The sequence below is a fragment of the Gouania willdenowi genome, chromosome 24 (genome assembly GCF_900634775.1).
Source record: "Gouania willdenowi chromosome 24, fGouWil2.1, whole genome shotgun sequence".
NCBI lineage: Eukaryota > Metazoa > Chordata > Actinopteri > Blenniiformes > Gobiesocidae > Gouania > Gouania willdenowi.
This window is the reverse complement of record NC_041066.1, coordinates 3,639,466-3,754,425: the sequence shown is the minus strand read 5'-3', so window position 1 is coordinate 3,754,425 and position 114,960 is coordinate 3,639,466. Positions and strand designations below refer to the sequence as shown.

At 39.8% G+C, this 114,960-nt stretch overlaps 5 protein-coding genes, 1 long non-coding RNA gene and 1 pseudogene across 8 annotated transcripts; 3 read left to right on the top strand and 4 right to left on the bottom strand.

Annotated features, from left to right (window-relative positions):
* Positions 1–6,512: 6,512 nt before the first annotated feature.
* On the top strand, positions 6,513–19,674 carry rmdn3 (regulator of microtubule dynamics 3). 2 transcript variants are annotated; one of them, XM_028440166.1, is made up of 12 exons: positions 6,513–7,275; positions 8,777–8,966; positions 11,115–11,258; positions 11,591–11,930; positions 12,405–12,507; positions 13,139–13,199; positions 13,285–13,360; positions 13,536–13,613; positions 13,688–13,786; positions 14,917–14,970; positions 15,162–15,242; positions 18,944–19,674. In XM_028440166.1, the coding sequence occupies exons 1-12, from the start codon at positions 7,089–7,091 to the stop codon at positions 18,992–18,994; spliced, it is 1,464 nt and encodes a 487-aa protein (XP_028295967.1). In that variant the 5' UTR covers positions 6,513–7,088; the 3' UTR covers positions 18,995–19,674. The 2 variants fall into 2 exon arrangements, with proteins under 2 accessions (XP_028295967.1, XP_028295968.1); XM_028440167.1 differs by lacking the exons at positions 13,536–13,613; positions 13,688–13,786.
* rad51 (RAD51 recombinase) lies at positions 19,660–26,673 on the bottom strand. The gene is made up of 10 exons (XM_028440173.1): positions 26,494–26,673; positions 25,479–25,572; positions 24,254–24,391; positions 21,704–21,821; positions 21,539–21,630; positions 21,375–21,469; positions 20,910–21,023; positions 20,535–20,664; positions 20,291–20,412; positions 19,660–20,221 (listed from the first exon to the last, which is right to left on the bottom strand). Exons 2-10 carry the CDS (start codon positions 25,560–25,562, stop codon positions 20,098–20,100), a joined length of 1,017 nt encoding a protein of 338 aa, XP_028295974.1. The 5' UTR covers positions 25,563–25,572; positions 26,494–26,673; the 3' UTR covers positions 19,660–20,097.
* Positions 26,674–29,118: 2,445 nt separating this feature from the next.
* cenpe (centromere protein E) lies at positions 29,119–86,020 on the bottom strand. 2 transcript variants are annotated; one of them, XM_028440146.1, is made up of 52 exons: positions 85,870–86,020; positions 84,626–84,738; positions 84,463–84,552; positions 84,173–84,291; positions 83,972–84,091; positions 81,212–81,293; positions 81,066–81,133; positions 80,929–81,003; positions 80,799–80,850; positions 80,617–80,704; positions 79,178–79,307; positions 78,864–78,983; positions 78,631–78,783; positions 78,407–78,551; positions 78,237–78,330; positions 77,634–77,952; positions 77,505–77,561; positions 76,890–77,057; positions 76,544–76,618; positions 76,187–76,255; positions 75,360–75,491; positions 75,095–75,272; positions 74,881–75,017; positions 71,702–71,848; positions 71,336–71,515; positions 68,544–68,651; positions 68,308–68,460; positions 66,658–66,801; positions 66,306–66,539; positions 60,524–60,724; positions 59,244–59,477; positions 58,922–59,116; positions 58,598–58,657; positions 58,448–58,531; positions 56,011–56,094; positions 55,759–55,875; positions 55,455–55,685; positions 50,821–51,054; positions 50,463–50,684; positions 50,311–50,382; positions 50,133–50,192; positions 47,955–48,080; positions 47,609–47,803; positions 47,319–47,528; positions 45,263–45,475; positions 44,979–45,182; positions 44,725–44,901; positions 44,551–44,651; positions 44,376–44,473; positions 43,529–43,664; positions 29,608–29,927; positions 29,119–29,329 (listed from the first exon to the last, which is right to left on the bottom strand). In XM_028440146.1, the coding sequence occupies exons 1-52, from the start codon at positions 85,923–85,925 to the stop codon at positions 29,262–29,264; spliced, it is 7,248 nt and encodes a 2,415-aa protein (XP_028295947.1). In that variant the 5' UTR covers positions 85,926–86,020; the 3' UTR covers positions 29,119–29,261. The 2 variants fall into 2 exon arrangements, with proteins under 2 accessions (XP_028295947.1, XP_028295948.1); XM_028440147.1 differs by lacking the exons at positions 80,617–80,704; positions 80,799–80,850; positions 80,929–81,003; ... (4 more) ...; positions 84,626–84,738; positions 85,870–86,020 and having other exon boundaries at positions 83,972–84,053.
* Positions 42,591–42,708, top strand: LOC114458146 (uncharacterized; annotated as a pseudogene).
* A 2,534-nt stretch (positions 86,021–88,554) lies between the features above and the next one.
* smim8 (small integral membrane protein 8) lies at positions 88,555–91,209 on the top strand. Its single transcript, XM_028440182.1, has 2 exons — positions 88,555–88,744; positions 90,983–91,209. The coding sequence occupies exons 1-2, from the start codon at positions 88,616–88,618 to the stop codon at positions 91,139–91,141; spliced, it is 288 nt and encodes a 95-aa protein (XP_028295983.1). The 5' UTR covers positions 88,555–88,615; the 3' UTR covers positions 91,142–91,209.
* Positions 89,873–105,603, bottom strand: ddx51 (DEAD (Asp-Glu-Ala-Asp) box polypeptide 51). The gene is made up of 16 exons (XM_028440160.1): positions 105,419–105,603; positions 104,285–104,592; positions 104,066–104,211; positions 103,823–103,973; positions 99,166–99,311; positions 99,017–99,088; positions 98,843–98,949; positions 98,513–98,621; positions 97,057–97,202; positions 94,004–94,178; positions 93,817–93,932; positions 93,612–93,728; positions 93,425–93,526; positions 92,704–92,767; positions 92,501–92,635; positions 89,873–91,701 (listed from the first exon to the last, which is right to left on the bottom strand). Exons 1-16 carry the CDS (start codon positions 105,439–105,441, stop codon positions 91,681–91,683), a joined length of 1,938 nt encoding a protein of 645 aa, XP_028295961.1. The 5' UTR covers positions 105,442–105,603; the 3' UTR covers positions 89,873–91,680.
* Positions 105,604–110,140: 4,537 nt separating this feature from the next.
* Positions 110,141–110,875, bottom strand: LOC114457979 (uncharacterized). The gene is made up of 2 exons (XR_003672973.1): positions 110,440–110,875; positions 110,141–110,364 (listed from the first exon to the last, which is right to left on the bottom strand). It is a non-coding gene; the product is annotated as an uncharacterized LOC114457979 (long non-coding RNA).
* Positions 110,876–114,960: the final 4,085 nt, after the last annotated feature.

The following is a 114,960-nucleotide window of genomic DNA, read 5'->3' as shown; positions in this document are numbered from 1 at the left end:
GGAATCCCAAAAGAGTTGTAATTCAATAAATAAAAACAACATTTTGAAATACCATTTTGCTTCAGTGACGTGAAGAGCGGAGAATAATATGAATAACATGTGTCTGAGGAGACGTGTCAGCAGCATAGGATGGCTGCATAGAGAGCCCTCCTGTTACACTGGATATTAAGATAGTAAATGCCGCTTGATATTGCATCATTTATATTGATTTTTAATGTAATATTGTCACCAGAGTCATTCAACGTCCTAAAATACACTATAGCGGGACGCGAACCCGCGACCTACCACTTCCACGCGCAGAATCACATCTCACTGCGCCATCATATCGTCAAAGAGTAATGATCTATCTATCTTAACTATATAACAATATAAAACAATAATCGCGCCTTAAAAGTGGATTTATTTAAATTGTCATCTTCTACTTTATATTATCCACAGGTTTGTATTCAGTGAACTTTACTACAGACGTCAGTAGATGTTTTAACGCAGATCAACATCTCAGTGACTTTCACTTAATGCTCTGTATCCACAATTGGCGACAGGTAGTGGGTCGTCTTCTAATCGAGAGGTTGGGGGTTCGATCCCAGTACCTGACTATGTGTCGAAGTGTCCTTGGGCAAGACACTGAACCCTAAGTTGCTCCCAGTGGTCGACTAGCGCCTTGCATGGCAGTCCTGTCCCACTGGTGTGTGAATGTGAGAGTGATTGGGTGAATGAGCTGATATGTAAAGCGCTTTGAGACTGCTTCAGTGTGGTGATAAAGCGCTATATAAAATCAAGTCCATTTACCATTTCAATGTTAGAAAGAAAACTAGTGTTTGCACACAAAAAAACAAAACGTAAAGCAACACAACATTAGTAATGACGTGAACACGTCTGTGGTGTGTGATGTGACTAATGTGTTTCAGAGAAAAGTGTTAAGGTTCATTTAAAGGGTTCAGAAACGGTGTTCTTGTGGGCGGAGCCAGGTAGAAACCCAGGGTTTCTTTGATAAAACCTGCCAGCAACCAGGTTTAGTTCACTGACAATGTTGCCATGGTAACATACTCAGAGAAGAACATACCTCACGTTTAGGAATGAGATACTCAGAGTTTCCCTCGTTTGAGCCCAAACATACTCAGAGTTTGAACATAACCCGCTTTATGGAATACCCCTCTGCTCCACTGACACACACATACGCGCGCATCGGCCACGCGCAAGCACCCGCTCCCTCACTCAAAATGAATACATTCAAGCTAGACACATCTCACTGCACTTTCTTGCTTTATTTTTTATTATAATTAATACTTTTATTTATAATCCCTCCCATTTCTACCACTGTGTCGGTCAAAGAACGGCCATGACCGATGTCCAGGAAAACGAATCGATCCTAAAGGATCAAGCCGAGGTCCAACCCACTAGCTTTGATTGACAGACCGAAGTCATTCTGCTGAAAAACGACATTATTAAATAAAAAGGCCATTATGAAATAGAAAAGACCATTGTGGAAATAGATATTAAGGAATATTAAAACTTATTTCATAATAATTTTACCTTATTTAACAATTTAATGGCCATATTATATATTTGTCTGTTATTTATCAAAATGGTATTTATTTCAAAATGTTGTTTTTATGTATTTAACTATGACTCTTTTGGGCTTCCATAGTAATAAAGGCTTTTTCTATTTTTGCAAATGATGAGTACATGCACTGTATCTTTTTATGACATTTAAGCTGCAGTTTTTGGCTGAAATTGTACTTTTTTTTGCTCCAAAGTTTCATGTTATGTACAATTTTCTTTTGAATATTGAAATTTTCTTCATTCCTCTGCTTGATGGAATGTTTACAAATTTTAAATGAAATATGCAAGTGTATCTTTATTTGTGGCATTAAAAATATAACAATTGGGCATTAAAACCTTAAATCTTACTAGCTGCTACCAGTAAAAACTCTATGTAATTATTTGTACAAAGAGATAAACTGTGAACCACTTCTTTATCGATATTTGTTCAGTATGATCACCATTTAATCCAATAAAGAAACTGAACAGAATATTTCATTTATATTTTACTCTTGAATTCGATCTAAGATTTGTCACAATATTAAATTTTCACACTTGAACTGCATAACAAATATATTCTAATCATAAAACTAAATGTAATCATGTTTGGAGAGATGTGCTTGTAAAGTAGTGAAGCAGACACCTGGGCAGAATGTTATAGAAGATTTGGAGCATCTTTTTTTAAATTGTTCTGTGGTTCGTATATTTTGAGAGGAAGTAAGGAGCTAGCTGAGGCTAAAGGGAATAAACTTAATCCCACTAATGGTTGATTGTATTAAATTTGGTAACTTTTCTAAAGATAAAAATATAGACTTTGCTGTTAATAATCTAATATTGACAGCTAAATTCTTCATACATAAATGTCAGGTTTTTTAAAAAACATCCTAGTTTCTTATTTTGGAAAAAAATACTTTATTCTGCTTGTGAAATCTCTGAAAATATTGAAAAATTAGTCTGCACTGAAACTCTGTACACTGTTAGAGCAATTTATGTTAATGTAATTTAACTTGTCCTGACCCTGGTATGCTTTTGTTGATATGTTATTGGTGTTACTATTGATACTATTTGATTTTACTTTATTTTATTATTATTAGTACTTTTTATTTTCTCTTATTTTATTCTCTACCCTTTTTCATAATGTATGTTCAACCTCTGAAGACGGCATGCTTAAGTTGTTTACAAATATGTGCCTATGTTTGTTTGTGTATAATGTTAATAAAAAAAAAATTAAAAAAAAAACCTGGGCAGAATGTCGCAGATATGACACAGCAGCGCAAGTCAATGATGTAAACCGCATTGTCCCAATTCTGTAATTTTGCACACTTTTAACCTGCACACTCGAACCCTTCGTGCACTTCTAACAAGTGCACACTTCGTAGAGGGGCATAGGGTGCAGTGTGAGTATTGGGACCGGGCCTAACATTTGAAGCCACACGCACTCGTGCGTCGCGCAGCAGCAGCTGTGATCACTCAGCTGCTGCTGCGCGATTGATTAAAACTCTGACAGACGCAGACTTCTGTCCATCTTGGTCACAGTAATTCAACTATTTTCATACTATGTCCAACGTAAAGTCACAGTTTGATCCACTACAGAGTGAAACAAGCTGTCATATGCGGATGAGGATGGATTAGAAACTGTTCCCACACATATTCAAATGAGGCTCAACTGAGGTCACTTTAGACAATTTTTTTAAAACTGCGTATTATGGAAGCCAATAGTTGTGTTTCACTGGAAACATCCCTCTGTATTAAAGCAGGACACTCTGTGGCCGGGTTATTTCTTCAAATCTCCAACGCATCTAACTCGGTCACGCTTTATTACAGCATTGATGATGATGATGATCAAGGAGAAAGATTTTAACTGTGACTCAGACAGAAGAATGTGGCCGATCCTCAGTCACACTGCAATATTCTGATCATATCAACCTGTTACATTGTTCAATGAAGGCGCTTCAAATTAAAAGTGAACTTTATCATTTTCACGGATTTCAATGACATTTACAAGCTTTGGCAAAACTCCATGTTCCGTGATTTCTAGACGGACCAAAAAATATAGTTATACAAAAAGTACACAAAACGACAACAGAATGCACAAAAATATGCAAAAAGGCTTCAAAAACACACTAAATGACTCCAAAAAACATATATTGCAGAAAAATACACCAGACAACAAAAATATGAAAATGACTCAAAATACACAACACTAAATATTTATACAAAAAATACACAAAATGACAACAGAAATGCACAGAACTACACTAAAAAACAATAATTATCCAAAAGATGCACAAAAACACAACGGAAAGATACAAAAATACACATGACTCCAAAAAACATACATTACAGAAAAATACATCAAACGAAAAAATATAAAAATGAGTAAAAAAAAAAAAAAAAACACCAAACACATTTGTCATGCGCATGTCCTATAGAATTAAACCTGAGAAATCGCACACGCTTTGCAAATGCAAATATACCTTTTTATAACACTACAGAGTACAGAGTATGTACAGCTCTTTGTACATCCAAACCTTCAAACACCTACTCATTTGGCCATAATTAACAACTCTACTTAATCTCCCACTATACAAATACATACATAATTCTGACAAGCACTGTACTAGTTTGTTATAATGCTGAAAATCATCTCTAAATGCAATATCCTGTTGGTTGATGCAATATGATTTTGTCACAGAAAACTGTTTTCTGGACATACCAATTCTCAGTGGATTTTATTATCCTTTGAACAAAACCCAAAAAGAAACATGACATTTCCCTGTCATAAGCTTCTAAATCTACCTAGGTAGAACCCGCTGGTCGATACTCCTGATTCGTCTTTCAGGTCACTAAACCCTCAAGCTTTTCTTTTGAGTTTATACACAGGACTGGTCTTACAGCATGTTTTAGTGAAATGTCACTGCCAGCCTTTGTTTATCTTAATCAAGCAGAGTAGTAGTGTAAAAGTTGTACATAGTGTCAAAAGCAAATTACCCTTTAAATGCTTCAGTCAACACACATTAAGAAGAATAACATGTAGGTATTTACTTATTCTAGTTATTAAAATCAACAGGGTGACACTTTTTCCTTGCTAGACTCGTGAACTTTTTTTTAATTCTTGCGATTCTTGCTTTGAGTTGCTACAATTTCCCACTACTTTAAGATTCCAGGAGAATAGAGAAGCATGAAAAATATTTAATCTGTGTGACATTTTTCACAATGTGAATAAGTTGTAAAATTACAAGTTTAAATGATTAATGAGGAACTGGTTTTTGGTTGTTTGGTAATCAAGACACTGACAAATGAACAAAAACCAACTCATGTATTTCATCAACCGTTCATCATCCACCAGCCAATTTAATATATTTGGTACAATAGATGATTGAAGATATTGCTTCTAAAAAACAGGAGAGTTTACTCACAAACAAATGTCAAAGGTTGAAATTGCTGCTCGCAACATGGCCTTTTGTTTTTGACTCATTCACCAACACATTGGGTTTGTTATTTGAACTTTGGAAAAGTTTTGTCGGTTGCAGTGTGGGATTGGGAATCCTGTAGAGCAGTGGTTCCCAAACTTTTCACATTCCCGTACCCCTTCAGACATCAAACCTGAAGCCATGTACCCCTTACTCCTGCACACCTAAAAACAAAATAAAGTAATGTGATATACAGTGTAGCCCTAGAGCACAAATCTGGTCTTTAGACCATCAAACTCAACCTGCAGGAGAAAGTTAAAAATATACAAAAAACAAATTATTGTCCAGATTACCAAATAATTAAGTTGTAGATAAATCAGCTAGGATATCCCATATCCATAGACACAAATTCAATGTATATTCCACAATAATTCAAAGTCAAATTTCCTACAATTATTTAACATAATTTCCACAAATTAAATAAAAATTTGTCTCAAAATTAATGAAATTTGAAAGAGAAAATCCTGCAGGGACTGTCACCTATTGTTTGGATATTGTTGGCACCTGGCACATACTTTATATATGATTTATACATTGTGTAAAGTACAAACTTTGGTACATTAATCAATATATATGTTTTTAATTTCTATTCACGTACCCCCATGACAGGGGTACCCGTACCCCATTTTGGGAACCTTGGCTGTAGAGTATTTGGAGTTCCTTTTCTGGTAATTAAAAAGTGTTTTTACTTCAGTCTTACTGTGTTTTCTTGCGTTTCTTCGAAAGACAAGCAAGACAGTTATTTGCTTTGCACCATTTTTGATATACCTGTCAAGTATCCCGTTTTGGCCGGGAAACTCCCGTATTTTACCCCTTTTTCCCGCCATCTTCTCGTATTAGTATTTTCCCGTAAATATCCCGTATTTTAATGTAATAATAATTAAAATATGCCTTACTAAACTGAACGCCGTCACTAGTCTCGCGAGAACTGCCATCTGAAATGGCTTGGCTTGGTGGCAGCTCTCGCGAGATTAGTGCTGACAGCGGCACTAAACCCGGAAACAACTCAGAAAAGAGATGGATAGACGAAGAGGTACAAAAATAAATAAATACTTTGGAAAATGTGACAGAGAGTTTATCTTCCTAAAGAGCAGCAGGATGGGACACAGTTACACGTTCTGTTAGATTAATAACTGAGATTTTAACGTCTACCACAGTGGAAGGAACCACGTAAGTCAGCATGAAAAATCAGCCAATCACAAGCGCCACAAATATACACTGCTTTAAAAAAGTGTTAAAGGATGTAACAAATGTGTCTAATAAGTCATTAGTGAATACCAGAGAACCACATGAGTGAGCATGAGAAATTATAAGAAAATATGTAATAAAATTAAAATGTAAATGTCTAACTTAAAGACAAGCAATGTGAAATTAACAGTACATATGCAAAGTGTTGACTTGTATATAAACTGTAAGTATATTAAATAAACACATGTGCTTCATATACATATTTATGTTTTAATTTAGGCTGTTCTATAATTTAGGAATTAGGCTGGGCGATATATCGAGATTCAAGATGCATTGAGTTTTTTATTTTGGCGATATAGGAAACTACAATATATATATATATATATATAGCGGGCACCAGAAAAAAAATTCCCTTCAAAACCTGGCCATTCATCTATTATCATCCTTGCTAAACACGTTTTTTCTCAGAGTATTGTTGTAATCCCTTCCTGTTACACTTTCAAGCTTTTGTTTCGTAAACAGAAACAGAACGTTACTAGTCGCAGGCTAACTTTACAGCTGTGTTTGGTGCTGATGAGATGTGACGTCATAGATTGGCAGCATCATGGCCGCTAGCTCGCAACACCGCTGATGGGACGCGTTGAAACCCGGTCCACCTTAGTTTTTAGACACAGACGCACAGGGCGACAAAATTAGACACTAGCGTATCTAACGTGTACATTTGTGGTTTTTCGCTGGATAAAGCTGTACGTATTCTGACGGCCAGTGGTGACAGGCTAACGTGCTCGTGTGCGTGATATCATTAAACTATAATTGACGTCAGTGCTGCTGAGCGCTCAGTGTTGACATGCCAGCAAGGTTGCTGTGATAGTCGTTGGGGGAGGCATGAACCCGGCGCTGGGTAGGAATGGCCTCATTGGGCTGGCGGTGGGGGCCGCGGCCGGTCTGGGCCTGATGGCGTTCATCATCTACCGAGAGCTGACCCAGAGGACACGGGGCAGGTCTAGGACCCGGAGCGGGCCTGAGGCGCGGAGGCCCGGACTGCTGCTTGGGAGCACGCTGGATGAACACGGTGAGTCTGTCACCGAGCAGGCAGCAAGCACATCTGCCCTTTGCTCTCCTGGAGTTCAGTCTTAACAACTTGCTGCTGCAGTCTGCAGATGTACTAATATGATGTAATATTGAAATTTAAACCTGAATACATTTCAGCATTATATATATATATATATATATATTTTTAAATCCCAGGAGGAAATTAGTTGTGTTACAGTGGCTACAAGTATGACATTTTAACAAAGTGAAAAGAAACAGTAGGATGCATACGTGATTATAAGTAAACATAGAGACCAAGACAATGAATATATTAACATGAGAATAATGATTAAATGCAAACAATCAGGATTTAATATAAATAATCAGGATTAAACACATGTGCAGCACAACCAGTCTCAGTTGTGGCAGTTATTTTCTTGGCAGAGGTAATATTTTCATCAGTGTTTGAAAAAGTGAAAAATTCCTATCTCTCATCAACTTGTATGATTGTTCATTAATGTGTGTTGTCCCGATCAAATAAATAAATAAAATCATTAGCGAAATTTCAAAAATGTATATCTCGTTCATAATTAACAACTCATGAAATGTGATAGGTATGTCATTTTCCTCCAAGCCTTTAAAGTGTGGAGGATCATGATACCATGATCAGGATCTCTGATCTAGATAACTGCCAATATCTGGTAAAGAGAATATTTGAAGCTTGGTGGAGGTTTGTGTTCTCTGGGTGCTCTTATTTGTATATGCATCTGTATATTTCAGATACAGATACGCTGCAGTTTTTTTCTCATAAAATTGACTTCTAATTTTGTTTCACTTTTTCATTGTAGTATATGACTTTTTTGTTGTGACAATAGGACTCAATACATTGCAAGTTTTTTTTCTCAAAAATTTAGACTATCATTGAAAAGTCATTGCTTTTCCTAGGGATGCACCGGCCTTAAAATTCTTGGCCAAAAAAAACCAAGGCAGAAACACCGAAAGAAATTATTATGTCAATTATTAGTACCATTGCATTTATGGATAGAAATGTGTACTAAACCTCAGTCAAATTAAAACTTTGCAATTCATCCATCGATCCATCCATTTTCTGACCTGCTTGCTTCTTTTTCCAGGGTCGCGGGGGACTGTTAGTGCTTATCTTCAGCTTTTGATGGGCGTTAGGTGGGGAGGTTGCATTCATACAATTGCAAACATTGCATTTACACTACTGGCTCCTAAATTCTCCAAACCTTAATCCAGTCCAGCATCTATAATATATGCTGGATGAGTATATCTGATTCATAAAGGATCCAGATACCACAGCACACCATCAGAGGTGTGGAGGAATCAATTTTTGGAAAGTTAAAGATTTGTTTGCCTTGTAAATCTTTGGTTTTATGAGATTTAACCTCATATTTAGGTTCAGCCTTTGTTAAATAGCAGATGGTTTTATGATATCAGCCTGTGACGTTTGCCATTTTCTGAAAATTAGACATTGATAAATATATAAGGTCATATGTCTTTGATGTATCCTGGTGCAGAGTTGGATGCGCAGTTACAGGCGCTGGCTGCAGTGGAGGAGGTGGTGCAGGGTCTGTCCCCGGAGCAGCAGCTGGAGCTCAGGAACCAACTGGACCAGGTTCTGACCTGCGTGTCCTCGCTGCGCTCAGAGGTGGCTGAGCTCAGGGGCGGCCTGCAGGACATTGCTGTGCAGATCATTCAGGATATCAAGTGAGTGCAGGAGAATTTAGTGTGTCGCAGCACAGACATGACGTGTGCATGAAAGCTGGCATTGTGTGCGTGTCAATTTATTTATTTTTTTAACACTACCTTTTCATAACACGTAGTTAGCTGATGTAGGCACGGCTGCAGCATGGCAAGTGCTGCTGCTGCTGGGGGGCCTGCACAACCAGTTTTAGTCAAAATTGAGAAGGGAAAAAGTTGCGTATGGAAGTATTTTGCATATCAAGCAAACGCCCAAGGGAAGTCAACGGATTTCAACAGGCCTGTATGCAAGCAATGCTTCAAAGTGGTGGCTACCAAGTCCAATAGCACTGTAAAGCATCTGAAAGACTGACACCCCACTCTCTATGAAGAATTTCAAAAGGTCAGTAAAGCTCCGGTTTCAGCAATATTGAAGTATTCTACAGTTATCATGAACGTTAACCCTGCCGACAGCACACGTTAACGTTAGACGTTTAACAATTAGCCAATAGCCACGTTAGCCATCTTGCATTCAGCTAGCGGTTATGGCTAATAATAAAATGACCAACATTAATGTGGGAGCTAGGCAGCAAACATTAACAATCCTGCCTGTCTGTAACATAAACAGACTGTTTAATTAAAGGACAATACAATTATTTTTGTCTGAAAGTGTTATATTTCTCTTAAAGTCCCAGAATGAAGCTGAGAAAAGTCAACTAGACAGAAACCATGGCAGGCTGAGACTCCGCCTACCCCACCAGCCCTTTTTGACTGGCAAAGAAAATATGTGGACAGGTCACCAGAAGCACAAAAAATAAACGGGGCTGTAGTCAAATATTTGAGCACACTTTTTAGCCTATTTTAATACCTTTGCTATGATCAGAACAGTTGTTTTTAAATTTGGCACATTGTTCTTAAAAATGTTTAATAGTATTTGTTTTGCACTATGTACTTAAAAATGTTATTTAAGTTTTAATTTTTTAGAGGTGCTGCTAAATTTTGTTATACTTTCTCAAAAAAGTGTAATAGTTTTTGTTGTTTACAAGTGTTAAATGTTGCACTACATTTAACTTGATTTAAAAATACTTTGTATACTGTTCATGGTTTGTATTCTCAACTTTATTAAAGGAAATTATGCTTCTAAATGTTCAATCAAAAATGGTATAGAGTATCAATGTTTTTTTTCTTCTGTATATTGGTATCGAGCTTGAAATTCTAGTATCCTGACAACCCTAGTTTCACTACACAAAAAGATGAAGCAGATATTGCTACAGGGCTTTAAGGAGCCATCGTAGATGGCACTGTAGTAAATGAACGTGATCTTTAAAATGGGAGTAAGTCAATGTTTTTTCATGCTCACAAAGCATTCTCAGAGAAACATTTGGTGATGTCATTGTATTGTTGATAGTGTCATTAGCTGAGCTCTTCAAATTTGCTTTGTTTTTGGAGCTCATTCTTTTTGAACATGGGTCATAAATACAAGTTAAGATTAAGAAATATATATTTATTTTTTATTACAGTGCACACAATCTAGACCGTCGTGAGACAGGTTAGTTTTACCTTACTGATGTGTTGTTGCAATAATAATCCTGCTCCTGAAGTTGTTCCTGAAGTTGTTCTTTGTGCCTCACACAAAGAACAACTTCCACTTCTCGCCTTTCACAACAAAATTCAATGTAAAAGGCAGGGAGTCGGTAAAAATAATTTGAGCTCCTGTTTAACAGTAAAACATGATGAAATAATCTATATTTGTTTTCAAACATCATTTTGGGAGTTTATTTATTATTAATTGCTCACTTGCTGTTACCTCTTTTCTTACACACAGGAAGTTGTCTATCGGTATTGTGGCACTTTCAGAAATAAGGTTAACCAGCTTGCTTTATTGTTTGTGGGCAACAAATCTCTGACAGAATCCTGTGGACTAAATCCTTATTCATCTAATTGTGATCAAATGTTCGTTTCATGTATCTTTAGTTTCTATTCCTACATACTTCTACAGACAGTGAAGTAGGCATATATGTTACCTGTAATATGTTTTATGTGATTTGTGTTGAGCAGGGAGATATTTTTACTGTTTGTTGCTGAATCCAATCAGTTGTGAAGTTGATGTGATGAATCTAAATAAGGTTGTGACATAGTTGGTGTGCCCGCTGCCCTTTCTTTTTTCACACTCAGAAAAGGAGTGGAAGACAGTCATCGTGTGCGTCGGCGCCGTCACCTCATCCACAGAGAGCGCACTGACTCCACCAGCTCCAGCTCTATCTACTTCACTGCCAGTCAAGGCTTGGCCAGTGCCTTTGAAGAGGCAAGTGAAGGAGGGTGAGTTCTGACAAATGGTGGAAAAGCTGTGGATACCTGCTGCTTCTAGCTCTCTAGTTGCCTCCACATTGTCCACTAAACTGTTGCAGTTAATGAGCATGGTACCATTAACCCAGTGTACCTGCACGCCTCCTGAAAAGATGATTTTTTTTTCCGTTTCAGGAAGTAAATTCCATATTTTCCATCTGTTTTTCGTGATCATGGAAAGTCAGAGTACAATATATGTACAACTTCATCTTTGGTTGATCTTTCTTTTTTCCAACTTCAGAAATGATCAAGGTAATTTTCCTCTGAAACTTAATCGATGGAATGATTTCCAATCATGGTTTCAGCTACTCCACAGCCTACGCTGAGTCCGACTACACAGATCGGGACACGGACAAAGAAGGAGAGCGAGAACCTGAGCAAGAGTCTGATGAAGAGGAGGACAAAAGCTGTGCTACAGTGGTTACCCTGAAACTGGAGGAGGAAGAGGAGAGGGGGTTGGAGGACGAGGGTGACAGAAAGGAAGAAGAGATAAACGGGACTGGGCAGCAGCAGACAGAGCAGCTGGTGAAGCAGCATCCCAGTGGTGAAATGGCTTTGCTGCTGGCTCAGTGCGACATACTCCACACCGGAGATGCCAGTTTGAAGGCAGAGGGCTACCGACTGCTGCTGGACAACAAAGACAAGGTCAGATGCCGCGCACATTTCAGGCTTTCACTTAAACTGTACTCTAGTTCGGAAAGAAGACATTCAAATGTCTGTGTCCTTTAAAATAATCAATTCCTTGAATTCTATTTGTTTTAATTAGATTCTTAACTTTGTTTTTCATTGTATGCCATGACATTGTGACAAACCTTGAGCCATGCACGTTGCATGGATTTCACTAAACCCTTTAATTAAGGAATGGACATCCTACTGGATGAGATGGCTACAGCCAACATTTCCACAAAATATTGAACATTAAGGCTTTCAAACCACGATCCTTGGCTGCAACTGTTTAGGTTTTTATGGGAGAATAAATGAAATTGAGGGTAGAAGAATCTCTAGTCATTCACCAGTTTTTCAATAATCATTGGAAATGATAAAAATCTACATTTAATGTTGCCATGTGATTTAGTTTCTGGGGTTTTGAATTAAACTCTGTCCTCCTGGGCTCTGCAGTATGAACACAGTGAGGAGTTTCTCTGGAGACTGGCCCGTGCATACAGAGATATGTATGAGTCCGCTGGAGATAAACAGGAGAAGATTGTCTATGGACAGCTCGGTAACACACACACACACACACTGAAAACATAATCTTTTAGTGAGAAACGTGTTTGAATTGTCAGGTCTAAGACTTGATGAAAAGGTTTACGCAGCTGAAGAATAGTTGGAGAAATGAAGGTTTGGGAAGCAGAGAGACAGACTCTACTCTGTATGTCTACACCAAATTATTGTAACCATCACAATATTGTAGGATGTACTAACTCTATGCGCAGGCTGGGCTTGGACCAACTGGTGATGCTGAATGTGTCCGTGGTCTCTGGAGTAGGTGTCCACGTTGGATGGAAACTGAGGCTTGGGGATTGGCCTGGTGTTGGTTGCGCCTGGGGCTATTTTGGGCTGTCACTACAGTGTCTTTGGAAGCTTTGCCTTAATTTAATTTGCCTTAAAAAAACGATTGCACTAGATGTTGGTCAACCTGAGAGTACAAATGCAGACCACCAGGGGGTGACAGTGTTATTGTTCGTGTTGTATTTAGGGTTGGGCTTTATCACAGCAGCTGCAAAACACCCTCCTGTCAGTGCAAAAGACCCTCTTAGCTGATGTCCTTCACATTGGTTTATTTTTTCTTCATTTATCACAAATTATAGACGCGTTAAAGAACAGGGCTCACCTGAAAACTGATTTTGCAGGTCGGGAAGAAGCAGAAAAGGCTCTAAAGAAGAACGGCCTCAGCGCTGAGTGTCACAGATGGTAAATCTGAGTGCCAGCAGTTTGTTTGTGTGTGTTTTCATTTTCCTCTGTTTAGCCGTCTTTGACACTATGTTTCGTTTCACAGGTTTGCGATGCTAACAGGGCTGACCACACAGCACGAGGGCCTGCATGGTAAACTGAAGAGCACACATATCTTTAAGGTAACAGGCATGTGTTCAGTTTGATGACATTTCAGTCTCTAGATTAAATGTAACAAGTTCTCATCCGAGCCCTAGTATTTAGATTGAATTACAACACATAAAAGTAGAATAACAATAATAAGGGATTGAGACTTATCTGAGGTTGTTCAGGTCTCGTCTTCATCCTGACACACAGGAACATCTAGACCAAGCTTTGGCCCTCACAGACGATGACCACTTATGTTTCTACCTGCTCGGCAGATGGAGCTACACGGTCAGACTTTCAGTCTTAACATCAATATTCACACAATTTCAGAGGGTGGAGCTTAAAGATGTGTGTGTGCATAGGTGGCCACTCTGGATTGGTTAGAAAAGAGAGCAGCTGCTGCATTGCATCGAAACCCACCGACAGCCTCGCTGCACGACGCCCTGGAAAACTTCCTCAAGGTTTGATCAGTTAACCAGATCAGATTGACCTGTTACCCAAGAGCTCAAAACATGAAAAGGTCCACACATGGAAGAATCCACAAGCTTTAAACCAGAAGCTACTTCAGAATTTGATGAGAAGTACAAATGCTCACCATAAAGCAGAGCTGATGATGACTAAACCAAAGGAGGATTTAAGTCTTTCAGCAGAAAAGAACAATAGTTACATAGTTATCTTTACATTCCCCTCAACTGCTTCTGGTTGGTCTGAGGAAGAGCATTCATTATATTTAGTCGCCGTCCTTACCTTAAAGCAGAACTAAGTAACTTGCGCTTAGCGCTCCCCTAAAGGTCCCTTTTGGTTATGTCACTTTTGTAAAAACTCCACACCCCCGCCACCGGACCTACCCCACAGCTCCATGTGCACTTTTGCTCTACCAAGTTGGTAGCAACTGATCACTGAAAAATTCTAATACAACAGTGACACTAAGGGTGCTTTCACACATATAGTCCCATGTGACCATGTGAACAGTATGAGGAAGAGAGAAAAGTAAAATAAATGAATGATGTGGGAGTAATACGGACGGGAGTCTGGAAATGTGTGTTTGTTTTGTGTGCTGACATAGCGGCCCTGAAAATGGATGGATGGATATTTGTGTGTCCTGCCTGACGGAGCGCTGGGTTGCAAGTGTGTGTGCGTTCCTGTGTGTTTGTATTGTACTGCTGTAAAGCAGTACGTCTTGCCACCGGGTCGGAGGCAGGAAAGTTGAAATTGCTGTTTTCTGGCCAGAGACACCAGGGGGAGATGAAAGACCCCACAGTCACCCCATAAACACTTGTCCTTCTCGTAGTCCCTCACAGGGACTACGAGAAGGATTTGTTAAGGTGAATAGGTTACTTAGCTCTGCTTTAACATTCAACCTTTATTGTACTGAATATTTTGATTGTTTACTTCTTGATGAGTAGTTTTATCTCATTTTATTTTGTAATGAATTTTAGTCAACTTTCCTGTTTGATTTTACCCATGTAGGTTTAGTCATTTTAGTATGGACAATACGTAATGTTCAATTCATCAACCACATTTTCTTCTGATTTAATCTTAACGTGTGTTTTTTTTAATTTATTTTTCATTTTTTTCATTTTTCTTCCAGGCAGAAAAACTCAGGCCTGGTTTCTGCAGGAATGTGAGACTATACATTGCCAAGGTGAGAGTTCGTCCATACCGACATTCTCAGGCTTAAAGCAGTTTCTTTACGAAGAGAAATCTAGCAATATTCCACTCAGAAAATGTGTCAAAAGAACATTTTAGACTTCACTGCCTCTCTGAGGCAGTAGATGTTTAACACTTTCAGATACTGGGTGTGTCACAGACTGTGTGTTTATTTGTTTGTCTTAGTGTTACAAGGAGCTGAACAACCTCTATGAGGCCACACATTGGACACAATTGGCCCGGGAGATGTCCACCAACTCTGAAGATGTAAGAGCACAACAGTGTCTCTCCTCCACATACATCACTCAATGTTAAACCTTAAGGCCCAAACATACTCGGGTCCGCCATGCCAATTAACTGCAAAGCTCAGATTTTAAGACCACGTGGATTGTCTACGTACTTGGTGTCACACAAAAACACTGCTCAGCATTGTAATGACCCGCATTAAATGTAACATTAACCAGTATTTCAGCCACTGAGCAGGAGAGATGAACACAAGCTTAGAGGAGAGACTGGGTCTGTGTCCGAATAGTCCCTCCTACCTCCTTTCCCATCCACTTTTTCTTAACCCCATGGATGATGTCATGGGGTTAAGGAAAGGTGTTGCGTTAGGAGACTTGCTGAAGGAGTTATGGAAAGGCGATCATGTTATTTTGACAATCAGACACATTTCCATTAGGTGAAGTAATAAACCGACAGCTGTGATGGTGAAAAAACTACAAATTTCCAAAAATTGACTACTAAAAGCACATTTATAACACTTTCCCCTGTGTCTCAAACCTCTTATATAATCTCAAATATTACAAGGTTTGAATTGAAATCAAAGGAAAAGAGGCTACCAGGTTATGAGGAACAAAAGTGAAACTAAAAGAATGTCACATTGAGAATAGTTGCTCACTCTCACTTTCCACTTATAAATCAACATTATCCAAAATTTTATGAACTTGTTACATTTATGCAGGATTTCCCACACATTAATTTTTTTTGTGGCGGTCCGCAACAAATAGATTTTGCTGCTGTTTGTCCTCGCTCTATGAATGTCATTACACCTCCTGTACATTTGGTGGCGGTATGCAATGGCTCTGCCAATAAAACCAAAGAAGACGATGCGCTTTTTAAAGCTTGTATCCGGAGTTTCTGAGAAATCTATGTTTATGTATGATTCTTTTGAAATGCGAAAAAATACCTAACTAGTTTTTTACTAAGGTCTACTGCCGGTGGTCATTCATATACATTAATGTACTATATGTAAGTCCCTCCTTTGTCCTATAGACTCTTATACAAATGGAAACGATCGCCGAGTTCACCCAGCCAATAGGCTTCGACTTCCTGTTTTTGAGACTGTCAATCAAAGTGAATGTGGAACTGTGCACGGAAACAACAGTAGACAAGTAAATGTGATTTTAGCTCTTACCTGACCCATAGACCTACATATATCAATGCGACCCTATGCAACCTTGTTATGTTCCGCGATGCACGTGCAGAAAAGTAGAGGAGTGGTTTCTGGTAGATTGGCAGAGGCAGTGGGAGGAAGTGACACTGTTTAGGGTGGGACATTGAGACGTTTCTCAGAAATTCCAGATAGAAGCTTTAAGGCACTTGGTCCACCAAAGAAAAAAAAAAAGACGTTGTGGGAGACTAGAATTAAAACTGCATTTTCGATTTTTTTGTCGGACAGCAGGAATGAGGAGATGGAGAACGGTACATCTAAATTGCGTTTATCTATAAGACAGGTCTTACAGAACACCTCCCCCCTTAACTCATTCAGTGCCAGCCATTTTCAGATTTTCTACCCATTTCTACTCACCATTAGCCTGACCATGTCCTCTACTTCCTACTCTTGTATTTTCTCTATTTACTTTTATTGTTGATAGTTTTTTATTTTATTTACTTTTTTAAACAACCGTAAAGTGTTTTTGTAATGTGCTTATAAATAAAATGTATTGTTATTATTGATAGTAAAGCTAGATTTTCGAGTGTGAAAAGCACAGTATGAGTTCTCACTTTGAAAAGGTAAATTTACAAGGTACACCATTCTCTAACCAGGTCCATGATTATTTTTATTAAGATATTATTTTACAAATTTGAAGGAAGTGCACAAGATGGACAGGCCAATAAGTGAAACAGCACTGTTTAGCTGATTGAATTTTTAGCTTGTGTGCAGCATTAGCTTTAGCAGCTAACTCATCATTTCTACTTTAGAGACCAAATGCGGAAATACTGAACCAGAGCGAGAGTGTGAAAAGGCTTGTAGAGTGTGAAAAATTCCTCTCTCCCTCCACTGCTGAGTTCTCCAGCAATGGTCACGTTGCTTCATTTACAAATGAAAGGATGCTGATTGTTGGTGTCAGTTTGAGCTGAGGGTCTTTTGACCCATTGCTGGGTCACCCATTGTGAGGTGCTTCATTAAATTGAAGTTGCTTACAACGGATGTGGACAAAGTCTTTGCTCCTGGATATAATGTACACTTCACATGCACGTTCTTCCCTTTGATCACAGTTAATTTAAAGTAGTGTTTGTATCGCCACCTTAAAAATGACAACTTTTCATCGGACTGCTCCACACTCACCATCTCTGCTGCTTCATCAAATCTGTAGTGGTTGTGTGTGGCGCGTGTGCTGGCACGTGTAAAAACACTGACACTGATTGGCTACCATAAAACAACCTGCCAAACATAATCGCTCACCTTGTTTTTAACCCACTTCCTCACTACAGCTGTGTCAGGGGTGCTTTCGGATCACAGTTCATTCAATCAGTGCATGTAACGCACCGCATTTAATGTTAAGTAACGTTAACGGCTTAAAAAAATTAGATTACCCCGTTACTGAAAATGCAGTTAGCATTATTTTAAACACCGTTATTCCAAACACTGGTTATTGTATCATCTGATAATATGGCTTGCATATCACATTTGTTTTAGATTATTTAAAGTTGTTTAAGGCATATTATTGCTTTGGTAACTTACATAACTTTCAGTCTTTGTGAGTTTCACCGCAATCATCAGTCTTTCCTAGGCTAAAGGAGGTAGTAAAGGAAGCATTGAGTCTCCTTTCCTGAGCTTTTAAAGAATTAAAATGCTCCTTATATGGCCGGCACTTTAATACTTTCGGGGGGTTAAAAAAAGTGGATAGGAGGGACTTTTCGGACACACTATTAAACAATCAAAACAATTTTGTTCTGCTCTCAGTGGAATTGTGCTTTGATGTGTGTATGCAGGCAGTGCTTTACACTCCAAACCTAGAGAACTGTCCCACAGATCATTTCAAATTACATAGGGATGTCAAATATTAGCAGTTACTTAAAGATTAACAACCCATGCTTTCTGCTGACCTAACACAAGGGGGGGGAATTAAAAAAAATAAATAAAATGCACATCCGCTCACACGCAGAGACAGACGGGGATACACGTCTGTACATACACACAGCTTAATGAAGCCTCTGAATAGAGCAGAATCTGCTCTTTATAGTAGCACAGAGTCAAAAACATCACTGCATTGGAATGCAGCTGCTTTGCAGAGAGCATTAGACTTTTGATTGGAGGAAACCCTCCTCCCGCATTCCAGCTTTTATAGGAGAGTCAAGATCAACAGTGATAGTTGGTGATGGTCGCAATGATCTATCTCGGCCTAAAACAAAATTCAATTGTAATTCAAACCTGAGAGGGCAGTGATTGACATTTCACAACTACATTAAAATACTTTAACTAAAATGTTAAAAGTTTAACTAGGATTAATCAACAGCACTACTTAATACCCAAGCATGTATGTATTCAGCAGAAAAAGTGGGTTGCAGTGAAAGCTGCTTGAGTTATTTTCACCTAAATACATTTCACATGATACTTTTACAGAATTATTTGGTAATTAATGCAAACAGCATGTGCTTGTATGTTTTAAGAATACATAATTAACATAGCCATCAGTGTATGCATTTTCCATACTGTTATTTCTGCTGTTTGCTTCTCCTGTTAGGATGCAGAGACTGCTGAGCTGGAGGCTCAGCTGCAGCATCTCACTGACTAAAGGCGCTGAGCTTCTGAATGGATGGCACTGATTAGCCCATCGGACTGCCTGTTGCATCACTGTCTTACTTTGTGTGTTTGATGTTTATTTTGATTAAAAAAAAATGTTTATGGTGTATTTATGTTTTTTGCCTCCTTTATTGCTTAATTCATGCATACTGATCCTGAATGATTAAAGTGTAGTCTATTCATGTGAGTGGAGGCTATGATCATTCTTTAGGCTGCTTGTATGTGCAGGACAGGAATCATAGCATGTTCCTACCATCTCTCAGGATAAAAGCTAAATGAAGTGGCTAATGTAGGTTAGTCAGGGAGTTTTCTTCAACTTTAAAGGGAAAGAAACGTGGATTCTTACAGTTGTAAGTAAAGAGGATGGTAATTTATGAAGTGTAATGAAGCGCTGTCTTTATTTACCTTCCCTTTCCTATGTGTCCTATCAGTGAACCTGTTTGGACATGAATAGTAAAATGTTTTTTTTTTTTTTACCCATCTAAAGTTTGATATTACTGTTCATTTGAAAAAAATGTACTGTGAAGAAATCTTTGAAATGTTGGTTGTAATGTTATTGTTCCTGCCCATAAGAGAGAAGCACTTAAGGTATCATGATCTTTATTTTGTTGCAGCAGCTGATCTCACTAATCCTGAACATCCTGACTCCATAATAAAATATATTTGTAGTAACCCTTTGTCATATGTACAACGCATGTTTTTCTGTGTTTTTAATAGTAAATCAAATTTAGCACAGAAACATATATACAGAGTGTATGGACATAATAGAAGTGTGGGAACACATTAGGAAACAAAGATACAGAGGGAAGTCATTGACAGATACACTTTTACCTTTTCCATCTAACTTTGTGGCCCGACACTTCAAAATAATGTTCTAAATCCTGTTCTCGCAGCACTTTCCTAGGATTACTTTCGTTTGGTAAAAAGAGAAATAAACATGTTTTCATTTCTTTCTGTCTTAGAGTAGCAAACACAGATTGATGGTCAGAATCGAAGTTTACATTAAAATAAAACAGGAGAGATGTGTGTGTTGAGTACAGTGTGCCTCCAGACAAAAGTGTAGAAGCCCCGAGTCCATCCGATATGTGTGAGATCTCAGTCCTTTGCATCACCCACTCCATCAGCGTTGATGGCAAACATGGCCTCAGCCTCAGGAAGGCAAGGTGAATCATAGATCTTACAGATTCTGGTCTCTCCTCGGCCTTTCCTTAGGTACAGCCTGCACACACAACCTCAAATCTGTAGTGATGATGGTTTTGATTCAACTTTAAAACATGTTCAAACATACCTTGTGGTGGAAGCATGAGCCAGAATGTTGCCTCCTATTGGTTTTTTGGGATCTGCAGAAAACATGGCGGCTCCATCCACCTGTGCCACCACTTGGTTGGTTATCACCACAGCAACACCAAACTGTCAGACAGCAAGCATGAATTAAACACTTGAGGTTGGATTGATCCATTATGAGCCACAAGGTGAGTAAAGAACGAATTGTATTATTTAGTCTTAAATCCTGTTGGTGGTGATGCTCCCACCTCGTCTGCCAGCCGCAGCAGCATTCGCAGGAAGCGTCCCAGGTGTCCCTGTCTGGCTGACAGCTCGCCTCTGCCTGAGTAGTCTGTTCTGTATAGAGCTGTGGCACTGTCCACGATGAGCAGGGCATACCTGCAGCACACGCAGCTGTCACTAACAGCTATAATGCTATGTCCCACTTTAAAGGCAGGAGATGTGTTTAAAAGCTGAACACAATTCAATCTTGAGACAAAACACATTGAAAGGAGGAATTCTTCATTCACAAGAACAGAACATCAGGAGATAAGAACCAACATTTTTTTAATCAATAAAACCACAGTTAGCTATTAATAATGAATCAACCTGATAGAGTAACTGTGTGTGCGCACAGGACAGACCTGGACTCAGCCATCATGGCCGAGGCTTGATACAGCAGCTGAGTCTGATGGTCTGTGTTAAAAGCTCGAGCATACGCCACATTGTCCAGAACGTCACCTCCTTCTAATCCGTACCTGAAAGCAGACAACGTTGGCCACACACTAGTCATAGAAGATCTCATAAAAACACATCAGTGTAGCAACACGACAGATTTGAGGTGTTCCCAAGTTCCTGAGATGTAGAATAATCTAAGCTTCTTATAAAGCTAGCATATGTATAAAAAGCAACTTGGGTACACTTCATGGATGTTAAAGATCCAAACATTTCTCAGTGACTGTTTTTCTATACAATGCACAAGTGAACCTCAGAAGTCGGAAATATTCATGACATCACACAATATGTCATGAATATTATGTCATGTCATCACAAAACACAAAGAATGAAGCAGCATTCTTTGTATTTTGTTTTGATGGGATAATCCTGACCTCTGAGCCACAGCCAGTAGTCTCTCTGGTCTGAAGGTCCCCTCTGTATCGATGTACATGGCTTTACCTTCTCCACCTCCCTGATCTATGGGCAGCTGAGGGCACAAGAAACATCAATGTTGTAATCTGTTTTAACATCAACAGGCTTCCAGTCACACCCCCACCTGACAGGTGACAGCCAGGGTGTGGCACAGCTGAGTCTTCCCTGTTCGAAACTCCCCAAACATCTCTGTGATGGAGCCCGTCTCAATCCCACCTAAGAAACAGTGACACAAGCTTTGTGTGTGTCTGTTTCTACATCAGTGAGTGAGGAGGAGTGTCACACTCACCCTGTAGAAGTTTATCCAGCTCTTTGGAGCCGGTGGAGATCTGAATGATTTCTGCTCTCCTCTGGTGGAACTCTGTGGCAGTGGTGAAGCCCATCGGCACCAGTTTGGCAGCTTCCGCCTGGAATTTTAAAAAAAGCCACTGAAAACTGAAGAAAATATTTTTATTAACAGAATCAAAGATGCTCGTTGAACCTTGAGCATTAAAAATAGAATGTTTTTTTCTTTGCAATCTATTAATTAAAGAATTTTATTGCCGTTCTAAAATATGTGATTGCAAATTTTGTCTTATTTTTATTAGATTTGAAGAAGAAAAGTCCAATTTTTTTTTTTCCTTCAAAAAAAGGAGATTTTATTATGTCTCGATGGGGGCACTGAGAGTTTATCCATTCTTCAAAGGGGGCCGCAGCAGAAAAAGTTGGGAACCACTGTATTAGACAATCAGCTTTTACAACACCGGCCTTTTTAGTCTGAGGATCCCAACACAGAATCGATCAACACATCCAAATAATGCTGATGGGACAAGCGGTGCATATCATTTTCATCCTCTCTGGGACTTTAAAACTCCTGCACAGATATTTATACACATAGAACATATTTGGTAAATACATTCCTTTTAAATTCCAAAGCATGGATTTAGGTGAAAGACTTCATTAACTGGAATATCAATAATAAGGGCTGTCCCAATACAACTTTTTCTCTTCTGATAAGATACTGATATTGCAGCCAATATCAGCACACATCATTCATCCCATAATTACTTATTTTCTGTGTAGAATTATCGAAAAATAACTAAGTCCCTGAAAAATAACCTCAATAAATCCAACAAAGGAAGCGCAGTGTGAGCCAGAGATGGGCACCAGCAGACCCCCACGACCTTGAAATAGGACAAAGCGGGTCTGAAAATGGATGGATAGATGGATGGATTTTAGATTCAAGCCGATATAATTTGTTAGATAACAGACTCATATCAATATTGGACCATGACAACCTTAATAAGAACTGCTCTGTATTTGTAGCTAAAGAGTGTCAGAAAGAAGTGACAAAAATAATTAGAATTATATGGGAGATCTATTGGTTCTCTCTTCAAGTCAAAGGGAAGCTTTTACAGGATGTAGTCCAAATTGAGTAAATATGTTAAGGCTGTAGATGATGACTTTACTTGATGCCACCTGGAAGGAACAGACAGCCCCTCCCCTTACACTTGGTTTCCTGAGTGAGCTCATTGTTCAATTGGGTTTTATTTATTTCTCATTAGAAAATGTGGACAGCAGTAAGCTGTTCACTCCCACACACAGAGACATAATGTGAGAGATGATTATTATGCATTTACATTTAAAAAGTAACATCTAAAAAGTCCTCAATATGAGTTGATAATGTTAGTTTATCAAGGTTAAATCAGTATACATGAACTCTTCAAGACTGAGTGAGGAGCTTCAGGCAGAGTGCATACAAAGAGAAGCGCAGGTTAAAGTTTCCATGACATGGTGGAAAGTGCATGAGGACACCTGAGGAGAGAATCTAGCACTAACATAGAAGATGCTGGCTATGGAGAAGGAGAAAAGCGGAGCCAGCAAACTGGGGGGGCCACATCAACCAATGAGAAGACAACAAATGACCAAGGGGGCCTAGGAGAAGGACTGTAAATATGTCATGATTTTGTGAAACAAAGTCTCTCTCGTGTAAAAGAGGAAAGACCCGGTGTTTGTTGTTTACTCATCAATAAAACACTATTGAGAGGCTGGAAACTCTGCTTGGACCTCCATGATTTGTGCGTTGTCTTGACCAGATGGCGTTCTTGGAACAGTATATAGTAAGGTGTTTCTAAGTGTTGGTTTTCATTGTTCGGGAGAAGTCTGAACCTTTGAGAGACAGAAACTCAGAATCAAGCCCAGGTCTTCAATCTGCACCAGACTTTTATTATTCTGTCTGTGTAAAACAGCAGTAAGACAAAAAAAAATACTCAGGAGTTGATTTGTTTGTTAAAAGCCAGCGAGTAACAAATATAAATAAAACTGTAGAATGCTGAGGAAACATGCAATGATGCTGGGGTTAAATTACAAGCCTGCTCAATGCTGTGTGGTGGACTATTGCATAGGCAGTGCCTGAGAACATGTACTTTATTTGCACTGAGCAGCAAGACTTGAACCCATGATTAACTTTGTTTTCCTGTTACTGTTAAAAATTGAAAATAAAATATAGGAAGGAGGGTGCTTGTTTGTGAAGCAAGATGGTCCCGAAATATCACATGATCTTGTTCTCAGCCAATAGCAAAATTCAATTGTAATAGCCAGGTTTCAAACCATAGAGGGCAGTAAACTCTGACATTTTACAACAAAACATGGCAAATTGAAATACTTTGACTAAAATGTTGGGAGTTGGACCAGGACCAATCAACAGCACTACTTCATACCCAAATACATTTGTATTCAGCAGTTTTTGGGGTTTAATTACTCTCTAAGAGTTTATGTCTTTTTTAATAGAACAAATGAGATAATGTCATGTCATCCCAACACTGAATGAAAATGCTGTGGCAACTCACAGCGTTCTTACCAAGATCTTATCTGCTTTGGCTTCACTGATGCCTTTGATGTTGAGCAGCTCCTTCTTGGGAGCGTAAGCCACTGCTTCGATGGTGTGGAAACCTGCGTCCTCCAGCTTCTTGATGTCACTGGCACTAATTCCACATTGCTGTTTGCAAAGGCAGGAAAAAAAAACTCTTACTGCAGTAATGATGACACCCTCTCTATGAAGTGTGTTAGAGTTCTTTCGACTAGCTTCCGGAAATGTTCATTCAAGTTTTTCTTTATAGAGGGTTTTCAGAGAGTGGAGGAGTTTTCATTTATACAGCCATACTACTCAAAAAGTAACCATGATGAGAACAGTTATGTGGCATTTTCCTCGTACTCAGGAGATATTTAGAAAATCTAGAAAACTGATAGAAAATGGACAAAGGTCATTTGATGGATTTGAGTTTGCATTTTTTGTTGCCTGTTTTAGGGCCTCAGATTTTCCATGACTGTGGAAAACGGAAGAAAAATACAGAATTCACTTCCTGGGTTGAAAAGGCAAGATTTTTATTACTCTATTTTTGGAAAATGTATTTAATTTAAGAACAAAGTTTATGTTATTAGAAAATATTGTGCTTTCTGTAATTAGTGAATATGATATTGTGCAATTAGTCTTCATAAATGGGTGGTAAAAGAGACGGAAATGTCAATTCTTGTGCCAATTTTGACATAATTTGATGTGATAAGACAGATTTTGCCTCCTGGAATGAAAATAGCTATGGTCTAAACCCTCACCGACATGTTTTGGGACAAGATCACACGTTTCCACAATATTTTTTGCCATAAATGGGTGGTCTAATATTTGCATTAGCAGTTGTAGCAAAAGGCTGGACTCGCATCATCTCGGTGCATGCTAGTTTCAGTGCATTTCTGCTGTGTATGAATAAGAAATTAAAGACAATAGTCACCTACATTAACGGAAATGAAACAAAAACACGTAAACCGACACAGAAAAGGATAAACGCTGAAGCAGCATTGTGTAGATAACTGTAAAAAACAAGTGCAGATGAGTTATATGTTGCATTTTATCACAATGATTTCTATTTGGGTCATGCATCTAATGAGGAGTTTTAACACAAAATAGATAAATAAACTCTGCTAAGAAAAATGGAGGGATTAAATGAAAGATAACCATGTAGCTAGGAGGAAGCAATGCTATTGTCGGACTAATTTATTTATAGTAGCAAACAGCAGTCACAGACACACACCTCCAGTCTGCAAAGAGGCTGTGGGCCAAAGTTTTCTTCAGCCTCCACCTCAGCCTCCACCCTGCTCTCACTTCTCATCGCCATTTTCTGAAGCCTGTTTCACAGAGTGTAGAGGGAGAACTTAATGCAGCACACAAACCCAGACCACTAGTTCACTACATGCTTAAAACCCTGGGATTTAAAACCAAGTCCAAGTATCAATTGATAACACCATATTCACACATGAAACCAGACCATATATATATATATATATCATTCCTAAATGTCAACTGACCAAAATACATGTGAAAACAGAAAACTCTGTTTTTAATTTTAATATGTACTTAAGAACAACAAAAATGTGATTGAAAAAAAGAATACCTTTTTTTATCTTCTTATTTAAATACTGGCATTTGGGGATCAATGTTGTAGGTAGGCTAACAGGCTAACAGTCATCCACACAAAGAACAATACACAACCAGGTAGAAACACAAAAGTCAGTCTGATTGCTGTGGGACTATTCGAGACCATTTTTTGTATTTTTCATTACAAGCATCGGTGCTGTACTTTATACCAATGCTGAAATGAGCTTTTGATGACGAAGAAATAACGTTGATTGGTGAATTTCCTCCCCTATGGTCACAGAATATGATGGGTCACCAATTTCTTTGCCACACCCCAACATTAGGTGCACTTGCAGCCAAACAAAGAGCTACAATGTCTACTCGATCTGTGGTGCTTCTTTAACTGTTTCACTGGAACCGTGCATATTACTTCGACACAAATAATTAAGTTGACAACTGAAAAACGTGTAACAGCACATTTGACAGTCTTTGTACTAAACGTTAAACTGTGTTGATAACTCGATGTTTTAAAATAAAGGCTTGCCATGACAATATATAAATTAATAGTGTTTTATATTCATATTATAACTGTACTACCTTTAACACACGGTGTTAGCTTAGCAGCCTTCTTGTACCCAAAGTCTAGCCGCTAACGCGGAGTTTGAATAATCCCAAACTGGTCACTTACTCACCTTAACTGAAAGGCTTCAACACACACTGACGTTTTAAAGAGAATATTCTGATTTTAAAAAAACGATCTCTTTGTGTAGGAGCTCCCAGTTTAATCTGATCACTGTTTACATGAGAATCGAAGCTCCCGCGCATCGAGACACTTCTTCTTCTTCTGTTGAGTTTTGGGCAGGCTGGCGCCACCTGGTGTTTACAGTCTCTCTGTATATTGCATGATCAATTAATTATAAACTCACAGATCAAATATGAAAGCTGAATATTTGCTCAAAACCTTGAGCTGTGTTATTTCTGTGTCGAGTAAATAGATTTTCATATTTTGTTCTCAGCTGAACAAACTTTGGGGTTCGCGGTTTAGTCCCAGTTTATTAAAAGGAGCTCAATTGATGAATAAATAATAAACAGTGGCAAAAATGTAATGACCTCCCTATAGGCTACAATTTGAGTAATTCACTATCTGATTCTTATTTGTTCAACGGATTCTGAATGGAGTTTCCAAAACTGCATTTTAGTTGATTCGTAAAAAAAAAAAAAAAAGCATTCAACACCTACACTCACAAAAGGCATGAGCTTTTGTGAGTGTAGATAAACAAATACACACAAAAAAATAAAATAAATAATCGAGAAGAAGTACTTTTGTTTTCTCAAAGTCCAAATATGGATTACTAATTATGGTTTCTTATTTAACATACTATAATTAAATGTTCAATAACTCTTTTTTACCCATAATAAAATATATTCAGGTGAACTTTCTCAAAGCCTATTTTTTTGGAACAAAGAACATCTGATTTTAACTTAATCTAAATCTAACAATAACACAAGCAAATACGTAAGTGATGAGACAAATAAGATATATAGGACACTCAGATTAACACTAAAAAAAAGACAATTTGAACAAAATCTAAATCATTAACAAATAAGAATAATTCTATTTTAAATATTAATCTTAATACACATTAAACAACTCATATACATACACTTAATAAATCAAATGATCAGATACAATAGACCCCTAAATGACAAATAATGAATAAATCAATAATCTTGAACATAATTTGTATTGCTTTATATCAGCAGTAAATGTCTAACTATAATAACTGATCATTTATTTGTAAATGTAAAACATATAATACTGTTAGATTTTAACTTTTAAAAATTGTGCTTTGACCGATATAATTTGTGTATGTCTGTCTTTGATAAGCTCATGTTTGACGCTGAAAGTCACAAATGTCTTAGTATCATAACAAAAGAAGACACCATGTGCCAGCCATGTGCTAAGGGAGGAGAAACACTAGATAACAAAATAGAATAAAAATGCTGAGTGAGCCAACCCTGAGGCCCAGCTGTGTTTGAGATGAGTGCCTGTTCTCCTATTGATTTGATGTTGATTGATTTTCTATCTGTAATAAAAAAGATTGATTGATTCAGCAAAGCAAAACCTCTATGTCTGTATGCAATCTCAGGTACTGAATACGAGAGTATCTCAAAACTCTAACAAAAGCAAGGCCATTCACTCATCACATTAGCATGCAAGGCATAGTCCAAAAATTTAGACTATATGAAATGTATAGTCAGTGCAGAAAGTCAGTGAGTGTGGAAATTGGGACTGGGCTCAGCAAAGTCATGGCGTAACCACGCGCCCCTGCCAGGTCCAAGTCAAATCCTTACACACATACTTTTTGAATTCACATTTACAATTTTTTAAATTCCAAAGTCGATTCTTCATTTCAATTAAATATTCAACATGTACTGTTTGGTTTGTTAAGTGAGAAACAAAATGTTTGTAATCAACCATAACAATCATTTCATAATTATAACCAAGTTTCATATTCACGGTTTCAAATTTGCTAACCAACGACCAAATATGGTTTTTATTTGAATTTAAAAAAAAAAAAAAAAAGCTTAAAGCCAAAAATGACCAAGACAAAAAGTCTATGTGAAAAATATATTATCTGAGCTTTAAACATATTTAAGCTGTTTAAAGAGATGTGCTGTATTTTTGTTTTTTGCTATGAGGTTTGCAATTGTCTTTGATCCTAACATTTCTGTATTTTTTTGCAGATATTTTGCCAATTAAAAAAAGAAAAAAAGGTTCAAATGAAATCACAAAGAAAATGACCAAAAGCACCAAGGACAAGACAATATATACCCTGGCTATTGCACTGGAAGTTCTCTCTCTCACACGTTTAATATATTAGTGATGCATGATATTATTGGCTCGTTATCGGTATCACTTTTAAAAAGTTAAAAATGTGGGATAAAGTGAAAAATATGTTGTAAATACTGAATAATAAGTCTTGAGGTTACCATACTTCAAAATGAGTGTCTGGATCATGACGCATTTCCACCTTTACACATTAGAGACGGCAGGATAATCTGTGATCCAAGTCGTTAGCAGCTAATGATTAAGAGGAACCTGCCTCTGCTTCCATTTTGAACAACTGTGCAGTCATGTTTTAGGTACGCATTGTGCATCTTAAAGACTTCAGCAGACAAGGCCTAATCTTCAGTGTGGCAGCTCCTACAAATAAAATCCCATCATGACTATTAGCTAAACGGCTGCTCTACCAAATCTTCCAATTACAAACGTACATCTGCTCACTCAGTACAACAATCAACAGTCGTTTTACTGTACATAGTCAATAGATTTTATTGTCATAAAAGATTAAAAGGATAGAAAATACAAAAACAAGAAAGGCCACAAATAAACATAAGAAATGGCGGCGAGCGTAGTCAGCAAAGGACAGGCAGCAGTGGTCTCTGGTCCTGATTATCACTGTGTTTTACACACATCCTCCATTTTTGGTGAAGTGGGCCATGAATCTTTCTGCAAAGCTACATCTGCAACACAAAGCACAGGGAAACCTGGTTAGAACCAAAGTGAGAGCACCTCATGGCTTCTTCAAACCAAACGTGAACCTCTCAGCCAAAAAGTGATCAGTGCTCTCATGCTCAGTGAAGACGTGACAAAAAACACACATTAGGTCTGTTACCATTCTCAGCCACTGCTCTGTCTGGTACATTGAAAATCTCTGGTAAAAACAAACATCCCATGTCTTTAAAGACATAGACTTTGTTCACGTTAGCTGTGTTGCACAGGAAGACATCACTGTGGTTACCTGGATCTGTTCCCAGTCTGGAGTTGTCAAAGAATTGCTTTGGACAGGTTTTGCTCAGCAGCTCCGACCTTTGTCCCACATCAAAGAACCGGCTTTTCGGAGAATCCAGCTTGTTGGGAGAGTCCAGAATCTTCTTGGGAGTCACCAGGAACTTCTTTGGAGAGCTGAGAAGGTGTGTGGAGTCTGCAGTGAGAGGCAGGCCCCTCTTTGTAGGTGTGCAGGGAGACGAAGGCCGCTCTACCTCTGCTTTGCCCTTTCCCTTCAGTTTTATGGCTCGGCTCTTCCACTTGATTATTTCTTCCTGCTGACTGGAAACTGAGCTGCAGAGGAGAATCAACAACACACAAAGCATGTCAACAGTCCCTGCTTTTCACCAAAATGTACTGTATACTGCTTTACTCAGGAATCATAGATCAAAGCTAGGAAAAAATGGAAAGGTACAGCTATGTGCTGGAGGAACATTTGCAATCCTAAAAACCCATAATATGTTACACCACGAAAAGGGAATAAACACATTAGGAAGGACACGGGAAAACAATTAGGATTTTATAACTTTTATTCATAACTGTTAGCTATTATTTACTTCTCCAAAAAAAAAAGAAAGAAGAAAGCTCAGGAACCTGAAGAACAGAATAATGTTAAACACAAATAAAGGACACAAAAAAACCCCAAACCATCCAATATCCTTAAACTAATGAACTTTAAACAAAGTTTACCTGGTGGGCCGGCCAAAAAGAAGAAAAAGATGCGGTACTGGGCCAACCCTATACAGGGCCGTAGAAGCCAGTACCACATCCAAACTAAGAAACAAAAAAAACCCAATCTACTCCTGAAAACCAACTGAAAACGAAAACAGGACAGCCGGTCCCATCAGAAACAAACAAAACATACCTAAACCCCAAAAAGAGAAGCGCAGGTGGAGGAGCAGGGACAGACCTCCACCCAGCTCCGCGTCTGCAGGTGAATGAGCGCGAGAGAGAGAGAGAGAGAGAGAGCACTCCAGGCCCAGCCTATTTATAGGTGGAGCCGTAGGCTTTTCAAGCGCCTGAAACAAAAAAAAAAATCCCCAAATTGGAAAACAGTATAAAATTTAATCACAACCAAAAACTACCTTATGACCAAGAAATAAAAACAGTCTTAAAGTCATATAAATGTATAATATAATAAATACAAAGAAACTTGCAAATACCTAACACCCCCACCCAGTGACACTGAATAAGTATGAACTGTGGTCTCCACACACAAAGGCCACATTCAACTAATTCAGAGCCATAGCGTTAGAGCCTATAAACGTGATAGGGCGTCGGCGATGACATTATCACACCCACGAATGTGCGTGATCACAAGATTAAACTGTTGTAATCGCAAAGACCAATTCATCAGCCTGCGGTTCTTGTTACGCATCCTATCAAGAAAAACCAGTGGATTGTGGTAGGTGTAAATGACTAGAATCACTAGAACAACCGACATACACCTCGAAATGTTCTAAGGCCATGATTAAAGCCAGCGCTTCTTTCTCAATGGTGGAATACCACCGCTGGTGTCGATTCAGCTTTTTCGAAAAAAAACGACACGGGATGCTCGACACCTTCACCGTCATCTTACAGGAGTACGGCCCCCACGCCCGAATCACAGGCGTCCACAGCAACCTTAAAGGGTCTTTCAAAAGAAGGAGCCGCAAGTACGGGTGCGTTGACAAGCAGTGTCTTAGTCTGGTCAAAAGCAAATTGGCAAGCCTGAGTCCAACAAAAGTCAACTTTTGGGCTGAGAAGGTCAGTTAAAGGAGCCGCCACTACAGAAAAGTTTTTACAAAAACCACGGTAATAACCGATCATGGCCAAGTAGCGACGGAGCTCCGTACGATTCACAGGCGGTGGGATTGCTGAAATAGCTTCAACTTTAGCCTGAACTGGTCGCACCTGACCTCCACCCACTTGTTTCCCCAAGTAAGTGACAGTTGCTTTGCCAAACTCACATTTAGAGAGGTTCACAGTCAGGTTGGACTCCTGCAGCCGCTGGAAGACTCTACCCAGATGCTCCAAATGCTCCCCCCAGGATGACGAGCAAACAACAACATCATCCAGGTAGGCTTCACAAAAAGGCAAGCCAGATAAAACGACATTCATAAGCCTTTGGAAAGTAGCGGGTGCGTTGCACATGCCAAAAGCCATCACATTGTATTGAAGGAAATCGTCGGGTGTGGATCATGAAGGCCTGCTTAGATAGTTCCGATTACTATAGGATATGAGGTGATGGGACTGTTTACAGGTTACTTTTAAAATTGCACAGACCTCTACAAAAAACAAATGGGTGAAATAAAAGCACATTAAATAGAAGTGGGAGTCAGAAGTGGTTTCTGAACTGTCTGACAATCTAAGTGCAAGACCAACACACTTCAACTAGGCTCCTCAGTAGTGTTGTGTTCAAGACCACACTATCCGAGACCAACACTTGTCCTATACCAGAATGCACCGAGACCAAGACAAGACCAAGACCATAAACATTTTTTTTTTTTCCAATTTAAAAAAATATATAAATAAATAAAATTATGACAAGGTTCAACAGTTAAATAACATTCTCTCTTTAATTTTAGTTTATTTGAAATACATTTGACGAACAAAAAAAGGTGCCTGCAAAAAATGAACTAAAATATTAAAACTACTACTGCTAAATTCACAATTATTCTATATATTTGAAAACAAGATTTTTATGTCAGCTGAATGTACAGCAAGTGTTTAAAAGCATTTCTGCCAAGAAATAATGATTCTTGATTCTGATTCTTTGAGTTGTGCAGGTCACCAGGTCACAGATTTCACAAGATAATTTTTTAGTTTGAAAAAGCCTTTACACAGGTTATTTTTATTAATTCACTTAGTTGATATAGTTTAATTTGGTTGCTGTAATGTAACTAGAATAATCAATTAACAAAGGTTTCCAACTGTAACTGTAAAAGTGAAACTTGCTGAAACAAAACTACAAACAAGTTGTCATCAGTGTAAAAAACAAAGAGCTACAGGTAGATGTGAAACTAAATAAAACAAACTCAAACCCTGGAACAGTCATGTGACAAATCAATCAATAGTTCTTGTTGAAAAAGATTATTATTATTCTGGATACAGTGGAAACAGAAACAACAAAAATAGTTATATTATGAACCTGTTTATATTGTGGGGAACATATTATATACATAAATGTAATTGGAGTCTAAAGCCACAAAAAACCACCACTTTAAAAATAAAATAGACTAATATAAGACCTCTTTACAGTTATCTGAGTCATTCTGCGCTTGTGCGACTTGCGGCGATGACGCGCTGGTGACGACATAATCCAAGATGGCGGCGGCCCGGACTACAGCCGAATCTATTTAATAAAAGCCTTAAAAGACATGGATATAATGAAAAGAGTGGATGGACAGATGCATAAACATGCAGACTTTCACACGGACTTATTAAACACACACGGACCTCGGTACATACCTGTCAAGTTTTGAAATTTGAAAATAAGGGAAATTTTCTGGCGCCCACTACGAGCCATCCGCCCGCTCAACCAAGCAGTATCCCTTATATTTTAAGACAAGTGTACAATAAATCTAAAATACCCACTTGTCAACCACTTACTAAATACAATTATGTGATTAGAATCTGGTAGGTCGACCTTTATTAACATTTAAATGCTGTGAAAATTCCTACTAGGGCTGGGCAATATGGACCAAAACTTATATCTCAATATATTTTCTCAAAATGGTGATATACAATATAAATCTTGATAATTTTATCAAATAAAGTCTGACCAGAAAGACAATTCTGGGTTAAATTTGCTGATGCTAAATGCCACACATGGACATTTATTAACAAACAGATGATCAATAAGTGACACTCATTAATCCATCTAACTAAGCTTTACATATTGTTCTGAGAACTAAAAGCAGCAAGTCCTAAAACTAGTATTTTGATACATAAAAAGCTATAATATATATATATAAATATATATATATATATGAAATAATATGGTTTTCTATATCGCCAAAATAGAAAACTCGATACATCTTGAATCTCAATATATCACCCAGCCCTAATTCCTAAATTATAAAACAGCCTAAATAAAAACATAAATGTGTATATGAAGCACATGTGTTTATTTAATATACTTACAGTTTATATACAAGTCAACACATTGCATATTTATTATTAATTTCCCATTGTTTGTCTTTAAGTTATACATTAACATTTTATTTTCATTATATATTTTATTATAATTTCTCATGATCACTCATGTGGTTCGCTGGTATTCACTAATGACTTATTAGACATATTTATTACAGACTTTACATCCTTTAACACTTTATAAAGCAGTGTATATTTGTGGCGCTTGTGAATGGCTGATTTTTCATGGTGACTTACGTCATTCCTTCCGATGTGGTAGACGTTAAAATCTCAGTTATTAATCTAACAGAACGTGTAACTGTGTCACATCCTGATGGTCTTTAGGAAGATAAACTCTTTCCCATTTCACAACGTATTTACACCAGTTATTTGTTTTTTTCGCCGGAATGTCTTCATTCATTCATCTCGCTTCTGAGTTGTTTACGGGTTTGTTGCCGCTGTCAGCTCTAATCTCGTAAGAACTGCCACTCAAGTCAGGCCAATTCAGGTGGCAGTTCTCGCGAGGCTAGTGATGGCGTTCAGTTTAGTAAGGCATCTTTCATTTATTACATCAAAATACGGGATATTTACGGTAAAATACTAATACGGGAAGATGGCGGAAAAGAGGGGTAAAATGCGGGAGTTTCCCAGCCAAAATGCGATACTTGACAGGTGTGGTGGCAAAATTGATTAATTATGTATACTCATATTTGCTTTTTGATCTCATTCAACTTAATACCCCAATTTGTAACTTTCCACGCCTGTCTGATGTCTTTTCCTCCTCCTGCAAAGTCAGTGGACCCATACTCCCATGATACAGCGTCTCTAAAGGAATGTCAGTTGGCCTCAGTTTAATCTCGAAGGCCAGAGCACGTCCAAACCCACCCCAGACATCACATACACACACACACATCATATACACATACACACACACTCACTCACATACACACACACTCACTCACACACCCACACACATCTAACTTTCACCCCGACATCAGAGGCGTCACCTCCGGCAGACTGACCTTCCCCCCCGGTCTCTTCTTTGTTGTCTGTGGAAGGGGGAAGGTGGGACAGGGGGGTATAAATGTGTGTGAAAGGAACTTTTGGGCCCTTCTTCTTCTTCGCGCGCTCTCCTCTGGCCAGGGGAGACCACTGCTTTGTACCTTTTTTATTTAGTTTAGATTAAATCATTTTTTATTACTTCATCATCTCTCCTGTCTGGTCTTCATCATTTATCACCACAGAGTGTGTTTTCAAGTCAAAGACGAGGTAACCGTAACACAGGTATGCCTCGGTAAACAGAATAGGCTCCACCGGCCGGCAGGCACTAGGACCCAGAGGCGGAGTATATGTGTCCCCATACTGCTGCACAGGCTGTAATATCACCAGTTTATCATTTTACCAGTTGTTAGAGCTACTATCTTTACCAGGGAGATAATATTCATTCATGGTGATTGTTTTCTGGAGTTTTACCGGTGATTAGTTTCTATCTCCCTCGCGCTCCGCGGTCCAAACTGAAGCCTGACACACACACACAGACACACACACACATGAGTGTGTCATACGCGTCACTCAGTCACATTAAGGAAGGTTGCGGTCATTATACGGGGTGGATTAAAGAAATAATGAAGGATTGTTTTATCCCGTTCTTCTCTGTGTTATTATCAAGTTATAAAAAAAAGTTTGAAAATAGCAGGAATTAGTGCTGGTCTCAAATGGTCTTGAAAGAAAATCTTGAGTCCGGGCAGCCCGAGTCCGAGACAAGACCGAGTCAAAATGCTTCAGAGTCCGAGACGAGACCGAGACCTTTAAAATTTGGTCTAGAGACCAAGACCGGTGTCGACTACCACAACACTACTCCTCAGTAAATCTCATATCAAACCAGCCACTGCAGTGCTATTGGAAACTGTGTGGCCATCAGAGTAGCAGCCAATGGCATTGATTTTTTGTCATGGATAAATGTAAACATTATCGGATGCAGTCCTCCAAATCATGGGATACAGGATCCAGAGCGGTCGTGAACCTGGGGCTGATATTTGGAGGGCACAACAGAAAAACAGACTTGTTCAAACCAAAAAGCCATCACGAAAACCGTCACATGAACTCTGGCTGGAGATTGCAGATCTTTTTTTTAATTTCTTCATTTAGAATACATGAATACACACCCAACACAGCATAACGTGGATGGCTGTTCATCATAGGAATGGGGTCGACACAAGGTTCCTGCTGCTTAACAGAAGGTTTTCCTTGCCGCCATGATGAATTCATGTTGGGTGTGGGATACATATGTATGTGTATATACGTATATATGCATATGTGTGTATCCATAAAATGAGGAGTCCATCCTTAAGACTGCTCTACTGTAAAGTGTCTTGAGATACCATTGGTTATGATTTGGCGCTATACAAATAAAAGATTGATTGATTGATTGATTTATAGCAATAATCTCTAATAACTCAGGGCAAACTTTAAACTTACCTCAGGACATTAATAAGTATTTCATGATTATTATCACAACGCATACTCAAACCCTGAAGATATTAAAACCTTCTTCAATAACTTAAACCTACCACATATAACTACAGAACTACAGAACTCACCATGAACCTTCCATAAACTACAAAATGCATTGGATAGCATGTTGACTTGGTAGTTGGTGCGCGGAACAAAAAGCAAAACCAGAAACAATTATAATAATAATGACAAATATAAAAGAAAAGGAATATGTCAAGGTTAGATTAGATGATAAATATGTATATACACATATATACAGTGATGCAGGTAATAATGTCTTTATGAAGGTGGTGATGGGGGGTGGTCAGTGGGGGACTGGGGCTGTGTTCATGAGGCTGGTGGCAGAGTAGTGTTGTCAGAAAACTCGATACTGAATAGATTGATATTTTTTTTTTTAACACTATCTCATAACACTGAGTTAGCCAATGTCGGCACGACTGCAGCATGGCTAGTGCTGCTGCTGGAGGGCCTGCACAACCAGTTTTAGTCAAAAATGAGAAGGGACAAAATCGTGTATGAAAGTATTTTGCATATCAAGCAAACGCCAAAGGGAAGGCAACGGCCTGGTCTCTATGAGGAATTTCGAAAGGTCAGTAAAGATCCCGTTTCAGGAACATTGAAGTCGTATACAGTTATCATGAATGTTAACCCAGCCGGCGGCACACGTTAACGTTAGACTTTTAACAATTAGCCGATAGCCACGTTAGCCATCTCGTATTAAGCTAGCGGCTATGGCTAATGATAAAATGACCAACGTTAATGTGGGAGCTAGGCAGCAAACGTTAACAGTCCTGCCTGTCTGTAACATAAACAGACTATGTTTAATTAAAGGACAGTAGAATTATTTTTGTCTGAAAGTGTTATGTTTCTCTTAAAGGTGGGGTAAGCAATTTTCAAAACCTAGCATGATTTTGAATGTAGCCTCCCCGACAGCTCTGCCTTTAACCCCCTTCCCTCTGTGCTCCAGCTCACTCACATGCACAGCTGCTGCAGAAGAGAAGCTTAGCTCATCGCTTATATTGTGTAGAAACTTTGTTGTCATTCAGCAGTAACAATAAACTTTACCATCATATATGTTAAAAAAACGTGACCAAAAACTCTGTTTTAACCGTCAGCGGTGACGCAATTTCAGTGTGAGCTTGTGCATGAGCGGGATCGAGAACGAGCAGGGAGACCGGGAGACTTGATTGGTCAAAAAAAAAAAAAAATGGTTCGTTTTCATATTTGCTAAAGCTGTCACTATGTAAGGACAGCTTTACATCAAACTGGTCGTTTGTGTGAAAAAAGCACTCATTGAGACCCTCCTGCTGCTCCTGGGGCTGATTGCCAGAACGCACCGCGACCGAGCAAAATTAACCAATCAGAGCCAGGATTGTGTTTGATGGGCTGTCTGAGCACCGTCTTTTTTACAGTGTTTGATTTACATTGTTTGATTTATAATTGTTACACTAAAACACTTTAGTGCATGTGTTCATGTGTGTGCAGCAGCCTCTGTGTTGCTGCTGCTGAAGTTTGTGCATACAGAGAAAGATAAGTGCTGCAGTAATATGCTTTTAACAAAGCATGTTCTATTACTGTGATGTTGCTGTCGAACTAACGTTAGCTTTTTAGCTCCTCTGAGGGATAGACTTTGGAAAGATTGGAGGCAGGGCAAGAGAGCAGCGGGGAGAGAGGGTTCTGAGAGTTGCAGACTGCACCTTTAAAGTCTCAGAATGAAGCCGAGAAAAGTCGACCAGCAGCTACTAGACAGAAAACATGGCAGCCTGAGACTCCGCCTACCCTACCAGCCCTTTTAAACCGGTGTCATGTACTGAGTTCACATTGTGAACATGTGCACCATCAAAAAATTATTGTTTGCTAAAAAAAAAAAAAATTTTTTTTTTTTTTTTAAAGTGAACGGACATGTTTTATTTGTTTATTGGATTATGTTTGAGTGAGGGTTATAATCTCAGTACAGAGGTAAACTTAGGAAGTGACACCGGCAAAGGAAATATGCTACCAGAAGTACAAAAATTAAACAGGGCTGTAGCCGAATACTTGAACATACTCATTTTGGAGCCTATTTTAATAACTTTACTATGATCAGAACAGTAGTTTTTAAATTTGGCACATTATTCTTAAAAATGTTTAATAGTATTTGTTTTGCACTATGTTCTTAAAAAATGTTATTTAAGTTTTTATTGTTTAGAAGTGCTGCTAAATTTTGTTATACTTTCTCAAAAAAGTGTAATACTTTTTATTGTTTACAAGTGTTAAATTTTGCACTACATTTCACTTAATTTAAAAACACTTTGTATAATGTTCATAGTGTGTATTCTCAACTCTATTAAAGGAAATTATGCTTATAAATGTTTTGCCTTTTTTGCCCTGTGGTATCAAAAATGGTATCGAGTATCTAGTTTTTTTCCTTCTGAGTATTGGTATCGAGCTTGAAATTCTAATATCGTGACAACCCTATGGCAGAGGGAATTAAACTGTTTTTGTGTCCGGAGGTTCTGGTCTTGATGGACTGAAACTTCCACTCAGAGGGGAGAAATTGAAACAGTTTGTGTCTGTGGTGGGAGGGGTCAGCCACAATCTTAACTGCATGCCTCAGAGTCCTAGAGGCGCACAACTTCTGGAAGGAGGGCAGATTGCAGCCAATGACCATCTCTGCAAAGTGGATGATACGCTGCAGTCTGGGCCTTGTCCGTAGCTGCAGTGTACCAGATGGTGATGGAGGAGCAGAAGATGGACTGGATGATGGAGTTGTAGAAGTTCACCATCATCCTTGTTGGAAAACTGAACTTCTTCAGCTGCCGCAAGAAGTACATCCTCTGCTGAGCTTTTTTGATGAGGGAGCTGATGTTCAGCTCCCACTTGAGGTCCTGAGTGATGATGGTCTCCAGGAAGCAGGACTCCACGGAGCTCATTGTAGAGTCTCTCAGGGTGAGGGGGGCTGAGTTCTTCCTGAAGTCTGCCATCATCTCCATTGTCTTTAAAGCGTTGAGCTCCAGGTTGTTCTGACTGAACCAGGACACCAGCCGGTCTGTGTCGGTGTTAAACCTAATTTAACGTTCTGCGTAAAATTCCTCGCCATAGACGCACATCAGTGAGTGCACGTTGGAGAGGAATATCCCCGGTAACGGTGTGCGGCAGCCGCTCTGGCGGAGACGCAGAGGCGCACCGGCTCTTTTTCCTCTCACTGCATGAGCAGAGGTGAGCACACCAACACCTGGTGCTACCGGGGCCCCACCCTGGGGTTGGGATTCGAGAGCGAGTGCCTGGTGGCCAGGTCTCTGCCCACGGGCCCCGGCCGGGCAGAGCCCAAAGGGATGACGCGGGCCAGCCCTCCCGTAGGTGCACCACCCGGGCGGTAGTCCAAGGCAGAAGCTTTGGCAATCCGACCCCTGGCTACAAAAGCTGGCTTTAAGGGCGTGTAACGTCACTTCTTTAGCAGGGAAGGAGCCCAAACTTGTGTGAGAGGTTGAGATGTTCTGACTAGATATAGTCGGCCTCACCTTGACACATAGCAAGGGCTCTGGAACCAGCCGTCTTGAGACAGGTTGGACTTACTTCCACTCTGGAGCCAATGGTGAGCGGCGCCGGGTCGGAGGGGCTATACTTCTTGCCCCCCCGACTCAGTGTTTGTACGTTGGAGTTTACTCTGGTGGACGAGAGGGTAGCCTCACTCTGCCTTCGGGTGGGGGGACGGATCCTGACTGTTGTTTGTGCTTATGGGCCAAATAGCAGCTCAGAATATACACTCTGCTTAGATTCTTTAGAGGGAGTACTGGAGAGTGCTCCTTCTGGGGATTCCCTTGTTCTGCTTGGGGACTTCAACGCTCATGTTGTCAGTGAGACCTGGAGGGGCGTGATTGGGAGAAACCGCACCCCCGATTGGAACCCGAGTGGTGTGTTGTTATTGGACTTCTGTGCTTGCCACAGATTGTCCACAGCAAACACCATGTTCAGGCATAACGGTGTCCATATGTGCATTTGGCACCATGACAACCTAGGCCGCAGTTTGATGATCGACTTGATAATCATGTCATCGGACTTGCGGCCGCATGTCTTGAACACTCGTGTAAAGAGAGGAGCGGCGCTGTCAACTGATTACCACCTGGTGGTGAGTTGGCTCGGATGGCGGGGGAAGATGATGGTTAGACCTGGTACACCAAAACGTATTTTGACAGTCTGCTGGGAACACCTGGCAGAGTCTCCTGTCAGAAGGGGCCCGCAGTGCCATCTACCCTCTCTGGTAGCCTGCTATATAGACGGGCCAGGCTCACACCAGATAGGCCTCCTACATGGACACCTCACTTCACCCCTAGCTCTTCTGGCTTACTCACTTTGTGCACCAAACCCCTATCTAACCCTTGATGGGCTGGATGGTGGGGCCGTCGCTTGTGTTACCAGGTAGTGGCACAGGGGTGGCACTCCCACCTCAATTTGCCCTGCCAATCCTTCCAATTTTAAACACCTCAACACACCACCTTCCAGAGGGTATGATCGCTGCCTCTACCCTCCGGAGTTAATGCACCACATACACAAAGGTTGGGTGGGGAGCACAGCTCCACACATCCCCTTTCTTTTAATTGCACCTCATACATTCACTAAACACAGATATTAACACCCACATTACAGGGTGGGGGGTGGGTTCACACATTTTGACCTGTTGGGTTGCAACAGGTAGGGTTGCAGAGACAACAAATACATCGGGTCCCCAGCTCCTTGAGGCTTTCTCGGGTGTGTATGTGGGGGCAATGGCTGGGGTCTCTGGAGCATCTGCTCGGTGGTGGGGGGTGGCCTGGGGCTCCTTACGTTACTTTATTTGTTTATTTGGAGAGGACAGTGCACATTAATGAACACAATACTTTGTGTAAATGTGCCAGATTTAGCCATGAGCTACTTTCCATCCATAGTCCTCATACATTTAAGACAATTACAATAAAAGATACAGACATGGACATAGTATAACACAAAGACAGAGATTTATAGATGAGGGAGGCATGCTCAAAAATTCTAAAGTTGTTAAAACTGAAATGATGACATTTCTCTAAAATTTGGTGTGAAGAATTGGGTTTTTTGGAAAGGATCATACAATGAAGGTATTATTTAGCAGCAGTAGTGGAAATATAGGGCCTGATTTGTTTAACCCTCTGGGGCCAACAGCCGGCACGTCCTGATCACATGACCGTATTAAAAAGCCAATAGCGGCAATGCGCAACGTCCTTGGATCTTTGTTTCAACCTGGGTCGAAAGTGTGGATATCAAACTACAAACAAGTCTTTAAATTATGTTGATAGGCCAAACAAAAGTGGAGTTATGAAGGAAAATGTGCACGTGTTTTTCTGTGAAATTTTCTTGAGCTGTCAGAGCGTGTCTAAATCGAAAGTGTTGTGCAGCAAAAAAGACCAACGCTGAAACGTCACATTATAGCTTTTTCCTATTGGATGAGAAAAAGAAGGCCATTGTCCAATCAAAATGTCCACATATAGCAGGAATTTTGTTTTCAACAGAGAAAGAGTGAGTGAGTTGAGAGATTTGAGATAATAGTGATTATTACTGTGATTTGACTGTTTAGTTAGTGTGTAGTGAGTGAGACTGGAGTTTAATGGAGTGTCGAGTACATTTGTTTATTGTTTTATATCAACACAATGAGGCACAAATAATTTGTCTTCCCCTGTATTTGAGATTCATACTTTTTTGTAAATAGTTGTACAAGAGACATTGCTTCCATTTCACTGTAAATAGCTATATATAACTTTTTGATTCATCTGTATATAAATTTTTTAAATATATAGTTTAGATTTGCTATACAAGCAATAAAAATAAAAAAAGTTTGTGACTTTTATAGTTAAAAAAACCTAACTTTTTCCCACTCGAATTTGAGTTTTTAATAATGGTTTTAGATCCACTGTGTTAATACAGTATGCCATATTAAAGAAAGTACTTCACAGTCACATTTGGGAGGTTCTCCTGAAAAAAATATAGCAAACAAGCAAGCTTTATGGATTTCCTTATATGAAATATAAAGGTAAAATGAAACGCAGTGGAAAAACAGCAAAAACACCTTCGGCCCCAGAGGATTAAAGTTTTAGAGGTTAAATTTAATTGAGTTCACAACCTTTTTTTATATGTTTCTTTAAGGTTAGATTAGAGTCCAGTATGGTTCCCAAATATTTGAACTGAGACACTAATTCAATTACCTCTCCATCTAAAAAAAACTTTAAGAATGTTTTGTGATATTGGTCTTTTTGTGAATGTCTTGCTCATTGTCTTTTTAGTATTGAGCACAAAGCAGCTGTCTTTAAGCCAGTGCTGGACCTTAGATAAGGCGTTTGTAAGTTTGGCCATAGCAGCCTGCCATTGCCCGATCCTGTTAGATCTCGGAAGCTAAGCAGGTCTGGGCCTGGTTAGTAGTTGGATGGGAGACCACTGAGAATTCCAGGTGCCACAGTAGGGTGGCAGACACCCCAGTGATATCCGTCATTGTGTCCTTGGGCAAGGCACTTCACCCACATTGTCTAGTATGAATGTAGTGTGTAAGTGAGTGTTGGTTGTGGTCGGAGGTGGCGATGGCGCACTTTGGCAGCCTCGCTTCCGTCAGTCTGCTCCAGGGCAGCTGTGGCTACAATAGTAGTTTACCACCATTAAGTGTGGAGTGATGAATAATCCCTTAATTCTGTAAAGCGACTTTGAGTGTCCAAAAATGCGCTATATAAAATTGATGAATTATTATTATTATGAGATCATGTGGATTGTCAGACCATGCATAAAAATACATCTCATTATTAAAAATGGGACAAACATCTGGCAGATTCTTGATGTACAGTGAAAATAATAAAGGTCCAAGGACTGATCCCTGTGGGACATCTACGGGGCAGCGAAGGTAAGGGGACCGTCAACAATGCACTGTTCTGCCCTCGTGTTAAAGCTTGTGGGGGCGTGGCTTTGGACGGATAACTGATGAGAGGGGCGAGTGGAGCTTAGAGGTAACTCAAATCTTGCTAGCTTTCCAACAATGCAGACTGCACCTTTAATGTTGGACCAGTTTATATATTTCAGTATACAGTATTTCATTTCAATCTATTATATATTGAAATAAGTACCACATTAACTTTAATGTTTTATCTTTTGATGAAATACGGTTGAGAATTGTACAATTTCCATGATATATGTCATTGCTTGCCAACGCCAACTCATTAGGACGTTAATACGTACTGAAAAATACCCTGACAGCAGTGCGTGTATGAGGAGTTGTCTATTCATTCTGGTCCTACCTTTCCAGCTCAGAGATCCTGACATGAAGCCGCTTGGTCTCCTCCTCCAGTTTAGTCTTTTCCAGCAGGATGCTGCTTTTAACCCCCAATCCTCTGGTATTGGTCAGCCTGGCATGAAGGTCTTCACCCTGTAGGACTGAATTCAACATGAACCCTTTTGAAAAACATTGATTGACAGCCGATGATTGGGAAGTACGCAAAATGGGCGGGACTTGCTACTAGGGCTTCTACTGGGACCTGACTGCACAGACTCTGGCTCCAAACTGACATTTGCCCTAATGCGAGACAATGCGGCAGCTGCTACCAGCAGCTAGAGAAAACCTAGAGCTCAGCCACGGTTCAGCAGCACTGTGTTGGAGAGGTATGTGAGATTCATACTTTTTTGTAAATAGTTGTACAAAATCGCATGAGACATTGCTTCCATTTCACTGTAAATAGTTTTTTGATTCATCTGTATATAAGTTTTTGAAATATATACTTAAGATTTGCTATACATTCAATAAAAATGATTTGTTAAAAATGTTTGTGACTTTTATAGTTAAAAAAAACCTAACTTTTTCCAACTCGAATTTGAGTTTTTATAGTGGTTTTAGATCCACTGTGTTAATACAGTATGCCATATTAAAGAAAGTACTTCACAGTCCCATTTGAAAGGTTCTCCTGAGCTTGTCTCATGGCACACCGTTTGGGAACCACTGACTTACTCTACACAAAAAATGATGTGATGATGTAACTTTAAATTATCAACATTTAAATTTGTCAGCGCGACTGTTATGGATTTTTGTCAATAGCCCTTAGTAATGAACAAAGCAGTGTAACAACAGGTAGTCAGAGCTTGTGGTCTTACGTGAGTCTTCTCCTTGTGGTAGGGATTTCCTCAGCGTCTCCTTCAGTCTCCTGAGTGAAGCTTCCTTCTCGCTCAGCAGTGTGTTCATCCTCTGAATCCTGAAAGCGGAGTTAAGCCCATGCTCAGTCTGACATGAACACCACAGAAAGCCTTCAGTGAGCGAAAGGGTCCATACTCATGTTTGTGTTCGTCACAAGTTGAGGCGAGTTTGGCCTCCGTTTGGATCAGCTTGATCTTCACTTTCTCCAGTTCGGCCACACCGGGAGGCACGTTAGTCTAAAACAGGAGGACCGTTACGGTTATATGAGGAAAAGTTGCTGCTGAAAGGCACACCTGAGACTGTCCATACCTCAGACTCTCTCAGCTTGCTCTTCAGGCTCTGGATGGTGTTCTCTTTGTCCTCCACGAGTGCACGGCTGTCCTGCAGCTCCGTCTGCAGCAGCTGGGTGGCCTCCTTCTGGCTGCTCACCCTGTTGTTGGCTTTAATTTGAGAGTCCTGCAGGTGTTCATTCTGAGTACTGAGAATCTGGAATTCACAAACAGGAATATTGGAGATTACACTGTGGTCCCACATACTCGTGTGCGAAAGCTGCACAGACATACCTGAAGCTTGAGCTCAGCTTGCTGGAGCTGCTCAGTCAGCTTCTGGTTGTCTCTGATGAGGGACAGCTCAGCCTGCAGGGGAGCTCCATCCAGAGCCTGCATCAACGTGAATCTCTTATTCTTCTCCTGTTGGAGCAGAGAAACAGCCTCTGCCTCCAGCTTCTTCAGCTCCTCTAACAGAGCACTGTGCTCACTGAGGATGCTCTGTAGAATAAAAACAAAGCTGTGACCGCAAAGATCAGAATTAGAATCCTCTGAGGGGTGCATTGGAGAGTAAAACTAACCTGCACAGGAATGTCCCTGCATCGTGTTACGAGAGCAAACCGACGCTCCCGCTCCCGGATCAGCAGCTCGTTCACTTTTCCAAAATCAATAGGCTCCTCCATCAGTCCAACCAGCTGCTTTAAAAACACGTCTAGCTCTTGTAGCTCAGGATGGAACTCATTGTAGTATAACCGCAGGGAGGAGTGGACAATTTCATTAGAGCTGCTCATTTTCTAAAAGAAAGTCACAAATGTGTGACAGATTTAGATGCAGGGCTCACTGGGCATAACTAACATGCAACTAAAACAAACAACGTGATGGGGTTGCTAGATTCAACACTATGTTGGAAATGTAAACACTGTGATGGTACTTTATTACATGTGCTGTGGTCTTGTCCACAAATCCAATTGTTTTGGATGAGAATACATAATTTTATACAAAAATGTATTGGGTGTACTCTTTGATTTCTGTCCATCATTGTATGTTCTTAGACACTCAAAGGTTTTGCTGAACTGGCCAAATGTACTGAAGGACTGGACACAGACTGTGATCATGATTGGAAAACAAACTCTGCTTAGACACTCGAAATCCCCAGGAACTCCCCCATTTGATGAATGAACTGATGAACTATCAAAGGTTGCAGCATATAAAAACATGTCTTACAGGATCACAAATAAGGCGCACAAATATAAACTTTTTTTTTCTTCTCTTGTCTGCACATGCTGTCAAAGGTCAACACTACAAGAAGTGCAATCATTATGAGACAGCAATGCATGTTTTGTTATTGCAATTAAATAAATTGATTTATTTTATTGCTTAATTTTGACCATCACCAGCCCTCCCTAAGGAAGGGTAAGAAATATTTTATTAGAGGGAGGATATAAAAAGGAAGAGCAGTGTTACACCTAAGTGGAGGGGGAGGGGAAAGGGAGCAGGGAGGAGAGACTCGAGGTAGGAAATAGAAAGGGTGGGGAGAATAGATTTTTTTACAGTGAGGGTGAGATGTGAAGTTGTAGAATATATTGTGTTATTATGTTGTGTAATCAAGCCAGTATAGTGACAAGTGTGAAGCTTAGCTATAATGGTGGTGGCTGTGGACAGGGGGAATGAGTGAGTGGTAATACCTAAAGCAGGTATTTGGGATTAACATGTCTAAAGTTAAGCCCAGTATGAGTTTTATCCCACATTCCAAGGCGTGCCAGTGCATCGTATACCAGTATATGTGCAAAAAACCGCTACCGCAAACCCAGGAACTGCCCCGGGCCCGCAGATGCAGCCAGGCCAGCAGAAAGAGTGGGGGCCAGGGAGCCCCAGGCCACCCCCCCACGGCCAAGCAACCACCCAGACGCCCCCAAGATCCCAGGCTGAGAAGCAGCCACCGCCCCCCACACACACATCCGAGGAAGCCCCAAGCAGCCGAGCACCCAGCGCATCCCGCTACCGACCCCAACCCCCAACCCCAAAGCTCCCCGCCAGCATCCCGCCCCCCACCCACCCACCCACCCACACCCAAGCACCCAACCCCCAAGGGGAGGGCCCAGAGAGCCCCCCGCCCGAGACCCCAGCAGCGGAGCCAAGGCCCAGCAGACGGCCAGAGCCGCGCCAAACGGGCAGCCAGTGGGCACCCGCCAGCGGGCCCAGAGCCAGCAGGGATCAGACCCCAGGCCAGAAGGACCCGGAACGGAAGCAGCACCAAGAGCAGCGCCCCCAGAAGCAGCGACCATGCCCATAGTTGCCGAGGGCACCAAGGGGATGCTGCAAGTTGCCCCGCCAGCCCCCAGGCACACAGACCAGGCACCCCAGAGCACCCCAGAACACCTTTCCTTGATGCCGCCCCCTAGATGAGCCCCTTTTTTTTTTAACTTGTTTTTTTGGTTTGGTAGCAAAGCCATACGAAATGAGTCAATGGTCTCCCCCTGTTTGTTCTGGTGGGTGGGGGTGGGGTGTGTGGGATTGTGTTTTTGTAGTTTTATACATTGATAATGGAAAAATAATTTTAAAAAAAAAGGAAATAAAAAAAACAAACAAACAATGTTTCCTCAGCATGCAGAGAGACACCTTTCTATGTAATCTCACCTGAATGTAAAGCTGCCTTTTTTCCAACAGCTCGCTCAATCTTTGCTCCCACACTGTGGAAAAGTCCTGCTCTTTCATAGATAAGTTGGGAGCCTGCAATCTGCAGAGGAGAACATCCTGCAGCCGCCGCTCCTCAAAAATTTCCAAATCCATCCTTACAATCTCCTCAAACGTCTTTCTGTAGTACTGCACTCGAGTTTGCACCTCAACCTGTGAAGCACAAAATACAAGGTTTCAGGGGATTGTGATCAACTTTGAATTTAGACTGGAGAAGAAATGTGGATATTTACGGCAAAGTTTATCAGCCTCTCAATGGTTGGCTTTCTGGCTTCACGCATTCCTTCGTAGATTCTTATGGTGCTTTCGGGGACAGATACTTTGAAAGCATGAGGCAAACTGAGACAGTCTCCGAGGTTATACTCCAACATCTCTGGGTTATAGTAGGCAGCTACACCTACAAGTTGTTGGCTTTTTCCAAACACCTCCTGCAATGACCAATAACGTATTGAGGGAGCCATGATGGTTACACGAGCTGGTGTATGAGCAATTAAAGATTTTAACCTTTGATCAATGATAAAGTTGCTAGTTTTAGAGCCAAAAATCCCAAAAAGAGCCAAAGAAAGAGTAACAGCTGACCTGAAGCTGTTCAGTGGAAGCCTGCAACCTGGAGGACATTGTTTCCTTTGGACTAGCACTGCTCTGCTTGAAGCTACTCATCTGCTCCTTCAGATTGGACATGGTCTCATTAGCTTCACTGAGCAGCTGAAAGGACAAACAGAAACCCTTCAAAACATCTTTATCCACTTTGTGATCAAAAGGAGCATAGAAGTCTAAGCGTGGATTCACTAAGGTAGCGCTGTTTCCTCACCTGCTGTGTGAAATTCACCAACATTGCGGCACAAATGGGTGCGAGTGTGGACGTGGTTAAGACTGCCCTACTTAAATGAACATTTTGCTCATTCAACGAGGAGAGGTGAGTGCATAGAAGCACAAAATGGCATTTGAAGAAGTTAAATTGCAGGCATGTAAAATGGTAAATGGACTTGATTTTATATAGCGCTTTATCACCACACTGAAGCAGTCTCAAAGCGCTTTACATATCAGCTCATTCACCCAATCACTCTCACATTCACACACCAGTGGGACAGGACTGCCATGCAAGGCGCTAGTCAACCACTGGGAGCAACTTAGGGTTCAGTGTCTTGCCCAAGGACACTTCGACACATAGTCAGGTACTGGGATCGAACCCCCAACCTCTCGATCAGAAGACGACCCTCTACCACCTGAGCCACGGTCGCCCGTGGACTTCACAAACATTCAATAATGTAGAAAACAAAATAAACAAATAAAAATGCTGCTGCCGCATCAGTTCCTGTAACTTTGCTCTTATCAGTCCATGGAAAACATCATGGGCGCACGGTGGCTTAGTGGTTAGCATGTCCGCCCCACAGCAAGAAGGTCCTGGGTTCAAGCCCTGGGGTGGACTTGGGTCCTTTCTGTGTGGAGTTTGCATGTTCAAACCGTGCAGCGTGGGTTTCCTCCGGGTCCTCCGGCTTCCTCCCACAATCCAAAAACATGACTAAGGTTGATTGGAGTCTCTAAATTGCCCATAGGAGTGAATGAGAGAGTGAATGGTTGTCTGTCTGTGTTGCCAGTGATGGACTGGCGCCCTGTCCAGGGCGCCCTATGAGAGCCAGAGATTGGCACCGGAAGACCCCCGCGACCCTGTTAAACGGGAATAAGCGGGTATGAAAATGGATGAGTTCCTGAGCTGCGCTGTGTCAGGCACACTGTCATATGTGAACATTGTGCCATCGCTGCATCAATTACGCAGCTGACGCTTCTTGCCATCAATGCGACACGAGAGTTTGACAGTCAAAACATGGAGAGGAAGATACAGGAGCTCACTGGAGTGGTGAGTCTGGAGCGACATCCATGAAGCTCCACGCACAGGGACTTTCTGCACCACAGCATAGACAAACTAGACTCCACATAGGCTGCCTTAGGCATCCAGCTGTTTCTCTTACTTGCGTGCACACACTTCATTCTGCATTTTCTTTCACTATTGTTTTCTTTATATTATTTATTTATACAAGAAAGATTAACTGGAGCCTTTTTTTAATCTTCGCTGTGTATTGTGTCAAAATTAAATGCAGCTATGATCTCTGCGTATGAGCTTGTGGGTCGTACTATTTTCAGCCCAGAAGCAGTCACCGCAAACAGGTCCAGATTTAATGAACTGCATTGCGTCCACTGCATTATCTTATATGTATATCCCCCTCCCATTTTTTGTGCCCCTTGTAAAATCCATCTACATTACATATTCATCAGAAGGAAACTAAATGGATAATAACGCACTGCATGCACACAGTCCTGATTCCCTGGAGTTTGTACCCTTATTAGCATGTGGAGCGACATTTGTACAGGTTTTAATACCCCTTAACCTTTAGTGAATCCACCCCTAAGTGTGGATTACACAGTCCCTATAAGTGTAACTAAACCCCCAGGTTTAGGCTGACGTGCACTAAGCTTCAAATTTAAAAAATGCCCCAATAATGGGCGTTGCTCCTGGAGTAGTTAAGACACTGTCTGACAGCAGCCCACAGAAACACATGCACACACAACCCTGTAGACACAATAGCAGCTATGAGCCCTGAAAAACCACCTCAAACACACATGCCAGGGAGAAGGACACTCAGTGACAAGAAGTGAGGAGGAAGTACAAGTTCCTACCATACATATGAATTCAGCAGAAAAAAATTGGCTTTGAGGTTTAGTTACTTTAATTATGTAGAAGAGACGAGATGATCTCACCTGCTGTGTAGCATCTGCTTTAGCCTGTTGTAGCCTGAGCTGCTCCTCCAGCTGCTGCACCTGTCATTAACACAGTGTGAGCTCACAGTAAACTGCGGGACTTCAGAATCACATTTACAATTGGCTTTAATGCTCTTTTTCTGTCGTATTTAAAACATCGCATTTAACATGAGCCTACCTGTTGCTTCAGGGCCTCACATTCCTTTTGTCCCACCTCCTGCTGCCTCAACCTCTCCTGAATGCCTGAGCTCTAAAGTCACATGTAATTAAGTGTTTGAAGTGGCTCTCACTCCTCTCACTTAGTCTGTGAAAACCAAGTGTTTGTTGTACCTTCTCCATAGGGTCCTCCAGCTGTAGTTGAAGCTGCTTCTTCTCCTGCCTCAGTACCTCCAGGATCTTCTGCAGCTCATCTCTGTCTTCACTGAGAGTTTTTACTCTGTTTAGGAGCTTCTCCTTCTCCTCTGTGGAGCTCTGAGTGTCAGCTGTCCTCTTAGACAGCAGAGAGTCTCTCTCTGCTTCCAACATCTGCAGCTTCTCTGTCATACCTCTCATCTGTACGGACAGAATCAAAGCTCAATAAACCACTGGTGTGTCAATGACATTTAAAGCCCTAAACCTCACAAGTTCTACAGTGATCAAAAATACATGTAACTTATTTAAATTATTACACAAAAGCATGATCCCAAACCTGGCTGTGCAGCTCTTCAGTCGTGTCTTCCAGCTGTAGTTTGAGCTGCTGCTTCTCCTGCCTCAGTCCTTCCAGGATCTCCAGCAGCTCATCTCTGTCCTCACTGAGAGTCCTCACTCTGTTTAGCAGCTTTTCCTTCTCCTCTGTGGAGCTCTGAGTGTCAGTTGTCTTCTCAGACAGCAGAAGGTCTCTCTCTGCTTCCAACATCTGCAGCTTCTTTGTCAGACCGCTCATCTATATGAACAGAATCAAAGATCAATAAACCAATGGTGGGGCAGATACATTTAAAAGTCCCATATAATGCACTTTTCACCCATCTCCATTTGTTCCAAGAACCCCAAAACGTAGTATTTGAGGTTTATTTTCCCAAACTTGCCTGTTTTCCAGAGTTTTAGCCCTCTGACAACAGACTTTCTGAGCAATGCCTGCTTATGCATATTCATGAGTGGGCATGTCTATAGAGTAGTCTATAGTATAGACGCTGACTTGCCTGCATGCCTCGCTCTGAGGGAGATCAGTGATCACCAAAGCGATTTTCTTTTGCTATCCACACAGCCAAAAAACTGTACATTACAGTAAAACACATGGCTTTTTAAGTGGCTATTGGTATTGTGAATCCGTCTTCAGGGTGTGTTAAGTTGTGTTAAGCTGATACGTCACTTTCTTCTCCTCCTCTGCTCTTCTAACTACAGGAATAGTGCATTTAAGGTGATAATCATTTGTTTTTTTTCAACCGCTGCGTCGTATTGTGTCACAAACACTTCAGATCAGCGATACGAGGCGATGACACCTCCACATGAACAAATAGTGTATACACTGCAGTGTATGTTCACTGTGGAGGCGCGGCACCGGCAGCAGGAACTGTTCCTTTTTCAGAAGAGGGCAAAGCAGCAGGTCAGAGAGCAGGATTAGTGAGGATTGCTCAGAGATGCAGGAAGGAAGCCCAATAATACTTTGGGGGTGTTTTATATAAGGAATTACCATTGTAACAAGGATAAAAGCTCAAAAAAGTTGGTTTGCATGATATAGAACCTTTAAAATCCTTAACATCACATTTTCTACAGCAGTGGCCCTCAGTCTGCATATGACCCTGAGTGTGTGTGTGTGTGTGTGTGTGTTTTGGTCAGCACGTGTAAATGGGCAGTCATCTCTAATGTCTATTACAGTGGTTCTCAAACAGGGGTCTGAAAACACCAGGAGTCCTCGAGCTGTATCTTGGTTTCCGTGGAATAATAATAAAAGAAAAAAATAATATTCATGTCATATCATTACAAAGGTGTGGGGATCAATGGAAGGAAGAAAACATGTACAGTATATGATACTGGTCATGACGCTCTGCTGTATCACTGAAGCGCGATGGCAAAAATAACTTAATTGCTTTTTTTTTTTCAAATAAATGTGCACATATTTTGTTTATATGCACATTTTATGTTATATACAAGACTAGTCCAAGTACTCTTTGGAACATTCAAAGACCAGATCATTACTACAGCATTTAAGGGCCCAATGAATGTCAGTGAATTGTGTTTAATTGATGTGAGGATCAGTAAAGGGCCCTTGAAATATTTTCTCCCCTGGCACATGGTTTAAAAAGTTTGAGAGCCCCTGGTTTCATAGACATCCATACACTTCACCGCAGCTTGTGTGGAATTGATACATATGTAAATAATATAGCTTAATTTGTATCAAAATATTCATTTTAGGAGTCACTGCTAACCCAGACCTTCCTCTAAACAAGCCACACTACAGAATTCACACATGCTGTTCCTTACAGGAGAAAAAGCCAAAAATGGCACAATTGTGCAGCTGTTTGTTAATAATTGTGCCAGTGTGGCATTTTGAATCTGCAAATGTAACCAAGAATTGTCTTTCGGGTCAGACTTCATTTGAAATGAAATAAGATTCATATCATATCACCATTTTGAGAAAAAATATTGAGATATGAGCTTTGGTCCATATTGAACAGCCCTAGTAGGTATGTTCACAGCATTTCAATGTCAACAAGGGTAGACCTACCAGATTCTAATCACCTATCACCAATTGTATTTAGTAGGTGGTTGACAAGTGGGTATTTTAGATTTCTTGTACACCTGTCTTACAATATAAAAAGCCCTGATAAATGGGAGGGTTGTGCGTGTCAGATGTAAAATTGGTGATGAACTGTGGCAAAGCTTTTTCCACTGCACGGGGAAATGGAAAAAGCTAAATGACGGATTCGCAATTTCATTTTTGAAGCAGTTTGTTAATTGATACTTTTCCACCAGTCAGAGAACAGACTGAACAAGTACCACAGTGGAATCACAAATTAGGGCATGTATTAGTGTCTTTGAACTTTGGCACACATGGTGTGATGCCCAGGCAAAGTATTTGCAACAGACACAAAATGTTCTCTCTCATTAAATGCCGTGTACATAGTTTATGAAAACACTTTATCAATATGACATCTTGAAACCTTGATGAATTTATTTAACAAAAGTTTCCATAGAGGGTTTGATTTTTAATAAAATGAAAGTAACATTTTGTTATAAGTTAGCATGTTATGTTTTTGTTTCTCTGTCCTTTTAGTTCATAAAACAATTTTTAAAAAGAATATTGTTCCTCAACCCCTTTCTTCATATAGATTTCGTACTGTTTTGTTTTATTAAAAATTTTGTCAAAAGGAAATGCCATTTATTTTATTTTAGAATATTGATTTTGTTTTAAATGAAGAGGATATTTTGTTGTGAATGTAACAGTATTATGACTTGCGGCTTGACTGATCATAATAAACAGACCTGTGACTCGTTAAAACATTTCTTAGTAAACCTTTAAGATTTGTATTTGAGTACAGGGCTCGAGACTGCTACCATAATGGTCGCATATGTGAGTATATTTTCAGTGTGTGCGAGTGAAAATTTTATCTTGTCGCATCCGTGCGAGTGCGTATTGATGACCTTATTTTGGATGGAGCGGCTGAATGCTCCGTCACGTTCCTGTGTATTCAGTGGTTAACTGATGTTGAGATTTCCCATGGCAATGAAGGCATCATGGTTACATGCAGCTTTCTCTGTCAATGTGTGTTTTTGTTTACAGGTGTTCTGAGTGCTGATTGGCTGGGAGGCTGGGGAAAGGGCGGGCGTAAGCGGGAAAAGAGTGAACAATTCTGTTCCCACGGCAGTGTGAGTGTATGATGGTTCTTTGTGTGTTTGATTGTTTATTTTTGGCGTGTTACAACGACCTCTATTAAAGCCTGTAAAACTGTGATAACGGCCGAGTCACGTCATTACAATACCTTTTGGGCTGCAGTGAGTGTGTGTGTGTGCCTCCTCTTTCCCCCCTTGTTGCGCGAGGCACCGAGCTAATAATCTACCGGCTGCAATACGTTCAATAAAATAATAACTTACGCCGAGTATGCTTCTGGCTCGGACCTACAATTTAAGTTAATGGGACAGGCTCGGGTCGGGTTAGGCTTTATGCCCGCGGACCCGGGTGAGGAAACGGTGAGCGCTCACACAACTTGGCTGCAGGTAACTGAATGGTGAATGCACCGAGTATAAACAACAACGCGCTCCTTTGGAGTGCACGCAGTCCACGAACAGAGCCAGGCCTAACGAGCCCTTCAGTGAGAGTGCGATCACATTGAGAGCAGCAGTAAAAAGGAAAAATGTGCCTAGCGCAGAGATAGTGTACACGCTCATCAGAACCAGCATGGAGGGACCAGAACTGATGGACTATGATGCCAGGCCAGATGTTCAGCTTTAGTTCTCCCATGACAGGGGTCTGCAACCTGCGGCTCTGGGGCCTAATGTGGCCCTTTGACTCTTTTGCAATGGCTCCCTATAGCTTTAAAAAAAAAAAAAAAAAAAACTATTGAAATGAGGAGTTATTTTTTAGCTCCAGGAGGACTTTAATCCAGGTGTGGTGAGGTTAAATGGTTCCTTGTAGAGTAAAGGTTGCAGACCCCTGACCAGGGGAAGACGGTTAGGAGACCCCACTATAAGAGCTGGACCCTAATTCCATTGGATGAAGCAATGCAGACGCTAAGTTGGTTATGTTACTGTTAAGTTAATTTAAGTACAGCCTTTCTGCAAAGTAAAAAACAGAATACATGTAACCTGTTGTTATGATTTGCTGTTATTTAAAAAAAAATGTTACGTCTTCTTTTAAAATTATATAAAAGAAATGACCTGTTATTTTAGCCACTGCTTGTTGCAGAAAAACTTAATATTGGCACTAAAACATTAAAACATTTAGCAAATATATGTCGAGTCAATGTAAATCTTTACTTCATACAAAACTACGGAACGCCAGTTAAGTCAACTATTCATTAGCATGCATGCAGGGCTATGCCCCCCGCCCGCCCCCCACTCAAAAAAAAGGAAAAAAAGGTGCGACCAAATTCTGTGCTGGTGCTGAGAAAGTTAGTCGCACCAGTGCCACCACTGGAAAAGTTAGTGTAGAGCCCTCGAGTATGCCTGTTCCTTTGTGTAATTCTGTAATTAATTTACAGATATTTGAAACTAACAGACAGAATCAAAGTTGAATAAACCACTGGTGTGTCAATGATATTTAAAGCCCTGAACTTCACAAGTTCTACAGTGGTCAAAAATGTACGTAACTTCATTAAATAATTACACAAAAGCTTGAATTCAAACCTGAGTGTGCAGCTCTTCAGTCGTGTTCTCCAGTTGCAGTTGGAGCTGCTGCTTTTCCTGCTTCAGTCCTTTCAGGATCTCCTGTAGCTCATCTCGGTCTTCACTGAGAATCTTCACGCTGTCTAGCAGCTCCTTTTCATTCACTGAGCCCTGGTATTTCTTCTCCATCTCACAGAGCAGAAGATCCCTCTCTGATTTCACACTCTCCATGTCTTCTGCCAGGCCTCTGATCTGCATGAGTCACAGGAAGCAGTAGGATGCATCCCTCGGTTGGAATGAAAAAAAAGAGAGCTGAGCCACTGACCTGTTTATGGTAAGAGTTCTCCCTCTCTTTGCTCTGTTCCTCCATATTTTCCTTGGTGTTCTTCAGAACCAGCAGCTCTTCTTGAACAGCCTTCAGAAGCTCTTGTGTTAAAGATACCTGCAAACAGACAGTAAATGCATTCTTAGCCTGTCTGTATTTGGCTTATATCACTGACAATTTATTGATTGTATCCCAAAACTGATACGTTACAATGTGCAAATATATTTCTGAACTTTGGCTAGCACTTCTTACCGTGCTTATTTTCTGCAAAAGATCATTTTCCAGCTGCTTCTTCTCCTCCCTGGTAGTCTGATAAGACACATTCAGCTCTGTAGCCTGTGGGAACGAACACACACACAAAATTCAATCCAGCGTGTTCACCAGTCCTGTGCTAGTTCCTAAAAGGGAAAAATAATGGGAGAAAAATGTCTTGCACATGTAGTTGAGACCGCCCTATTTAAAATAGCTTTTAATTCATGTAAAGGGTTTAACATGGAAACTAGTTTGATTTAGTGAATACATATGAATTTGTGTAGCAAACAAAATCAATATACTGTAAATGAAAGTACCATTTACCTGAATGGACTTAAAAACGTAATGTTATCTTTTCTTAATTTAATGTAAGTTGCTCCATTGCCTGTTGGGCATTTCTATAACATGGAAAACAGTCACTTTGGCAAAGGCCAGAAACCTATTGATAACATTGATCTGAGTTACTGCAGTAACAAAGAAATTAGTCTGCAGCACTTGAAGCTACTGGGCATCACCTGAGAGGTTAGCTGTCTGGGTTAGCGCTTTGTAATGCACGATCAGAGGTGAACCTAGTGGGTGCGCACTGTAGCTGTTCCCAATCAACGTTCTTGAAGACAAAATACTGCGCTTACATCTTGCAATTTTGGAACCAGAGTCTGTGCAGTAGGGTCCGGCGGGAGGAGCCATGGTAACATGCCCCGCTCATTTAGCGTAGTGCCCTGATGACTTACGCAGCCCAGCTATGCCAAGAGCATAAGTATCTTTCTCGCTGAAAATTCTACCAATGGCTTAGAACTGTTTACTGCAGAAAAACTCATTTTGAGATCTCAAAGAAGACGAAAAAATTGGTAAATGACTTTCCTTCATGACGTTACTGCTCTCCACAAAGAGCTACGCAAGATCCGCGGCTGTCAATCATCATCATATACAACATCCCATTTTTCAACCTCAAATAACTTAATTAAAACAAACTCCACAGAAAAATGAGCACTTGAACACAATGTAGGATGATAACTAATGATCACAGCAGAGTTTAGGTTTGGGAAAAAATTATATGCCGAGTATTTTAACTTTACAGTTTGACCCACATTCCATCTGTTATCATTGAGGGGCCGGGGTTTGTGACCTATACTACAGCCAGTCAGCAGGGGAAGCTCTAAAAATAAAAGCTTCACTCCATCGGGGAGATTGTCCTGTCCAATCTTTTACAGAATATGGGTGAACCTCACGCCATGGCTGCTCACATCACACAGCTGGTCAGCGATGCTTATGGGCTGACAGTCACCATCAATGCTTTGGCAAAGGTGTTTGCCACTAGTTTAAATCCCAGAACCTCATCTGTGCAGTTGAGACATGGAGATGCAGATGCATTTCTGTGCGTAATGCAGTGAGTTACCACCTGCCTGTAAGACGTACTAATCTCATAGACAAAAACAAGCAACTCAAAGAATTAAAGGTTTCATAAATGTGACTGCGTGTACTGCATTATTGTAATTACAAAATCAATGTTTTGCCACCCACATCTTATCCACCCATGTCACATATTCAGCAGAGGCAAACACACTAAATGGATTGTGCTTTCGATGTTGCATGCTTGACAGACTAATCCTGACTGTGTGGGGTTTGCACTGTTTATCAACGTGTGTAGTAACGTTTCAACATGGTTTTACAGGCACAAACTGTTGGTAAATCTGCCCCTCTGAGTGCTTTTGTATTTCTTTGCATTAGACCGACAGCAAAAGCAGTTGACATAAAACATTGAACTTATATTTTTAAACTCTGATTTTCTGATAACCCAGAACGGTTGACACACTGGGGGTATCTGTACTTTGATCTATTAGAATAGAATACTGGGCATCTCTGATATCACTCTCTATACATTCATAGGCAAACTGCGCAATTAATTAGTGCAAAGCATTTGAGCTGACGTACTGTGACTTATTTGTGACTTGAGTTGGATTCTAATTATTCACCTTGATGATCCACAGCACTGACTGATGTGCGGCTATCTTTAACTCATTTGCCCTGTTTCATTTTGAAGTAGTGATACCAATGTCTGCACCTTTCTTCTCTATGAGGCTTACAGAGTTGTTGTTTTTTTCTTTTGGTGCTTTGCATTGATTGCATGCTGTAAAAAAATCTGTGCAGTGCACAATGCATTTAGGTTACTGTATCTCCCACCTGTGGCTGGAGCCAATCTGTCACACTTTCTCCCACTAGGTTGTATTTTTTTACCATTTGTTTTCTACTTATTCCAGCTCATTGTAGCTCCTCGTCACTGACAGACTGCATGTATGTTAATGCAGATGGGAGTGCGCCAGACATGTCAGTAAACGGGCAAAGGATATGTGAAACTGCAAAGCTGCAAGTGTATGAGTTAGAGGCGTAAGCAGTACTTCTTGTGATCAATACTCCTAATGACAAATCATTTTTGCACCTGTTCCACTTGTTTTTGAAGCTCACACTTCAGCTGGTTCATTTCCTCTTTGGTCATCTCCAGATGTTCCTCCAGCTTTTGAATCTAGGCACAGACATGGTTTCAGGTTTTAATGGGGTAGTGTAGAAAATAAGGCTGGCAGTGGAGTACCTGCAGAAGCTGCTGAGGGTGAGTCTCATTGCTGAGGTGCTGTTGAAACTCACACTGCATCTGAAGAGGAGAAACCAAGACAGAGGTCTGCTCATCTAAAAAATTAACTATTCACTCTTTAAACTACATGTCAACATCTACAATCCCTTGCTGTTACAAGTGCTTACAATTTCTGAACCAATAGAGAAATTTACAAAAGTTTACAACTTGTTAGACTTTGTCTGGCTTTACTAAACATACACAAGCATGGGAAGAAGAAGCAGAGTTAATGTTTGTGTGTGTGTGTGTGTGTGTTTGTGAGGAAGCAGATTATATTCTTTTTACCTTCTCCATCGTGTCCTCCAGCTGTAGTTGGAGCTGCTGCTTCTCCTGCCTCAGTCCTTCCAGGATCTCCTGCAGCTCGTCTCTGTCCTCACTGAGAGTCTTCACTCTGTTCAGCAGCTCCTCCTTCTCCTCTGTGGAGTTCTGAGTGTCTCTCTCTGCTTCCAACATCTCTAACTTCTCTGTGAAACATCTCATCTGTATGAAAAATAGTAAAAGGTGTTAACTGCTGGTTAGATAGAGAGCAGATAAAAGCTAATATAATTTTACATTCAATTGTGTGTAAAATAGATATAAGTTTTTATATGAGAGATTGATTTCAAACCTGGCTGTGCAGCTCTTCAGTCGTGTCCTCCAGCTGAAGTTGGAGCTGCTGCTTCTCCTGCCTCAGTCCTTCCAGGATCTCCTGCAGCTCGTCTCTGTCCTCACTGAGAGTCTTCACTCTGTTCAGCAGCTTTTCCTTCTCCTCTGTGGAGCTCTGAGTGTCAGCTGCCCTCTCAGATAGCAGAAGGTCTCTCTCTGCTTCCAACATCTGAAGCTTCTCTGTCAGACCTTTCATCTATACGGAGAGAATCAAAGGTCAGTTAACAGTGTTTATATGTATATAATACCTTCATTGAAGCATTACCAGGGCTCTACACTGATATTTTCCCAAGTAGCACATGTGCTATTCATGACACAAACTAATCCAGACCCTCCATGCTGATACTTGGCAGCATCAAAAATCCTTAAATCTTTTTTTTTTTCTCAAGTGGAAAGGATGAATGTTTCTACAGTAAAGAATATGAACTACATCATTAAACTGGAAGAGAGAACTACCCCATTCCACTTCATCATCTTCACCTTACTGGTGACTTTATCCTATTCCATATAATCGGTTTTTATCTTTCTTATTGATTGCTTTGGTCTTTCCCAGTGTTTCCTCAGATAAAGCCCTCTGCACTGGTGGCTGTGATGGGCTGTAGCTGCAGTGGTGATGTCTCGTGGGTGGTGGTGAATGGCCTCTGCCATTTTGCTGCACTGGGCGCTCTGTCTCAACACCGTGTGCCTACGGTCTGATCAATCAAGCAAATGGCTTCTTGTGATGGTGTCTTGTCACCAAGATCCTCTGTACCCAGCCATGTGTACCCAATGTCATATGCCATCATTTTTATTTCAACCTGTATGTGGTGGATGTGGTTTGTAAGAGGTGGCTTTAACCTTGTAAAGCACTTTGAGCTGCATTCTTTGTATGAAAAGCACTTTTATAAATTTTCATGCTGGTTTCATGCTTTTTTTTCAGTTGGCCTGTGACCTTTCACGTGACACATGTTGCATTATTACATAGAGTGACTGTGATTGGTGCACTGCTGCCAGAGGATAATTTTCTATGAAATGTAATGAAACAAAAAGTGTTGCATGTTGAAACTTATACATTTCCTACATTTTTAGGACACTGCTAGCCTTCCTTATAATCTTACTCTCTAATTAAAGTGAACCTGTGAATATTTAGTATTTAAGAAGTGATTTTCTAACTGGTAGCCCTTCGGACTATACAGTACCCACGAAGTAGCTCATGGTTTTAGAAAGGTTGGTGACCCTTGCAATAGAAGCTTGATCCCAAACCTGAGTGTGCAGCTCCTCAGTTGTGTCCTCCAGCTTTAATTGGAGCTGCTTCTTCTCCTGCCTCAGTCCTTCCAGGATCGCCTGCAGCTCATCTCTGGCCTCACTGAGAGTCTTCACTCTGTCCAACAGCCCCTCCTTCTCCTCTGTGGAAGAGTTTCTCTCTGCTTCCAACATCTGCTGCTTCTCTGTCAGACCTCTCATCTGTATGAACATAGTCAAAGGTCAATAGTGATTCTCATTAGCTGCTGGGTAATTAGACAGCAGATGAAAGCTGAAATATAATTTTACATTCAATCAAATGTGAATAAACCACTGGTGTGTCAATTATGCTTAAAATCCTAAACCTCTACACTGTTCTACAGTGTTTAAAGATTTCATAATCGTAACTCAGAATCACAAGGGGTGAACTGGCAATTTCCCCAAGGAGCACTTGTGCTCCAAAAGTGATATATGAGAGCACAAAGAATGATTAGAAAAAGAAAAAAAAAAGGAAGATCATTATTGTCAGAAGTAGAGAAGACAGATGGTCAACTTTCCCTGACTTTTATTGTCCGGTGTACAGATTTATGTGTAGGAAATCTGTGTCAGAAAACTATATAATCCCGGTGTTAGCTAACCCTGTATGCTGTTCAGTCAGAATTTCTTCCAGAATGTAGAACCAATGGTCAAACACTGCGCAATGTGGATGGTTCTGTATACTCTTTTCCACTATTACTGTGGTGTGGTTTTATTGTGACATGGATGCCCTGGGTCTGAAATAAAGATTGCAACAGCATTATTGATTTACATTGTCATTTCTCATTTCTTTCAGTTGTTCAACTGAACAAAGAATGCCCATTTAACAGAATCAAAAGCCTTCTCAGCATACAGACTCCCTATAATTGCTTGGGTTTTGTCCTTTTGTATTTGTCCTAATATCTGTAATATTATTCTGATGTTATCAGTTGTTTGTCAATGATGAATAAAGCTGGTCTGGTATAAGTTAATGAGGTCGGACAAAAGCATCTCCAATCTGCTGGTAAAAATAGGAGGTAAATAATTTATAATTTAAGTTGAGGAAAGTAAATGATCAATAATTCCCACATTCTCGTCGATCGTTCCCCTCTCTTAACTGAGATGGTTGCCTCCGTCCAAGAGGGCGGGATTTCTCCCTGCTGGAGGGTGTGGTTAAATGTCTTCAGTAATAGTGGGACCAGTTCTGTCCTTAGGCTGCTATACCATTGAAAGCTGTAGCCGTCCCTCACAGCTGCTTTTCCTGATTTTAGTCTGGCGATAGCTGCATTGACTTCCTTCACCAACATCGGTTTTATTTATTTGTCATTTTCAGAGTTTGGTATCGATAGCTGAATAAGGCATCAGTGCAGTCCTCTGGGGCACTAGGTTGTGTGCAAAGGTCCCTGTAGAAGACCTCAAAACATTCTTGAATCCTTTCCAATTTGTTTTCTAGTATGTTAGTTTTGGGGTTCTTAATTTTGGTTATAGTGCTGTCCTATATGCTAGGTATAAAGATGATTTCCCTCCCATTTCACAACATTTCTGCCTCAGGAATATTAGATTCTTCTGGGCCTCTTGTGTATAAATCTAATTAATTTCTCCCTGTATTTTCCTAATTTGCTGCTGTAACGGGGGATTTGGGTGGTTTATATCTTCCTGTTATTTCAGTTTTAACCTCGTCTGTAGATCTGCTAGTTTTTGCCCATTGGTTATTTTTAGATGATAAGTAATAGAGATTATTTTAACCCTCATAACCACCTTAAGCATATACAACAGAATAGTAGCTGATCCCTCTCATTGATTTCTAGAAATTATTTTGTATCTTGCCTTATTTTACATACATTGGCAGGATCATTGAATATGTGCGAGTTAAATTTCCACAAAGTATTATGTTTATTCCTCCATCTGCAGGGACATAGAGACATTTCTACCATATAGGACTTCATTTTCCTTAAAAGTGGATTGATTTGATTAGGTGAGTTGGAGGAATCTAGTTTGGAGTCTCTCTCTGTGACTCATTCAAAACTGGAATAATGAAAATAATTCGTTGGTCTCTCAGAGCTATCGACCAGATTTTTTCGACAAAAAGAACCGGGGGTGGTGAGCCCGCATGTCTAAGCGGGACGTTTGCGGCTGGATACGCACTTGACCCTTGGTCAACAAGTGGCGAGTTGTGCGTCTATCTATTCTTTCCGTGGAAGATGTGGAGGACATCTAGATGATTGGAATAATGATAGTAGGCATGGTGCTGATCGGAGCTGCTGGCTTCCCAATCTATCGAAAAGTCTGTGCTACGCTGGCAACTGTTTTGGAAAAGCTGCCAGTGATTTCTTAAGGATGTAGCAAAGCTCTGAACACTCAGACTCATGTGTTGAGTGATATCAAAAGCAAGCAAGAGCTGCTTATGGATAGTCTACGTGTTCTGGATACCAACTGGGAGAAGTTGGAGGCCCGGCTTGGAAGTAGTTAGGCCACTCATTGGATTACAGCGGAGAGACCCAGGGCAGAAGGCTATTGAAAATATATCTCCCCCAGCCCACCTCCTACCAAACCCCACCCACTTGCCTTGTCTCATGTTCTTTGACTGTGTCCTGCTTAAATTTATGTTTTCTGAGGCGGTTTTTTTCCTGGTTTTACACTGCCTTCTCTGTTGATAAAAACCAGTCTCAAACTGGCCGTTTCTCACCTCTCCTCCTATTGTTTATCCCTTTTTCACCTAAATATGTGGGCGATGCAAATGGCTGCTCCGGTGTGTTGATGTGTGTTCTTTTGCTGCAACTACCAAGTCAAAATCCTAGTATTGTTCTTAACTGTACCTGGCAAATAAAGCATTCTGAAATCTGTCTTCCTCATCACTGAATTCTAAGACATGTTCATAAGTTCATAATTAAGTGCTCCAGAGATAAGTATTGCCACGCCCCTCTTATGTTTAGATTTGACAGAAAATACATTGATCTGAGCTCTTTCTTTAGATAATATCTTATTCATCTTAACCCGAGAACACTATAAACGGGTGATTTTCATCCGAGCAAACATATTTATATTATTTTCATGTTGTGTTTGTCAGAGTGTCTTGGGTTCCGGGGTAGCTTCAGCATCTTTTCTGATGTTTTACAAGGTGTGGATGTTCCCATACTCCAAAGCCCACTGTTTCCTTCAGGCACACATTCGGGTGATTTTCATCCGGCAATAGTGTTAGTATCCCTGAACGATTAACCTTAATCGCATCGGTTTTATTGTTTTCACTACCGCGATAACGTAACCTCAGATGCTGGTGGGTTTTTTTTTATCCGTCTCTGTCATTTGAGTGATGTATATGTTCACCAATAAGAATTGCAGAGAAGTGCCTTCCTGGGCTGCTGGCCAATCAGAAAGATTACAGGACACACGCTTGTATGCTCGACAGAGAGTCTTTTTTTTGCTTCAGCGAGCCTCAGAGTGCGCTACTAACTACACTAGGGCCCAATAAAATCCACGTTAACAAAATCAAACGATGAAAACGAAATCCGTGAGGAAAAGGACGTTTCTTATGCGAAAATGTCCTCCCCACTCTCATCTTGGCCGGTAGCTGCTTCAAACACCACCTCAACACCGTCTAACCTGGCCAAAAACTATGTAAATCATTACTGACTCCTAAATCAGAGCAGACCAGTGCCCGCTTTTAACTTTAACCTGTCTGTGAAACTCTGTTCATTTCTCATGTAGTGCTTCATGAAAACATGATCAGCTTTAATCACTTTCACCTGCTCACAGTGTTTAAACAACTCATCAGAGCTACAAAAGATCCGTGGATAAAGTTGTTGTGGACTAGACCACCGATACCATGGATTGTAGAGTCTGAAACATCGTAGATTAATGATAACTTCTGATACTTTAAAATATTCTAGCCCCTAGTGGTGAAAAAACACTTCTTACACGCGATGTGTCTTACACATTTATTTTTGTTTAGTCATTATGGTCTGGAATGATGTCATCAGGATCATTTAAATTAGGTTGATTTAAATTCAGTAGATCAAAACTTAATCAATAAACCTGATCAGAATCACTGAACCATTGATCCCTGAGGGGGAATTGAGTGACAATGCTGCGTTGTTACATCTCTATATGACATATAAATAAAAAATGTCAGAATAATCCATGTCAGTACAAATTATAGCTACCTTTTAATTGTATCTTACTCATTTTATATAAAATTTTTATTTTTGACATACATTTTTGTGTAATTATAGTTTTCTTTTATATTGGTATTTATTTTATTTCCTCACAGGAGTTAAAAATTAATATTTTCTGAAAAAATTAATATTTCTAAAAAAACAGAATTTTAAAAATTGATGTGGGAAACAGAATTTGGAAAAAAAAATTAAAACGCATATGCATTCAAATGTATAAAATATTTTAAAAAATCGAAAATTGTATCGAAATCGCAATATCTGTCAGAAAAAAAATCGCAATTAGGTTTTTTTGGTCAAAATCGTGCAGCCCTATTCGCGATATTACTACCCTGTATGTACTGACTGCATCTAAAAAATAAAGTAATTGAAAGTGGAAATTTCCACCATCTTTATTTAGCTCAATAGTTGCAAATAAATATCACAAAGTGGTGGTTTCCAAGGAAATTCATATGGTAATAAAAATATTTTAGTCAGGTGATCAGTTTTTGTTCCATTTTCCTGCACCTGGTCATGAATAAAGGAGACAATGCCTTCATCAGGGGAGCCTTTCAAATGCTCCAGAAATTGGTGGACCAAAGAACAAGTTTCCAGTTTCTTTTTTTTCTTCCTAGAAATTTTGTGTTTGTACATTCCTAATTTTTCAGTAATTTTGGTTAATATTTTTCTAGTCCGTCCATGGTAGTTTCTGGTCCCTTTGTTAGACTTGGCATAGTTGAAAATAAAAGAACACAACTTTAATTTGTCATGTACTGTCATATTTTGTTTATAATTATTTTTATCGGGTATAATATAAATCCCCGGCGATAGTGATGGTGTTACTAATTTTAATGGCAGTTTTCTAGGGTTAATCACATTCAAGGCCATATTTACATTGAAATAGATCAATTTCATTGGCTCATTTCACATGTAGTTACATGAGCTGACCACACAGCTTTTCAACAGCAGCAGCAGACCCCCCCCCCCCCATAAACAAGTGAAATAAACAAAAACAAAATTAATGGTATAAAACTGAACTATAAGTTAACCTGAGATCATTTCCAGCAGTGAATCACTTCCACTGCTTGAGATTGTTGCTCATTACTCATAAAACACTAAGTTGGGCTGGGCAGAGGGACCGAAATCGTAGATTGTTGTCTTTCAGGATCCTCCAAGCCTCTACTCCTTTATCATAGCCATGATAGTCGTGTTCCACATAAAACCTTTCTTCCATGCCAGCCTGAACACTTCTTCTTAAACGGTGAAGCACAGAAACTTTACCAGGATCAACCGAGGCTGAAGGCCCTCTGGTGGGGGAGACGAGAGCACTTTAGGCATGGTCATCAACTCGGCTAATATCTCATTCATGTTTTAGAGCTTATCTTCATGCCCATCGAACCTGGTTTGCACTTCATTGAGCCACATGTAGCTTTTGTCCAGCTCTCCTCTGATGTCTTGTAGTTGTGATTTTGTGCATTTTCAAAATTATCACCTCTTTACCAATGCCTCTTAGTTCTTTTAATTTCATTGCCAAGTTTACCGGTTCATCCACGTATTATCTATCGACTCTCTTTCAAAACTGCCATCCCCTTGAGCCCCCCACACAGACGTTTTCATATTAAAGAAGATTGATCCCAAACCTGAGTGTGCAGCTCTTGAGTCGTGTCCTCAAGCTGTAGTTGGAGCTGCTGTTTCTCCTGCCTCAGTCCTTCCAGGATCTCCTGCTGCTTGTCTCGATCCTCACTGAGAGTCTTCACTCTGTTCAGTAGCTCCTCCTTCTCGTCTGTGGAGCTCTGAGGGTCAGCTGTCCTCTCAGACAGCAGAGAGTCTCTCTCTGCTTGCACACTCTTCAGCTCCTCCACCTGAATCTTCAGCTATCCCAATAAATAAATACACAATGACAATCCACAATAATGTACAAGAAAACAATTTCCAGAAATCAACTATTTACTGCCAAGTTAAGCTTTTGTATATCATATGCATACATTTTACCTGTGCTTGGAGATCCTCAAGCTGTGGACACGCATTAACGGGAGGTTCCTGCCCTTTGGAAGTGGTCTGTAGCTGTTTAATGAGTTCCTTCTGTTTCTGGTTCTTCTCCAGAGCCATTCTCAGCTCCTCCTGAACCTCTATCATCTGTGACAGGAAACACAACAACAAAATGCATACAATAAGAAAAAAACAGATGACATGTACAAAATTTTACATGCCAGAGGTAATTCTTCTCTCTATTAGTGACTAAGTGGATGTGACTATTTCTATTACAGCCTTAAGGAACAAATCATTGTAATCTCTATATCTTTCAAATATTTTTAGGTTTTCCTGATGTTCAATTGATGTTTATTGTTCTTTGAATAGTTCTGCAGCTGTAATGGACTGTTAGACACTGTCATCTGCAGTATTTGTGTTGGCTGGATATGGTTTCTAAGCAAAAAGGTAGAAGGACTTTGGTCAGGTGCAATGTGGATCAAGAAGCAGACAAATGCGGGGGCCTTGGCAATCTGATCCTCGGCCACAGCGAATCCAACCTGGGCCATGACTGTGGGATGTTGATGAAGTCCCTTAACCATAACTGCTTTTGATAAAAGCATCTGCTAAATTAAATTGTAATCTTGTACAGAAGGTAACTCTAGGGACATGGAACGTCATCTCTCTGATGGAGGAACACGAGCTGGTGCGCGAGGTTGAGATGTTCCAACTACATACAGTCAACCCATAGCAAGGGCTATCAAACCAGTCTTCTTGAGAGAGGCTGGACTCTCTTTCACTATGGAGTTGCCAATGGTGAAAGGCGACGGGCCAAGGTGGCAATTCTTATTGCCCCCCTACTTAGTGCCTGCACGTTAAAGTTGACCCTATTGGGCTTTCTTGGACTGTGGAACTCAGCCAAAGGGTACCAAAAGGCCAAGTGAAGCGTAAGCACAGCGGTCGACGAGGCTGTTTAGACGTTAGCCGCTAGAGCATTGATGGCGAGTGTCAGCCAAGAAGCAGCGCTGACCAGCTGCATAATTTGCTCAGCAATGGCGCTAGGTTCATGCTCGAGCACGTGCAATAATGCGCTACCCTGGTTGACAGACAGCTTTCTCTGTTGCTGCTGTAACTCCAGATCAATGTTATCAATAGAACAATAGGAAGGCTGTTGGCCTTTGCAAAGCTGCCAGTTTTTAATAGGCAATTATGAGCAATGCGAAAGGGACTGACAGAGATATTCTTTAGTCCATTCCAGTAACGGCATTTTCATTTATATTTCATTTCAGTGTATTCACTAAAATCCATCAATCAATCTTTTATTTGTATAGCGCCAAATCATAACCAATGGTATCTCAAGACACTTTACAATAGAGCAGTCTTAAGGACTGACTTCATTTTATGGATACACACATATGCATATATACGTATATACACATACATATGTATCCCACACCCAACATGAATTCATGGTAAAAGAAATGAGTGTTTGTGCAATTATCTGCAGAGCAGACAGGGAAGTGCACCTGCTGCTCTCTATAAAAGTTTAAATCACCTGCTTGCTTTAAGCGTGACAGCACCGACTTAGAAATTGTACCCTTGCCATACATGACACATATTTAAAGATTAGTTTGTTCTGTAAATATTTCCAAAACAATGATTGGGCAAACTCACTATGTCCATGTTTTCCTGCATGTCCATTTTGAGTTGATCTCTTTCTTCAGTGACAGAAGCCACACTCGAGCGCAGCACGTACAGCTCTTCTGCAGACATCAGAGCCTCTTTTTCTTTGTGCACACTCTGAAGCTCCTCGGACATTGTCAGCACCTGCTTGCACCGAGAAATCAATAGCAAAACGTTAGTTTTCTACTTATTCTCGAGAGTATTAGCTCCTTTGGTGTTTCACTCACTCGTTTTTCAAAATCCACATCCTTTTGTTCACAGGCTTTCATTAGGTCAGCATTCCTTTGTTTTTGTTCCTGAAGCTCAATGACAAGAGATTCTTGTGCCTGTTTAGCCTGGAAGAAAAAAACATTTAAAAGATGAAATAAGTCAGGCACAGGTAAGAAATGTTAAAAGAACAAGCTAAAAACTGAGAGAAAATATTCCATGTCTCCTCATCTCTCATGGAGTGATTAGCCACAAATGCCTCCAGATCTAAATCATTCTATACATTTTGGTGGTTGTTATTGAAGAAGGGAAAGAACATGATAAAAAGATGGCTAACACTTTATAACAACCATCATCTATAAAGGGTAAATAATGGTAATTAGATAGTTAATGAACCTTTAGTTAATAGTTATTTACTGTTAAACAATGAAATGATAGTTAATGTTTTTTAATGATTTGTAATGCTATAATTGATGTTATGTTAACAGTTAATTGATGCACACATTTTATCCACTTTATAAAGTGTTTGTTAATGAATAACCAAGGATTAGTAAACCTCGATTATGGTTTATAAAACATCAATAAAACATTACAGAGACACGTGGACCAGATATTTGTTAATGGTTTATAAACGTTTTATGAAGCATCTATTATTATTTGGATGTATTATAAAGTTGGAACTGAAGGTTATAAACCCTTACTAATGCTTTATAAAGCATCTATAAACATGTTTAGATAGATAATTAATGCTTTACTAATGGTTAATTGGTTTATAGTATTATAAACACCCTTCCAACTTTACAATAACATCCAGATAATGATTATAGACAGTTTATAAACCAATTATTAACCATGTCCATGAGTAAAGTATTAATTATCTATCTAAAACATGTTTATAGATGCTTTATAAAGCATTAGTAAGGGATTATATCTTCAGTTCCAACTTTATAAAAACCATCCAAATAATAATAGATGCTTCATAAAACATTTATAAATCATTAAATATCTGGTCCATGTGTCTCTGTAATGTTTATAGATGTTTTATAAATGATATTCAAGGTTTACTAATCAATTGTTAATCATTAAACACTTATATCAATTATAGCATTACAAGTCAGAAAAAAAAAAACATTAACTATCATTTTATTGTTTAACACAGGGGTGGCCAATCCTGGTCCTCAAGAGCCACTATCCAGCATGTTTTAGATGTTTACCTCTTCCAACACACCATATTGAAATGACCAGGATCGTTATCAGGCTTCTGCAGAGCTTGATGAGTTAATCATTTGAATCAGATGTGTTGGAAGAAGGAAACATTTAAAACATGCTGGATAGTGGCTCTTGAGGACCAGGATTGGCCACCCCTGGTTTAACAGTAAATAACTATTAACTATCTATTTACCGTTTATAGATGATGGTTATCAGAAAAAAAAAGAAAAAAAAAAAAACTCTATTGAACATAGTAAAATTAAAATAAATTAAACTTCATAAATAAGATTAGAAGTTTTTTTTAATATATAACTACAACAGTCTCCACAGCCCAGAACATTTCTTTTCAACAGTATTAACATGGCAACATTTTCTGGCAGCAGTTGAAAGACATTTTGGCCTTCGGTTTTTACCTTTGTGCACAAATGCGGGTGAAATAAAGCTGTGTCGCATAAAGCAAACAACTCTTCGGTGTAAATGAGATCGATACAATGATGAAATGGGAGCGTCTACAGAAAGTTTCATCACAACAATGACGTCATGATTGAATCTGTGAATTAAGACATTACAGCCAATCACATTAATTGCATAAAACGCAAAATATCGTCCGATTCGATATAGCCGATTAGATCGGTGTAAAGCCTACTTTGGACATTGACTATGGCTCCTGAAGACGCACTTGCTTGGGACACATGTAGCAGTGATGGAAAGGAATCCTTAATCAACATCCCTTCATAATATTGCATTACCATTTGTACCAGTAACAATATATCTTGTGAGATTTTAATATTATTAATGCTTACTAAAGCTTGATCCATTTAGTTAAGCATAATAATTTTAATATAAATGTATTTTTGGCCACTAATAATAATACAGCAATATCCTACAAGGGATGGTTAATGCGATGCCAACCCATTCCATGAATTCACTTTAGATTATCGGATTTTGTTAATAATTTGTGTCAGAAAGATCTTTGGAGTCATTTATAGGAACTTTTAGCCTCAAACGTACGTAAAGGCCCTTTATATGTGGGCATTGTCATTTTAGAGGTTTCAGACAATCAACATTAACGAATCATGTTATTGTCATGTCAGACTCTCTATGGGAGCAGAAATACATAGAGTAATTCTATGTTGAAATAGCATGTGAGGTTTGGTTACAGTCAGCATTCGGATGCCACTGTCAGCCATCTTACTACAGATCCATGCATACATACCAGCTGAACAAGAAAGGCACTTTTAAATAGGGAGGTTCACGCTACCATGAACATCATCTGAAGCCTTTAACCTCATCAAACCTGTTGGAGTTACATGAATGGTCCACTTCCTTGAGTAATCACTAGGTCACTGTTTATCAAACATGTCGACATCTACAAGCGTGAGTTTAAAATTATTTTTATTGCATCTGCAGCTTCTAAAATACCTCTTAAACCCATTATTAAAGCTACCAGAAAACAGTCTTTCATCTGAGCGGACTGGTTGACTAGTCACGTTAAGCACTGATAATGCTATGTTTGTTTAGACTGTCTTAATAAGTCTTCCTTGCGATGATGAATACAGTGTTAGTTGCAGATGTTGCCATGTTTTGCGTTTTTTTGACTGACCGCATCGATGTGTTCCTGCAGCTGGGCCCTTAGCTGCTCCCGGTCAGCAGTCAGAGACGAGACTATGGACAGAAGTCTCTCCGTCTCCTCTGCAGAGCTGCAAACAGCAGCTCTCTGCTCAGACACCAGGAATTCCTTCTCAGCTTGCACACATTGCAGCTCCTCACTCAGCTGATTCACCTACAGACCACATCCACAAGCTCAGATCTCCTTCAACATTCAAGCAATCAAGTTTCTATTGTCAAATATCAATCAGCAAAACTAGATCTAAAAGACCATGATGATACATTCAAAATCTGTGTTTGCTCATATACTAATGAGCACAGCCCTGAGCTAAAATATTTTAAATCATCCTTGGTGTCTTACTTGTTCCTGAAGTTCTCTGCTGATGTCCTCCTCTGTGCCTCTGCAGGTTTCACTGTGAGCAAGCTTTTCCGACACATCCTTTATCATCTGCTGCATCTCACTCACTTTGCCCTCCAGTGAGGCTTTGTGCTGCTCCATCTCCAGCAGCTGAAAATAAGTTGTTCAAAATTCAACAAAAGCAACGATATCGATGAATGACAGGAATATTTGAATTTATTTATTTATTTTTTTAAGAGAGTAGCGATTAACAAAGCGCTAAAGCATGTGATGGTCCAAAGATCATTTTGAATAGATGCATCAGGGAGATGACAGTTTGATCTGGTGTGACTGCTCAGCTGCTCACTGACCAGAAAAATAAAAAAAATGCTGCTCAAACACAATGTGTTGTCAACGTTAGTTAGAAGTGTGAATTTGACGGTTTGAAAATTAATTTTAAATTACACAGACAATATTAATAAGAATGAAAAAAATATGCTCAGGTTTTTGGCCACTTCAGAAGAGTTCCTATCTATTCTTTCCTTATTAAGCATATGGAAAACAAAATGTATTTAAACTACACATTTGGTCAATTAAAAACTTGAAAATTTACCAATAAAGTGACTGACATACCATACCTTCCCGTTGATTTAAAGTATTTTAACTAAAGAGGCTTTAGGAAAAAATGTTTTATCAGATAACCTGGTGTACGACTCATAGATCAATAAATAAAAGATAATTTGCTCGTTTAAAAGGTTTTATCTCCACTGTAATAGACTTCTTGTCATTGTGGACAATAGTCTCTTGCATTGCATTGTTGGATGTGGGGTCCTGTAGACGGATACACAGAAGTGTTTATACTTCCTTCTTTGCGAGATTCACTTGACCGCAGTTTTGTTCCAGTTTATTCCTGGTATTCCCTGTGATGTTATCTCATTCTGCAAGACATTCAATTTCAGCTAGATTCCAATCTTTTCGTGTAAGTACCAAAAAAAACAAACAAAAAAAAAACAAAAACATCCGCCTTTGTTTTACCACAACTTTCTGTGAAAACACCAAAAATATGCTGGGAACTCACTTTTGCACAGCTTTTGGGGCAATCACAAGAAATCACAGTAAGAATAAAGTAAAAACATTTTCTTGGCTGGGATTTTGTCAGCAGAACTATGTCTGAACTGTTGTTGTTCTTACACATTATCTGCTGATGTGCCAGAGGCTATGCAGCCTACATAATAAAGATTTTTTAGCTTCCATGAATACTCATGTAAGTATGAATAGCGTGAGTACAACCAATTCCAATTATACAAATATTGGCTGAAGGTTACATCTATGTGATATGTTGCAAACTGTCGAAGAAAATCAGTTCTCTTCTTGTGATTATGCTAGTAGAAATCATTTGATTGGATTGATGTAACTTCAAACCAAATCATAGAGAGATAAGCATGAGGAGACATGATGAAGGAGGTGGTGGAAGATGGAGTTCAACACCACTAGTGGAGTTGAAGAGGATGACTCAACACTTTTGCTGACAGCTGTTAACTGTAGTTTTCCACTACGTGAAATCAGGTAAAAGGTCAAGAATCTTACTTTGTAACAGGCTGACAAAAAGCACAGTTCAAATGTTCAGTTTATGCTTTATCCTTTGCTTTTAGAGCTTTTACTGTTCTGAATTGCATGTATGTGATATCGGTGTGTCTGTAATAACTTGGTCTTGTAAGACATGTAACTTAAGTTAGTGAGATGTATCTATATACTATGAAATCATGTGTTTTACTTAAGGTCAGGACCGAGTGAGTAAAAAAGTTGACACCAAGCCGAGGCCAGAGAGAGTTTTTTTTTTTTTTATAAAACTCCGATGAGGCACAAGCAGGAGGAAACAGGGGTTCGGCGGAAGGCTGATCAAGATCAGATAACACACACACTAATAGAGGAGAAAGAGGTGTGACAACTGCAATGTGTGGTTAAAATACTGCTGTTCGCTCAAAAAGTGGCACTACCACTTCTTCCTTTTCTCCGTGGATACCAAAATAGAGCTGGGCTAATCTACGCGTTTACTCATAGAAATCCAAATGAATAAATCTTCTCTGGACTTGGACTGACACGAGTTAAGTTGGGACTCTGCATCCGAACTCTGCTTTGGTTTTTCCGAAAAACCAAGGCTGTTGGAGTGTGGACAGGATGGCAAGGTCAAGGCATTCCTTTGCAACAGCTGAGCAATGACCTGTTCAGCTGAGATGCAAGTCAGGGGGCCATTTTGTCTGGCAGCCTGGGCCGATGATAAGTCAGGGAGCTGTGTGCTGTTGGCTTTGTGCCTGGAGCTGTGTAACTTTTCAAAGGACAGCAGCAGGAGAGATAACTGGTGTCATGGCAACAACCAGTTGTGTGTTGCTGGCTCGACGCCCGGAGGAGACACTCCAAAGCCTTCTTTGCGGTTTCCCCAGCCAAAGTCAACTGTAGACTTTAACTTATCAGTGCTCAGTGTGAGTTAGGTTGAATTCTATTTATTTTATAATGTATGCTTTTTTCCCCTACCCATAAATAAAGCAGAGCTATGAAAATCCAAAAGAGAATGTTTCCTGAATAGACTGAATGTGTTTCAAAAGTCACCATCTGAAAGTGTGCCTTAAAAGATTATCAAGTAATAATAAATATCATCTTTGGGGTCAGTTTTCCATTCCCCTAAAACTTACCCGGGCAGAAACAAGAGCCAAGATCTTGAGAAAAGCCTCTTATTAAAGCGGCGCGACCAGAAAATCTGACCAAGGGCAAGGCTGTCGTCCTGAAGTCATAATATTTGAAGTTATTGAAGGGCAGGGGGGCTGTGACGTCAGGGAGGTAGGTCCGGGCTAAATTTCCTCAATTATATTAGCTTAATTAATCTAATAGAATGTCATAGGGTAATACCAAAGCACCGGACTCTTATCTGTTAGACAGAGAGCCAATCCTGATAATCCGATAAGGGATCAAAAAAAGGCAATCTTACAAAACATAACCCACATTCCTATCTCTCACTTTACAGCATAATAATAACCTTTAAAGGAGTTTCAGCATATGTTTAGACATGAAGTCAAAAGGTTTTGTTTTAAATTTCACAATGGTTACTCCAAGTTTTACCAATAAGCAGTTCCTCAGTCAAAGTGCACATGGCCACACATCACTCCACTGACACCAGTAGGACCATCAAAGGCCTTGAAGCCCCCCACCTGCTCGGTTAGGGTGTCCACCTTCCCTGGAAGAGTCTCCAGCTGAGCTCTGAGAACTTCCTCTGCTTGACGGGATGCCGACAGCTCCTTATTTAGACAGGCCACGGCTCGCTCACGTTCCAAACTGTCAATCAGATCTGGACACAGAACATTTTACTCATCTATAATTTTCTAAAATGCTGACCTCCATCACATAAACGTAGTTTTGACCTACTTTTAGGAACTTTGCCAGCCAGCAGAGTGGTGAGCCTTGTGTTCTCTTCAAAAGCAATATTTAACTCTTTCTGGAGATCGCTTTGCATGTTCTTGTAGCGCAACTTCCCGTTCTCAAGGTTGAAACGCAGGCTGTTAACTTCAGCTTCCATCTTCTCATGATCAGTAGATAGAGTCAACTACAGAAGAAATTGTGAGCAGCAACAAACTTCTTCATAAATGACGACAACTGAAAGGATGCATGTGTAATTGGAGTAAACATTTACATTTGTCTCCTGCAGAGCAATGTTCTGGCTACGTAGGTGTGCCCATTCCTTCTTTGTGTCTCTGCTCACGCCCTCGGCATCATCCAGAGAGCGACGGAGCTTGGCCACCTCCTGCACCAAGTCCTTTCCATTCTGCAAAGAAAGGGAAACACACATTCACCTGCTAAAGAAATTAGCCCCGTCTATTCACAAACTTTTTCCAAACCATACAAAGGAAAAATATTAAGGCATCTGTCTCAGGTTGCAACAGCGCCACAGCTGCAGTGTTCGGTGAATAGCTTTAAGTCAAGTAAACTAACTGCAGAGTTTTTACAAAGTGAATGTTAAAAACGTTTACAGAGGAAAACCACAGAGAAATGAAGTAGATAACACAGACAGCGTTGTGCTATGATGGGCCAATTATTTAGTGATTCCCACCCAGCAGTTTACAAAGTCCTGCTGATCAGATTGCTGCTGGTACGCAAACACATTTATCAAATAACTTCAAATAAGAGCACTCATACAGCAAACCTTTGCCAAACCTTATCTTTTCCACATATTTGCAGTTATCCGGATCAGTGATCCTGCTCATGGTACAATGATAATTTACAATGTAAAAGCTTGGAACAAATGCCTATCCCCATTAATAACGATACAGTAGGTTTCATATTAAGGACAAACCAATTTCTTTAAAAAGAAGAAGAAGAAAAAAAAAAAGATCTGGTCCATATTGGCAGAAGTTGGTATAAGGGTGAGAATGATATGCATTGCCCGAGGAGATAAAAGTCTCTGATTGTGGTCTTTTTACAAACATTCTGAAGATTACAATTCTAAATTGAAGACCTTACCATTCTCTGGAGTTCTTCGACAAATTCTCCTTTCCTCCCCAATTCTATTGAAACTTCTTCTAGTTTGTGCTGGAAAAATGCAAAGTATTGAAAAGTCAAACATTGTTTACATTTAGTTCATCACAACATATTAAATTATTGTATTTCCATGACATGTTCGGGCTCTAATCAACACTGTAGTGGAAAAACACAGTGACTGATACTAAAGAGTAGAGTTTAGCTGTGCTCATGCAATGTCGGGAAATCAAGATTAGCCCAGAGAAGTGCTGTGAGGGAAGGTTAGTTTTCACACTGTTGGCCACATTAACTTTTTTAGCCTTTTTTGGGCTGAATAAAGTTAGTCCGATGTGAGCTTACCTGAAGCTGCAGGCACTGGGTTGCTGAGGATTCCAGAGTCTTCTTCATACTGGATATTTCATTTTTTAACTCATTCTACAGAACCAGGAAAAACAAACAGAACTTCACAAATGTAGTGTTCAAACAATCAGGTTCAAAGAGGGAGTAAATCAGATCACGTGTTAATCAGAATGGATAAATTAGTCTAATGCAACACTAAAAAAAAAAGAAAATAAACAAATAATGCTTCCAGAAATGTTAAGATTCTAAACAAATGAAGCCAATGCATTAACATTCAATCAGTTCTCAGAAGCTGCTATGAACAGTGCAAAAAGCTCATTTGGTTATTTTGGAATACAAAATTCACCTCGTGCTCCTTTCTGAACTGATTCTCCAGAGCTTGAAACTCATCCATCTCCTTTTTCTCTCTAAGCTCCTGTGACAGAGCAGCTTTCTCCTGCTCCAGAATCTCCTTTTGCTCAACGAACATCTGCAGCTCTTCCTTCAGGTAGTCCCGCTCGGCAATCACCAGCTCCTAGAAGGATACAGGCAACAGTTAGGAGGAATAATATTGGTACACAAAAATTAAATAAATAATATAGATAAATAATCGAGTAACACAGCAAATCTCTAGTTAAACATGTAAGATCTTTCATTATAGTTTATATATATATATATATATATATAGATAGTATATTATCATCCCTTACACAAAAGTGCTAAAATAATTTTTTGGCCATTTTTCCTGATTCTTGTAATCAGAATTCCTTTATTAATGCCAAGGGGAAATTATTTTATTATTATTATAACATCTTAAACTTTATAAATGTAATTTTTTTTAGATATTCATTCATTTCAGTTTGACAGGTCTTCATGTTTAAGCCAAGTGTGATATATGAGATTACCTTATACATTGAGAAATTAATTTAGAATTTTTATCAAATCAGTATTCAGACACTACAGCGACAATGATTAGACTTACTTTCTCTGAAGCTAAAGTCTCACACAGCTGAATGGTCTCAGCAAACTCTCTTCTTGTCTGGAAAAAGAGATGAAAGGATTAGCACTGAAATCAGCCAGTATATCAAATTTGAATACACACAACATATACCTGCTCATCACTTCCACTCAGAGAAAAGTTTTGTTGCTCCAGATCTGCCAGCTTTAACTCCAACATCTGCACCTTCTCCATGGCCTCGTGTTTCTGCTGGGCTTCTGCCTGCAGTAGCTCTTCCAGCTCTGCCGCTTGTGACTTTCCCAAGGTGCCCTCTGATTCCTGAGCTTCTAGCTGAAGCTGCAGTTGGTTCACTTGGGCACTCATTGCTTCCAGCTTAGTCAAGGCCTGGTCTTTCTGTTGACGCTCCATCTCCAGGCTTGACTCATTACCTGAAGTTTTAGCCATCCACTCAGGAGAAATCGGGCTTCTGAGTCTGGGATATGACAACGTAAACCACCAAATTGAATTAAAAAAAATCTAAGTTGTAGTGTACGAGACCTTTTCACACAATGCACAAGGGTCATTATTAGTTATGAGATTTAAAAAAAAAGAAAGAAATAAAAAGTGTAAAAATGAACATTGGTTTACCAGGCTCCAGTTCTTTCCAAACCGTTTAAAAAAGGGGTCAATAAAAACAGATAACCACTACATTGAGACCTTTGGTTTGAATTTAGATAAACAGTTTTATATACCGGTATATATATATTAAATAATTACCTGTATTCATAGTTGCGGACGGTCACAGAGCGGCTCATTTCTAAGTCTTCTGGGGACTCTTCAGGAATTGCCCAATGTGAGTCAAAGTCATCTTCTGCTCGGATGAAGCACAATTGGATCAGTCTCAGGGAAAAGTAGACGGCAACAGGTGGTACAGTTTGGTTGTTCACCTTCACAGAGATCAGACAGAGTTTCAGCCTTCCTCTTCCGAGAGAAAGATTCTAACAGACTGAGGTTGGATGCATCTGTGTCACACGCAGGACGACTAGCCAACGCAAACGTGTTTCCTCCCCATGTAACTCTGCGTTTGGGCATCTGAAAACAAAATGAAACCAAAATGTTGTCATTGCCATCAGGACATAAAGCAATCATCCTTCATTCCTCATCTGCTTACCTTTTTGATGGGGACCTGGTTTGAGCTGGTGACGAGCAGTTGAGTCAGGTTCCTAATTCGGTCTTCTTGCTCTCTCTGGAGCATTTCCTTTTCCTGAAGCAGCTGGGAAAGAACTTCCTTCTCTGTTGCTGTAGTGTGTGTTACTGAAGACACCTGAGAGGACACACACAATTACGTTTTCTTTTCAGCCTCAGTTTCTGCACAGACTGCAAATCAACAGAAAGGGACGTTACCTCTTGAAGACGACGCTTGAGGTCAGTGATCTCATTGCGATACCTTTTGAGCAGAGCTCCATCATCCGACACCTCAGTTACATGCGGGTCATTCTTCATCTTTTTTGCTGTACTCGCAAACTGAAAATCAAACCAAGTTTAAGTAAAATCAATTTGCTTAATCTTATCCATAATCTGTATAAGCCTGAAACGCTCACTGCCTTCAACATGTATAGTCTTGATCAAGAAATCCACACATCCATCCCATAACATATTAGTCTTTAGTGTTAACCCATGTTTTATTGTGCAGCGTTATCAGGTGTACAATGCAATACCTGGAGAGTGCTGAGGGTGTTCTCCAGTTCAACAGAGGTGACGGTGCAGATGATGCCCGTCTTAGCATTGCCCCCCAAAGAGTTCTGCAGGATGCGGGTCAGCTTGCTGTCTCTGTAATTGGTGAAACCTCTGAAAGAGGAAAAGCGGGGGTGATATACATTCAGTGTAAAGGATCCAAATGGCAAGTTAAGATTTTGTTTAAAAAGAGTTGATTATTGAATTTCTGAAGATTGATGATTAACATATTTCAAATTGTAATACAAACTAAGCCATTTAAAAAAGATTTTTTAAAAACTCACCTTAACTTCATTGTATGTCTGCAGTAACTAATCATTTTATCAATTTACTACCTCATATTTTGGCTAAATATGAAAAAAAAATGACTCAAAAGATTCAAGTGCGCACATTAAAAATATTATAAAATGAATAGAAAAAGGTATATTGATTAGAAATCAATATAACTAACAGAACATATGTATTCTTAGCTGAAGTGTAACCTAGAGCTGACAAAAACATTTTTACAATAAAACTTCAAATTTCCAGTTCTCAAACACCACAAATGGAGAGCGAACACACGCTACATTCACACTGTTGGCAAATGGGCCCAAATCCAATCTTTTTTCCCATATGTGACCTATTAAAGACAGTCTGAACAGCACAATTCCGATTTCAATGAACTCGTCAAAGCCGCTGACATCCCTATCCTACCACTGTTGACTCTGACTCCGCATCAAAGATGTAGCAGCATAACACTGCAAACGACTACAGCAATAAACCTGGCCCTCTTCTTTTTCACTCTAATTAAAGTAATAAAGTGCTGACTTCTGTTGGAAACATTTCTCAGCGTGACACAGTCCTACACTGGGCGGCTCCATATCTACACCCGTAAATAGGTGATGTGTCACCTTAGGACCTCTTCTGCGCATTTGCGTCACTTCAGGGTAGCATTCCGTTCATACTCCAAAATGATTGAAGGCACATTTAATATGTAAAATGAACCATCACACAACAACAAAATCTGACTTTTTGAAAAAATCCAAATTGTACATTAAGACCTGCAGTGTGAATGTAGTGACAGTGTACTCTGGTGTGTAGCCCAAAATGTAACGGTAATTAACAATATTTAGATCAGCCGTACAGTGGAGTGATATGATTCGTAAGAAGTCCCAGTGCATTGTTGCCCTATATCAGCACTCTTGGAATGTCTGTCCTCCAATCAAATCACTTGGTCGAAACTAAATGAACAATAAAAATGAAAAACAATATACTTCCCCCCTCCATTATATTTTATTCATACCAATGATTCAGCAGAATATGATCATTGATCGTATTGATTAGAGTCAAGCAATCGGTACAAGCCTGTGCACCCACTGAAATCCCCAGGCCATGCAAAATTGAGGATTATGATGGGATAATTTCCCTTATTGTTTATACTTACTTTTGGCTTTCATCTGTCAACTTTTTGATCACTTGACCCAGTGTGAATAAGCTGCGGTTTATATTGCACCCCTCTTTGAAACGTGCACCTAGATCATTAAAAAAGCCATGAGTAACAAAGTATAGTCATCTACTGTTCGACATTTTAATGCATGTAACCTAACATGTTGGAATCCAGCTTACCTTCAGCCCCTGTTTGGCTTACTCTCTCTGATCCAGCAAGATCCACTAAATTCTACAAAATGAAGCCAAGCTGTTTGAGTAGAACTGGGACAAAGAAAGGTACTTTTACGAGTACTCCAAAATAGCTCACCAAATGGGAGACAATAATAGCTCCATCTGCATTCTCGCCTGCTGATGGGTCGCTCCTTTCTCGGCTTTCTAGGATCTGTGAAAACCTCAGTCATGAAACAAACTCCTACAGCGAGTATGTCACTGTGAAGTACATACCATTCGGAAAATGGTGTGCGAGCGACTGCTGCGCTGGTTCATCTCAGTCTTTCCGTAATGCCGGTTATCTACGGACACACAATGACAGTTAGCTATAATCTGCTACGTGCATAGCAGACATGCTAATGAGTGCCTGACTGACTTACTCTCTCCTTTTCTAATCCATGCCAAAGCCTGTGCAGGAGTCGTTACCAGCTCTTCAGTCAAATCAGCCACAAAAATGGTTTTCTAGAGTCAACACATGGTCACGTGACTGAACATATAGTATTAAACTAACCTCAGTTGTCATTTAAAGGGGACATATCATGGTTTTAAATCCTTCCTTTTTAGATATAAATCATACAGTTGTGGTCTATATAAAGCGGAACTGCAATGCTTGGGTCTGAATTCCTCATTATTATAGCTCCACAGACCCCTTTTCTACCCCTTTTCTGATGTGCTTCTGAGAGCAACTCGTTTTGGTGCGTTCTCTTTAAATGCAAATGAGACACTCCATACCCCGCCCCCTCTTCAGATGACACTCGGTTCAACTCCACCCTGCTCGGCCATTTTTGTAGTTTGATAGAAGAAATACGGCTCTGTAGCGATGCATAAACTTTTTATTCAGAGGTTATTTACAAAATGTCAACAACAAAATACTTGTCCATCCAGCCTTACATGTTCCAGCCAGAGTCGGACCCAGCGGAGCGAGATGAAAGTGAAGATGATGAACCTGCAGAACCCTAACAAGTGAGCTAACACAAGCACCGAGCTAACGCTAGCGCCAAGCTAACATCACGAAATGCATTTTAATACAGTCTTTTCGGAGACAAAAACGGCAAAATGAAATGACTAATGAAAACTTTAGACTTAAATTAAATCACGCAGGCCATATCATCAAGGATCTAAAACGAGCACACAGCGCTAATATATGAAGTCTGAAGACGGTGCAACTGCTAATGCTAACAAAACAATGACAGGGACGTCTTATCATCACACTTTTTAGCGTTATTTACAGCTTACCAAAGTGCTCTGTTCGTCATCTCCAAAGATAGAAGGAATTGAACCCTCAATCAGACAAAGTCTTTCGGCAAATCCTTCTTTATACTGGCGGAGGTTGCAGAAGCAGTCATCCTTGAAGTGCTTCACACACACAAAAATGACCTTACCCACAGATGTGGGTACATTTCTGTGAAAAATAAAACTCAACCAGGCACTTTGAAAAGGTTCTGATGCTGGGAGACGGTGTAATGAAGCGTGTGGGTTACTACATCCAACAACCAAACATTTTGACTTATCCTCTCGTAACTTCGGCATCCTTTTGCTTGGACTACAAAATAAAAGCGAGAAATAAAAATGGCAGATCGCTCGAAGTGTTGGACCTGGAGTTGATGTCCTAATTTGGCAGTTCCGCTGCAAATACTGTGATGTAATAGTTCAAAAAACGTAATAGAGAATAGAAAAATCGAAACAGATTGAAAAATATGAGCAAAACAGAATATAAAGATATCTACGGAGCACCTGAAGAGACTAATTTGATTTTTTCTGTACTTCTAAGCACTCTAAATATACAACAAAATGCATTTAAGGGCTAAAAAAGTGGATTTAGCATGATATGTCCCCTTTAAACATAGGCAGACAAACACTCAGAACAGATCCAAATGGATTATTTAAACAAAATAAAATGAATTTTTGAAAGCCCACATTATTACTTATACAACTTTTTTGGTTTTCATTCAGCGGAATACTGGATAAACCCACCAATAAATCCGGTTGCTCCAGGGTAGGAGCGCATAGGTTCACCCAGCACGCAACATGCACACAGACTCACAATCACAAAAGCAGCTTAAATATTCATGGGTTTTACTGTAATGTGCAGTTTTTTGGCGGAAAACAATAACAAGAGTGTGTGGATAGCAAAAGAAAATCGCTAGTGATCAGCTGTTGCGTGGAGTCAAGTATACAGACAAGCCTACTCATGAATATGCATAAGTAGGCCCCAAAAAAGCGCTTTTTAGAACTGCTCAGAAAGTCACACTCTGGAAAACAGGGGAGTTTGGGAAAATAAACCTCAAATACTATGTTGTTGGGGTTCTAAGAACAAATAAAGATGGGGAAAAAAATTGCATAATACTGGACCTTTAAATTCCAGTTATCAGACTACCAAAAAGCACATCTTTGTTTTTCTTCACCTCAGCTGTGAGGATGTTGATTTTGAGCTCATAAAATTTAATTTCTTTGCCAGTGTGTGTTTGACCTCAGTAGTGTACTCTGTATTCCGAACCAGGAATATTTGAGGGCGTAACATGGTAATGATGATCAAATTCGGCCGCCGCATTTATCAGCACCCGATCATTGGTGCTCTGGGATTGGTCAGATATGATCGTTTCATAAGTCCTGCAGTGTTGCTTTTGGCCTGTATTATCGATTTTAATTCTTCATATTTCTTAAGAACAATTGACGGTTCCTCCGCGGTAAAGTATGCTGCACTGCACAGTTTCTGCATGTTTGTGATTAGTCAGACGCAGAAAACTACAACCCTTTTATGCAAACGCGCACTGATCCAGATTGAAAACCACTGGTTGAATGTGTTGAAAAGCAGCTTCATATTACAGCTGATCTGGGATTGTGACTGTTTGGTTACCTTCAGCCTGCTAACGGAGAGATATCCCAGATATTATTATCCCATTTTGTAGTATATGGCTCTGACACGCTCTGCACTAACTATTAAATTAACGGCAAAGAAGGTAAGCATACTCCAGAAACCTAAAATGAAGATATATCTACAATTATTTGAACAACGCTTAATGTGGTAAAAATTATTTCCTGTCAAAATAGAGCCCAAAATCTGCCACCCAGACTCTCCTTTCCCAGTCACCCCACACTGATAGAAAGTGAATTTAAAAGCCTTGACAAGTGCTTCTTACATTTATGGCCTCTCGAACTTCCAGAGGTTTTCTCTTCCAGCTGTCTACGAGGAGATCAGTGACGGTCTCATTGTAGATTTCCATATACGACACTCTGAGAAGAAACTCTTTCTTTGGAAACTTAGGGTTTGGAAAGGGAAAAATGTTTTAGGAGGGCAATGAAATGATTCACGGAAGAGGTTTTAATGACTTTTTTCTTACAGTTTTAATGCTTTCAAAGACATCTTCCACAGCCAGAGGAATAACTCCAAGGACACCACCACCTCCCATCATAGTAAATGTCTTTCCTGAGGATGTTTGTCCATAAGCAAATATAGTGCCTAACAAAAAAAATACAGATGAATTGTTTGGAGCAGACATACTAAATTTTTAAAGTAATTCAACACAGGTAGGTGTCATACATTTGCAGGTTGGTGAATAGTTTTTAAATTTAACAGAACCTTCAAATGTGGAAAAAAAAAAAAAAAAAAAAAAAAAACCCAAACAATTACCATTGTATCCTTCCACAGAGGAAACGACCAGTGGTTTAGCAATATCCTGATAAAGCTGGATGGTTGTTTCTTCAGCAGTGAAGACTCGATCTATAGAAACAACAACAAGTTAACAGGCGACAGAGTGCTTTTAAATCATTTCTAAATCTGTCCATTCACAAACCGAAACTAAACGTCTTTGCGAGAATTCCATCCTCGATCTGATGAATGGATTTTTTATCTGCCTTCCAAAAATGATGGATAGGTTCTTGGTTCCCTGAAGTTGCTTTCTCCTCCCTGAGAAAAGAGACAAACTTTTTTGTGGAAGCATCAAGAAAAAGTTTCTCTGAGTATTCATCTCATAAAAACTTGTAGAACAAACAAGAATGGCTGTGGAGGAGATCCTGTAAAGGTGGAAACATGCACTTGAGCTTAGAGGTAAGCAATTCAATAGACTGTGTGTGTGTGAATATGAAACAGATTGAATCAAGTAGCAGAGAGGTGAAATTCCTGAGATGCAGTCTAGGGGTGTCCACTATCCCGATACAATTTTTTTAACTTCTGATACGATCCCGATATTGCAGCCTTGCGTACTGACCAATACCGAACCGATAACAGCACGGATCATACATGCTTTTAATACTTAATTGTAGTGTGTAATTACTCAAAGAGAGAAAAATAGTCAGGTATTATTAACCAATGGGTTACAGAAGTTTTGACTTCAAACATAAGCATATGCTACAGTTAAATACAATAATAAATAAATCCTGAGAATAACCTCAATGAATCCAATAATTCAAAAACAATATGTGCATTTACTTTACCTTAAAACATTTCTACAATCAAATAGAATAAAAATAAATTAGAAGACCCTGAAAAATAACTTTATTACCTTTAATAAAAACTAAAAATTATATTTTTAAAGTTCCAGTGATTAACGATTGACACACCCTTTATGCAGTACACAGAACTGATGCGTGGCTGGATTAAGGGCAACTGTATTTAAGAGTAGTTTGGTTCTGTGCAGTCGAGGAACCGAATTGAGCCGAGTGATATGTACCAAAACTCATATCTCGATATTTTTTCCTCAAAATGGTGATATTCAAAAAAAATTACTTCGAGCTATTTTAAGTAAATGTTACTAAATAATGTAATTTGTGTGTATACAGTCACTCCAATACTGTAAAGTATTTTATAGCATTTAAATGATTTATTACTCAAAAATAACAAATCAGGTTAAACATAAAAACAAATTTAATCCATGCCCTACAGAATCATCTAGTATTTAGGATTGATTAATTGTATTCATTTTTATGATGAATTGTAGATTTAATTTAAACAGTCACCCATGGGGTGAACGTTAAACTACACGAAAAACTTGGAGCGATAATGCGGCGCCATTGTTGTTAATATTCTCTCCAAACTTACCTTGCGATGAGAGGACGGACACGAACACAAACAGTAACGGCCGATTCTTCCATCATTTTCTGTTTAAAACTATTCACCTTATTTAAAAAACGAATACATAAGCCAAAGACTCGAGACAAATCAGGCGTATCACACGCACCGAGTCCTCCTAAAATCCACTGACTAATTTTAAACAAGCAGCCTTACTGTGATTGGTCAACGTCACAGAGGACGCAACCATGTTAGTGGATAGCAGGGGTCTGGGTCTGGGTATCATTGGATAATCCCTAATTCATCTGTGAACTAAAATAAAAGAATGGTTTTCGTTCCTCTCATTTTCAAACAAAAAACAAGAAAACCTTTTTAATCAAAACACCATAAAACAAATCAAAATTGGCCCGTTTTTCGATTGTCCTGTGTCCTTTTCTCCTTTTCCTTTTTACAATGGAACATTGAAAAACAGCGGTTTGTCTTTTACATTCTCCTTTCCCCTTTTAGAATTGAAAATAGAAAATAAGCATGTTTCCTTTTTCCATTCTGAACTCTGAAACAAAAAATGATGTCACGTGATCTGGCTTTTTTTTTTTCTGCCGATATGCGGAAGTGATCGTGTCAGAATAAAAGCATAGATGGAGAGAGAAATATAAAGCAGGCACATGATCTATTACAGAGGGTGATATATCATTAAAAAGGTTAACAAAAGCTACATGAAGATCCATTTTTGGGTCATTTTTTATTTCGACAAGAAATTAAGCTGCGTCAGCCTAATTTCTCTCTCGCGACCAGCACGCACGAACGGAGTTACAAACAATGACCAGCAGGTAGCACTGTGGGGATATGTTTCCTCTTTGCAGGCATGATTTCATGAATGTTCACGTGTAAAAAAAATACAATAAACACATGAGATTGAGATTGTCTTTTTATGAACCATATGATTTACCCAGTAATCTAATTTTGGCTTGGTTTGTTTATTATTATTATTTAAATTTGCATTTATAATATTTAAATAATTACAAGACTAAACACTATATGATTCCGTAGATAATAATAACAAAAATAAAGGGAAAAAAGACGAGAAAAAAAAACAAAAACAAAAAAATCGAGATTAAAAAAAAAAAAAAAAAAATCAATCACTACTGGCTCTGGTTTTTTTTTTTTAGTGGCCCTTATACTAATCCTTTGATTAATTTGAAAGACTACTGTGATTAGATTTAATGTTTAGTACGTGGAGGTTTTAAAGTTGAATGAAAGATAATTTATTTATTATTACAGTAGTATTAGGTAATATAAATAAGCACATTATGTATGGCCTTTTAACAAAATTTAGGTTATTATTAAATAAATAAATAGAATAATATCTTATTTTATGTTATATATTCCCTAGGTTAAAATGTTTGTAGAGATTTCTGTATATTCTAGTGGTTCCCAAACTTGGGTATGTGTACCCCTAGGCCAGGGATCTGCAACCTGTGGCTCTGGAGTTTCATGTGGCTCTTTGACTCTTTTGCGATGGTTCCCTATAGCTATAAATAATAATAATAATAATAATAATAATAATAATAATAATGAATTATTTCTTACAGAGAGTATTAATGATAAATGGCATTGACACCAAATAAAATCATGATAAAACAATTTGTCAACCTAAAAATAAATCGCATCAACCATAAACTTGCCTTACACCTGTGGTTAACCTTATGTTTTAAATCTCTGGTAAGATAACTAAACCAACAAAAGGACTGTTCTAGAAGAAAATGGAGATTTTTTTTGGTGGGGAAATATTGACCTAACTGCCAATGTGCCGGATTAATAAGCATACTTGATATTTTTGCAAGAATCTATCGATTAGCATTATATATATATATGTGTGTGTGTGTGTGTGTGTGGACCGACATGATCATGCGTTATCAAATTCAAGTTATTTTTTGTAGCACTGCAAATACATCAACATATTTTTTTAATTATTATTAATAATAATATTACTCAATATAATTGTAACTAAAATTTTATACACTATATTGTCTTTATTGAGATCGTATTTTTTCAGCTCCGGAAGGGTTTTAATCCAGATGAGAGGAAGCAAAATGGCTCTTTTGAGAATAATGGTTGCAGACCGCTGCCCTAGGTATACATGAACACCTTTCAGGAGGTACAGACATTTCAGGTTATTTTTCAACGTTATAAACTTTTTTTTTATCATGCGCACAGACCTTTTTTTCATCCATCAATCATAATTTGTTGCACAACTCTCCAAAATGAAGAAAGAAGAAAAAAAAAACAGAAATAAATGAATAAAAAGGCCTAAATTCAAGGTTAATGTTGGACGAGACACAGGAAAGAGTTTAGACGAGCCTGTAGACACAATAAAAAAATATATAACGTGAGCTGAGGAGTACAATCAGCATGTTCTCCTTCGATAATAAATACTCAAGGCAAAGACAAATTCTGCTGCAGGATTTACACCGTCAGGGGATGGAGATTAATGTGGGTAATGTTTTGAATAACGTTAATTTGAAAAAGATACTCACATTTCTTAATGATTCAGAAATTATGGGAAGACCATACTGGGGATTTCTGTAGTTATTATTACTAAGTGGTGGTGATGATGATGATAATAACTATCATTACTTAAGAAAAGGGGAAAGCTCTGGTTTACACTCCGATACAGTAGGTGGCGGAAAATGCACCTCTACCAGTTGAGTGCCACCCGCTAAGAAACCGTACAGGAAGAAGAAGATAGGAGGACGCTGCCCGGGATTGAGCGGACATGTCGGAGAAAGAAGCCGTTAAAGGCGGGGAGGGTCCACCGGAGAAAGGTTACCAGAGCCCTGGGCTCAGAGGCGCACGGACCACTACTCTGTTCCGAGCCGTAAACCCGGAACTCTTCATCAAACCTGTGAGAATTAAACATACATACTAATCTGCTCTGTAGAGTCCCTTCCTTTGTATTTATTTAGTTTATTTTAGTCTATACACACTGTGTTACTGATCCTAGCGCCACTATGACCTTTTGTTTCATAAAAAATCAGCACAATGACATTGCAGACATTGATCCATTACCCACAGATAGAAATAATCTGTCTAAATATACAATTGCGTTGTCTCAGCCTTAACTTTAGCTAAAGTGTCACAAATAATGACAGTTTTCAATAGTTGTAATTATGGTTTTTTAAAGGAGGTACAGTAATGGTGCGTGTAACATTTACAGTCGGTGATATTATTCCACTTCTATGAAGATTATTTTTCGTATACAGCTGCTTTTTCAGAAGTTTCTACTAGAGATAAAGACATTTAGCCCTTGAACATTGTAATGCTCTGAAACTGCTGCTGAGAACAGTGGAATGTTGCAGAGTTCTGCACCAGTTGCTTCATGATGCACATCTGAGACGAGCATATAATGCAGCTCAAAGCTACTTTTGGAAAGTTTGAAAATGTCCCCTTAAAAAGACATCTCTTATCACTGACAGGGGTGGACTTTTTCAGTTATACATACCTACTTTATATATACTCCAAACCAGGAGTTCCTATACTTTTCAAGCTCTTGGCGTTCCTTCTATCCTTGCAATGGCCATGGTTTTGTAGCTTATATTGTACCTTACAGTTAGTGGCTATTAATGTTTATGAACTCGGGGCCCAAATGTTCAGGGAGGAAGACCCACCCAGAACCAATTCCAATATGAAAATGGTCGTGGTTTGTCAATTCCTTCCCACCTTTTGATTTATATTATCGATTACAAAATCATGTCCACTTCAATTCAAATGACTTCCCGTCAGGAACTTCCCGACCAAGACACATGAAAAGACAATATATCACGTGGGGGACAAGTACGGGAGTACCGTTTCATAAATGAGAAATATCAAACAATGGGTAAGAAGAAGAGGTAAAAAAAAAAACCAAACTAGGCCCTTGTAGAGAGGGGCGGAGTTTCGGATAATGAAAAAACTGTTTAACAAACATTCAGCAGCACGTTAGCACAGGGGAAGTTTAAGAAGCAAAGCTTTGTCAAATACAATAAAGGCGATGTGATGCTTACAAAGACATTTATTTATCGTCACTAAGTGTGTGTAAAGATGCATATACAACTATGCTCAATCATTTATTAAATGAATTAATTAATGCAGGTGCTATCAGAATATAAAGTCACTAATAAATTTTAATGAAATATATTTGATTATTTACATTGTTACAATATAATCAAATGCAATTATATAATTAAAACAGTGACACCATGGGCCTGTACTATTAAGCTGGATAAGTATATCCAAGATATTGCTTCATTAGCAAGCTGTTTTAGTCTTACTATACTGATGATGTGTTGCTGCAATAGTAATCCTGCAGTCTTAGCTGCTGTTAATTTAAGACAGGTTTTTCCAGCACCAACCAGGGTCTTCTAACAATGGGCAGGTCATTTTTCAGAGAACCAAGCGTTCCGCAGGCGAGACATTTGTACTCGCTCAGATCTTTTCTACCTCATAACCTGATCCCGACCAGGTTCGATTCCGATTCTTAGGGTCACGATTCGATTTAAAATCGATTCTCGATTAAAAAATTGATACAATGCATAGTGTGTTAAGGCATATTATGTTATCAAAACAATACAGTTTGTATAAGATAATTTTAAATAAATTTAAGCCAATGATGTAATTCCACAGAAGCAAACTTAAGACAAAAGGTAACATTTATTCATGCTAAACAAATAAAAACGTACTTACTATACAAGAAATAAAATTGCCAAAATAAAAGCTTAGGCCAGCTGCCCCTTTCTTCCAGAAGTCTCAACTTTCAGTGAATACAAGAATTGTATAACTGCTTTCGTCCTGTACTTTTTCTGCTTTTGTTTTGTGTTTCTGCTTGTATTGTTTGACCTGTAATAAAAAATAGATAATGGATTTTTGACATTAATCAATTCAGAATTGTGGATAATTAGAATTGATTTTTTTTCCCACCACTAGTGTTAAGCCTAAGTTACCATGGTGGTTTAGCCCAATAAGTTGTTAGCCGGCGACGTAGTACACCACACACCGAATAAATCCCAAAGTTAGCACGATTGAGAGGAAATCCAGCTTTATAGTACAGGCCCTATGAGAGCTCATTAGCGACAACTCTCAAACATGAATTTGTTTTGTTTGGCAGAATAAACCGGTGATGGCGTTCGGACTGGTGACCATCACTCTGTGTATTGGATACCTGGGCTACCTGCACGCCATGAAGGATAACGACCAGCAGCTTTACGAGGCCGTCGACAGTGAAGGACAGAGATACATGAGGAGGAAGAGCTCCAAATGGGACTGAACATATGCTTTGGATCTGTGAATACAATTATATGTACATAGAACAAATAAACTGTAAAATGACTGACATTGTGACGTTTGTCATCAAATCAAAAGCACCAGCAGATACTTTAATGTGCTCCTTTTTCCCACAACCCTGAAGTCAGCACAGCTCTTCAAAGACAAGACTCCACAATCCACTAATAATAATAATTAAAACATTTGCTGCTCTGTAAAAAATAATGCCAGCTAATTATATCAGCAAAAACACTCCAGGGTCGTTACCTAAAAAAACAACCTCAATTCATATGATCAGATTGGTGATCGATTTTGTTAAACTCGCTGATCGGCCCAAAAATTCTGATCATGTAAAGCCTACTTTTGAATTTATTGATCTCGGAGGCCTAAACTATGTCTTTATCTGATATATAGCAGCTTTAATGAACTACGCATGTAAGCCGGCTCATATTAGCATCACGACTCAGTCATCTGTGGCTCAGTTTCTGTAGGTTTCAGAGTTTATTAAAGTCAAAAGGAAGAGGAGAGAAGGTCCACATATCTTCATATTTTGGCTTTCTCATTCTGTGGAAAAAAAGCACAATATTAAGAGGTAGATGGAACTGCTAGTGATGACCTATAGCATTATTTCCGTATTATACAAAAATTTTGATCCTTTTGTTATGGCAATTATTATACTCATCATCATATCGTCAAATGTGTGTTCATGTGTACAATTTGTCATGTTTTAATACACAATGACTGCATTACTCTTTGAACAGCTGAGTCATGTTAGATTAAGAGTACAGACAGTCTCTGTTGAAGCCTCATACAAAAAACTCATTCTTTCACATGCACACACAGATAAGACACCAGAAATCTTCAAGGCCGCTCACTCACATTCACATTACACACACCAACTGACGCACACACATTATCAGGACAGATATCGTTGCTCCAACGTCTCCACTGTTGGGAGCATCCGACTCCCTCCTTCCTTCAGGGTTGGGACTTTTTCTCATATCTGTATAAAGCTTAAGCTGTGAAACTGTTAGGTAGTCCTGCATATCCGGAGCCAGGGAAGAACCTTTCTGGACCATCCTGTACTCTTTTTCATTTAGCCTTTCCAATTTAGAGGATGTGACACTCTCTTTTTTTTTGTATCCTTTTCATTTAGTTTTATAATAAATCTTTTTTTATTAAATCATCATGCTCTGACTGGACGCCATCATTCAACACAGAGCATAATTCATGTCACCAAATGAGGTCAACCGCAAATTTGCCGTGACACTATAATATGCCTTTTGCCAACATTTAATTACATTTCAAAGAGTTCAGTTTCTGTTTTATTGTGGCTATATTTGTTAAGTAGTGAAAGTGTTACCTTGATGACGTCTGCCAGCTCATGCAGTGTTTGTTCATAGCGCTCCTCCAAACTTTTCATGCTCTCTGGCTTCACCATCTGCTTCTGGATCCCTGGACTTCCAGCATCTGACAGCATTTGAAGGAATTTCTTCTCCTGAGCAACAGCAGAACAGGTTGAAGCTGTAGCAGACTCTCCCCGTGCTGTACTAACTAAGGATGTACCTGTACTCTCAGCAGAAAGGTGAAGGCCAGCCCCGACTTTCCTGCTCTTGCTGTTCTGCCAATTCTGAGCAGAGAGAAAGACTCGGTCAGAGTTTCAGAGTGTGGAGTGGAGGAGCTAACCTGGCAAGAGCCAGAGTGATGTGTAGCCCTCCCTCTAACTCAAGTTCTCTACATCGATCTGGGTCCGTGTGAGGCGAATCCTTTCGGAACCAGGGAGGGACATGAACAGAATGCTTCAAGCTGATTAGGTGAAGCGCCTGTCCACCATGATTTGTTTTAGCCAATCACACGACAGAGACACTGCTATGGCTACAACAACAACAAGGCAATGCTGGTAAAAACATGTCTTTATCGTCCAAAAATGCACAAAGCGCCTCTCGCTGTTGCTCATTCAAAAAGGAAATGCTGGATTCTTATAAAACTGAGTTTATAGCAGCTTCCACACGTTCATCCTCCCGCGTCGACATCTTTCTGTTTTGATTCGGAGCTATGCTAATAGCGGTAGCCCAGCTAGTTCCTCTCCCCACAACTGCGCATGCACCAGTTTTGCTTCGATGCCTCTGCCTTCGTCATACCCGGATATTCCGCCCTAAACCACAACACTGCCCATGATTGGTTTGCATACAAAAAGTAAGGGCTGGAGCAGCACAAGATGGATTCTGGTGTTTGTGAACACCAGGAGAATCCATCTAGCAGGCAAGGTAATGGAGGAGCAGCTCACCTGTGAATGTATGTCCTGATAAACTGCGGAGCATCATAATTAACAACACATTTAACAGCGTTGATGTCGATGCCTCTGGCTGCTGCGTCTGTGCTGATCAACCTGGGGAGACATTATAATTGGCACTTATTAGGATTTATTGGTGCAAAGAGAAAATCCCATTAACCCTCTTTGTTTCCTCACTCACAGCTGGACCTTCCCCTTTTCAAACTCCTTCAGTGTCTTTTTCCTCTGACCAGGAGAAAGTCGGGAGGAGAACTCAGCAGCCTGGATCCCACCAAAGAGCTGCACCAGCAGGTAGAGTCTGTGTGATGTGGACACGCAGAGTTAGAAATGTATGTGTGTGTGTGTGTGTGTGTGTGTGTGTCTGTGTGTGAACTGCTGCCTCCCACCGGTGTGCCGTCTCTCTGGAGTTTGTGAAGCAGAGGACAGGACTGAGCTTCATACGGATGATGAAGTGGAGGATGTGAAGGGGCTTGTTGTTCAGCGTACAAGGAACGTAATACTCCTACAAACACACACAAGATTTCTCCATTTCCATCAGCTAGTTCCTCTGCTGCCGCCCGAGGATCCTCTTACCGTCAAACCCTGGGGGAAGTGAAAGCCGTCCTGTTGGAGGGTGGGGGCTTCAGCTGTGTGGGTGGAGCTGAAAAGTCTGGGCTGGTGAAGGTCCAGTAGCTTCAGCTTCTCTGGGTTCTGTGTGAGTGTGGCAGAGAACAGCAGCTTCTGCAGCGGTATCTGAGGAGGGGACAGACTGAACAGAGACACGAACACACATTATGAAACATCCTTATTTCTCATCGGTTCAACTCAGTACTGTGAAAACAAACCCTTTACTCAATTCTTCAATAATGTGCTTCATAAACCCTGGTTAGGACTGCTTATAAGATGAAATGAGGATAGTGATATAAAAATGAGAAGAATGTTTGCATTATAAAGCAATGGAAGGTGGAAACTAGCAGAGAAAAGCGAAGTCAAACTACAACTAATAAAGAACTATGAACATTAAAAAGTTCATTCGGAACTGCAGAAAAAGAACATTATATCAATTGAGTGTAATACTTCAAGGAAGTTATTTTTTGTTCTTTACTGAAATAAAGTTATATAGTTTCATTTATTCAGACAATTTTTTTCAGGAAATTCACTTTGAAATTGATCTCCTGACATGTTTCGACTGCCAACTGTCAGTCTTCCTCAGAGGCATCTACTGATCGCTTTGATGTGCCCTCTCCAGTCTGCAATATCAGACCACTGCAGAACAAAAAATCACATCATGAATTGGGCCAATGCAAAAATAATTGAGAGAAGGACACAAACACAAAGGCTGGATCAAAGAAGCAATTGAGATCAGGAAGCGGAGCTTCAACATCAACAGGGATGAAGGAACATTTTTACTCTGCCACACCTGGGAGACTCTTCTTCAGAGACTATCGGACGACAGGGGGCTTTGGCCAGCCTGAGAGAACTCTCAAGTTAGCCACACCCAGAAACAGCTCTTAAAGAATCAGAAAGGATTTTATTCACCAGGTACAGTTTAAAAAAAAACAGCAGAAGAAATTTAACTTGGTAGTTGGAGCGAAGAACACACATCAACACACCGAGGCGACCAATCGCAGCGCCATTTAGATGAAAAGTGATAGGAAGGGAGTTGAGAGGGGGAAAAAGGCAGGATCTAAACTCAGTTCCCTTGGGGCAGCTCAGTATAGAATTATGAACCCCAGAAACAAAACAAAAGAAGACAAGACACAGTCACAACAAAAACTCAAAAACATAGCACATGGGTAGAAGGGGGGTTTAGGGCAGAAATAAGGAAATAATTGCCAGTCGCTGGGAGTGTCTTGACCAACATCTGAGCTCTAAAGTAGTGCTTTTCAAAATAAAATTAAACGCTGACAAAATTTCAACCTAATCTATGTAGTAGAACTACATAGTGGATAATGGATAATGTGAATAATATTTTTCTTGATAAAGTAGAGAAAGAAGAAACACTGAATATTTTAAGAGGTTGTGCAAGAAAAGGATCCAGCGACTGTTGGGATATGGACATATTAGTTAAAAGTATAATTGAAGTGATTATAGAACCATTTAAACATATTTGCAATATATCACTCACAACTGGGACATTTCCTGAAATAAGAAAACAGCCAAAGTTATTCCACTGTATAAAAAAGGAGATAAACATTTATTCTCCAACTACAGACCAGTATGCTTGTTACCACAATTTTCAAAAACTGTAGAAAAAATATTTGTAGCCAGGTTGGACAAATTTGTAGAAAGATATAATATTTTTAACTAGTAATCAGTATGGTTTTAGAACCAATCACTCCACGTCAATGGCATTATGCAATTAACTGAAGAAATATCAACTGCAATAGATGAAAAACATTATTTGTAAGCATTTTTGTTGACCTTAAAAAGGCTTTTGATACCATAGATCATACAATACTTTTAAATAAATTGAGTAAATATGGTATTAGAGGGGTGGCACATCAATGTATTTTAAGTTACCTAGAAAATAGAAAGCAGTATGTGCAAATGAACAACGTAAAATCTGCATTATATAATTTAACGTGTGGTGTGCCTCAAGGGTCAGTCCTTGGGCCAAAATTATTTATTTTATACATCAATGGTTTTGTTTGTGTGTCTAAACTGTTAAAATGTATTCTCTTTGCAAATGATACTATATTTCATTCTGGGGAAAATGAAACACAGGTGTTGGAAGTAGTTAAAAATTAATTTAAAAAAAAAATAAAAAATTGGTTTGACATTAATAAATTTTCACTACATTTTGGAAAAACAAACTTTATGGTATTCAGTAACAGAAGGAAAGATATTGAATGTTCAGTAATTATAGATATTGAAATAAATAGAGTAAGAGAAACCAAATTTTTGGGCGTTAATGGTTGATGAGAATTTGAGCTGGAAATCACATAAATTATACAAACATGAAAATATCAAAAACAATTGCTGTACTGCATAAAGTAAAGGATCTATTTGATAACAAAGCACTGTACATGTTATATAACTGTCTAATTGTTCCTTATCTGACCTATTGTGTCGAAGTCTGGGGAAATGCCTGTAAGACAAACATCCAGTCAGTCTTTATATTACAGAAAAGAGCCATAAGAATAATAAGCCTAACGCAATACCGACATCCAACAAACCCATTATTCCATCAGTTAAAACTGTTGAAGTTCAATGACATTGTAGATTTTAGTATTTTGCAAATTGCATAAAGCGCATCAAAAAAGCTTTCCTGTAAATCTCCGGGTCAGATTTGTAAAAACAGTAAGTATAATTTTAAAAGAAGTTAAGGACAAATTTAATGGAGCGTTGCATTTCTGTGAAAAGGGTCTCTTTATGTAACAATCTGAGCAAGGATTTAAAAGAATGTAAAGCAAATATAAGATTTAAACATCTAATTAAAACAAGTATATTATTAAAAAATAATGAACTCCTCTAAAGTACCATAATGTTGTGTTGTTGTTTACCCTTTTTGCTTGTATGTTTTTGTTCTATAGTGCTCATGAATGTTTACTAAATAAATATCTCACATCATGCTATGCTAACAATGGTAGATTGTGTAGCAGGTTTGTCTCGCAGGTTTGTTCCACGTAATAATTGTTTCACACCTGGCTGCTGTGATGCACACTGGCTCCACCCTTTGAAGCACGGACTGGTGCCCTGCTGCGACCTCTGACCTGTACACCGCCTTCACCACCTGAGTGAGCCACGACTGGTGCATGCTGTCGATCATCCTGTCGGCCTCGTCGATGATCTGAAACACAGACGCAGCAAACAGTTTGCTGACAGGATATCATACTACACTGTTACATAATCGCACAGGGACAAAAGAGGTGCACTAAGATGAACTGACCTGCAGTGCCGTTACAATGGAACCAGTTTAACCCTTGTTACATTAGTGCTTGGTATTTCACACATAACTAAACTTTGACTTTTGAAGCAGGTAACTCAGTGAAATGGAGGAGCAGGATTTTAAACTTCTTTAATTGGGAATGTTAGGCATATTTAAATCTGCAGTAGCTTTAGCCCCCCTCCGGGTTGATATATAGGGCCCCATAAAATGCATTTTCTTTTGTTCCAAATTGCATTCCATTTTTTTAATTCTGTTTTTTTTTTTTTTTTTTTTTTTTTAAATAAATAATTCTTTCAGAAAATATTACTTTTTAACTCCTGTGAGAAAACAAAAATAAATTCTGAAAAAAAAAAATATAATTAAACAAAAATGTACGTAAAAAAAGAAACGTAATTAAAAATAATGAGTAAGCTACAAATAAAAAATTGTATTGACAAGGATTATTCTGACTTTTTAATTATTTGTCATATAAAGTTGACATAAATGGGTCACAGCATTAATGTGACCCAAGTTCCCCTTAGGGATCAATGGTTTACTAAATCTGAGCAGGTTTATTGATTAGGTTTGAGCATCTTAATTTAAATTAACCTAATTGGAATGACCCTGATGACATCATTCTAGACCATAATGATTAAACAAAAATAAATGGACGCAAGAATGCACCAGTTAATTCACCACTAGGGGCTAGAATACTTTACAGTATTAGAAGCGATCAAGTTAACATGAACCTACGATGTTTAAGACTACAATCCCTAACATCGGTGGTCTCGTCCACAGCAACAGCCAACTTTTCATAAGGATCTTCTGTAGCACTGATGAGATGTGTTGCTTATGTTTTCAGTTTCACAGAGCGCCACAGCGCTTGACAAGAAACGGGCAGAGCATCACGAGCACCAAATGAGTGGTCCTCAGAAACAAACCACACGATGGCGTTTCATCCAAATTCTGTCGATTTCCACTTTCAACAGTGGATTCAGTTTACATTGGTCGATTCTGTGATTCTATCACTATCTATTCTATCTGTTAATGTGGCAATTATAGGGTCTTAGATCTAGTACCCTCAGTTTACCTTTATAAAGGACTTCAAGAAACAAAATAAAACCAACAGGATGTGAAGATAATACGAGGATAAGTTTTTTAAATACTCTCCGCTCCCCATAAATCTAGTTCTATAGTGTTTTACAGATTTCCAATGTCTTTTAAGTACTCACAAGAAACCGGAGATGTTCTAGATGCAAGTCAGAGTTCTTGTTGATGTGGTCCACCAGACGTCCAGGCGTGGCCACCACAATGTCTGCGAGGCTGCGTCTGATCCCGCCCCTGGAAGAAAAGCCCTCAGAGTGCCATAGGGACAACTAAACACTACCATTGCTTTTTCTAATCTGTCTTAACATTAAATCCACCACACACTTAACATCTTTATAAAGATATTACACATGGAAATATGTAACCACTAATTTCTTACGGTATAAAGCTAAGCTGTGAAAGACCCAGTCGAAGTATTGGAGCTTACTGGGAATGAAAGAATGTGTCCACATTACCCCAGCACAGAAAGTGAAGCATGTTCTGCAGCAAAGGACTTCTGACCAGCCAGTAGGACCACTCGGAGGGGAGTTCCCTCAGCGTAGGACATGAACACCTTGTACACCTGTGCAGGAGACCATGCTTGATTTGTTCTTCAAGCTATCAATCAGACTGCTGGGAGGGGCTCTGACCTGTTGGGCGAGCTCTTTGGTGGGCAGCACAGCCAGCGCACGGACTTCACACACCACTCTCTTCATCAGGACCTGACAGAGCAGAGCAGACTCACATAGCATCATGTAGCATATGGTCAGAGCGAGTTGATAAAGATGAGGCAGCTCACCTGGATGACAGGGATGACAAATGCCAGTGTTTTCCCACTGCCTGTTGGTGCGGACACACAGATGTCTCTCGGCCTGTATCCACCACGTCCAAACAGGAATCCTTCTTGTGAACTCTCCAGGACGGCCGGGATGACCTCTGCTTGTACTGAGAGACGTCAAATCATTTCAGATCAGGAAGCTGAATAAAATAATGAGCTCTGTAGACCTCTGCTGCATTTCACAGTCTGCACCGCATTCCTCCAGGGAAGCATAGCAAGGTGGCGCTAAAACACTAAATAGGTTAAATCCTAAAATGATCAGCACTACACCCCTCACTCTGTGCCTCTCCCGTTTGTTCCCAAGATCAACTCATCCATCCCAGTGTAGAAGACCTCAATCTGCTCTGTGGCAATGTGCGGCTTAACATGAGAAGTAGAGTAGCATCAGAGCATGGGAGACAGAACATCTAACCAACTCAAGCCATGTCCTCTCCAATCACATCCTTCAGGACTTGGCTGTGGACACAAATAAAGCTTCATTAACTCACCTGTTGCTGTGGATGAAGCTCCACACCCAAGTACCTTACAGGGTAACAAACAGGAAACTCTCCCACCCAGCTCCAGTGAGGGCTGGCTGCCTGAGATGTGCAGTGGGCAACTATAAAGCCAACCTATGGGATGCTAGTCCTCCATCACTGTGGGATGTTGAGCAAGTCCCTTAACCCCGAACAGCTCCCCAGGCGCCTCAAAATGGCTGCCGACAGCTCCCCAGGGATGGGTTAAATTGCAGATGGCAAATTTCAATATATGTGTAACAACATATACATGACGAATAAAGGCTTAAAGCCCAATTTAATTTTAATTTAATTTAATTTTCAGGGAGGAGACTATTCTTGAGCCTTGATTGCCATCACTATTATTAAAGCATGTAAACCCCTTCTTTCATTATTGCTATTGAACTATTATGAAATTGAAGAGAATTTAGCTTTTTCCACTTATGCCTTTATTTTATGTGATGAAAGGTCATATCAAAGGCTTGAAGTAAACAGAGCTGAACTTAACAACACCCGATTATAGAACTTTCTTGGCTTTGTAGCTAAACCTAACCCCCAATTTCCACCTAATGCGTAACTGCTCAATATCTGCTATTGAACCGCAACAGAGCCAATAGGGTTCCATTAAAGATAAGCCAGTACCGAAAAGGAAGTAGTACACAGACACAATAAAATGTCTGGTTTCTTTTCAAAATAAAACACCCTGTGTTCAAGACAGAACGTAATTCCATCCATTTACCGACCCGTTTGCTCCTACTCAGGGTGGCGGGTGTCTGCTGGTGTCTATCTTCAGCTTTCTTCTGGCGCTAGGCGGGGGTGCACCCTGGACAGGGCGGCAGTGGATCGTGTTTTACAAATACAGTGGGTACAAAAAGTATTTAAACCCTCTCAGTAACGTGTCGTGAGCACTGGTGTTGGGGAGGCAGTGCGTTGCAAATCGAGACCACCAATGTCAACTTGGAATGTGCGATATTTTATCGTTTATGATTTATCGTCAAAAACATTCTCACCGGTAAGAATATGTCATCCCTTGATATAAACGATAAATTCCCATGTCGGAAATTAGTGAGGGCCACGGGCCATTTGTCCTTCAATTTAGCCAAGAATGCACCAAAAAACCATGTTCCACGAGCCAAAACTGCCCGTTTGTTGTGAACTTATTATTCTCTGGAGCGAAACGTTGTTTACGGAAGCTCTGACGTGCACCTTATTTCAGATGAGGAAATAAATGAATTACATACAATAACACTAATAGAGTGACCCACATGCACAAATATATTCTATAAAATATCAGCTCATGAACTCTGAGTCAGCAGCTATTGTAGCCTTTTTTAATGTGTCTAGTGTTGATGTATTCACATTTATTTGTGTTTGTAAAGAACCTGTTTACACTAAGTTGTACATTTTTTTATAATTATTTTTTATTTATAGTTATTTATCGTGATTATCGTTATCGTGATAAATACCAGAAATTATTGGGATAGTTTTTTTTTTGTTGTCAATATCGCCCATCCCTAATGTCAACACCAATGACAATTCCATAGGTTTCTGCTGGCAAGTGTTAATTCAATTCAACTTTATTTGTATAACGCAATCAAAATATAAAATTCATAATAACAAAGAAAAAACCCAACAAGATCCACATGAACAAGCATTTAGCCATCTAACAAAATCAACATCGTAAAACACCATTAAAGAAACAATTATTCAATATAGCCTACATACTCTCCCAACAAGAGAGATCTCATGACACAGCAGTGCATCCGTTGTTTGTGTTAGAAACACAGAAAAAATGACAACAACAACTCAGAACAGCCATCCACAAAGCCAATCCTTCCTTTTGTACCATTCGCTGTGGAAGCAGGGAGGAGAGATTCAAGGTAGAAAATGGAAGGATGGAGAAGAGTTGATTATTGTAAAGTGAGAGTGAGAATTTTATCCCACAGTCCAAGGCATGCCAGTGCATCGTAGACCAATGTATGTGCAAGAACCGCCACTGCAAACCCAAACTCTGCCCTGGACCCGAAGATGCAGCCAGGTTAACAGAAAGAGCGGGGGCCAAGGAACCCAGGTAACCCCCCACGGCCGAGCAGCCCTCCAGACACCCCTAAGACTCCAAGCCAAGAGGCAGCCACCGCCCCCCCACACATACACACGAGAAAGCACCAAGGAACCGTAGCAACAATGTTCTGACCTTTCCTTTGCTGAAGGTCTGGTAGCTGATGAGTTAGTCTCCCATATTTAAAAAGCCGTCATTTTTTCCTCAAAAGAAAGTTTCTTTATCATCTCAAGCGCTATCATCCTTCCTGTAGTGTTATCCTGCCCACTAGCTAGAGAACGTAGCAGCGACGGCCACCCTCTATCAATTCTCTGAAGGTACTGTACATATAGCATTTATCATAGCACGGTTACGGCCAAAGGCAGCATAGAGAGTTGCCTTTTTACGTAAATGGTTTTGATCTTGGGGAACTGACTGCAAATGCGCAAACACATAAAAACACGCTATAAAAACAGAGGCAGAGCAGAAATGTGATTTTGGTAGGGGGTGTGGCCTCCTCCTGTTTTACAGCGGAGTGAGACTGTGCAGTGTCTCTGCCGTACCAGGAAATAGCGGTGTTTAGTCATTTGGGGTATAAAAAGCACAAAATGCTGACACTTTGAAACTTATAGATACTGTAGGCAGAAATAAAAAAATAAATAATTTATAATTAAAACAAATAATCAAATTCACCCTTGGGTAGGCACTGCCTACCTTGCCTGCCCTGACTGCATGTCACTGAACGCATTTACATTTTTCACTCTGTTTCATAGCAGCCATTTGCTAAAATCAAAAAAGTTAATTTTATTTCTCATTAATGTACACTAAGCACCCCATCTTGACAGAAAAAAACAGAAATGTAGTCATTTTTGCAAATTTATTAAAAAGAAAAACTGAAATATCACATGGTCATAAGTATTCAGACCCTTTGCTGTGACACTCGTATCACATGCTGTCCATTTCTTCTGAGCCTCCTTGAGATGGTTCTGCGCCTTCAATGGAGTCCAGCTGTGTTTAATTAAACTGATTGGACTTGATTAGGAAAGGCACACCTGTCTATATAAGATCTTACAGCTCACAGTGCATGTCAGAGCAAATGAGAATCATGAGGTCGAAGGAACTGCCCGAGGAGCTCAGAGACAGAATTGTGGCAAGGCACAGATCTGACCAAGGTTACAAATGAATTTCTGCAGCACTCAAGGTTCCTAAGAGCACACTGGCCTGCATAATCCTTAAATGGAAGACGTTTGGGACGACCAGAACTCCTCCTAGACCTGACCGTCCCGCCAAACTGAGCAAATCGGGAGAAGAGCCTTGGTGAGAGAGGTAAAGAAGAACCCAAAGATCACTGTGGCTGAGCTCCAGAGATGCAGTAGGGAAATAGGAGAAAGTTCCACAAAGTCAACTATCATTGCAGCCCTCCACCAGTCGGAGCTTTATGGCTGAGTGGCCCGATGGAAGCCTCTCCTCAGTGCAAGACATATGAAAGCCTGCAAACTCTTTGCCAAAAAACACATGAAGGACTCCCAGACTATGATAAATAAGATTCTCTGGTCTGATGAGCCCAAGAGTGACCTTTTTGGTGTTAATTCTAAGCGGTATGTGTGGAGAAAAGCAGGCACTGCTCATCACCTGCCCAATACAATCCTTACAGTGAAACATGGTGGTGGCAGCATCATGCTATGACTGGTTGCAATTGAAGGAAAGATGCAACCATCTTTGCTCAAACAGATCCTCTGATGACACCGGAAGATATAGACTGTGTAGGGTCATCAGGGGTCACACGTGACTTTGTTGGTATAGCTACTTGACCTGCGCATGCGTGATATGGTATCATTCAGTGCTTGATGCACCTTCTCCGGCGGTCAGAAAGGATGAAATAGAACTGACAATATCTGGAAAAGGGAATTTTTGGCACTTAGCAGAGGTTTTAAGTCAGAGTGCTCTGATCTATAGGAATGTTTCCATTGTGCTCATACTAAGGTGTGGAATTGTGACATAAATGTAGCCTCCACCAATTTGATTTCATGAAAAAGCAAAGTAAGAGAAGGCTAACAGACACCTGCCACATGTCACTTATTGTCACCTGGGAAGAGGTTTTTGATTCCATGACTGTGAAGACTTCTCCGGAGCTGAGCACAGATTCCTGAGACGTCTGCTGTGGGGACCAGGTTGTTTCTGATGTCTCTGTGAATGAGGTCAGGCTCAGTGAGCCACTGAGGCAGCACTCTATGCACCTGTGCACCGGGAACAAGCAAGCAAACGTGAGAAACTCCATGGTGATACAACAGCTGTTATATGCGCTTGCGTGTACACACACACACACTACCTTTTGAACAGGTTTACTTTCAAAACCTCCCAAAACTGTGAAGCCTGTGGGAGCAGAAGTTTTCCCTGAACTTCGGTTGATGTTTTCCATATCGGTGATTTTTGCTTCGTCTCCTCCATTTAAAGAAGTATCTTCATTAGGGCTGCCTGAAAAAAAGTAAATGTCAGCTATAAAATAAACTTACAGCGAGTTGTGTTTTCTTCAAAGAACAGAGCACACCTGAGTGAAGCTTCTCCTTTGCCTTCTTCTTCTTGGCTTTTGTTTTTCCAGGAGGCTGAGGGCATGAGTCCAACACACACAATACTTCTTCCTCCTTTGCTTTCCTCTTTCTGTGCTGCTGAGGCTCTTCACATGAGTCCTGCTCAGCTTGTCCTCTCTTTCTGACTCGCTGCTCTTCAGCTAGGCATTGCTTCTGCTCGCCTAAACTGTCTTTCCGCTTTTCTTTAGCCTTCTGCTGCAACTTGGCCAGTAACTCCCGAGAGCGAGACTCTTTGAAGACGCTGGGATCTTCCTCGTCTCCAAGATACCTGAACACCAGGATGAAAAGCTAAATCAATCTCATTATCTTTATTGATCCAGATTCTATCAATTAGAGGCTTTTTCCAGCATCTTGATTCATACTGACAAAGTCTAAACATTATAAAATTGTAAATGTACTCATCGGTGAAGCTAGTATGGCAGATTGATCAGATTTTCTAACAAGGGAAACATTTGGTTTAACAAAGTAAGTAAAAGAAGAACATTTCCTCTTTATTCCATATTAATAAGAAACATTTTGGAGACAGGCTACCAGAGACATTAACTTCTGCCCCGTACTGAATGCACAGGCTTTAAATATCACCAAGTTTATCATTGCACCGGTTGTTAGAGCTACTATGTTTACTAGCCAGCAAATGTTTGTGCAGTAGTTCCTACTGCATATTTACAAATTTATAAACATTATTTTATTATTGCGCAGAGTTCCTGTGATTATCATATACGTAGGCTACATCTGAATGAGGTAATCTTTTAAATAATATTAGTAAATAAATTCATAATAAAAATACAACTGGTTTCCGAGCAGTAGGAACTAGTTGCCTGTAAATAAAGCCTAATAAAACGCTGGAAAACAATAACCAGGAATACATATCCTGGTAAAGATAGTAGCTCTAACAACAAATGTTTCCGTTGTTTAGTATCTCCCCATCATTACCGAGCATGCGTTGAAAAATGAGTTTTCTTTCAAATTTAAAATAAAATATTTAAAAATTCCAATGTGTCTTCAAATTTTAAAGATACTTTTCTCACACGGTGTGAAACAACTCGACTAAAACACAATTGTGACGTGAAGAAAACTACATCAAATATTCCTACCTGTTCACCAGGAATAGCGACATTTCAACGACGGCACGAAAGCAGCTTGAGCTTTAATGAAACTGCGCCGAAAAGTACGTTTCCTAAAGAGTTTCCCTCAAACACTTCTGTTAGTTGTTGTCCACATGTCGTGGGACGCAGCTTGATGACGTAACGTGAGGCCGTTCTTCGAGTATCCTGCTGCAACCCCTGTGTCACGGTCTGAGTTTACCTTCCGTACTGAAATTATAAGCCTAACCATAACCTAAGCCAATAAACAAATAAAACACGTTTCCGCTCACTTTGAAAACATTATTATTATTATTATTATTATTATTATTATTATTATTATTTTATTATTTTTTTTTAGCAAAAATTCATTTTCCGGTAGTGCGCATGTGCGGGCATGCGCATATACAATCTCAGTACGACGCGCACTCAATACATGGCTGTTTCTCAATCTGTTTACTTGTTAAACAAAAAAAAAACACCTGTATGTTTGTAGATATTGTGTATTATTATTAGTTGTTGAGATTCTTATGCGGAGATAATCTATTTAATAATTTATTATTATAATATTACAGTGCAGGCAGGTTAGCGCAGGTTAGTTTTTTGTTCTTAACTGAACAATTTTCTTGTCATTTTCAAGGTTGGGGAATGTCGCTTTCTATTGTGTCTATAAATGTAAGGAGGGTTCGAGAGCAGCTCAAAGATAGAGATTATTTCTTTTTTGTCAAAATAAAGGTGCATATATATATATATATATACAGTATATATACTTTTTTTTGCAAGAAACGCATGCTGTGGAGAAAGATGCAATGTTTTGGAGGAGTCAATGGGGTAGCGATGTTTGGTTTGCTTTTGGTACTAATCGGTCAGCAGGGGTCACAATACTCATGGGTAAATTCAGAGGACAGATCATCAAACACATATTTGATACACTGAGCAGGTGGATCATTTTAGTAATCGAGTATAACCACACACAAATTGCATTAATCAATGTATATGCATCCGATAATCAACGAGTTAACTGTAATATTTGTAAAATGGTGGAAGACAAGATAGAGCAGATACACTCAACGCTCTCAGATATAAAAATTATTTGGGGAGGAGATTTTAATACTGTAATGGATGAGAATATGGACAGATGGCCCCAAAATCAAGAACGATGAACTACATTATATTGAAAGGTTGAATTTGATGGATTTTTGGCAGACAAAACACCCAGACAAAAGGGAAAATACCTGGAGCAATAAAGACAAATCCATGAATTCCAGATTAGACTTTTGGCTAATATCAGCAGATATTGAGGATAAGGTGGATAAAGTGGAAATAGATATATTATTAAAAATTAACCTCAGGAAGCACAGAGCCAATACATTTACTGACTACTGGAAGCTCAACAACTCTCTCCTTCAAAATAAAACTTTTCAGAATCAGAAATGTTTTAATGGCCAAGTACAATTTTTAGGACAGTACAAGGAATTTGACTTGGTAGTCGGTGCGCGAAACAAAAAAAAACAAAGAAACAACCAAATAAAGAAAAATTAAATATTGAAAACTGGAGACCCATAAGCCTGTTAAATAATGATACCAAAGTTTTGCAGCAATTTTTGCTAAGAGACCTAAAAGCGGGCTGCAAGGCATCATTGATGAAGAGCAGTCGAGCTTTATGCAAAGTAGAAATATATCCTATAATGCCTGATTAATTCTTGATATGACTGAATATAAAGAACTCTTACCAGCTGAAAGCCTTATTCTGTTCATAGATTTCTACAAAGCCTTTGATGCAGTGAGCCACCAATTTATGTTAGGAACCCTGGAGGCGTTTGGCTTTGGACCCAGATTTCAAAAAGTTGTTAGGGCTCTGTATAAAGGATGCAATAGCTCAATAAAAATTGGCAGTCAGATTTTTCATTAAGAGGGGGATCAGACAAGGCTATCCACTAAGTCCATTTCTCTTCCTACTGGTTACACAAATTTTGGCTATACAGGTTAAAATCAATTATTTTATGGGCATCAAAGCACTCAATACAGAATTGAAGATCGCACAGTTAGTGGATGATACAACAATTTTTTTGTCCAATAAGGAGCAGGTGGGAAAGGCTATGGAATGTATTAAGGAGTTATCATTGGCTTCTGGTTTAAGAATGAAGTAGAGGAAATCTGCTATCCTACCTTTCCTACCTTTCCATAGTTGTCCTCTCCCTGGGACTGAGTGGAGAGGGACTGAGTGGAGAGGGACTTCAGCAGCTGTCCCTATTTTGTTGCCGCCAAAAAGGCGCCGGCCAAGTTCTGTTCAGGGGTCCAATCCCAAAAGGCATTGTTCTCTCCTAACACAGTCTCCCAAGCACAAACACCCCATGCACACAAATGCACATCTGTTACCTCTGTTTATAAACCCCAGTTTGGGGGTGTTGAATGTGTTATGGTCATTTTTATATTCATCATCATATCCTCAAATGTATGTTCATGTGTACAATTTGTCATGTTTTAATACATGACGACTCCATTACTCTTTACACTTTTGAACAGCTGAATCATGATTAAACAGTACAGATCGTATTATTCTCAGTGCAGCACAGTCTCTGCTCACATGCAGACATACACTGACGCACACACTTATCAAGGACAGATAAAAGACTGGCACCAAACCTTCTCATAACATCTTCATCATCCTCCAACATTTCCACTATGGGCATCTGACTCCCTCCCTTTTGTCTCTCACTGCTGGGACCTTTTCTTATCTGTATAAAACCTTAAGCTGAAACTGTTAGAGGGCGCGGCACTTCCTTCGGACGTCCGCCTGGACGGACGCTAATTTTGTTCCATCTTGTACCTTTTTTCTTAGTTTAGAATAAACTTTTTTTATATAAAATCATCAATGCTTCTCCTGGACTCCATCATTCAACCAGAGCAATGAATCCTGTCTCCAAATGAGGTCAACCGTAAATTCAGCCGTAACAATTGGCGTCGACGAACTGAATCCATCTTCTGCTCTGTGGGCGTCGACCGTGGACCAGCACTGGGTCGACACACTTGAAGCCCCAGGGCTGGCCCGCGGTGGTCCGCCCTCGGACAGAGACTGGAGCACGAACCATCGGTTGAACCTCAAACACCAATTCGGACTAAGGTAAAGCTGCCTTTATAAACATATATATATAATTTTTTATTTACATATATATTCGCTCTGTGTTGATTTTTTTTGGAACCAGTCAAGCATTGTATTGATTTTCAGCTTTGAGCTTTGATTTTGATCCTCAGCTGTTCTGTGTTTTGACGCAGTGAATAGCCATGAGAAGGGCTCAAATGGTTGAGGTTTTATGCTTTTTAATGATTTAGGTTCTCTCTGGTTTTCTTCGGGCTCGGATATTTTGTTTAGGCATCGGGTGCGGCTGGTCATTATTTACTTTGGTTTTGTTCGGACACCCACAGCCTGTGAGGTCCTGACCATAGATAGACGGGCAACCAAAGTTTCCAAAACATCCCAGCGGTGCCATGATCTGAGTTCACCTCTGTACCGAAAGATTAAAACCCCGAACCTAACCTAAATTGTGTTTCTGTGAATCAAACAGATGAAGAATCCAATAAACAAATAATATAGGCATACGCAGATACAATCTTGGTATGATGTGAACTCAGATCATGCTTCAGTGAGTTTTACTTCTTTTTTTATCTTTGTTTTTATTTTGTTTAAACGTGAATCAGATTTCTCCCTTTGGGCGTTTGGCTTTAATGCTTTCATTTGGACGAGTGTCAGCTTTTTGGCTTCTGTGCGCCTTGGTCTTTTCTCTCGCAGAGACACACACACACACACACACACACACGCACACAAAGAACAAACAAAGGGGAAGAAAATAGTGTTACTGATAAGGTTGTTTTTGTATGCTTTTCTTTCATTTATTTTCTTGATTGAGGGGAGGCCCCCCACAATGCAAGATATGGTTACATCCGCTGAAGAAAGAGCCCTCTGTTGCCTCAGCTTTTGGAGCTGAAGTTTTAATTTTTATTGGCCATGATTTTTTTTGAGCTCACACGTTTTTCTCCTTTGTTATTTCTGAACGATTCTTCTTTTTCTTTTTTGTTTTTACTCAATTTCAGGAAAATTGAGACAGAGATTGAGGACTGCAGCCTCAACCAAGTTTACATTTTGACATTTTTTGACCGATACCCTCGTAAACAATCTGTACCTTACCCTTTTTGAAGCTGCTTGCGACAGACAGCCTAGTTCAACATTCATTGTTTTCATTTTGCGCGCCTCCCCTTACCGCGTCGGACTGTCTTGCCGGCCCAAAGCCACTCGACAGCATGGGGGGGGTACCAAATTTTTCCTGAGAAAAAATGTCCCATTAGTTGCTATGAGTTCATAGGCAATTACTTTTCAAACAAGAAGTCCTGGTTTAATGTGCAGAAAAAGGATAAACCTTGCTAGGGAAAGCGCTCTTCGGGGGATAGTGGTCCACCTGATTTGATACATGCTTGGTAACCGAAGACCGTTCTGAACAAATTTCTACGTTCCCTTAGAGTGAGGGTTATTAGAGGTTGCGTGCTCCGTTCAATCTTAGAGGTGCCCAAAAAAAGTCCTGACAGTCTGCGTTGGTTTATAATTCTCCTGCTAATGTAATGGGGGTTGGGGTGTTGCTGGGGAAGTTTGAATAACAGTGAATTGACCAAAAGTTTATGGAGGGAGAGTAAAGCGACCGGGTGTGAGCACCCCTTAGTTACCAAGGAGGACAGCAACCATGATGTCACAAATTTATTAAAAAGATTAAGGTAAAACAGATTAAAATGCCCACAAATTAAAATCAATGTTTGCTAAAATCTATTAACGATGTGGGCTAATGAACGAATAAAATAAGGGTAAAAGTCACTGTCCACAATAAAATGCAATGTGCAGCTACGCCCAGGTCCTCCGCTCTCCCTTGTCCCAAGGCGGTAGATCCCACTGGTCACAGGCTCAGGGTCCCCTGAAAATGCAAAACATAGGCCAGCATGGGGGTCCGAGACTACGTCCGAAGGAGGGGTGTTGCCACGTCACTTACAGGGCAAGGCAGAGTTCCCCTCTGCCTTTGCGTGTATGTGGCTCTTAGCACTCCAATCAGTCTCGATACTTCCCGCTGGCTCCAGCCCTCCACACGCTGGGACACCTACACAGAACAACTACCGGCAGTCAAACGTCCCACAACAATATCCCCGATCTGACTTTGTCCAACAAGTGTTACTACGGTCCCATAGGGTACTCACACGGAAGGCAGAGTCCTCCTCTGCCCCTGCGTGTATATCGCCTCGCAACACTTGTGATCCCGGCGTGCTTGTGGTCCCCGATGCGTGTGCCGTCCTGTGCCCTGGGAACCTGGAGGGCAGAGTCCTCCTCTGCCCCTGGGAACCTGGGGAGGACCCACAGCTTCCCTGCTGCTCCTTCTCCTGTCTGTGTCGTTTTTCCTCCCCCCTGCTCCTTCTCCTGTCTGCCCCTTTTATTGTGCTCCAGCCACAGGTGCTGATTAACCTCAGGTGTGTTGATTAGCCTCAGGGGTTGGACATAGTCATGTGATGGGGTTGATCAAATGACAGCATGTGATTGGCAAGGTTCATAAAACAAAAGCTAAAATGCACTGCAAAAATAAAACCAATACAAAACACACTAAAAACACAGCACACAATACAAAATAAAATACCATTTCACAGCAGGATCACACTAATTCGGAGGGTTTTTTTTAATCTCCGGAGTAACGAGTGGTCGAGTTTGAAATTCTCCCTAGCTTTATATTTGCATAAAGACACAGGTCGAGAGGTTACCCTTCCCCCATACTCCTCCCAACTTTATATTTTTCTTAAAGTCAGAAGTTGGAAGGTTCCCCTGGAAATTCTCCCTACTTTATATTTTCATAAGGCCAGGTTGAGAGGGTCTCCGGCTAATTCAGATATTTGTTTTAAGTTTCTGGAATTTGCAGCTGTTGAGAGTTTCCCCCAGGTTCGGTACCGGGGTTGAGTTTGTTGTTAGGCATGGCCATGCGATTCCTGCCTGATCAGCAGATGAACAGACTGTCAGTACTACCAGGGGCAATAATCTAAGTGTAGACTCCGCAAAGGCGGAAGTAAAAAGGAGCGTACCTCTTAGTAATCAGATGATACCAGTAAAAAGCAATTAATTAACACTAAAAGGTTGCCAAGCATGGGGGGGGCAATAAGAGCTCATTGACCCCGAGAGAGGAGGTGGACTGGCTATCGCCGCTGGTGGGTTAGATGAGACCTATATTCCACTTAGACACTATGCAGCAAAACCTTGTGAATGCATGGACGTGAAAATTGAGGCATGAACGTGTGCGGTGCATGAGTGACTGAATGATGACACGTTACGTATGCCTGAGAGAACCGTGTTGAGTGCGAATGTGCCGTGGACGTGTCATTGAGTGATTGACCGATGAATGGCTGTTTGACTACACATGTTCCTCTGTTTCACCTTCTTTTCCTCCTGGGTTCTGATGCACTAGATCTTCTCCCTGTTTTTGCCAATTATGTAGTGGGGTGTTCAGAAAACACTGCTGCTTGTTAAAAAAATTATGGTTTTAGGCCTTGGGCCTTCTAAAAAGTTACCAGTATTTAAAGGTTTTTTCTGGGTGTTTAAAAACACCAAACAACGTTTTTTATATATGATACCACTTTCAGTGGAATGACTGGTTTTGACCTTGACTGACCTTACTGTTCATGTTCAGTGTCCATGTTTTTTGTTGTTATATGTGTATACTCGTTGTTGAGTGCACTTGTCTATGTCTTCGTCTTAGTTGTTGTTATTATGTAGCTTTTTCCAAAATACAGGTCGCTGTAAGGAGACGAATCAGATCCAACTAAAGAAAAGAGATATTTTAAATTATTCATTTAAGTCTTAATGTTTCCTCTCTTTCTGTTTCTGAGTGTTTCCTAACAGACAAAGCCACCGCCTTCTCGACTCCGATCCTACCCCTTAGCCGCCATGCCTGGTCACTGCTCTTATGATGAAGGATGAGAATTAAAGGGAAGTATTGTCCATAACTGTAATTGGGAAACAAAGGGGAAATAGATTGACAATATGACATATTGTGGATGTTCTAACATAATATCTATTCCAGAGACTACAGAGACTTCCAATCCAACTGCGAAAGTGGGGACAGATCTTCAAATTTCCAAAAGGAGCGTACAGTTGACCCAGGCTTTGACCTTTTAAGGCTGAGGAGGAGGAGGTCGAGGAGGCTGGAGGGCACAAAGGCAGGCGGACACAAGAGAGAGGAAAATGGAGACACATCCAAAATGATCAGATAAGTGATTTTCCAATGATATTTATCATATGGTTTTAAGAATCCAAATGTATTCTTATGTAAAAAAAGGGAAGGGAGGGACCAATGTCCCTCTGATTTTTGATTTATATTTTATCATAGGAAAATATACCTCAAACCCTCCAACTATTTTCTTCTTGTTCCACCAGCACTTAGCGTGCAAGACCATAAAACACCTTCACTGGGTTTAGACACGTTTAAGGGAAAAATTAAGTGTTCTCAACATTGGGTTGGTGGCCCAATCTGGGTCGTCTGAGATTTAAAAAGGGTCCTCCTGAAATTCTTGATAATTGATTGAAATAAGAGATAGTTTAAAGTTAAGTAACTTCCAAGCATTTAAGGAAGCTCTCCAAACCGTGCTGGGGCTCGTCACCCCTACGAATGGGATAAATACAGAGAGCAAAAGACAATATGATTGTTCGACTCAACTTAACTTTAATTCTGTCTAACCTTAAAGGGCCAATAATCTTGCTAAACTCTGGTTCAGACACAGAATAGGAGACACTTTTGCCACCAATTGACCTTCAAAATTAAGTAAATTACATCTCAAATAATAATTATGAGGGAAAATAATGAAATAAATGAACTGACAAATTCAGCTCTATAAAAGAATTAGGCTATGTAATTAGGTGTGGAGTGTTAACATTATTCAGAATAAATAAAGGATAGAATAAGATTTCTCCTTCACAAATAAGAGATAGCAAAGAAAAAATGAAACAAACAATTTAAATAAATAAATAACATTATTTATTTATTTGGTTAAACTTATTTAGCTTTCTCACATCTCCATGTCTCCCAATTGTATGTATTCATCTTGAGAAGACATGTAATCACACTCCACACTTGTCCGACTTGCATGTCCTTCTCCGTCCGACTTGCATGTCCTTATAAACAGTGGTTCTCAAATTGTTGCTTCTCACCAGGTAAGTAGACGTACCACAGTTTGAGAATCACTGCAACTCCAGCTGTGCTTCTTCTTACTCCAGGAAAAGAAAATCGAATTAATACTTCCTGCTTTTCTTTCAGCCTCATATTTTCCCACTCGCGTGCGAATGGGCTACAGAGCTAGCATGGCTAAAAGCTCACTAACCCACACCTTACCATTGTGTGATTGTGCAGCAGCACCTTTCAGGATCTGAAAAGCTCTCAGATCCTGACCTCTGACCTCTGACCTCTCAGATCCTGACCTCTCCTTTATTTTATTTTATTTTATTTTATTTTGTTTTGGGTGAGTGTTTTTCCCCCCCCACCCCTTTTTTTTTCTGTCCAGGTACCAGCTAAAGCCTACCAGGTACCAGGTACCAGCTAAAGCCTCAGTAGTGGGATCGCGCATGTGTTCAGGTACCAGCCAATCCCAAGAGAGGTTGCCAGGTGTGTGGAGACTACCCTTCCTCAGACAACAACCAATCATCTACAATGCCGACCGAAATGAACGACCCACACGGCAGTGAAGGTCGCAGAGCGGGATCCAAGATGATTGCCGACACCAGCTGATGCTGAGACGGAGGCTGACCGAACAATGAAGGGGGAACCGACAAGGCCACTGAGACACACACAAGAAAACGCTCTAGAACAAGGGCCTAGCTTTGTTTATAAGCCACACCAAATGCTCATAGCTAGGTTGAGGGAGGACAACCTCACACCTAGCTGCAGGAATACAGTCATAAACCCTTCTGCTACGATTGAGGAAAATACTCAAGGTTCTTCACTCATGATGCCGCCAATCAAGTGCGGTGATTCTAACCATGGCTATTGGTTACCCCAGTTACCACTGAACTCAGCCGATGAAGACGAGTGATGTCCTTGATGCAAATGATGATTTTTGCTTATCTAGATGTAATAAAGGATGATTTTTGATGTTTCATGCCATTGATAATAATGATGAAGTTTTTTTTAAGGTTTATTTCCACATTTTTCTTGATATATCTGTGCCTCACAAAAGAAGAATATATCCAATGTATGACAATAACGATGCTAATGGTTACCCCTGACAGACAGCAAAGGTGGAATATAATAATTTTGTTTCTTGATTTGGTCGTTGAGGCGACCAAAAGTGGGGAATGTTATGGTCATTTTTATATTCATCATCATATCCTCAAATGTATGTTCATGTGTACAATTTGTCATGTTTTAATACATGACGACTCCATTACTCTTTACACTTTTGAACAGCTGAATCATGATTAAACAGTACAGATCGTATTATTCTCAGTGCAGCACAGTCTCTGCTCACATGCAGACATACACTGACGC

Bases quoted from the DNA above. Each gene is read 5' to 3' on its own strand.
- rmdn3 (XM_028440166.1), top strand. From the start codon at position 7,089: ATGAACCCGGCGCTGGGTAGGAATGGCCTCATTGGGCTGGCGGTGGGG. The intron at 13,361-13,535 runs GTAACAGGCATG...CCTGACACACAG, and splicing joins AGAGCACACATATCTTTAAG to GAACATCTAGACCAAGCTTT. The intron at 13,614-13,687 runs GTCAGACTTTCA...GTGTGTGCATAG, and splicing joins TCGGCAGATGGAGCTACACG to GTGGCCACTCTGGATTGGTT.
- rad51 (XM_028440173.1), bottom strand. From the start codon at position 25,562: ATGGCGATGAGAAGTGAGAGCAGGGTGGAGGCTGAGGTGGAGGCTGAA. The intron at 21,631-21,703 runs GTGAGTGTGACA...ACTGTTTCTTAG, and splicing joins GCTGGATAAACTTCTACAGG to GTGGGATTGAGACGGGCTCC. The intron at 20,413-20,534 runs GTGGGAGCATCA...GCTGTCTGACAG, and splicing joins TGCTGCGGCTGGCAGACGAG to TTTGGTGTTGCTGTGGTGAT.
- cenpe (XM_028440146.1), bottom strand. From the start codon at position 85,925: ATGATGGAAGAATCGGCCGTTACTGTTTGTGTTCGTGTCCGTCCTCTC. The intron at 76,256-76,543 runs GTAAGCTCACAT...GCATTTTTCCAG, and splicing joins CCCAGTGCCTGCAGCTTCAG to CACAAACTAGAAGAAGTTTC. The intron at 75,273-75,359 runs GTAAATGTTTAC...TTTCTTCTGTAG, and splicing joins TTGCTCTGCAGGAGACAAAT to TTGACTCTATCTACTGATCA.
- smim8 (XM_028440182.1), top strand. From the start codon at position 88,616: ATGTCGGAGAAAGAAGCCGTTAAAGGCGGGGAGGGTCCACCGGAGAAA. The intron at 88,745-90,982 runs GTGAGAATTAAA...TTTGTTTGGCAG, and splicing joins CGGAACTCTTCATCAAACCT to AATAAACCGGTGATGGCGTT.
- ddx51 (XM_028440160.1), bottom strand. From the start codon at position 105,441: ATGTCGCTATTCCTGGTGAACAG. The intron at 93,729-93,816 runs GTGGGAGGCAGC...CACATCACACAG, and splicing joins TCCAGAGAGACGGCACACCG to ACTCTACCTGCTGGTGCAGC. The intron at 92,768-93,424 runs GTGAGCTGCTCC...CTCTCTGCTCAG, and splicing joins ATCAGGACATACATTCACAG to AATTGGCAGAACAGCAAGAG.